The following is a 141,939-nucleotide window of genomic DNA, read 5'->3' on the forward strand; positions in this document are numbered from 1 at the left end:
ACAGGTCTTGGCTGCAGGTGGTGCGATCCAACAGTTCTTCCTGCTGTCTGGCCCCTTTTAGTTACTGGGATGTGAGCTCAGTTACTTTGGACATTCTTACCAAGAAGTAGTAAGATTTTAATAAAATATGACCAGATTTTTGAAATTCAGGTCACGAGTGTGAAATTCTCAAATTTACATAAGTAGAAGTATGTACAATTTAATGTTTGGTGTTACAACAAAGGAAATCGTAGCAGCTTTTGATGTTTCTTGATCCCCCTTAGAGGGCTTGAAGCTTTGTACCTGAACAACCCAGTTGAAACACTCAAGAGTGTTTTTGATGCCTTAGAAATAGGAAAAAATTTTTTGTTTGACAAAAGCTAGGAAGGAAGAAAGTCCGTCCTATAGCTGTTAGAGCTGCCTCTCAGGAAGAAGTACCTAACTTGTTCTTTTTGTTCCTGGCTTTCCTCAGTTTGTGAGATTACTCTATTTTTTTAAATATAATTTTATTTCTTTCAGTGAATTTGAAATAAAAATAACTTTGGAATAATGACTGTATTTCATTGTGGGTTTCTTTATGTTAGATACCAAGAATGTAGTGCAAATGTTGACCAGCTCTGAGGAGCAGGCAGATGCCCTGCTGCCTTTCTGTTCCCAGCCCAGGGCCGGGGGTGAGGTGGGCATGGGGGCAGGCAGAGGCACTGTTGTCCCAAGTCTAGACTTCCCTTAATGATAGGAACCTAGTTTGCTCTGAATTTAGAATGCCTTTCAGTAATATTCTTTGTCCCCTAGTCTAGTGTAGAAATGTATCCCAGAATAGAGGAAGCAATAACTCGCATCCTGCTTAGACAGCTGACGTCTCAGAGTGTGGTCTCCACCTACAGAGTGGTAGGAAATAAGTTCTGAGGCTTTGAGGTTGACGGAATGTCAAAGTAAAGCCTTTCCCCTAACGGTACAGTTTATAGTATGTGCGTCGTGCGTCGTCTTCGTTTACACAATGCCATAGGGTGTCTGTCGAAATGAATTCATACATAAGAGTCCGAGAAGCTGATTTGAGTGTTTCAAGGGAAAATGCCATAGATACTTGTCTTCTGTGATCCTTCAGTGACTTTCGTGTCTTGGGAAATAGATTTCTATCTATTGCATCTTGGTGAAAATTGTAGTACGGTAATTATTTCTGTGGGTAATACGTCCCATTTCATTTTTATGAATTAGTTGTAATTTAGAACCCAGGGAACTTTATATCGACGTGATTGTGAGGGTGCTGGCTCTTTTTCGGTAAAAGCACTTTAGACCTACTGCTCTTTGGCTGCCTGTGAGTATCTGAAGAGTTCATATGCGTTTTACACGTACTCAAAGGAGAGCAGCAACCCTGAATATCCTTTGACTGCAACATCCCACTCCTCCCAGAGCTGTAGACCTGAAGGTTGTGCAGGGGTGTCCAGAGAACCGGGCGCGAGGCTGGCACACGTCACACTTTTCTGCAGCCCAGTTACCCGAGTCTTGTTTCCTCTGAAGCAGCTGTTGGAGCCAGGTGCCTTTGTACATCACCACCGTTCAGTTCTGCCTCCTAAATGAATCCTGTGACATTTGCTTCACCTCCCCTTCCCCACCTTGTGCAGAGCCATCACCCTCTTTTGCCTGGCTTCTGTCTTCCTGGACCGTTGCACGCTCTCCAGAACCTTCATGGTTCTCCGGTGCACTCCGTGTGAGACCCAGTCTCCGCGGGATGTGGCTCTGCTCGTGCTGCCTTCATTCCCCTCCACCCTCCTGCATCACTTTGCTTTGGCTGCAGGGCTCTTCTCAGCACTTTTTAGCCCAGGGCCGGCTGCCTTAGGACAGCTCCTTACGTCTGGAATGCTTTATCTCCTCTTGCTTTTTCACTTCCCTCCCTTCCCGTCAGCCCCCCTGGCTTTCTAGATAAGGTCAATCCTGTTACTTTCCTTCTTGCCTTCTTGGCACGTTCTAATGTTTGAGATGATCTATTTGTGCGTGTTTAAGGGGAAGCCTCTCAGGAGACTGGGCTCTGAGAGCAGGGGTCATGTCTTTATGCCACGTTGGTACATAGCAGATGCTCATTTCTTGAACGAATACCTAGATCTTTCCTGGTTTTGGAAGAGCTTTCGGCACTGTATGGCTTTCTGGAAGGGTCTCTAATATATTTCTGAAGCTGTACAAAGTTCTGCAGAATTTGGAGACATAGGAATTGGACCATTCTCTAGAACATGGGGCACAGTAGGTGGCTACTGCGGTTCCCTGAGACCTGTACCTGCAAAGAATGCCTTTGACTCGCCTACCTGGGCCCAAGCAGCCAGTTCTGTCCCCAGTGTCCTTCTCGGACAAACAGCATTTAGTTCCTGAGATTTCTCCCTGTTCTTTCCTGTCGACCTGATAATCAGAGCAAACATTTATGTGAAATGGGCAGTCTTGGTATAAAACGTCTGAAGGAGAGGAAGGAGAAAGATGTGTGTGTTTTTTAGTTAACACAGCTAAACTAAACTGTCTACTTAGAGTTCCAACCTAACTTTATAACTTTAACTGTTTTTATCCTGGGGGTGGGGGAACCTGAAACCCTGCGCACTAGAGCATGGCTCGCAGATACAGCTGGGGGAGAGAAGGATTTGGCAAACTCAAACTCCTGACCCGCAGGCGATCATTACTCAAACTGCTTAATACCACAGATAACTTAGGGAATATATCTGCGCACCAGGAGGAAACCTTAAAAGATGGTATGTAAATCTAAGAGGTAAGAAAAAGACAAACGGTGATTTGAGACTAACGCTGCTTTAATGTGGCCACATCACGGGCACTTCTGTGTTACTGCCAGAGGAAGAAATCAGTTTACTCAACTCTTCAGTGACTTCAGCGGTCTCTGGCTTGGGCTACAGAGGTTCCCCACCCTATTAAGGTTTCATCTCTGACGTCCGTCCTTCTCACCTGCCCTTCACCTTGGCTCGGATGAGAGAACCCTAGAATGGTGTGCAGGATTCTCGAAGCCCGCTGCAGGGGTGGGGGCGGTTCTGTGGGACCGTGGGAGAGGTGGGCAGGCAGAGGAAGGCCAGGTGTTTTGCCACGGGCAGGGACTGGGCCGAGGTGGCCCTGGATGGCTCCACAGCCTCAGAGTGGAGTCCAGCCAGTGGGCTTCCACTTAGGGGAGACAAATGGACTTGGCCGACGTGGAAGGAACCAGAAAGCTCACCTTTGCCATGGTGCTGCCTTAGGCGGCAGCGTCTCTCCAACAGATGCTGGCTTTGCTAGCCTGTCCCGCATGAGAAGGAAATCACAGACAAGGAACCTGCGAGTCTCATGTTGTCGCTAACTGTACCTTAAGGGCTGCGTAATTCTGCCCCCCTTCGGAAATCCAGCTTTGAGGCAGTAACCGTACCAAAAAGGCTTCCTGCTCTAGAGCCCTCTTCACGTGGGCAGAGGCCCAGCCCCACCTATGCCCAGACTCCCGGGTCTCTGCAGGGCCAGTTTCCAGGTCTAACCCTGCAGTGCTCACCTGCAAAGGGACAAATGGAGAGGGAGCCGGGCACAAAGGTCCAGTTTAGGAAATCTTTTATTGCAAATTCCATTCCGTGTACTGATTTTGAGAGAAAACACGAGAAAGGCATCTTTCCTGAGCAGCATACAAATGACGGCAAGATACACATTTAGTTGCTAGTGAAGAACAGGATTTTTCAAAATAACGGGATAATTGAAAATTAGCATTTTAAAAGCCGCTGTCTAAGAACAGATTAAGGGTGTGATCCCACAGAAGGTTAATAAAAAAGTTTCTCCCTGGGAAACAGCATATTTGGTGTGATCAAAGCCGACGCCGCATGTCTGAGCACCGCTGGGGGCCAACCGCCAGGCCGCCGTCTGTGAGGTGAGCTTGCCCGGGGCTCTACTTTGGGCCAGAGAAGGGAGCAAAGGCCTTGTCACGGCCTGCCATGCATTCTTCAACCTCTTCCACTGTGCGGGGCACACAGGTCAGCAGCTCCATGCCACTGTCCGTCACCACGACGTCCTCCTCGATCCGGACCTGGTCAGAACGACACGCTCGTTATTTCTGAGCTGGCCTCACACGCTAAGTTTGAGGGTTGGGCCCGACGGCTCCAGGCTGACCCCCGCCGAGAGGGAAGAGCCCTTTCTGAGGAGTGGTCAGTACTGCCGGGGGCGGGGGGCTGGCCTCAAGGCCTCTGTGGGCAGCTGCTGGGAAGAAGGCGCCTCCCACAGGGGCCTGCTCGTGCCACCTGCCCACCCTGGCCTTGCCCCTTGCCCGGTGGCTGGGAGCCCCTGGAGTGGGCAGGGGTTTTGTAGGAATCTGAGTTGCTTGTGTTGAGGGCTGAGGCTCCTGTTAGGTGACAGACCATGAGAAAGGATAAGCCAGGTCCCTCTCCAGTGAGGAAGTCAAGACTGTGCCTCCTGTCCTGGAGGACAAAGAGGTGACACGCAGCAAGGAGCAAGGGAGCAAGGACGCGGGGCCCACCAGCACTCACCCCGCCGAAACCACGGAAGCGTCGCAGGACCTCGCGGTTAAAGAAGCAGGCGCGGGCCGGGTCAGCCAGGGCCTCGTCCAGGAGGTGGTCAATGAAGTAGATGCCGGGCTCCACAGTGAGCACCATGCCCGGCTCCAGGTGCCGAGCGGTGCGCAGGTGCCGCAGGCCGGGCTCGTCCACCCGGTCCACGCCCTGGGGGAGAGGACAGTGAGGGGGATCCAGGAGGGCGCAGCCCCAGCCCAGGGCCACCGCATCGGTGGGAGGAAGATGGAAACAGGTGAGTGTGCGGGGCACCCGCCCTGCCCGTGCAGGCGTCCACACGTGGGGCCCGCCTCGGCCCCATGGGTCCCCCTGGAGCTGCAGGAGGCTCTGTGACCATGGGGGTCTCCAGCCCAGACTCAGCCTTGCTGTGTTGTCCACGGCACTCCAGATAAAACCCTCCGCTCTCTGCACGCTCCCCTAGATTTCTCACATCCCTGCCCCTGTTTCTCCTCAGAACCGTGCCCCGTGGACACCCGTGCGCACACACCCAGGTCATGCTGCCCCTGCTGGCCCATGGGGCTGGCTGGGGGTCCGGCTGCCTCAACCAGGCCCTCTCCCCGCGAGAGGAACAGTAGAAGCCAAACTTGTGCAGCTTTTAAGAAGGCCTGCGGGGCCTCCCAGGCTGCGCGCTTTCTTCTAGGCAGCTCAGGTGGAAACCAGCCCCAGAAGTGCTGGACCTGGGTCCCCCCACAAGCCAAGTCCTAGGTTTTCCACGTGGCCTTCCAGGAGGAGGGACAGGTGCTGTCGGCAGGGCGGGCCGTCAGTACGAGCTCTGGCTCGTGTGTGCACAAACACACGCTCATCCCGTGTGCATGGCCTGGGGGTGTGGGCCCCAAGAAGCGCACGTGGGCGGCTCCACACCATGCCCGTGTGCTGGGCCCCCACTGACCCACGGGGACCGGCTCTCAGCCCTGCAGGGGCACCACCACCCCCCCCCCCGCCCCGCCAACACTCACATGGGCGTGGCCACCGGGGCCAGGAGGGCAGGTGGTACCTAGGACACTTGCAGAAATCTCCCTGCCTTCCCCAGGTCCCAGAGGCACCCATCCATCCTTGGCCAAGGCCTGTGAGTGAGTGGGGCAGCAGGCAAGCTTTCTGGTCGGGCTCTGAGCTTGCCCTGCCCCACTCGCAGCTCTCCCCTGGAAGCCCAGCTGCTGGAGATGGAGCTGTCATTTCTGACTGTTTGGGGGCCAAGAACATCAGACTTCAATTAGTGGTTCATGTAAGGTAACCAGAAACGGGCTGGCTCAGCCTCCATCCACGGCTGGGCACAGCAGGGAAGGCTGTGAGCGTGATTCCATGAGGGCGGGGACAGCGGGGCGTGTAGAAACTGGTACGCGCAGCCGCCCTGACCTGGTGTGAGTCAGGCTGGGACGGAGGTGATGAGGGGACACTAAGGCCCTGTGACCCCTGATGGGTCATGCTCTGGGCCCAGAAGCCTGTCTGGTGTGGTACCTGACCCCAAAACACTACTATGTGCCTGGAAGAGCTAGGCAGGAAGGCAGGGGACATAGAAGGGCACAGTCTGGGATGATAGTCCCTGTGCTCAGGTGGGAAGTGCTGGTGGGACGGGGCGGGGCCCTGTCTCCTGCCATCTGAAGCCCCGTGCCTGCCCCTGGGCAGCCCCTCCTCTCCCTTCCCTTCATGCCGCCCCCCAGGTGCCGTCACCTTCTCTCTACTACAAGGTTGTCAAAGCCAGGGGCCTGGCGGAGGCAGAGACTGACAAAGTCCCCCTGACCTCCTTGGTCACCGTGGGCTCCCTGCTGCTCCAGAGCTGTGTACCGAGGGTGGAGGGTCTGCTCCAACTTGTACAGACAGCCTTCCCTCCGGAAGATTTCAGGACCACGACTCAGACTGGGGGTGAGGGGAGCATGGAAGGGATCCCGTGGGGCACAGGAGAATGTGCGTGCCCCAGCCCACTGACCATGACCCCCCACCCCCCTTCAGAGCACTAGCTCTCGGGAGTCTGCCCTATGGGGTCCACCAGGAACGGCCAGATCAGGGCTGGGAGAAGGATGGAGGCTGAGCTGAGTGGGGAGAAGACCCCTAAAAGGGAAGCAGCTGAGCGCCCAGCCCCTCGGGCCCGGGGACTTCAGCCTTGTTGGGGCTCGGGCCCCTGCCCATGCTGGGTCCACGCTGGCTTCTGCCTGGGCTCAGGGCTCAACGGGGCCTCAACTTTACTGGGCTCCTGGCAGAAGAGACCCAGATGTGTCTATAGGCCTGAAATAAAACAAATGACTTTTATAGGAAAAGCCATATTTTTTCCACAATGTTTATCTGTCAGAAGAATAGACTCCGAGCACAAAGGACTGCTTACTGGAAAAGATGAAAACAGTTTGCTGCCAATTTTCTCTGATGGAAAAAAAGTGCTTTGGAGACTAATGAATAACGAACCTCAGTTAACAATGTCTGGAAGGCCCAGCTCTTGGCTCCCTACGCACAATGTGATGGATAAAAATTAGGAAATTAAAACCGATTTTGTTTCTCCAAATTTAACTGTTTACACTTGAGGAAAAAATAATTGAATAATAATGCTTCTCTTGAGCAATTCCGCCCCCCCCCCAACCCCCAAATATCGTTCTTAGAGCTTTCAAAATACCCTGCAGCTAAGAGGCCAAGCCCAGTCTTGGCTAACTGGCTGGTGGGCCCCAGGGCGTGCACCGATTGCATAACCCGCCCCCTGCACTGCGGGCACCAGGCCAGACGGCAGGGCCGGGCTCACCCACACCCACCGGCCAGGGAGGCTGCAGCCACCTGCCCCGCAAGGCTGCGGCAGGGCCTCCCAAAGCCACAAGCACCGTCTGGGTGGTCCTTTCAAGGGTCGGTCGGTAAGAGGGGGAGGGGAAAGCCTGGCCTGGAGACGCCCACACAAGCCTTCCTCCCCTGCCAAGGGTACGTCCTAGAGACAAGGAGGCCAGCAGAGCGTGCTGGCCCAGGGGCCTGGGGCCCCGGCAGGGGTTGCACCAAGGAGGAAGCAGGAGTAGGACCTGTGAGGGGCGCGGGGCTCAGCTAGTCCCAGGAGGGACCAGGGCCAGCCACCAGCTGGCGGAGCCTCATCACCCCGTCTGAATGAAGTCAGAGGCACGAGGACATGACGGGTGCAGTGCCAGCCCCATCACTAAGACCCAGCTTTGCGGCTCCTGCTGCCCTGTGGGGACCCCGTGCACTGCACACTGACACTCTACCACCTTTCAGGACAGGCGCTGCCCCCAGCGCACAGCCCGGGGCTCTGTGCAGAGCACGCCCATCCCACACCAGGTCCTGTGGAGGCAGCCACGGTGGGGAGGCGTTGGGCACGGAGGGCATCAGGGCAGCGACCTGGGCCAGGACCAACCAATGGGTGAAGGGGGAGGAGGGGCAGCAGGCCTCACCGGGACCCCATTCCTCCTCACCCCCGCCGTCTCCCAGAGCCCCAGCCCAGCCCAGGGAGGGCCAAGCCCAGCTACGGCTCACAGGCAGGCCACTCGGGCTGATGCGCCCACACTGACCTCGGGGTAGCCTCCCACGTCATGCACGTCGATGCCCATGAAGTGGCCGAGTCCATGAGGCATGAACACGGCTCCCAGGTGGGCCTGGACCATGGCGTCCACGCTGCCGGTCAGGATGCCGATGCGGGTCAGCTCCTCCAGATGGATGCGGTCGGCCAGGCGGTGCATGTCGGGCCACCAGACGCCTGTGGCTCAGAAGGAGGTTGCAATGAGCTGCGGAGTCCGGCAGCCTGGCCAGGGCTTCCCCGGGCAAGGTTTCGGGGGACACACGATGCCCTCGCACTGGCTGAGGCAGTAAGGGCCTGAGGTGAGGGGCAAGAGTGATGTGTCCCGGGCAGCCCTTCATGCAGGGCTTTCCCAGCACAGCTCTGGACTTGAGACCCTTCCTTTCTCTCCACTGTGCCCTCAGGGGCAGGCTCCTGTCACCCACGGTCACCACAGGGGCCCAGCCCCTGTCGTGTCTGCTCCTGGGGCCCGGGGAGCCCAGTAAGGTCCTTGGCGTCAGGAGGAGAAAAGCGTTATGTCCCCAGCAGCGGACGTGGGGCGGCCTCAGCGAGCCCCAGACTGAGGCTCAGGTTCAAACGTTGCCTCAGCACCTCAGGCTGGGGGTGGGGGGCACCCCCGCACACCCCCGCATGGGGCTGAATCATCCCTGGAGCCTCTGTGGGGAGCAAAGGTTTCTGGGGTGAAAATGCAGCTGGCACTACCTCACGGGCAAACTGGCAGGGGTCTGTGGCCCTGTCTGCTACAAGCGCTGGGGGACCACCTCCGTGGCAGCCCAGATGTCCAAGCCCCAGGCTGCTAATCAAACTCGTCTTGGCCCCATCCTTCCGGGGCAAAGGTCACCATGCAGAGTACCCCCAGTAACCAACTTTCGAGGAGAGCAGGCTGTGCAGAGCTCAGGGGCTCAGCCCTGCCTGGTGCCCAGGGAGGCCCTTACGGGCTGGAGCCTAGGGCCCTCAGGGAGCTGCCTCCAAGAGCCTCGGCCGTCACTGGGGCACGGCCGCCTTGGCCACTGGGCTCCATGGAGTCCCCACCTTCAGTCTCACTTGAGGGCGCTGGGCGCTCAGCCTGAGCACCAGACAAGGCCTTAGGCTGGCAACCCCCCCGCCCCATCCTACGAGGGTGGAGTTGGGGGCAGGCCATGTGTCGGCGAGGCTAGCAGCCCCAGGACACTCAGGGCCAGGTGGACAGGGTGGGACCGGCACCCAGAGAGGGTGGCTAGTGCCGGTCCCTGCGGCCCCCTCCATGTGGAGAGTAACTCTGGCTCCCAAGGGGCCTCCCAGCCATGCCCTGATGATCACGGGAGCACTGGGACCCCACACCCTGAGGCCTTGTTGGACCCTGTGCTGGTGAGGGTTAGGCCACCAGGGTCTGAAGCTCTGGCTGGCAGAGGGCAGAGGATGGGCCCAAGGGGTAAATGGAGATGAGAGCCCATCCTGGGACACACACCCTCCCCTCTCACATGCTCTTGCTGGGCACCAGTCCCCCATGTGGGGGCCCCCTTTCCTGCCAGAGACAGTGGGCCCACGGCTGGGGTCTTGGGCTGGCTGTGCTGGCTGGAGCCCAGGGCTGATCCAACATCCCAGATCCCCAGGCTCCGGGCTCTGAGCAGGTGGTGCTGTGGCCTGGCCAGTTCACAGGAGAGTGGCCTGCCCCCGGCCCAAGCTACAGGGAGGCCAAGGGTGTCCCCAAGGCTGAGCCTCCTTGGAATCCAGCTCCTGAGTCCAGCTCCGTTCTACCTGCCCGGGCCCACCACATGGGGGTGGCATCCTGGGGTCTGGCTATAACCACGTCAGCGTGGGGGGCCAGGTCTGCACCCCTGAGGGTGGAGCCGGCATGGGGGGCTTTTCTCTGATGGTCTGGCATACTGAAGTGGAGACCTGGGTAACCGGGTCCCACCTTGGCCGCTCACCTGCCGTGTGACCTGGCCAAGCCTTCACCTCTGTGAGCCTCAGATGCCTCCTCTGTCAAACAGGGCCACACGCTGGCCCCAGAAAGCCGGCTGTAGAGGCTCTGGCACCTACTGGGGGACCAGCTCACTAATCCCCCCGAACTGTCATTAGCCACCTGTGGCCAGCCAGACCCCGGCTTGGACACGTGACAGTTCGCTGCGTTCCTGGGGCACAAGCCCCAGCCGCGGCCGCCGCTCTTCTAACACCGACCCACCCACCTCGACCTCCTCGGGTCCGGCCACCTGTGTTCCAGAAGCACACTGAGGTCTCTGCAGGTCAGACCCTTTGCAGACCTGGCTGGCCTGTGACTCCTCATCCTCGAGGTCTCAGCGGAAACGTCAGCCCCTCCTGGGGTGACACCTTCCACCCCACCCCCGCCGTCGTCCTCTCTCTGCTGTCCTGGCTACTCCTCTCATCTCCGTGCACCTTGTTCCTGTCCAGCAGGTGTGCTTCCTTGCTTCTAGGGTCTCTCCACCAGAAAGGTGGCTGCCTCCCCCGGGCACACCAGAGCCTGGCGGAGCGGGTGCCGGTTCAGGGCTGAGCGCGTAGCACGCTCTTTTCTAAGGTCTGCTCCCGCCTGGGGCTCTGGGCCTAAAGAGCCCCCAAACAGCCCAGCGAACTCGGCTCCTGTCACTCAGCCTGGCCCCTGGGACTGAGGAAGGGCCGATGCCCCAACCCCCGGGCAGCTCCATCTCTCTTGGGCAGGGCCTTTTCCGGTGGCCAAGAGAGAGGCCCGGGAAGCAGTCTGACTTCAAACCTGGCTAACTTCCACGGCGGGGCTGCGGTCTCGGCCCAGCCGCAGCAGAGGGTGGGAACCAGGTATAAATCAAGCTCCGTGCTGGCAGCTCGGCTCTCCTCCTGTCCTCGTGGCCCCTTGTGGGGGCCGGACGTGCAGGCCCCAGCGGTCCCCACGGCGCCTCTAGTCTTCCTTGCCTGCGTGCCCTTGGGGAAGGCCTTGCACACAGCTCTCTTGGCCGGGAGTGGGAGTTTCTGCCTGCGTGTGGTTAGGGTTGTGACAGTGATTAAACCTCCAGCAACTTGGCCCCAGCGTCTGGCCCGGATGGTGGTTACGACACCCACGGCCAGGGCAGGGGCCCCTGAAGTGTGTGGAGGTTACTGTCCTAGGGCTAGGCTGGAGGGGTGGGCACAGGCCAGAGGGCCTCCCTGCCCACCTAACGCCCCGACGCCCGGGTTCCTCAACCTCTGCAGCCCGCAGGCACCTCTGAGCCCACACGCCCGGCCAGGGGCATCGGCAGTCCCCCAGGCCTGCTCCTACTGGGGATGCCACGCCGGGGATCACACTGCAGAGACTGGGCACCATCTGCCCCGCCCACCGTCCCACCTCCAGCAAGCACCAAGGCCCGTCCCGTCTTCCCAAAACGTCTCCTGAACCCGGTGACTCTGTGGGCCCCCACCTCTCCTGGACCCCTGCCTGGTTCCTCCCCAGTCCTCGCAATGCCTCACCCCCGCTGCATGCTGCACAAGGCCGGGACACCAGGACAGTTGGAACATGGAACAGACCATGCCAGTCCCCCCCCGCGCCAAGGACAGAGCCCCGAGCTCCTCGGCCTGGCTTCCCGCTCCAGCCCCATCCCTCACCCACTCCTGAGTGCTGGTGCCCCCGTGCCTTCCACCTGCCGTTCCCTCAGCTAGGACCACCCCCCTCCAGGGCCCTCGCCTTCCCAGTCTCACTCCCATTCCTCCTATGGGCCTTTGTGTTGAGGCTTTCTCCAGGAAGCCCTCTCTGACTGCCCCTTCCCGTGCTGCCAGAGCTAAGCACACGGGCACAGCCATGGCAGGCCGTGGCCTCTGAACCCTGAGAAGGCGGGGCCCATGCCCTGCTCCGAGGCTGGTAACCGTTTGGCCTGACCGGGAGCCCCTTCCTCCCTCGTGGCTCTCTTGCAGCCAGTGCTGTGAGCTCATGGGCCCAGGATTCAGGTGTGCCCCCACCCCGCTCCTCTGCGCACTCAGACCCCAGGGTGGCAGGGCAGCATCCGGGTTTGTGCCGCGTCACCTGCCTTTCAGCTCAGAGGAAGCAGAGTCCCAGTGCCCAGGCCCCACTACGTATCCAGAGCAGCCCCTGGTCCCTGGCTGGTCTCCTGTGCCCACCTGGCCCCCCTCAGACCACACCTTCCCCTGCTGGGCCGGGAGCCTGCTGGGCCTGCTGCCTGGGCAAGGAGCCTCGCAGCATCCGTCACAGGCTGGAGGCCTCCTGCCCAGAGCGTGACAGCCCTGGGGGCCCTGAGGCCCTGAGCCGAGCTGGGAAGGCAGCAGAGGGCCCCGGGAGCTACATCCTCACAGCCTCATCCAGACAAAGAGCTCACTTCATTTGAAGACAATGGCCCTCGGGGGATGCTAGCGCGCCAGGCCCTGGGGGTGCAGGAGGGCAGGCTCAGGGCCAGGGTCCCAGGGCAGGCCCCCCGGGCTGCAGGGAACCGTCTGGCAGGCCGCACTGGCGCAGGGCTGAGGGCTTCCAGTCCACCCCACCACACAGCCCGCCTGCTGCCAGGACCTCTGGGGACCCGCTCGCCCTGCAGGAGGACGGGGGCAGCACGTGCCCAGGCTGCAGGCGCCTCGATGCCGAGTTAAGCGTGGCTGCCTCACGTGGTCTCCGCGTGGTCCCTCCCCGCCCGCCCTGGCGGGGAAGCCAGCGAGGGCGGGGACTCACCCACTGCCCTTCGGCCAGCAAGGGAGCCTCTCAGGCCAGAGTGGGGACACAGGGCCCTCACCAAACACAGCCCTCCCTGTCCTGGCTTCTGCCAGAGGGCGCTCACGATCTGGATGGCGCGGTCTCCCAGCACCTCTGTCTGCCAGAGCCCTGCGTTCCGCACCATGTCTAAGGCGAGGCCTGCGGGGAGTCCTGCTGCTGCAGCCCCTGCCCCGCCCCCCCCACAGGGAGTGAGGCAGAGCAGACCCCGGGAGTCTGCAGAACTGCCCCGCCCTGCACCTGCGGCCAGCTCAGACACTGGCTCTGGCCCCAGGCTTCCCCACAGTGCCTCCTCCCCTCATGCGGGCCGGGGCAGAGGCGGGGGTGGTCCCATCGGCAAGCTCCTGGGTGTCTGCGGAGACGGGGTTGGGGGGGCAGACACGGAAGCCTTGGAGAGCTTCGACTGCACCCGGCCAGAAGCCGGCACGTGGCCGCCGCATCCCCTCCCGCGGGGCAGATGAGGGTGGCGTTCTCCCAGGTGTAGCAGCTGCCTGGCCTGCCCCTGCCACCTCGTGCGGCCCCCTGAGTGAGCTCAGCCCTCCTTCCCTGGCTGTCTCTGAGTGGCGGTGAGGGACGCTCCCCCTCTGACCCCAGGCCTGCTTTCCTCAATCCCGGGGCAGTAGGCCAGGATCTGGTATGCTCCGAGCACTGGTCCCTGCCTCTCCTCTGGGCATCTTGCTGTGACCCCGGCCGCCTTTATTTACTCTTCCCTGGAAGGCTCAGGAAGCAGTCACGCAGTCTCAGCGGGTGTTTGTCTTGGCCCAGGAGCCAAACCCACAAACCAGGGGCATTTCCGCTAGGATAGGGCACAGGGCTGACCTGGCCACGGCCTCTGAGCTGCCCGTGGGGAGGCGACCTGCCCCGACGTAAGAGCAGCTCTGTGGGCAGGACCCCCATCCCGCCCGGCCTGTACCGCATGTGGCCCCTGGGGAACTGTGTGTCACAACCCTGAAGCACGGGGTGTGGGCTGGGGGAGCTCTGCAGGGGCTCTGCTTCAACCCCCCGACAAGGGAACTTCGAAGCCCCACTGTGCGCCGGGGGAGGCCTGCCTCCGTCTGCAGGGACCAGCTCAGCTGAGCCCAGCCTGGCCGGGCCTGAAGCCTTATAACTAACTGCCCCTGAAGTGACATGGCCAGGAAGCCCCACGGGACCTCGGTGCCAGCACCACGCACCAGGCCCTTTTAGTGCAATGTGTGGCCCCGGGGACCTGCCTGTGGCCCCGGCCACCTTCTGGGCAGAGTTGGCATTGCTTGGTTGGCCGACTGAGCTGGCCGGGTCCTGCCCAGGCCGCAGCAGGTTTTCCTGTGGGTCGGTGGGGTCAGCCAGGCCTTGGCCGCCACCCGTCTCAGCACAGGGACGGGGCTAAGCAGTGCTAGGGACATGAAGCCCGGAGCTCCAAGGTGAGCGAAGAGCCCCAGCGGAGACACTGTCCCTCCAAATCCCTACCTGCCCGACATCCCGCCAACCTTCCCCCCCCACCATCGCCATATGCCTTGGCCTCACTCTGCCCGCCCCTCTGTCTCCAGAGTGGAGTGCGGCAGGAGCCCTCCATCCTGCCGTACCGCGGCCCGGCGCCAGGCGCGGGTCCACGCAGGCCCACGCCACGCTCCCAGAGGGACCCGCCATGGGGCGTGGGTGCACAGGGGTCACGGGGCTCACCCAGAGGAGTGTCCACCTCGGGGGCCAGGCACCTCCACCCACTCTCACTGGCCCAAACCTCTTGCTACATCTGGAACGCTTATCACTTAAACGACCGATGTTCAAAGCTGGGCAGAACCGTCTATTCCTTCTCTCTCTAGGGTAAAGCGAGGGTGTCAAGGGAGGAGGAGGAGATGTCCCTTGCTCGGGATGACTGCCCCACACAGGCCAGGTTTTACAGGTCACAGGTCACACATTCTGAGGTTTAAAGGTCAAAAAGTATAAAAAGGCTTCTGGTGAACACTCTCCCTTCTCCCCACGCCCCGCCCTGTCTGTCTGGTTCCCTTCCTGCACCTCTTCTGTGGATTTCCAAGCACATGTGGATCCACGTTCTCGCCGTCCTGTTTTTCACAAAAGGGGGTCCCCTGGCCACCCCCTCCTGCACTTCTGTGTCTTCGTGCAACGGTTCGTCCTGGAGGCGTCCGTACTAATTCCTACCTAGAGGGAGCTGCTTTTTTTTTTTTTTGGCGGTACGCGGGCCTCTCACTGTTGTGGCCTCTCCCGTTGCAGAGCACAGGCTCCGGACGCGCAGGCTCAGCGGCCATGGCTCACGGGCCCAGCCGCTCCGCGGCATGTGGGATCTTCCCGGACCAGGGCACGAACCCGCGTCCCCTGCATCGGCAGGCGGACTCTCAACCACTTGCGCCACCAGGGAAGCCCGCTGCTGCTTTTTAAACACAGTTATAGCACAAGATGCTGTTTTCTTTCCCAGCTGCTAAACCAGGCAAGTCTCGTTGACACTGTCGCCCGGCAGGAGCTTAGCTTTGAGGTTTCCTTCCTTGTCTCCTTTCTGGGGTGTATGTGAGTTCCTCATCCTTGGACTCATCTGGTCACCAAGCTCTGTTCCCTCTGGACACAGGGTGCAGGCCCATCACCCCTCCGGGGCTCCCTGGCTTCTGGTGGGCCCCAGTGCTGGATGGGGGCATCCACAAAGCCCTGCTGACAATTTGCCTCCCCCGAAGGGGGCAGCTGCAGAGGACCCCTCACAATCAGCACCTGGCCCGCAATAACTGGCCACGGGGCCGTAGAGGCCAAGAACCGAGCCATCAGATTCTGGGCCCGAAAGGGGCCACACACTGGGGCCTTACAGTCTGGGGGCTCAGGATCTTTTCTTCTTTTTCTCTTTGTAAAAAAAAAAGCTCCACGGAGGGATACAAATCTGACTGCCACAGTGCCCGATTTCAGCATGAACTCAGAGCCCAGCCCTCAAGGCCTGTCACGCCAGGTGCTCAGATGGCCCCGCAACCTCCTCTCACCATTCCCCCAACACCGGAGAGACACTCAGCTCCCGCCAACCCAGCCGCAGCCGGCAGCCGCGAACGAGGGTGCTCCACGCGCAACCAGAGGCCGGTGTCCAAGCTGCCAAACCCTCTCTGGAACAGACTCTGCTTGGGGACAGGGCAGAGGACATGCTGACATCCCAGTGGCCAGTGTGGAAGGGAAGAGGTGCAGGTGGAGGTCGGATGGGATGTGGGGTGACCTTGGGATGAGCTCCCCGATCCCCAGCTGTCCCTGCTTGGTGGTCAGACCCCTTTCCCAGGAAGGATGCTGGGGACCCGCCAGCATCTGGAGCCTTGCTGGCTGAGCACGAGAGGGGGCAACAGATTCAGGTCGCAGAGTGCGGGACCTGCTTCTCCGAGGTGCCCTGCCACCTGGCCATCTGCATCCCCACACCAGGTGGTCCTCCCTGCAGGCCCCGCCCCTGCCCTCACCTGGCTTCATGGTGTTCATGACGGCCCGGCAGCTCCGCAGCACCGCCTCATAGATGGCCTTCTGGTCCAGGGTGAACTTGCCGTTGGCGGGAAAGGAGCACGTGATGTCTGAAGCAAAGCAGTAATACTCACCGCCCATGTCGAAAACGCTGCAGGAGGAGTGGGGCGTGAGGCCAGGGGGACACTCAGGGGCACCCGTCCCCTCCAACCACGCTCCCCTCCCGCCCGGCGCCCAAGGCCGCTGAGCCTGAGCCTTCTTGCAATGTGGCCGGTGCAGGCAGCAGCTTGGGGCCCTCCGACCCCGCTGTCTCCTCATGGTACACGAGTGGCCAAGGAACCACGGGGCATCCCAGGAGACCTCCGTCTCCAGAGCAGGAAGGCTGGGGGCAGTGGGGCTGCCCACACACCTCCCCTCACAGCCTCTGCTGGCCAGGCCTCTGGATGCCCAGCTGTGGGGAGGGGGAGGGGCGGAGATGTCCCCAGGCCCCCGCCTGCCACCTGGCCTCCACAAGGGCATTCTGACAGACCCTCCCGGGGCCACCCGGCACCCAGCATGGGGCACAGCTGCAGGCCACAAGGCAATGCTCATGGGAGCTGGACGGGTCCTTGGAACAGGTGCACCCGCCTGACAGAAGACGTGGGCTGAGCTGCACTGCCTGCTTCTTGCAGGCCCCAGTGTCCTAGTGAAAACCCAGCTGATAGCTCTGCTCCAGCTCTGGGGTCCCCTTGGCCAGAGAAGCGTGGCCCTCTCCCCACTGGGGTGGGACAGTGTGCTCTCCCAGGGCCCGGCTGGCCAAGACCCCGACTCTGGGGCCATCTGGCCCCCAGCATCTCCAGGTGACAGAGTGGAGACCAGGAGGCACAGAAGGTGGGAGTAGAGAGGGGGAGGAAAGAAGAAGCTGGAGCTGGGAGCACGAGCCAGCAGAGGCAGGACGGTGCTGGGACAGGCAGGCAGGCTGCTGAGTCAGGAGGACGGGCCAGCTGAGCCTGCCCTCTGGACACCCCGTGACAGGGCCCCGGTGCAGCAGGGATGGGAGGGAGAGGAGGGAGCCTCGCTCCCACACCCTTGCTGCCTGACCACGCGCTCACACCCTTTACTGGTCAAGGACGGGTAAGAATCCTGCCCTAAGCATCCTCCACGGTGAGATAAGACAAAATAAGTGAGGGGCTGCTGGGTCCAAGCCTGGCTCCCACTGGGTCACCCACGCTGAGGGGAGTGGGGTGCCCAGACTGAGCGGCCTCCACATCCTGTCCCACCCCAGCAGGCTGCTCGACTGCAGGCACAGAGCAGGGACCCACCAGCCCCCTGACCCCATCACGGGGTCAGGGCCAAGTCAGGATGCTGACAGTGACAGAACCGACAGAGGGACATCAGTCCAGCCTCAGGCCTGGCCCCCTGCGGTGTCTTCAGGACCAGGTGGGGTGGAGGCGGTGAGGGCTGTCCTCTCTGTGCCTGGCTTTGCCCCTTGGGGGGCAGTCTGAAGCCGCACAAATCCTGGCAAGTCTGAGCCGGCTGGGGGGGGGGGGCAGAGCCACGCCTTCCGTGACAAGGGCTTCTCACCCAAACCCAAATTCTAATGGTAAACACGATGGCTCAACCAACATTCCAGAAGCTGCCTGTGTGCCTGTCTCTGGGCACCCCTACCCCCAGCAACTGGCCCTACAAGTGGAGCAAGGAGTTGGGTCACGCGGCCTGACGGCAGCACCGGGGACACCACAGAAACAGACCTAAAGGAAAAACGCGAGCGCTCGGGATCCGCAGACGCCCTGCTGGAATCCAAAGTCCCCAGTCGGGCACTTTTTAATCTCCTGTCTTTTTCTGATTGCAAAACACCATAAACAGTGTCAATAGTGCACAAAGCATCAGATAACAGCTCAGGTGATTCTCAGGGGGCGGGGAAGAGCCCCACTGGCACGGCAGGGGAGACTGCGTTGGGTCAAAGTCACAGACTCTGGGGGACCCTGCCTGGGGCAGGCCAACGGAAGGGGCACTTGGGCCTCACTTGAGGGGACCCGCCCAGGCCCGGTGTGGGAACCGAGGACCGAATGTCGAGAAGCCCCCAGCAGACATGCCCAGGCATCTGCTCTCCAGGATGCGCCAGATGCACCAGGGTGCTAGGGCTGACGGCTGTCTGCAGCCTTACTCCCGCCCGGGGCACATCCCCACTCCCCTCCCGCCCCCCTCCCAGCTGGCCAGGAGGGTGGGGCGTATCTTAGCCCTAAACTGCAGGGAAACTGAGGCTCTGAACACTGGTCCAGCAAAGTCCCAAGTCGATGGTCAGCAGTTCGGAGCCCAGGAATGGGCTCTCCTGTCCTGGCTCTGGCCCTCAGCCTTCAGGGCCTCAGTTTTCCCACTTTTAAAATGCGGACTCCACCACTGCTGCATGTTCACGTCCGCCAGGGCCAGCATGCAGACGGGCCTGGGGAGTGGAACCGCATGGGGCCGCGGCCTAGCTTCACCCGGGGAGCAGAGCATTCTCATTTGGGCTCCTCAGAGGCAACAAAGGAAAACCGTCTGTGGTTTGTTGATTCAGAAGGCCCAGGAACGGCCTGAGCAGACAGGACAGAGCCAGGGGCGTGGGGACGTGGATTCCTGGGGGCCACCACATCAGAGGGCAACCTGTAGCAGCGCCCCCGGCAGAAATTTCTATCGGACTGTGCAGATCTCAAACAAAAACAGAAATTAAACTATTTAAAAAGCCAGGAAGCCCACAGGAGCAGGCCAAACACTGGAGTCACCCAGAGCAGTGAAAACAGGACTCTTCCCCAGGACAGACGAGACTCCTGACCAAGTTCTCAGAAACAAAAATGTGGGAAGGTGGGTGCTTGGAGTTCCTCAGCCAGTCTGGCTTTATTGTTCAGGTTCTAGAAAACTTCAGCTGTATTTTTTGTTTTAAAATCATCCGCTTTCTGGAGAAGGAAGTGCACACCCAGCTGGCCAGCTCCATCCTGCCCAGCGACGCTCAGGCACGGGGCTGACGTCTATTTTTGTGCTCTCAGTTCCCTATCTTTTTTCGCTCTTTTTTTTTTTTTTTTTAAATCCCCCTCAGAGTTCCTACATGTATAAGTTATTCAGATTTTAAGCCATTCTGGAATCCAGGGATGAAAGCCATTGCCTTTTATAAATCATCTCCTCTGTGTCCACTCCATCCGTCCTCTGAATGCACGCTGATGATGGAGAATTCGCTCATACTTTGGCTCAACCGAGAACGCCGGATCCGTCCTCCCCGGCTGCCTGGGGACACCCACCGGGGACCTTACCATCTCTGGCCGAGTGAACGCGTGTGATAATCTAAGCCATCTGGGGAGATATTACACATCTCCGAGCAATATGCTGGCGTCTCAATCCTCACATGTGTTCATCTGGTTCTATTTCTGGCTCAGATGAGAGGTTCTGTCTTCCGCTGGCTCCTCCTGGGCAGCTTCAGGCCCGGGCTACCTGCCACCATTGGCCCACCCAGGCCCTCCTCAGTCCCCCTGGCTCCACCGCAGGCAGAAGGCCTACGAGACGGTTCGGCCAGTGATGTGAGGCCTGGGGCGGGTTTGGGGGAAATGCTGCAGTGCTTATACGAGGGCCGCTGTGTACGCAGGCTGCAGCTTCATTCTAAGCTCCAGGGCCGTTGCCTCGCTCTCAGCTACCTCTCACCCCAGGTAAGGCACTGCGCATGCACCCGTGTGTGCATGCACCACCTCAACGACCTATGCGTCACAGTCGCAGCATTTCAGACCCCAACTTGCAACCGCCCCAGTCTGCGTTCCAGACCAGGCTGGGGGATTTCTGAGCTGCGGGAAACTCCTGCTTCCCTCCAGACCTCAGCATGAGACAGAGAGGGAGGCGTGCTGGTCACTTTCCCGTTCATGTGCCGCAGGCCAGACAAGACCCAAGGGCCACCCACTGGCTCCCAGCCAGACCTCTGGTGCAATGCCGAGCCCCAGGTGTGGCCGGCGGGGCAAAGGCCGCCACTCGGAGCCTGGAGGCTCCCTCCGTACCACAGGCTGACTCACCAAGCTGCTCTCTCCCCGGAGAGACTGCCTTCTGGGCATCCCTGTTCCCCAACCCAGTCACGGGACAGCTGTTCCTGTGGGGCCCGGGCAGACAGGGAGGTCACCTAGGCAACCAGCTCCAGGACCCCCAGAGCCAGCACTCGCCAGCACACACGGTGACAAGAGCAGGCACGTGCTGTGGGCCTCCTGTGTCCAGTGGAACTGTTGTTACCTTTCTACAGATGACATGGGGAGAAGCAGAGCACCAGTGTGGGCTGCGTCCCCAGGAAGGACATTACTCGGTACCCGTCTGACCTATGTGTGGGACACGGCGGGCGCCCACCCGGGGTTGGCTGCTGCCACAGCACAGCGGGGCGAGGGCTGGGCGTCAGGGCCGTGGCCTCCGCGGGGGAGGCAGTGAGTCGGTGTCACGCGCACAGCACATGCTTCGTTCCACTTTCCGGTAAGTGGTGTCCCATGGTATCTGCGAGCACCCGGGCTGTCTGGACTGGTGCTTTCACACTGTGAGTCGTGACGTCAACTGCGTGGGATACAGGGAAGGAGCATAAACAGACAACACAGAACGGACAGAAACCCCGTGGTGAGGGTGCCTGGTTACCATCTAGGCATGTCTGTTCCCCTGGTCCTGGGTTATAACGTAAAGGCTGCTTCAACCTGGACGGCAGGTGGAAGGCCACGGCCACTGGTCTGGACAGATGGCTGACCAGGGCCTGTGCCCTCCTGAGAGTGTTCTCTTGCCCCAGGACTGGGGCATGTCCTTAAGACCATCCAATCCTCAGGAGGGGGCTGCCTGGTGACAGCTGCGTTGTCCTCTGAGGAGACAGCCAGGCGGGTGCGGGCGGGGTGGGGGTGCGTCTGGGCTGGACCTGGCATCAGGAAGCTGGGCCTGGAGGTGACACTCATTCCCTAAAGCTGACCGAGGCCTCAGGCACCAGGACAACGGGGGCTTGGGGACACCTCAATGTGGCCTCTCTGCCAGCCGGGGAGGAGCCCTAGGCATGACTCGCCCCTCCGTGGGCAGCAGCACACAGATGCCGGAAAGACATCAGACCAAGTGGCCCCCAGGAGTGGGCAGGATCATCCCATCCTTGCCTGAGATGCCAAGGGGGCTGCCGGGACCCTGGGTGAGCAGCGGGCACCCCGCAGCCCGCAGGGGTCGGGGTGGGATGTCGATGACGGAGACACAGGCTGTCGTCCCGGGCGCCATGTGACGGAGGGGGTGAGGCGGGGCCACGCTTCCCAAGCAGTTTACACTAACATCTAGTCCACACCAAACCTGTGGGACGAACAGGGAACTAACTCGAGAGAAGGGCAGGGAGAAGCCAGCCGGTAGTGGTGCCAGTGGCAGGAGGAGGGTGGCCAGGAGGGGAGAGAGCTGCCCCAGCCGTGCCCCCTCGTGGGCCTGGCTCCTCCTCTGTGGCAGGAAAGGACGGGGCAGCCCGGGCAGCCCTGCAGACAGTGTCTGACACCACCTCAACTCGGGGAGCAGCAGCACGCACCACCCTCAGGCCAGCGACACTTCGGGTGTCTTCCGGGGCCTCCCTGGGAGGAAATGAGTAGCCCTTATTTCTCTGGGCTTCGGTCCAGGAGTGCTGTGTCAGCCCTCCGCCAGGCAGCAGGGCAAAGCCGGGGCTTCAGGCTGACCGTCATCGGGGCAAGGAGATGGAAGGGGCCCTCGTCCCACTACAGGGAAGGAGAGGAAATGACACAGGCTGGCTGCTGAGGGACGCGCTGGGACAGGCGTCTGTCTCCCCCACTAACCGAGCTGGCCGCCCCCTCCCATGCCCCAGGACACAGAGACCACAGCCAGCAGAGATGAGCCCGGCAAGCACGTCCTGAGGCAACGCTGCCCTCTTCTGGCCAGTGTTGGGAGGTCCGGCTCGCCACCCACCAGCCACCTGCTGTCTGCCGCTGGGCAACCCAGGCTGGGGCATCCTTCGACTGGGGCAGCTAGAAGGTTCTGATAGGGGCCACAGGGCACGCTATCCCAGGGACCACTCCTCCGCCACCTGATCAGATGGTGGGAGAGGGAGGAGGTGGCAGGTGAGGAGCGGTGTCCCAGCTGTTTTCCAAATCAGACCCCACTGGATGCAGACCCTGGACCCTCCCTACCTCTGCCCCCTGGGGTGTGCCTGCTGGGCCCAGAGGAGGCGGGGAGTCTAGTGCAAGAGTGCATCCAACTCAGGATGCACTACTTCCCTGGGGACTTAAACGTGGACAGTGGCGCTCCCTGGTGGCCCACAGGCAGGGCACCAGCCCTTGGCGCTTCTACCCACCTTTGGAGACTCTGGTTTCCAAGCCCAGGCTGGTTCTGGGAGGAGAGGGCAGTGCGTGAGGGCTCAGAGGACCGTCACCCCAGCCACTCCTGTACTCACAGGGTCAGGATTGATTTGGTGGTGAGGGGTTCTCCTGGGGCTCCCACCCAGGAAGGGCCTTCGATGACGTTCGACACTGTCCCGTGTGAACTCGGCAAGAGCATTAATTAGAAGCGCGCCGCACTCCTGTTACCCTGCTTGCTTTTGCCTTAAAATGAAAACAGCAGCTACTGGCTTCTCTAGGACAGCAACTTGGTGACGGGGTTCATGGTGAACCCCGAGGGCCACAGCAGGAAAGGGCTCTCAGAGGCAACAGCAAAGCCCCGAGAGGCCCCACAAGAGGCCTTGTGCCTCTGAACCAGCCAAGAGGGAGGAATGTGGGGACCTGAGGCCACGTCCAAGTCCCGTTCCCCACCCCGGGATCCATGCAGAGCAAGCGGGGCAGCATCCCGCCGAGGTGAATGGCGGGGGCTGGCGTGGCGCGAGGAGGGGTCCCCCAAATCCTCTTCTCAGCTCTCGGGGGACGCTGCTGATGTGGAGTAAGAACCAGCGCGTCTAACGTACGGGGCCCCGATTTCCCGGCCCAGCTCCCGGGAGGCGCCTGGTTTCAGAAGGACAGAGGAGCAGACGGTGGCCCTGGCCGGCTACATGCTCCACCTGGCATGCGCCTCGAGGACAGTTTGGGGGCTGAAAACACAGAGCAGGCAACCACGTGACCAGAGAGCTGCCTGAATACACTGGGCCCGGCACACGCTCTGCTGGTGGCTCTCGCCTCCAGTCTCCGTCCTGGAACCAGCTGCTGGAAGGCGGGCCTCAGGGGCACAGGTGCGCTGCTGGCTCTGGGGATGTCGCCGTATTGCAGCTCTCTCCTGCCAGGAGCCACCTGTGCCGGGCTCCACACTCAACGTTTTGCCCTCATTATCCCAGTCCTCAGAGCTGGGTGCTGTCTCTCCCCCAACGATGGATGGAGAAACTGAGGCTCAGAGGGGTGGCCATTCAGCTAGGGAGGGGGAGGGCAGGGACTTGAACTGGGGACCTTCTGTGTTCATCATCACACGTCTGGGACCAGAGGGAGAGGGATGGGAAGGGCTGGCTGCCCCCTCGGCATCTACTCCTCACTTTCTCCAGCAGAGTCTGACTGTCCTGGACCAGCTCCGGCCCCCGAACGGCCCCACTCCTAAATGTTAAACTCTCTCTGGGGCATTTTCACCCGACATCAAGGAACGGAGACCCAGCGCGTACGACCCGATGGGCACCTGGAAAACGGTCATGGCTCTGGGCGACGCTCAGCTTCAGGGAAAATTCTGCACCATGCTTGTATTTTGGTTTTGTACCTTATGATGAAGTGCTGTGGATTTTATGTTGGGATAACAGAGCGCTCTGTTATTTACCAAACACAGTGGGCGCTTGGCAGATCAATTTCAATAAAACAATGGATTATAAATGCCGCCAGCAACCTGGCAGTAGCAGTAATCAACAAAACATGTTGTTCTAAATGCTGCATAATAAATTGACTATAATAAACTCATAATTATTCTACTGGCTACATTTCAGAGTTGGCACCAGAAAACTAAAATCACCAGCTTGGGCTTGGCATTAACATCTGTGGGATTCCCTGGATCACTCCTGTCTCTAAAGCTGCGACCAGGAGACACAGGTGCCGCACACTGCCCGGGAGGGCCGAGGCCACAGCGTCTGGACGTGTGGAGGAGGCCTGCTGTGTGGCACCCCTGGTCAGCCAGGCCCCACCGCGCCAAGGGCCCCCAGAGCCAGCCTCTCGTGGGGGGAGGACGGCCATAGGACGCATAAAGAGAAGAGGGGAGAAGCAGTCCTTTCCTCTGGGCCGTGCCAAACACAGAGAAGAAAGACTCAGAGCCACGTGGCCCTGCTGCAGAACCCTCCGACAGGGACAGCTGGGGCCTGCTGGTGTGGCTGGGGTCTGCCTCTGCCTGGGGACTGGGTTTCCACATCCTGGCCCAGCCAAAAGGGGCCGCAGAGTCAAAAGCGTTAGGAAAGGTTCTAGGAAGCGTGAGTCCCTGAAGACACCAGGCGATCTTCCTTTGGGGCCACCAAAGGGAAGGACCCCCCCCACTTTCCTTAGTCTCCAGCGGAGTCAAGCCGGAGGCAGCCGACCCCATCCCCAAATCCTCTGGCTCTGCACCTGGACGCTCCTGTGTCTCAGTGACCTTGCCTACATGGTGGGGGGGTGGCGGGAGAGTGAGGGGAGGGGGAGACACCCACTTCATGGGATCAACATGAGCAAATCTACATAAAGAGCTGTCCCTGGCACCAGGCACAGGGGAGAACCCTGTCAAAGTTGCTGCACGCCCTTGGCCCCTATGCCAGGAAGGGCATTAGACACTCTGGGGGTGGGGGTGGGGGTTGCAGTGAGTGGCAGTGGTCTCTGTGTCCACATTGGGTGTCCCCCTCTGCGTGCTCCCGTCCCTGTCCTGCTGACCCAGGCCCCTGAGAGAGCGTGTGTCCACCCAGCACTTGTGGTCCCAACGTGTCCCTGCTGCCGCCCAGTGCAGGGCCAAGTGCTGTGTGCTGTCTCCACCGACAGCAAGTAAACTGAGGCCCAGAGTGGGAATTAAGAGGCTTTGTTTCCTCCCAGAAGGCTGAGCTGGGCTCCTGCCAACAGGGGCCAGGGCCAGAACATCCATCCAGCTCCTGACCCTGGGTGAGTGGACACTGCAGCCAGTGGGTGCCTGGTGCGCCCTGCAGCAGGGGCACCCTGGGCTTGGGCGGGTTTCTGAAAACACTGGGCAGTGACAGCTCAGAAGCAGGCATCCCTTGGCTCACATCCCCCGGTGGCTGTGGGCCAGGGAACCCCGTGTGCAGCCTTCCCCACTCCCTGCGTGAGGCTGGTTCCTGGCCAGTGTTGCAGGCAGGACCGGAATGCCAGCTCGGGGATGGAGCCTAGCAGGGCACATGTGCGACCCGAGCGGGGGCACGGCACTGGCGGGAAGCAGTGCGATGGAGCCTGGCTCAGGTGCCTCAGCAACAGGAGGGAAAGGCACCAAAGGACCAGGTGGGACAGTGCGCACCCCTCCTGCCCTCCTCTGCGGGTCGGTGACCACAGCAAGATGTCTGCAGGCCAAGACAGGTGGTCCCGTGGGGCTGGTGGCCTCTGGACGGCTCTCGGGAGCCCTTGGCAGCCTGGACTGGCTCTGCCCGACATTTGGGTGGTGGAGAGAACAGGCGGGCAGTGCGAGCGCCCGTGAGCGGAGGACAGGGCCGGTCCAGGTCAGTGAGGCGCCCACAGGCCCCTGCCAAGGCCAGAGCGCCTACCCAAGAGAGGGGCGCGTACGCCCAGCACGAGCCCTACACACTGGGGTCTGGGAGCAGGGTCTGCGACTCCGCCTGCTGGGCACAGTCCATCGGAGGGCTGGAGGCTGTGGGTCCTGCCCACGTCTGCTCAGTCACGGCTCCGTGGGGAGCAGGGAGCACATCACACTATGCTCAGCAAAGCCCTGCCAACAGCCTTGAGGGCCAAGCACCACCTCTGACCTCCGCTCGTGCCAAGGAGCCTTGAGGCAGGAGCTGGCAGGTTCAGAGGGCGGGGGACTCCCTAGGGGTCTTCTCCGCTCCGAACTGAGATGCCCGCCCTCCCGGCACCAAGCCAGAAAAGTGAGCGTGGTGGGTGCTGGGAGACGGCACAGGCCCTCCTGAGGTGGTGCCTTACCCGCACGACACAGGGCCCCGCTCCCCTCTCTCAGGGCCGCCTTGGTCCCGGAGAGGAGGCTACGTGTAGGCCAAAGTCTTGGCACAGAAGTCTGGACCCAGAGCAACGGGGGGACCTCACCGTGGTCCGCCTTCTCAGGGTGGGACCGAGAGGCCGTGGTCAGCCACCTTTGGGGCTGAGGCCCACTGCAGCCGCGCTGTTCACACGCAGAACCAGGGCAGCTTGGGGGCTGGCGTCACTCACCACATGTCTCCGTCCTGGATGGTCTTGTCGTTGGGGGCCCCGGCGTGTCCGTAGTGCAGCACGGCCGAGTTCTCACCACTGCAGAGTACCAGGGGGAGGTCAGCAGCCCATCCTCACCCAGCAGGCCCCGGGCGCCAGCACCCCAACTCCCTGCCCCAAGGGCAGTGCTGTCCACCTTGCAGCAGGGGCCCAGGGCCGCTGGACCAGGTCCACAGCCTGAGGTGGGGGTGAGGGGCAAGGTGGCCCTGGCCTAGTGCAGTCACACGGCTCTTGGCCAACCTCTGGGCTCACGGCGGTGGCGCTGGCAGCGCTCCCCTGGCTGAGGTGTTCGGGTAGGTGGCCTCGGCTGGGGATGTGGGCCTGATGTGGGAGCGAGGGCCTGCGGGCCCGGATAAGGGACTCCAAAGAAGCCCTTATTTCCTGGTGACTGGCGGAGAGGGGAGGCCCAGTGGGAAGGGCCGGGCTGTGTCAGGGGGCTGCCATGGAGGTCCACCAGGCCAGGGCCACAGACGGTGAGCAGTGGCACCTCGCCCCTCTGCTTGAGAACACTTCCCTAATGAGCGATGCCTTTAAGAAAAAAAAAACTTTTAAGTCTGTCGAAAGGGAAAAAAAAAACCCACTGGGTGTAATATTTATGGTCCTGTTTGGGAGTCTTAGGAATCATAAAAGTAGAAATAATGATTTTTCTCTCTATCCGCCAGAGAAGAACATTTCCAAGGACTGAGATGTTCACATGTATTATTCATGTGCCGAGGACGTGCACAGCAGCAGAGCTGCCGGCTCCATCCCGGCTGGACAGGGGCCAGATCCTCTGACCCAAGGGGAGAGCACAAGGAGACTAGACGGGGTGAGCCTCGGGGACGAGGGGGCCGCCCACACCCAGGACGTGCCCCTCAAAGCCACGCAGCAGTGCAAACTCACGGCCATGAGCTGCCCCTATACTCGTGGTCATTTCCACCCTGTGTCTCCAAAGCACACCCGGCCAAGTGCGGGTGACACACAGGACGCACAGAGCCCCCGCCCCCAGCCACAACGCGCCACACACAAACACGCCTGCAGTGACACCCTGCGCGACAGAGCCCCAGACCCACCCACGGCTGCGCTGTTCCCCACACGGCCACACACACGCAAAACCGCAGCCTCCGGCACTGACCCAGCTCCTTCTGCACCGCCGGCACACAGAAGCTGGCATAGCCTGAGGTCACGGCCCGGTCCCCCATGCTGGGAGCGTGCCTGTGTGGAGGGGGCGAGGAAGGCCAGCCCCAGGAGAAGCAGCCAGCTGGAGACGGGAAGGGAGGGCACGGCAGCGGGCAGGCCGGCTCCCCTCCTCACCCGGCACTGCCCAGGACGGGCAGAAGCAACCTCTGCTCCCAGAGCCTTAGGAGGGGAGAGCGACTTCTAAGGCTTAGGTGGGCACTGCCTCGGGCATAGGAGCAACAGGTGCGTTTAAGCTGGGAGGACGGTGGGGTCCCCTCGCTCTCCCTAACCTCCTCCCGTGATCATTCCCACGCCGCCCAGGAGGTGCGCTTACCTGCCGCAGATGCAGGTGTAGGAGCTGTGGCGCATGCCACCCCGGGAGAAGCAGTAGTGCTCGAAGAGGCTGCGGGGGAAGGAAGACACGTCAGAGTAGAGTCACCGGAGCACGCACGCCCCCCGCCCCCATGCAAATCCTCAGCCCAGGCCCTGCTCAGCTGCACCTGCAGGAAGGCCTGAACTCCCCAGCGTGGATCTGTGGCTGGTAACCTGTAGCCCACAGGCCACCGAAGCACAGAGGTCAGCGCGGAGTGGGGACAAGGCTGGAAGAGCTTGCCACTTCCAGTGCCACGGCGCTGCCCAGCCTTTCAGGCCCATCAGGAAGACAGCCCTGGTCCTGCAGGGAGATGGGCTAGGGCAGGGGCCACCTGCCTCTGCAGGGCGGGAGGGGGCGTCTCCCTGTGACTCCCTTCTCCAGTGGCCATATCCTCCCACACAAGGAGGGGCTGGGTGCACAGCCAGGGAGGGACGAGAGCTCTCCCAGCCCCAGTGCTGGACTCACCCAGGCCCTGAGGCTGAGCCCAGGGAGGGGCGCAGGGAAAGGAGAGCGGGAGCCACTGGGCTCTGGCCTAGAGGACGGCGTTGAGGGGCAGGTCCATGTGCAGGTGGAGAAAGGCAGGGTCTGGGGGCAGGCCCAGCTTTTCCCTACTTGTGCCAAGTAGCAAACCGGCTGGCCCCCTGGACGAGCTCCCACCTGGAGCAGGGGAGGCCAGGAGAAGGTCTAGAGGGAAAGACGAGACCTCAGAGCAGGTCGCCGGTAGCCCACCCTTGGGCTGAGCCCAGACAGAGACAGAGCCAGGGGAGGCCTCCAGGAGCTCGGAGGTCAGCAGAGCCTGGGAAGCCCCAGGGTGTGACAGAGGTCAGAGGATGAGCCACTGCCACATCAACACCATACGAGCAGTGCTGAACCCTCGGGAGACCACACTGCCAACAGCTCTGGAGAGGCCAGGACCCTGCCCCTCCCCCCACCACACACTGCAGGACCTGGGGGGTGGGAGGTCATCTGGGCGTGGGACTCGGCGCTCCAAGGCCCCGGCCTCTGCAGAACCCAGCCGGGGAGGGGGGCAACGGTGGGGGGCTGCCCTCACCCCCTCCCTGAGGCCTGGGCAAGAGCTCGGGCCCAGCCTTCCGGATGGCCTTGGTTGGGAAGCAGGTCCAGGTGGACCCCACCCTACCCACTGACTGCCAGGGCAGGGAAGGCCGACCACAGGGCTGTGCTCAGAACACCAAGGCTGCCCGTGGGCACACTAAGTGGCAATCCTGCCCTGCGCGTTCTAGGCCTGTTTTAGAGCACGTCTGTACGGAGGCGTCTAATCTTCCAGGCACTATAAACACAAATTATGCATAATTGTTATGATTCGGTATTAAGGAGTTGTTATGCATGAACAGTTCTGCTATATTCAATCAGCTTTCAGACTTGCTTTACAAATCCCACAGAATAATTGTGTATCTGCAAGTGAAATATTTCCTCAACACAAAGGATTTCAGGAACCGCCCAGGGAGGTGAGGAAAGCCACGTACGGCATCAGCTGCCCCCGTATTCATGGCGGGAGCGTTCAGGCGGCTGCCCCCAACTTCAGCCTCAGGACGGCCAGGCCAAGTCAGGGCCCTGAGGCGGCTCCACACCGCCCACCCAGACAACGGGGCCTCAGACACTGGGACTCCACACAGCAGCCCACGGTGAGTGGGGGACGCCGACGGGCCACGGAGCCACAGGGCTCCCTGTCCAGACAGAAGCAGGGTTCTGGGGAGCAGCAGCCACTCTCCAGGTGACGGGGACAGCAGGGGACAGGCAGAGGGGTGGTGAATGAACCAATCAGAAGGTTCAGGCTGGGGAAACGGGGTGGCATCAGTTCCCCCACCTGCAGCCAGTCTCAGAAGCAGGTGTTTCCCTAACCCGTCATCTACTCAGTAGAAACAGCCTTCATCGCATGCCTTGGCTTCTAAGGAAAAAGCCTTTGAAAGGCATGACTCACAGAAGCACCAGACTAAGGAGTGGCCCACCCAGTTTTCACCTGCAAACTGCAGCGCGGGTTACCTGTCAGCCACACGATGCCACACCCACAAGGAAGAGCTGCAAAGAGGAGGGGAAACGCCACACGCTGGAAAGTCACTCTCCCTTAAAAGGGTTTAAGTCCTTCACGCTGGACTTTAGCATCTCCTTTTGTTTCAAAGGAACCCGTCTGACATGATACAAGAACACACCGATGCTCTAGCGGCATAACACGTGGACTCGACGGGCTGCGTTTTTTGCTCACACACCTCAAGGGCCCCTCTCCCTGGGACCTCAGCCTTGGGCCGTGGACACCTAAAGGCGCCCAAGTTCTGGGGCAAGTGTAGTGGCCCAGGACCCTGGGTCTGACATATTTCTGATTCTCAAGGCACGGGGAGTTACGGATGCTCCAAACTGGGGCCACAGGCTCGACGTGAGGCTCCCGCACAGCCCGGTCAGAGCTCGGCAAGGACAGGCCTGGAGGACAGACGGCAGCGGCAGCGGCGCCCCATTCCCACTGGATGGCTCACAGACCAGGCAGCAACGGGAGGACACTTCATAAAGACCCACTAGACCTTTACGGAGAACATGGCAAACTGTGAACCAGGTGAGGGTCCAGCTGACGCATAACCTGAGCGGCTGACACACGTCTATGGCTGCATTCGGCTGCGAGCTACCCATCAGCCCCTTGGGAGTCACAGTGAGATGAAGGCAGGGGATGCAGCTACCAGCCTTCCCACCCCCAACACTCAGAGGTGCTGGTTAAAAATCATCAGCAGAGCCACGTGCACAGGACAAAAGCAAAGTGTGGCCAGAGGAGACGAGGAAGCTGCTGGCCTTGCTAACCTGGAAGCCTTGGCATTCGTTGCCATGTGGGGACAGTGAGAAGGCCCCGGACAAACCAGAGGTACGGGGCCAGAACTGAGAGCCCTCCCCAACATAAAGCTGGGGGCTGGGCAGGGAGGCACAGCCTTGGAGAAAATTCACCAGCACCGCAGGAGGCAATCAGGAAGCTTCCCGGGCTCCGGGAAAAAAATTAATGAACGTTCCCTCAGAATTCGCAGCATGGGTCTGTCCTCCACGGGGTTCAGGTTCAAGTGTGAACGACCTGTATGGTTTGGAAACCCCGAAGCCAGGAAACTAACAAAACACTGAGTCCCTGACTGGTGATACCTGGAGCCAAACTGAGCGGCCACACTCTCAACCCAGGCAGGAGAGCCGCGATCTGCCACAATCTCTGCGTGTGCACACACACGTACGGACACACGTGCACATACGTCTACACACGCATGCAGGTACGTATACACACATATATACACACACCCCACACACTGAAGATGGACTCACAGTCTGAAAATAGTCCACAAGAGCTGTCAGACACAGCAAGCAGCAGGCTAGACCCTCCCAGGACTTCTGATAAAAGAACCATCAGATAGACACTATACACAAATATTGGATAATTAACACCTGAAAGTACAGTATGAAAACACAGCAGGCAGATGTTACAGAGTCACAACAGAACTGCTAGAAACGACTGATCTATCCATAAGAGGGCAGCAGTCAGAAAGACAGGCAGCAGTGTCCGCAGCCCCCGACAGCAGCCCCGCCTGCCCTTTCAGACAATCGGACTCTCACGTGCAGCACGAGGGTCAGGTGGGCCTAACCACCCCAGCTTCTTCCTGCTCACCTGGACGGAGGGTGGGTGGGGGGCACTCCGACCAGGCACATGGCCCACAGCCTCCCCGAGCAGCAGGAGGGGCTTCCTGACGAGCAGAGGGAAGGGCAGGGTCTGCCCAAAGCCCTGCTACCCGCCTTGCGGTGGTCCCTGAAGCTCCCCGACATGGCCATCCCTCTAACACTCTTGCCTATAAATTTTTCCCAAGCAAGACACAGGTAGAAAATGCTTTGTATCCAGGCATAAATGAGAACCTTTAAGTAACCTGGGAGAGTCTGTGCTGTGAATAACGACGTCAGTGGGGTTCCTGTAGCGACAGTGTGGCAGGCCCATCCGCTGGTGCCTGGAGAGGGGTTAACAGGGCAGGGACAGCAGATTCCAAGGCCCAGATCTCCAGGGACAGTACTGCTGGGACTCCCCAGGTGCCCGCAAATCCAGCCCATGGAGCCTTCCTGGCCGCATGGCTTAGCTTCTGCCCTCTGAGGTGTATCATCTGATGAGGAGATAGCCACAGCCCTATACAAAACGCATTAGCTGCCCAAGATTATGGCAGAAGGGCTGCCCCAGGCAGCAAGGGTCGCCCAACTCTCAGTGTGAGCGTGAGTGCCAGCAGACGGGGCCAGCCAGGGAGGTCAGGGGCTGTGGGTGGCATCAGGCACCTCATGCCCTCCCAGGTTGGGCCTCGATGCATGTCCGGTTCCCAGGAGGCCGAGCCAGGAACAGGAGCATGCAAGAGAAGATGGGCATGGTGGTGGAGGCCACCTGGATGAGCAGAGGGTCTAGGAGGGCAGGCGGTTAGGACACAGGGTTACGAAGGCGGGCAGGGCCAGAGCGTGAGGGCCTTCTTGCGGGAGGGAGGTACCGGGACTCGGTGGTAGACCGGGGGGGCTGCCCTGTCCCCCTCCTTCCGCAGGCCCCCTGGTGAAGAAAGACACAGAGCGCTCCAGGGAGCCACCACGGAGAGGCTCCGAGCACGTTTTAAAAGAGCAAGCAGCATTCACACGGAATGACATCAAGAAGGGACGGATTTAAAGCCTTGGATAAACCCAGAGATGCATTATTAATAAAACCAGTGCTCAGAACAGCTTCGTGGCCCAGCCTGCACCGACGCAGCACCACCAGGGACAAAGGGCCACCTGCAGCCCTGGCCGGATGGGGGGCGCTGCCGCCTTCTCATCCAGGACCTCCCACAGGCCTGGCCAGCGGGAAGGCCCAACAGCTGCCTGCGGCGTTCGGCGTTTAGGACAATCCTTCAGGGGAGGAGAGGGTTTCCTACTTTGCTGATGAGGAAACTGCAGGTCAGTGTGGTGATGTGCTGTGGTCAGGAAAGCCCTCAAAAGAGTCCCTTGGAGCCTGGGGTCCATGTAGGGTTTCTGACCCCGATCTGTTGGCGGTGGGGGCACTTGACGGGGCAAGGCTCTCTGTTCCCCGAACACCAGTGGTGGAGGATGCTGTGCTACGCCTTCCTTCCAGGGCCCTGGACTCTAGTCTGTGCATGGGACCCAGACTGAGCAGGAACGGGTCTGCCGGGACAAATGGCCCACCGATCCCAGGGACAGGGCACCAGGCCAGCCTGTGGTGCTCCAGGAGGGGCCGCTGGGGTGCAGAGATCCTGGAAGGGGAAAGCTCGCCTGCCAGAGGCAAGGGCAGCGTAAAGACGGCGGTGGTCAGGGCACGAGGAGAGGCAGTGCCGGGGAGAAGCCACTCTCTCTCTCCGCGAGAGCGGCCTTATCAAGGTATGAGATAATTAGCATTTTAATTGGATACTTGGGAATTCTGAATTGCCTGTCTTGTATGAGGCATAACTGAGGACATAACATGACATTCAATTAACAAACATTCCCCTTTATTCTTGACGTGCTCGATTAGGTGGGGTTCCTGAGCTCCTCGGTATCAGTTCTGGGATAAAGCACTACATCCTTTCAGCTGGCAAAGCCCTGGCCGCATCAGACTGCTAATAAACTCCAGCCATATGTGTGTGTGTGTGTGTGTGTGTGTGTGTGCATGCGTGTGTGTGTGTGTGTGAGTGTGTGTGTGTGTGAGTGTGTGTGTGTGTGTGTGTATGGAAGAGATTTTAGAAATTTTCTACACAGAGGAAAAAAAATTAAAATCATCCATGATCTTATCTCCTAGAAACAATCTCTATCAAATATTTTGTTGAACAGCCTTCCAGACAATATTTTTAGTGCATAAACACAGATTTTTTAAATAATAATGAACTAAACTTTTAAAAAGTCACCTCTTGACTGAAGTCTGACATACATACAGAAAAGGACCAGAATCATAAGGGCTCGGCACAATGGCCTGTCACAAAGTGCGCATCTCTGTGCCCAGAGGGCCCTCCCTGTCGGTCTTCCTGCCCACGGGGAGCCTGACTTCCAAGACCACAGGTTAGATTTGCCTGTTTTTGAACCTGACGTAAATGGAATAAAAAACCAAGACCTCTTTGAGTCTGGCTTCTCCCCCTGCTCCACGTCACCCCCCTATGGTGGGTCACTGTCATTTGTTCCTTCTCAGCGCTGGCAGGGTTCCGCCGGGTGAGTGTGTCCCAGTCTTCTGGTGGTGAGCGTGCCTGCTGTTTCCGGATCGCAGCCATCATGAATAGTGCTGCCGAGGGCCTTGTGCAGTCTTCAAGGGCAGGTGCACACACATCCCCCACCGAGCACGCAGCCAGGAGTGGAAATGCTGTGTCGCTGGATTCTGTGCAGGTTCACCTGTAGCAGATAAAGCCAATCTTTCCAGGTAACTGGATCTATGTATTCACTGGCCTCTTCCACTTCATACCTGTGCGTGGGGCCCAATTGAGCTGAAGAGGTTCTGCAAGGACCAACGGCCCCACCCAGCCTGGGATGAGGGCCGGAACGTGCCAGGGAAGCTTCCTTCTAAAGCAAGAACGTTGTTCCCTGTCAACAGATACGTGTTTCCACTATGCCCAGAATCTGACACTTCTCCCCACTGCCTGCCCCTGATGCAGGCCACCATCTTCTCTTAAAGATGGTGACAGTGGGGCTTCCCTGGTGGCGCAGTGGTTGAGAGTCTGCCTGCCGATGCAGGGGACACGGGTTCGTGCCCCGGTCCGGGAAGATCCCACATGCCGCAGAGCAGCCGGGCCTGTGAGCCATGGCCGCTGAGCCTGCGCGTCCGGAGCCTGTGCTCCGCAATGGGAGAGGCCACAACAGTGAGAGGCCTGCGTATCGCCAAAAAAAAAAAAAAAAAAAAAGATGGTGACGGTGCCTGGTCGATGGTGACAGTGGTGGAGCTGGCTCCCCTGCTTCAGTCCTCATCTCCCCACAGAGTGTGCTCCTTTAAAAATGTACGTAGGCCCCCAGGACTCCTCTGTTCAAACCCTGCCTTCCCGTGAGCAGACTGCCTCCCTCTCGTTCCCCCATCTTCTCTCACTTCCCAATCTGCCTCCTTGCTACTCATGGGACCACCAGCCAAGCTCCCACCTCAGGGCCACCAGATGAGCCCTGTTCTCTCTGCCTGGAACGTCTGTCCACAGGTCCACAGCTCTCTCTCCTTCAGGCTTCTCCTCCATGTTTCCTACTCAAGGACACCTGTCCTGAGCCCCCTGGGTAAAGAATACTCCTTCACCAATATACGACCTATTATCCATCCCCCCATCCATCCATCCATTCTTCCATCCTTCCATCCATCCATCCATCCATCCTCTCTCACTTCCCATTAGGCTGGGTTTTGTCTATTCTGTTCACCGCAGAATCCCCAGGGCCTGGAATAGTGCCTGGCACACGGGAAGTTTTCAGTACATCTGTGAAGTGACGGAATAAGTAAATGGTTGCATGAGCAGGACCACAGCCTATAATTTACCTAACCGATTTCACGCTGTTAGATACCTAGGTTGCTTCCACCTCCGTGTTACGATGGACACCCGTGGCCATATGCCTTTTCACTATCTTCGGGCTAAATTCCTAGAAGGAGAATTCCTGAGCATCTGCAGTTTTGAGCCTCAGGGCGTGTTCTGCCAAAAGGACCCCAGAAAGCTCATGAGGATTTTCAGGGTCCTGAGACGTGTACCAGGGAGCCTGTTTGCCACTGGACTTGGGAATCTGGTAGGCAAAACAGAAAGGATTTCGTTGTCTCATTAACTGGCAAGTTTGGACATGTTTATATGTTTAGTTCCTCATATTTCTTCCTTTCTGAATGGCCTGCTTCTATTTTAGAAAACTGTTCATCTTTTCCTCACTGATCTTTAAGGGATTTATCTATGAAAGATACTAGCTAGTGGTTTTGACCGTCACCTACGTGGCAAGCGGCCGGCCTGTTCTGACCCTCTCCAGCTCCTTCTTTGTCTGGAAAAAGAACGGGGTGCCTGGGGCAGGAGCTGCAGACACAGGCAGGGCATTACTGGTGCCCAGGATGGTGACGACACACAGGAGGATGAAACCTGGACCCCACAGCACATGGCTCCAGTGGGAAGTTCTAGATCTGTAGATCCAGACGTCTTTAGGGCTGGCACTCTCCAGCATGTGAGAGGCCCCAGCTTTGGAAGGCCCTGGAAGAACCATGTAAACACAGGGACAATTTGCCAACTGGTCTCTGCCTTCCTCAGAGACCAACGTCTGCTCTCATCTGACCCCATCTAACTAGTTCCTGCCGATGTCAACAAGAACACCTTTCTCGGCCCCAAACCCAAACTCCCCCTTTAAAAATGCACCAGGTCGCCCTAGGCATCAGCCAGGGAGGACCAAACTGCAGGACCAGGAAGGGGTGGAGGGAGATAATCCTCGTTCACCACGATCTAGAGCCTACTTTCCCTCCAAGGGATGCCAGCAACCCCTCCTCCCCTCCCCGGGAAGGTGCAGGGCAGGGAAGCCCACACACAGGGAGTCTTCTTGGGGAGTGGAGGGAAGGGATTTGCTTTGAGCTAGTGTTTCCCAAAGCATGACATGGGTCCATGAGGTGACATTATGGGATGGGGTACACTGATAAACGTGTGTGATGCATTAGGTATTTATTTTAAAGTCACCTTCCTGCAAATTATACTGGGTTTCACTCGTGACAGGAACACAAAGCTTTCTTTTAAAATATATCTCAAGAAAAAAGTAAAGAAACTATTAAGCAAATAATACAAGGATTCGGCAGAAGTTCTCTGAAGAAAAGCCTGTTTTCAGTTCTGGGTGGGAGGACAGTCCAGAAGCTCCCCGTCCCCAGATGTCCCCCAAACCTGCCGGTCTTTGGAAAACAGCTGGTGTGAGGACTCCAAGAGAACCTAGGCTCTTTCCAGTGCCCCCACCTGCTCCTGTCCCCAGCTCAGCAGCCTTGGACACCAGGCTAGTGTGGACCCCGGGGACAAAGGCCCAATGGGCCCTCTGTCCTTAGCACCGGGGATGCCGAGGGGTCTCAGGGAACAAAGCCACCCCCAGCAAACCCGGCTGTCGAGGGCCTCGGACACGCAGATGCTCAGCCCGTAACCACGATGCTCTGCTCCCTACCAAGCGCAGGCGAGTGACAGCTTCCCTTTAGGACACGCAGATGCCCAGCTCGTAACCCTGATGCTCTGCTCCCCTACCAAGTGCAGGCGAGTGACAGCTTCCCTTTAGCGCAGAATCCTGGCTTGAGTCTCGCTTGGCAATGTTCCTACCTTCCTTTATTTAATAGCTCCTCATAAGGCCGGGGCACTGACAGGGCCTTACTCAGGGCAGTGACTGTCCGTCTGGGGCTCTGGGATCTCGGGACCACCGAGTACAGCACCTTGGGTGCCTGGTAGCTGCCCTACTCCACCCTGGGGTATCCTTGGGGGTACCACCTGCTACAACTCTCCCCACTCCATGAGTTCCCCTCCCATCCCCAGTGGAAGAAACAAAACCTGGAATCTTCCACCAAACAAGTGCTTCCTAAATGCTAATCCTGCAGGAGACAAGGGCCCCAGATTCCACCCAGTGCAGGCAGGACAGGATGACTAACCCTTATTGCTGAATTTCTCTGGGCTTTGCTTTCCGAATCCCTCTAGGGTGTTGTGTTTTGTTTCTACAGAGCCCAGTGCTACTTTACTTCCAAACATCGAATCCCTTTCTCAGCCTTATAATCTTAAAATATTTCACAAAAGTGTCATATCAGATAGAACTTTCTTTGGAAAGCGCCATTTTATATCACTGCCTTTCTAACGCGGCAGTCCCAAGCACTGGTTCCCTCTCCCCGGGCCGGCTCCGGCTCTGGGCGGTCCCCCGTGGCCCTCATCTTCCGAGGGGCTGAGCCGCAGCTGGGCCCCGGCTTACTCTGGTTCTTCCTCTGGTCTCGTGTCCACATCCTCCCTCCCAGCTGCCCTCGGCTCAAGGCTCTGAGGGGAGGGGAGCAGCAGGGGGGGCCCCAGCCAGGCCCACCTGTACACAAACCCCTCTAGGTGTGTTAATTAAGCACAGGGCATCGAAGACGGGGAACCGCTCATCCGGGCGGTAAGTGTGCAGCAGCAGGCCGGGGTCACCCCGAGGCTGGAGGGACCCAGGGAGCTGCGTCCCTGCGGCCCAGGACTGCAGGCCACCTGCAGGAAGCGAGAACCGTGGGTGCCTCACCAGGCAGCCACTACCCCAGGTTCCTGTGACACGATGTCTCTTCTTTGAGAAGGCTCTCCCAAGGCCCCAGGAGCCACAAAGCCCAGGTCGAAGTCAAAACAGCGGTGGATGGAGGCCCAGACACTGTCCGACAAGGCCTGGGGACCCTTGGTGGAAACGGCCCTTCCCACCCTGCGCGTGGCTGTGCTTTTTGGCAGCATATCGGCTGTTTGGTGTGAGCTGCCGAAGACCCCTCTCCTAATGAGCTTTCCCATCCTCACTCACGACTCCCAACGTTATTTTAGTCACAGTCGGCTGAAGAAACAACAGAGGACTCTACTTATCACTTATACTTTGAAAGTCGTCATCCACTAAAGACGATAAATGGGGGTTGCACTCATGCTGCCCCTGGAGAAAGATCAGCCCTGAAAAGAGGAGGTGCTGCCGGTGCGGACACTCTGCAAGCACGGGGCGGGGGCGTAGAGGGAGGCTTGGCCTGGCCAGTGGCGTCTCCAGCACGGCGGGGGCCGCGTCGGTGCTCCCGCGGGAACTTGGCAGTGGGGCCTCAGCCGAGGTTCGGCACGGCGAGGACATGGTCGGAGAATGATGCCACCTTCCATCGCCACAGCGCTCCCCACTGTCCCCAAGCTGCTGCAGGATGTCCACTCTGGGTCCAAGGGGACGGGAGAGGTGATTTAAGAATTCACTTCCATGCTCTGAACCTTTCTCCAACTGACACCCCAGAGTTGCAGGGCAGGCTCCTAAAAGTACGCCTCTAACCCCCATGAATTAAATATTTTGGTAACTTAAACCTACTTATCAACAGCTAATTAATAAGGTCTAAGTCCTCTGATGACAGGGTGATTAAATTGTTTTTGAAATAATCCATTTTTAATTAAAATGCTACCCTCTTTTGGTTTCTGGATAGATTCAAAAGAAAGCCTTAACAGATGACTTGTTTTAAAATGCACATTCTATAAAACCAATAATTAGAAGAATTCATGCTTTTAATTATATTTTAATAATTCTTTGCCTGTTGATGTGAAGTTAAACCATCTTTCTTCATGGTACTAACGCTGCTAACCAAAGCCAGCAGGCAAGTGGCAGGAATTCTTCTGGGTGTGAAATCCCATTTCAGGGAGCACAGGTACTTGCAGGAACTCCTCGTCCTCGTCCTGGCAGATGGCAATCTAATTACAGTGAACTGCCTGGTCCAGAAGTGCTCGCCCGGCTCCTGGCCTGTGACAGCCACACTCCAAGGCGGACACACCAGTTACGTGATGAGGGCCTGGGTTTCCCCTTCTGCTGTGTAGCCACCAGGCAGAAAAGTCCCTTGACTTCTCCACTCCCCTCCCTGTACACCCTGCAAAGCATCTCACCAGTGACCTGCAGGAACAACCGAATCACCTGCCAAAATTCAGAAAGCTACACACACAGTGAGGACTGAGAGGATGAGGAAGAGGGGACCGCCCCGAGAGGTGTGCTTTCCCACCTGCCACGCTGACCACTGCAGGGCGCACGGCATCCTCATACTGGTCAGTGTGCCCTGAGCTCTCCCTCCCAGGCTCCACCTCCAGCACCACCCACTGCCAGCACCCTGTCAGGTCCCCTCTCCCCAGGACCACTGCGGTCCCTCCTCACGGCTCCCGCCAGGCCACCCGGCTACCCTGCTAGCCTTACGCAGGTCCCCTTAGGGCCCACTCGGTAGCCTCCCCCTCCTCTCCCCATCGAAAAGTTCTTCATAGGTGAGGCCCCTTCCTCCCCACCCTCTCTCTCTCTCTCTCTCTCTCTCTCTCACACACACACACACACACACACACACACAGCCTTACGCCCTGCCTGTCTAGGCGGAGCCCCAGGTGGAGACCTGGCCGTGCGCTCACCACTCCACTTCCTCCTTCCGGGCACATTTTTCAGGCTCCCTGCAGTCAGGCTGGGACCAGGGACTGACTCTCGCCGATGGGAGTACAAGGGGAAGGGACGTGTGCTGCTTCTCAGCAAGACTTTTAAGTGGATGTACGTTCTCTGTGCTTTCTCTCTCCCCTCTCAAAGGGGGCAGCGTTGGGCAATGAAGCAGCCCCTCCCCATGTCTGGAGGAGAGACATGGGGCCACTCAGACTGTAACATGAGCCAGAAATAAACTGTCCCTGGGCTGAGCCACTGAGATCTGGGGTTTTGTTGTTACGGCAGCAAAGGCTATCCTATGCTGACTAACACACATAGGAGATTAGAATATGGTAAAGGTGAAATTATCAGTCAGTGGGGCAAAGACATTATTCCAAAGACAGGGGATCGACTACTCATTTCAAGAGGGCAAAAGTGCCAGGGTCCTTGCTCGCTCACCACTTTAAGTGCACTTTAGATAAAGAGTTAACAACTTAAAAATGAAGTCACATGGATACATGGCTATGCTACACTATACATACCAGCATCGAAATATTTTGTAACCGTACAGAAGATATTTTTTAAAAGAAAATCATAAAAGTAGAAGAAAACATATGCAAATAATTGAATTGTATTGAGGTGCTAGAAACGGTCTATGTGACTATGCAAAAGGCATAAACTATACAAGAAAGGCTCAATTTGACTATTATATTTTACAATTCCTGTATATCAAATTGGGAAAAGTATTTTGACCAACAGAACTGTAACATGAACAGCCCTATTATAAAGTGTTCCTGTAGATCAGTAAGTCAGCCTACACATGTCAAGAGCAAATTGTGCCAAGGACAGACAAGCCACGAAGGCAAATGCCCAGGAAACACCTGTAAGAGAAGTTTAACCTTGCCAGTAGACAAAGAAGTACAAATAAAGGTGGGATATTACTTTTCCCTTATCAGACTGGTAAAGATGATTAATAATAAAAACCACACTAATTAACTTTACTGTCCGAGTGGGCCCGCAGGCACTATGGATGTATATGTATGTGTGTGTGTGTGTTTGTCTGGCTCAGTAGCTGAGAACTCGGTTTCTGGAGAGAGGCCACCTGGCTCCTCTAAGACCCATCTGTCCACCATGGGATCTTGGGCAGTTCCTTAAAGCCTTCCTGGCTCTGTGTGTTATAAAGCAAAGATGCCATCCCCACCTCACGAGATTAAATGAGAAAATCCACAGGAAGCCCATAGTATGTGCTCACCAGACATTGACACGGACACCATGCACGCTGTGTGGGAGAACAACTTTTAGAAGGCAGTTAGGCTTTGTGTATCAAAACTCCCCCCAGAAATTCCATTAGCAGGAATCTACCCCAAAGAGATTATCAGTTAAACACCCAAGAGGCGGATAGATAAGGCTGATCAGCACAGTGTCGTTCACGCTGTAAAGTCAGAAACCACCTGGCCGCCCCGGCAGAGGGCTCGATAAGCGGATTATGGTGCAGCCCCGCAGCCCCGCAGGTGCAGCGGGTCCTGGTTCACTGACGGAAGAGATTTCCACTTCACAGAGGAGGAGGGACAACTCCGCCTAGTGTGATCCCAGCAGACCCGAGTCTGTCTGTCTGTGCCCCCGGAGAGATCCAGAACGCGACTGCTAAAGCAACAGGGATTAGCGAACCTCTGCATCACAGGATGTTTCTCATATCTTGTCTATAATGCTCTGTGCTGATTGAACTTCCTGCTGGCTCACATAATATCTTTTTATCCGAGAAAGCTGTTTTCATTTTGAAAATATTTTTTGGAAGAAATGAAAGCTACTTGTTAAAGACCAGCTCCCCTGCAGCCAGCCTTGCCCCATTGGCTCCACCAGGCCTCTTTCCCACGTGGACAGAACCCACACGGCCACGATCCGGGACAATGCTGCGATGCTGCCACGAGGGGTCGCTAGTGCGCACCGCCCGCCACCCACACTGAGAACCTTGAGAAGCCTTCAGCCTGGCTTGAGGGATCACAGTTCAGAAACAAATGCTGTAGGAAGGCCCTCTGGTATGGAGTGTGAAGAGCCCAAGCCACAAGAATGTCTGCTCAGCCCTGCTTCAAAAGCCCACTTATCTGTCTTCTCTGGAATGGGATTCTGTCTGCGCGAGGAGGCATCCCTCCTTCAGCCTAAGTTGGGGACGACAGAGACTGGCTGGAAAACAGCCTCACCTGCTTCCTCTGGCTGCCCACACCGTACACACTGCCCTCCGTGGACCACCACCCCCCCCCCCACCTCGGGAAACTCACAGGGCTTGGCCTCCCGCTGAGTGGAGGGGGCCAGAGACAGGCTGGGGCCGTACATGCAGCTCTGAAGGGCCAAATTAAGAAGCGAGTTTGCCCCGGTCCTGCTACTGGGAAGCCCCAGCTCTCCATCTCCCCTGGGAGCAGGAGGACGCTCCTCTGCCCAGGGCACTGAGCTGCTCCGTGGAAGCGAGCCTGCCGCTATAAAGAGATTCAGCATGCACAGGCAAAACCTCACCCAGGACACAGAAAGCGTGACATGCGCCAGATGCCCCTGGAAAGAGCACGCAGATTCAGTAAACAGCTCAGATACGGACGGATTTACATTCACAGCTTCTAAATCCCCAGTGCAATGCACTGCTGCGGGCAAAGGCGGGAAGTTGGGGCTCCCTGCACGTGTAACCTGGAGACAGTGGCCCTGATGTTGCCTGAATCAAATGCACACACGTCTCCCGGGAGCCTCTGGTCCCCCTCTGCCGTACCGCCTGCAGCTATGGCTGGGAACATGGCATCAGACCCTCCCGCCCACCTGCCCCCCCGCAGCAGGGTGTTCTGGAGGAAGACACTTCCTGCCCGCATCCTCCCCCACCCCGGTTCTGGGACAAATGGTGGTCCCCGGGGCCCCGGGAGCTACACGACACTCGTATGCAGCTCCCAACCCATCCCACCCCATGGGAGTCCGGCTCTCTCTCCTGGCCTTCCTTGCCTCAGGTACAGGACAAGGATCATGAGGCCGCAAAGTACCAGCTTCCTCAGAAACGCTGACAACCAGCGAAGAGACTTCTTGATGAAATTTCTGTGGTCTGGTCGCCGGTTCCTGCCTCTTCCAGCATGAGCAGGTGTTTCATCCCTAAATACGGAGCCGAGCGCTCCCCTCCCTGCTGGGCATTCCCACCCCACACACAGGGCACAGAGAGACCCTTCAGACCGTCTTAGAATAATGATGCCCACTTGGTACCTCCAGGGGACTTAACTAATTTATAAGGCAATTTTAATAATAACTATATATTAATTTTACATTCCCTTTTTACCTATTTCAGTGACTATGAACTGTTAGGAATTAGGTAATATATTACAACAGGCTTCTGGGGACTTTTTATTAACTAAGGCCCCATATTTTAAAACCTTCCTGTCAAGTGAGAAACATTAAAAAATGCTGTCCCTTTTATAATTGCTTCTAATAGACTCAATATTCAGGTCCTGGCCTTACCAGACAGCCTGGGCGGTACTTCCCCAAATTACACTTAACTTTTCATTTTCTTTCTGTCACTGGCCAATGGACTAATTCTGAAAACACACAAACGGTCATCTTACCGTGTCAGCCTGTAGCTCCTGAGATGCCTATAAATTTGGAAGGTACGAGGCCCAGGCAGTACAGAGACATGCGGCAGCCTTTCTGCCCAGACTGTCACTGCCACAGCGCTGCTTTTGTAGAGTTGTTTGTTTTGTTTCGGGGGTTGGGGGGTAAACCTATTTATTGAAATATAACACACATAAAGTAAAATGCCCACATCATAGGTGTCCAGATGGATGAGACTTCACAAATGTACCCTTTAGATCAAGACGCAGAACATTTCTAGTCCCCTGGCAGGTGCCACCGCTGCCCCCTCTCTCTGCCCCCATCTGCTCCTCCATCACCAGAGTTCTGCCTGTTGGGGAACTTCATGGAATGGAACAATTCTCCTTTCTCTCAACACTGACCCCACGGGAGCCGCCTGACCTTGGTCTCGTGTGCAGAGACCTGTGATTCCCACTGCTCAACGGTACTCATCATGTGAACACACCGTAGTCCACCTCCACGGGCGGGCTTTGGGTCCCCGCGGCTTTCGAGAACCCCCAGCCCGCATACACAGTGTTCTCACGTGTGGCTCTTGGCGTGTCTGCTGTATGCCAAGTGGAACTGTTGGTCACCAGGGGGATGCTCAGCTTTGGTGGACGCTGCCAGTCGTCCTCCAGTGTCTCTGGTTTTCATGTTTTTCCCTGGCGGAGAAGAAACTTTCAAGCCCATCGCTTTATGACCTAGAGGCTTGAACCCGAGAGGGAGGCCTCAGAGCGCCCCACCAGACCTGGGTCCTGCCTCTCTTGGTCATCTCGGGCAAAGCTGGCAGAAACCGCCTTCTCCTAAAGCCAGACCTACCCCGTGGGATGACGGCACATCTAGCCTTCCCCCCAGCCCCAAAGGTGGGGTCACATGCTCCTGAGAAATGGAGCTGCAGATGGACTCTGACGCCCCCTCATCTACGAGTAGAGACCTCTGCAGAAATGGAAACTGGATTGGGGATGAGGCAGAGGGAGTGAAAAACACAAACCCTTTCAAGTAGGGGAGAAAGGTACCAGCTGGGGGCATCCAGAAGTGGCTGGGAAAGGTCATGCCCTTTTTTTTTTTTTTTTTTGCGGTACACGGGCCTCTCACTGTTGTGGCCTCTCCCGTTGCGGAGCACAGGCTCCGGACGCGCAGGTTCAGCGGCCATGGCTCACGGGCCCAGCCGCTCCGCAGCATGTGGGATCTTCCCGGACCGGGGCACGAACCCGTGTCCCCTGCATCGGCAGGCGGACTCTCAACCACTGCGCCACCATGGAAGCCCGGTCATGCCCTTTGAGTGGCCGCTCGGCCTCAGGAGCGGGGTCGGAAAGCAGCAGGAGGAAGCTCAGCAAGTGGCTTGCGAGGTCCAGCCCTTCCTGCTTTGAGTGCAGACTGAGACAGGGCAGTCAGAGGCTGCGCAGACACCGGACAGGCAAACATTTGAGGATAACCGGAGAGAGGGAGCAGAGAGAGACATCAACTTCCCCAGGGAAGGAGCCCCAGGGTGCAGGCCCACTGCAGCATGAGGGACAGGGACTATCAGAACACAGGCCAGAACTGATGATGAGGGACGAGGAGGGACAGAGGAGGTGGCAGACAGCCCCCAGCACTGGGGGCGGCCAAGTGCGGGCAGTTGAGGTGACAGCTTCATATCCACCCTGCACTTCCAGGGAGAGAAGAGAAGAAGCCCAGCCTCCCAGGGCTGCTGGAAAGCCACCAAGCTGGGGGTCCTTTGTTTTCATTTCCAAATTCAAAGGCCCTGGGCTGGCGTCAGCCAGCATCTGATCCCGACTCAAAGCCACAGCGGATCCCTGGTGAGCCCAACACAGAGCCTCAGCTGTGCCAGCCTCGGGGAGCTTGGAAAATTAAGGCCCCAGAAGCCAGTTTTAGAAGTTTATGAATAATAAATGTAATTAATGTGATAGAAAACAGAATCTGGAAGCTGAGGGGAGGCCTCGGGATGGGTGACTCAGCAAGTGGCCTCCCTGGTCACTTCCGGCTGCCCAGCCCCTCAGAATGGACAGGTGGTCAGGAGGTGGGGGTGCCAGGCCCCTCCCTCACCTGGCCACAGCCCAGAACAATGAACAATTGGGGCCTGGGTCTGGCTGGGAGACAAAGGCCCCCAGAACCCTCCCCCTGGTTCAGCCCCAGGCCGGGTCCGCCCTGGTGCTGGGGTCCTGGCCCCAGAGCGTGCCTCTCTGGCCTTCACCACACTTTTGACTAGATGTTGTCACATAAGTGCTGATCCTATGACCCTCCGCTCTCACTCACATCAGCATCCTGGGGGTCCGAATCGCCAAGGGCTGCAGGCCAAGGGCTGCACCACATTCCCACGGGTCCCCTGCCTGGTCTTGTGCTAGTCCAAGGCCCATCTGCAGGTCGGTGTGCCCCCCAGAGCTCTCAGCAGGTCCTCTGCCTTCCCAGTGCCCGGCACTGAATATCCCTCAACGAACATCACTGGAAGGTAGGGCAGGTGTGGAGGAAGAAAGAGGCTGGCCTCCAGGAAGCAGTGAGGAGGAAGAAAGGTGGGCTCCAGCTGGGGAGGCAAGGAAAACCTGAAGTCAAACTGGCCCAGAGCCCCCCAGCACCACTTCTCGGCTCCCAGCTTGGTTTCAGGGTTGCTTCTGGAGAGAGGAGCGGGAGAGGGGAGGAGGGAAGAGGCGGGAGGGCCCAGACGGGCAGCCTTCCCAGTGGGCCCCCAGAGCCCCACCTGGAGGCTAGAGTGAGCCTTCTCCAGCACCTCCCGCTGGCGAGGACAGGCTGCTCCTGCCTGAACAAGACCAGCGCAATCCAGAGCTCCAGTGCCCCCCAGGCTGAGGAGGCACCTGCCCCTGGCATGGGCCATGAGACTAGTGCCCACCAGCGAGGCCTCGGGGGCTGCCCCAGATGAGGTCACCAGAGAGACTCTGTCCACCAGCCCTGTAGGGACTCAGGGGCCCATCAGTGAAGATGGGTGAGGAATTGCCAGGAAGCTTCTTTCACTTACTATAAATTGCACCTTTATGGGAAAATCAATGATATTGCCTCCTCGATCTTCCACACTTGTTGCTGGTCTAAAGTAATTACTCCACAGGGTGACAGGCCAAAACCGGTGATTCCCGAGAGCCCGCCTGCCTCACGCCTGCATCCCAGGAGGGCCCGGGATGGGAAGCTGCCGGGAGAGACTCATCACACCCAGCTCCCCGGCTTTTCCATCAGGCCCCTGGGCAATACCATTCGCACACCTACTATGCGCCAGCCGTGACATACTGTGACCATAACAGGATGAGTGAGGCAGACCCAGGCCCTCGTCCACGGAGAGACAGACATCACCTGATTAAATGTGACAGTGGGAAGTTGGACAAAGCAGAAGCCATGTGAGGCAGAGCACAGCCAAAGTGACGGGACTCACAGGAAGACTTCCTGCAGGAGGGGGTCTGCAGCAGAGGGCAGAGCAAGTGGGAAATTCAGAGGCGGAGAGAAGCAGGGCATGCGAGAGGAGCAGCAACAAGGCCCGAGGAAGCAGCCAGGGCTCCGGGGGCTCTGACCCTCAGAACGCCTGTGTCGCCCGTTCCTGGCACTCTGAACATTAACTTCTTCAAACAGTCTACTTTTTCCTCTTTCAAGGTTCTTTTAAATGATAGCTTGTTTAACTACCAACATCAATTGGCCAGCCATTCCATGAACAAATGGTTCTCTGCTTATCTCTGCGTTCAATCACTTTTATTTGTCCCCAAGTATTCGGCAGGAACCGGTTACATCAATAAAGAAACGTCAATTTTTAACTGCCACGTGAGATGCAAAAGCTTCAGATGGATTTTCCATCAGCAAACAGGGTGCCTGGAGGACTATTATTAACAGCCATTAGAGACACACAGGCAGGCCCGGGAGACAGGGCTCTAGATTTAGACGGGATTAAGGAGATGCTGTAGACGCCGGACCTCTCGGCATCATAAATAATGCTGAAATTTTAGACCGTGGTTGAACTCTCCGTTGTCACAATCGTTTAGGCCACGGTGTGTCTGATGTTGTATAGCAAGATGACAAATATCTTGCTCAGCTGCTAAGTGCATAGAGCCACAGGAATAAATCCAACCAAATTGCCCAGTACAGGTAAGGAGACATGACATGACGGGGGTGGGGGGTGGGGGGCGGGGGGCGGGGGCGGGGGGGCGGCTGGTATCAGAAGCAACTCAGACAGTGATTTCCAGAGGTGTGTGGGCCGTGTGGAGAGGGGCCTGTTTTCTAGCTGACTCTCACCACTTCCTGTCGTGTCACCTCACTGTTGGAAGAGGTGGGGTTCCCAACCCTCGATAACATGTGGGGTCTGATTCCCAGCTCTCCCCAACAACCACCACGTCGCAGCAGAGCCAATGACATGGGCAGAAAAAAAAGAACGCAGGAAGGATGATGGAGTGAAGCGTCTAACTGTGTAATATAAGGAGAGAAGTGCATTAAAGCCACGGGCGATCCTCCCGGACAGCTGGAAATCGCCCTCCACGTCCCGCTGGCTGGCCCACTGCCCAAAGGCAAGCCCCCAAGGATGTCACCAACCAGCAAGACTTTCTGCAACGTCCAGAAACCGGGGAGGGCGCTCAGAGGGCAGCCTCTGGGCTTCTGGCTGGGTACAGGGTGAACAGACCCATCTGCCCCTGGGCCTGGAAAATAACTGTCCCAGGGGCAGGGACGCCACATCGCAACACCCATGCCGTGCCCGTTCTACAGGAGAAACGATGCCCATCTTATGATCCTGCCCCAGCTTGGAGCCCCAACCAACACGCTGGGCCGCTCCCTCTCTTGGGCCAGACCCGCCTGATTTTGTGGTTGCCAGAAAATGAAGACTGCAGGGCATCGAGAGAAGAGGCAGGTCAAAGCTCCACTGGCCCTTTAGCCCTATTCCTCGCAAAACCAAGATCTTTGCTGGAGCCCGTGACACCCCCAGCCTTGCCAGATGGTGAGCTCTTCCACTGTCCAGCCGGCCAGGCCAAACTAGAGTGGCCCCCGGGTGATGGAGGTGGGTACGGCAGGGTCCTGCTCGCATCGATAGCTGGCCCCGGCGGGGCAGCTGTCCTGAAGGAAAACATTCTTCCTGCACTGGTCGCTCTCCCTGGAGCAGAACTGTGGAGCCAAACCAATGACGTGTCTGGGACTGAGGTGTGCTTCTATAAGAACACAGGAAACAAGGAGAATGCTCTCTAACAAAGAGGGACCTGTGCTCCAGGACAGCCCAGTGACACACTTCTCCTCCCTGCTGCTCTCGGAGGGGACCTGACGTGGAGGTTTGAGGGGCTGCTCCACGCCCCAGACTAGTCATGGCCTGGGTAGGGAAAATCGTGACCTGGCCAGGGCTCTCATAACCTGCCATGTCCCACAGGCATCCACAGGCCCCAGAGGGGCCTACACCTCCCGGCCCCGCCTCCCCTCGGCTGGGCACCTAGGACAAGGGGCCCCAGCTGTTGGTGGCCATGACTTTTTTTTTTTTAAACAGCTTCTGCAAACGCTAGAAGCTACTGCTTATCTTTTGTTTTGGTTTTTTATTATTATTATTTATTTATTTTTGGCTGCCTTGGGTCTTTGTTGCTGTGCGTGGGCTTTCTCTTAGTTGTGGCAAGCGGGGGCTACTCTTTGTTGTGGTGCGTGGGCTTCTCATTGCAGTGGCTTCTCTTATTGCGGAGCACGGGCTTCAGTAGTTGTGGCGCGCGGGCTCAGTGGTTGTGCCTCGCGGGCTCTAGAGTGCAGGCTCAGTAGTTGTGGTGCACGGGCTTAGTTGCTCTGCGGCATGTGGGATCTTCCTGGACCAGGGATCGAACCCGTGTCCCCTGCATTGGCAGGCGGATTCTTAACCACTGCGCCACCAGGGAAGTCCTGGCCATGACTTCTGCCAGGACTGGGGGGCACCACTAGACCGTCCAAATCCTCTCCTGGAGGAGCCAAACCTTAGACAAAGGCGGGTCGGCACAAAGACTTTCTCCCCTGTGCACAGGGGCAGTGGGGAGGGGGACCGGGCTCAGGGCAGGCTGGCATGCCCGTCGAGCCTCCCCAAGAAGCAGGGTCTCTGAAGGTGACCCGGCAGGGCCCCCGGGGCCCAGGCAGTTGGCTTTAGCTCCCTGGGGGCTCACCAAAAAGAAGATTCCCCAGTGAGAGGGCTCGGCCCAGAGACGACCACTACAGCTGGCTCGTCGGGGTCTGCGGGTCACGCAGCCCAGCAGCATCCTCGTGAAGGGCGGCTGGCGCCCCCCCGCCGTCAGCATCCGGGACTAAATCAGACCACAGCCTCTCAGGTGCTGCCACCCTCAGGCCTTGATTAATGCCTTTCATACGTTCCTTGGAGCAAACCAAACCTTACAAGAAGACGGTTCCAAGAAATGCTCTGAATGACTGTATGCTGGCTTTTCCTCAAGCATAGCAATGGTTCATGTATAAAAATTCTACACGACGTCCAGTGGGACCTGTCACAAGACGGGTGACCCTGGCTGGAGATGAACCTTTCCCCTCTGCTGCCTCGATCTCCCCAGGCACAGGTGGTCCGGACTCTTCTAGCCATTTAATAGCAAGTCCATCCTTCCAGGTACTCACGTCGAAAACCCTGCAGTCACCCTTGATCTGACAACGAATCCTGCTGGCTCTACGTTCCAAATCAGACAGGACCAGATTCCACGATAACCTCCGAGCCTTCGGGTTCACCTGATCCAGCATAAAATACACCCAGAACCTGTCTGCTTCTCCCCTCAAACGTTCTGACCCCAGACTGGGGCCCTGTCACCTCTCACCACTGCAGGGGCCTCCTCGTGGGGCCTGCTGCTGCCGCCCTTGCCCCGCTGCTGTCTCTGCTCAGCACAGCTGCCAAAGGCTACTCTCCATTATCAGACAGTCCCTCCGCTGCCCGACCTGTCGCCCCTCGGCCCTCACCCCCCAGCCCTCTCGTCTCTGCCCCTCGGGCCTCTGCACTGCTCCTCTCCTCTGCCACCCCTGGGCTCGGCCCCCAGCCCCACTGGGTCGTACCCAACCTCTCTGCGAGGCTGCGATGCCCCCCAACTCAAAACCGCAGATCACTCCTAGGACTCCCTCTATCACTTTTCACGGTTTTCCGTTTTCTGTAGTATTTGTCACCGTCGAATATTCTGTACATTTTGCTTATTTATTTTGTTTCTCTTCCCTCTAGAGCTTCGCAGATAGGTTTCCCTCTGTTCTGTCTCTCTGCTCCTAGAACACTGCTTGGCACCTGTAGTGCCCCCAATAAATGTTTGTAATCCAACCAACTGGCACAGGCAAGCTGGGAATGCGCCAGTGCTTGCTGGCCGGCGGGCAGGACGGGCCCAGGGGTGGCCTGTTGGCCGAGGACAGGCGGTGTGTGGGGGGCATCTGTCAGCCGGCTCAGCCAAGACCAGCGGGAGGGTTCAGAGGGCTTCCGCTGCCCACCCACCCACCCCCCACCCCCCCCCGGCGAGCCCTCTGAATGGTCAAATCAGAACACTCTGCGACGGAAAACGCTAAACGTAGTTCTGAGCCAGTTTTCACCGCACGGACTATATCTGGAAATGACTTTGGAAAATCCTGGTCTTGAAGGGACAGTGAAGCTGGTTTCTGTAGGTTCCGCCAAGCCCAGCGAGGTCAGCTCTGGCTGTCCCAGGCCTGCGGAGGTGACCTGGACAGCCTGCCGTACGAACATCCTCCTGGCGAGGCCGGCCTTTGTCTGGCCTCGAGACCACCTGTGAACGACCGCGCCTCATTGCGACACCAACACGCCTCTTATCTGCCAGCGCAGGGGCGCAGACCCAATTCCTCGATAAGCACTGGGCTGTCAGGTCGCCAGCCAGCGACCACATCCACAGGAAGCCAGGCTGCCGGGAAGAGGGCATGGCTGTGGGTGAGGTGGGGTGGGGTGGGGTGGGGGTGGGATGTGATCTTGCTCTGACATGCACGACTTTGGCCCCAGCTGGCCTGGAGACTCCCTGGCCCCTGAATCCTCCAAGGGTTGAGTGAGGAGCCTGCGGAGTCCTCCTCTTCCTCAGGAACATTTACTGAGCACCTGCTACGTACCAGGCCGCCATAGGCCCTGAGGCAGGGCCTGTTCTCTCTGCCCTGTCTGCAGTCCAGAACCGTCCATCCCTGCTGGTGACCTCTGCCCCCTCCCGCATGTCTACCCTGCTCCGTGGTCTCTAAAGGGCCACAGAGAATGTTTCTAGAAGCTGGAGCAACCTCTGAAGGCCACACCCTAGCCTCTAGACAATGGCCCCTGGGCTTCCCGGTTGAGATTGACCTTGACCCAGGATGTGGGGTGGGGGGGAGGGGGGGTTTGCATGCCCTGCCATTTCTTAGGCACTTCAGGAGGCCATTTCTTCCACTTTAGGAGGCAGAACCCCTTCCTTCCTGGTTGGCCAGATTCCCCCCCACCCCGATTCTGGCATTAGGTTATGTGTCATCATAATTCATAAAGTGATAGGTCTTTATCATTTAAAATCTGCAGAGGTAATTTAAAAAATCAGAACTCCCATAAAAGACACCTGGGCCTTTCTGGCACCCTGCACTGTACAATGATCACTGCCAGGATGAAAGCAGCAGGCCCCTGTCCATCGGGCAGAGGTCGCCATGGCCAAACGGCAAAGGTCAAGCACTCAACGGATTGGCCTCTTGTCAATGGTATGGCCTCGGACAAGTTGCTCAGCCTCTTTGCTCCTCACTTTCCTTGCCTATAAAAGAGTCAGTTGTGCCTATGTGCAGACGGTTGCTGTGAGGGTGAAATGCATCGTACCCTTATTTGATGGCAGAAGGGGGAAAAGCCCAGGCCTCTGGAAACGCCTGAGGGGCTGCCGCCGGGCCAATGCCCATGGCCTCCCTCTCCCAGAACTAGCTCCAGGGTAAAGGGCCTCCTTCACTGCTGGATCCCCAGGGCTCAGAACAGTGTCTGGCACACAGTTTGTGCTTAATAAACGCTTGCAGAACAAAAGAATGGGCTGAAAGAGGAACGAACAGCTGAGGGAACTCGCCCCGGCCTCAGGGGTTTTGTGTCTTACATGCTGGACCAAGAACTTCTGATCCCCAAAGCCCCTTTGCCCCTCCCTGAGAACCACCACCTTCCTGTCCGCACAGGTCACTGGCAGATCATTTCTAAGACCCCAGACCCACTGCCCCAGTTCCTCCTCACTCCTCCACCTGGTCGTCAGCCCCACGAATGGCTCTGTCCCCCTAAAGATCTGTCTGGCCCACCCCACCTCCTGCCCGTGGTCTAAAGGGACCTGCAAGGGCCAGGCCTGTGTGCTCTCAGGCAGGCAGAGTGAGGGGGCGTGCTTAATGGGTGTGCACACCCCTCCACACAAACACAGCACACACGAATACATTACACACAACACACACACACACACACACACACACACACACACACACACACACACACACATGCACTTAAGGCAGGGACATGAAATACAGCCAGGCCCTGAATGAAAGTGCAGAGCCAGGTCCCTAGGGAGCTCTCTCCCATCCAAACGCACGGATGTCATAAAAGCACAGCCCTGAGGCAGAGCCTCTGTTTCAGGCCGGGAGGCAGGAGGCGAGAGAAGAAGCAGCAAGCAGTCTGGAAGCGGCACCCGGAGCTGCCTGGACCAGACTCGCCTGTAAGGGGACAGGCGAGGGGCGTCGGGGAAGCGCGACGGCCTGCACTGCCTGGCTCGGCACCACGAGGCCGCAAGTCTGAAGCCTGGGACTCCCACCATTCCTTCTCTTCCCTCACCCCCACGTGCCATCCCTCAGCAAGCCCTCAGCTCCAGCTCCAGCCTCAAACATCCTCCAACCCATCCTTTCCTCTCACGGCCCTGCCACCTCCTCACTGCCCGCCTGTGGCCGCCTCTGTCCACTTGCCACCTAAAGCCACAGCCTCAGCAGGTTAAGTCACGCCAATCACTGACATCTCCGAGGGGCGCCTCACTGAGACCTGGCCTGCCACCCGCTCCTCTCTTACCCACCGGGCCCCGGTCCCTGTGCCCCTCGCCAGGTGGGTCAGTGCCGGGCTGGCTCCTCAGCCCCTCTCGGCCTCGGTGCGAGGGTCACGCTGGGCCGTCACTCCCTGTTCTCTCCTGGACTCCAACTTATCACCACATTATTGATAACTCTCCTGCTTGTCTATCTTCCCCTCTGGAATGTCAGCGGTGAACTCCCATGGGCCGAGTTGTGTGCCCCCCAAATTCCTATGTTGAAGCCCTAACCCCAGTGCCTTAGAATGTGACGGTATGGAGACAGGGCCTTTAAAGGGGTGATTAAATTAAACTGAAGCCATTATGGGCACCTTCATCCAATCTGACTGACATCCTTATAGGAGGAGGAGATTAGGACACACACACACCAGGAATGTGCACCCACTGAGGAAAGACCATGTGAGGATACAGCAAGAGGGTGGCCATCTGCAAGCCAAGGAGAGAGGCCTCAGGAGAAACCAAACCTGCCCCCACCTTGATTTTGGCCTCTTCCAGCTTCAACACTGCATGACTATAAACTTCTATCGCTGAAGCCCCCAGTCTGTGGTATTTTATTACGGCAGCCCTGGCAAACTAATACAGACACCTTCAGGCCAGAAGGATGAGAGGCCTCCAGACGCTCTCAGGGAGGCTGTGATCACAAAGCACCAGAGCCTGAATCGCCCATAACCTAAAAGCTGAACCAGAGTCCCACCAGGGTCAAAGCCAAGACCTCAGAGGCCAGAGAGAGGACGTGAGCAGCCACTCCCCCAGGCTGGCTCCAGCCACAGCTTTGTTGCCTGCCAGGAGAGGCCTGTGTCTTCATGGCCGAAGAGAGATGCAGAGCCCTACACCCAGCCCGCCCCCGGCTGAAGTTCTGGCGCCCACCCCCACTCCCACCCCAAGGAAGGGCTGCCCGTCGGAACCATCCAGGCTGCAGCCTCTCGGAGATTCATCTCCTTCCTCTTCAAAGCATTATAGATTGATTGCTGAGTCTTGCCGTAAATCAAAAGAAAGTCACTACTCATTACCTACTTAGAATTCTCTGAGTTCTTCCTGGGAAACCATTTCTCAGCTGTTTGATCTCTGAGCCACCAGCACCATCTGCAAGCACGCCACCCATCACGGCAGCCACCAGGCACTTTTTCCTTCCAGGCTCCTTTCTCAGCACCTAGACGAATTTTTACCTTTCTCCAGTTTCAAGAAGAGCTGGCAAGATAAATGATTCAAAGACTCCAGCTCATGCCGAAAATATATGGGCTGCGTCGAGCCTATTCTGAGTAACCCCACGCTGGGGAGAAAGGCACCGACCACACTCATGGGACAGGCTGTGCTGGCAGCCAGACCCCAGACTCACGCAGGCACCTGCACACTCCTTCCTGTGTCTTTTCACCTGCGGGACAGTGACTTGTCCGGCTGCAGCCTGCACCAGCTGCCCATGTCTCAGTCAAGCCCTTCCTACCCCTCAGCAGAATGTCACCCAGGGCCCCAGGGACACGCGCCACCTGGCTGTGGCTAGTGGGACCAACACGGTACCCCATTTGCAAACGAGGTGCCCCAGGAGCACCCTCTTTCTCCAGTTCTGCAGCTGGTACCTCTCTCCCAAGGAATCCCTACCCCACAAAAGGGCTACTCACCACCCAAGGGGGCAGGGCCCAGCCAATGCCAGCCTCCCCAACCCAGGGTGCCCATCTCCAGAGCCACCAGCCCAGTTGCAGGTCGAGCAGTCAAATCCCACTTCTCTTGCTGGGATGAGCAGCAAGATAAAGTGAAACAGCAAAAACAGGGGCTTCCCTGGTGGTCCAGTAGTAAAGAATCCGCCTTCCAATGCAGGGGACACGGGTTCGATCCCTGGTCGGGGAACTAAGATCCCACATGCTGCAGGGCAACTAAGCCCACACGCCACAACTACGGAGCCCACATGCACGCACCACAACTAGAGAGAAGCCCGCGGGCCACAATGAAAATCCCGTGTGTTGCAACTAAGACCTGACTCAGCCAAAAATTTTAAAAATAAATAAATGTTTAAAAAAAAAAACCCAAAAACACAGCAAAAACAAGCCCAGCCAGGCACTGACCCTAACAGCCACCAGGCATCTACTGTGCAAGGGGCTAGACGGGCATAGCTCTCCACCAACAAGCCCCAGTCACCCCAGGCTGGAGGGATGGCTATAGAGCACCTGGCCCTTGCCAGGACACCCAGGAGAGTCGCCGGCAGGCCACAGTGCCACTCCTCAAGGTCAGGATATGAGATCAGCCCCACCTCAGGCCCAGACACAGAAGGTAGGGGACCGCACTCACAAGCGAGGGGACCCAAAGTGCTGTCACAAGTGCAGGCCACCTGGCTGGCGGGGGTGTGGCACGTTCATGGAGGATGGCCCTGGGGGAAGGCACAGCTGCATGATGCTGGAGCAGAAGGGGATAAGGAGACGTGGCTGCCACAGAACTGGGTTTTCTAACGGAACAGTGGAATTAACATAAACGTAGCCGGCTGGGTCTGTGAGCAGCGGTAACCACACCAGGTTCCCGCAGGTGCTGGCCGGGAGATGCCAGCCTTTGTGGCCAGGGCTGCACCCATGGGCAGGGGCCGTCGTCTTATTCTGCTCAGAGAAGAACGGAACAGGAAGGGACTTGGGTCATGGCAGTACTGGGGCCTGAAGGAACCCAGGACACTCCACAGTGACGACATGCTAGCCCAGACCCCTGGCCCGAGGCCTGTCACCAACACCGGACACGGCCCCCAGCCAGGCAGAAGCAGCCTGGTTCCTGGACATCCTTGTCTCTTCTGAGCCTCAAGCACCGTGTGCGGAGAGTCCCGGGTCCACGGGAGCTGCAGGAGCCCATCTCCTGACCGTCCACCTGACCCTGCACCCTTCCTCACCCTGTTCTGGGGCCGCTGTGGGAGGAGGAGGCCGCAGCCAGGACCGTGGCAGCCCCTTTGACAACTGTAGAAGCTCAAAGGCCCACACGGCCCACCCTCCACGCCAGAGTCCCAGTCCAGGGCATAGAGGCCGGCCTGGCCTGCGGGGGGGGCTCGTGTGGGACACAACTGTGGCTTCAGAGCAGCCCCTGTTGTTGAAACCTCTAAGTGGGAAACCCTGTCTGTGGTTCCACCATCAATAACCTCCGGGTTTTAAAAGCATACGTGCCTGCTAGCAGATACGGGAATGGGCTTTCAGAGTTCCTGGACTAAACCCTTCGTGACATCTACAGAATTCAGAGCTAGGAGGGAAAAACTCCCAGCCCAGAATAATTGCTCCCACAGGGAGCATCTTTCTGCACCAGAATGTAATAGGTCTGGATGAGAATTTTCTAAAAACCAGCAGCAAACCTTGCAGCAAAATCACAACTGTCTGCTTGTTCTGGGGCCAAACCGAAATAACAGCTCCTACAGGATAATTCCTCACCAGACGCTCCTGAGACCCAGAGAAATGCTTTCTGACCATCGGACCCACACAGGGCAGATTGCCCTCCGAGATGGGCCCCTGGTCCACGCACCACATCCTCACCCGTTCCTATCTGCCATGGGGCTCCTCCTGTACGGAAAAGCAGAAAAGCCACTCCAGCGTCGGGGTGAGGGCCAGTACCAGCTCAGAGGCCTAGGGGCACCTGGCAGGTAACTTGTAAAGGAGTGAAGCTGACCAGAGATTTACACACAAAATATGAGAAAGAGTCCTTTCATTTTCCCCACAGCACTCCCATGTTTCTTGAAATACATGACCCTTTTGACTAGTTTTCCTCTTTCCTCCTTTTGATAGAGACACTGGTATGAGAAATCTTTCTCAACTACGAAAGAACCAATGTCATGAGAGCCATGAGAAAAGGTGGTGGAAAGGGTCCGCCTCAGTGCTGGGAGAGGCATCAGGGAGGGGTGGGGCCTGCAGCATGTGCCCCAAAGGCTACTCTGCCCGACTGGGCTGCTGCTCTATGGGAGTTTCAGCCCAAGGATACTATCAATTTCAATATCTAGGGAAACCCAGAGAAGTCTCCTGATTTTTAACTGTTGACTTAGAACAACCAAAACAAGCCCCCAAATTCCACCGTGTGGGTCAAACTAACACTGCTTACGCCCTGGGTCTAGCCCAAAGGCTACCCACCAGTTTACAACCTCTGGACTTTGTCTTGCTAGAAAATTCCTCCTGGGGAGTCAGAAGTAGGGACACCAGAGATTCCACTCCCCGCAAGACCCTAACCTGACAGAGGCTTCTGGAAAGCCACAGGCTCTGCAGCCCATTCTCGCCAGGGCCCCCGGGGGAAGGTAGGCCCGCTAATGGGGTATGGCCAAAGCCAGCTCCAGCCGCAGCCAGTGCAGGGGAGATGCCTCCCACTGCCAGAGCGCGAAGGCCTGCTGCACCCCCGGCGTGGCTCACGCCCTCCTCCTTTTGAGCTCCTTTGGGGGGCTCAACTTGACAGTGAATCCACAGGCAACCCAAACCTTCCTCTCCTTTTCTTCTGGGCCTGAGCCATTTCAGTGGCACCCTGCATCTCAGGGTCAATCAGACAGCTCTCGTTCAGCTGTGCAGAAGGAGCCAGTGCACGTCTCCCTTCGGGAAACCGGAGGCAACTTAGAGTCTCTGGCCCACGTTTTTATGGGCTCCACAGGGTCAGCACATCTGAAGGGCAAGAGCCCACAGTCATGGATGGAGAAGGGGCCACGATGGAAGGGGCTCTCTAAGACCACAGACGCGGTGGCCAAGTTATAAATGAGCGTAATAAGGGAGGAGCAGAGCTTCCGGAAGGGGGTCACAGGAAGTGAATGAGAAGACAAGCTTGCGAACTTTCCACCGACGCAGAAGTGGGGATTATGAGAGAAAAGAGGAGAGCCCCGAGGCAGGGACAACCCCAAGCCTGTCTACAGAGCTGCTGGCACCCAGTGGGTCACCATGTTAGCTCCTGTAACCGAGAAGGAAGTCACAGAGAGACCAGGCAGTGAAATCTGTCCAGGGTGACGTGATATATAATTACAGGTCTCAGAAAACATGACCCAAGGGGATAAATGCCTGTCCCTGGGGAGTGACCAGCAGGACAAGAGACAGGAAATACAGAGCGTGTGACATTCTCACTTGACTGTGCACGCGGCCACTGCCTCTGGCCTGTCCTGGCTGGTGGCCCAGCTGTTCCTGACTCTACAGGGCTGCTGCTGGCATCACCAGAACTGTCACCTGGATCAGTCAACAGGCTGTGTCCTCCTCCACCTCGTCTGCTCTGTGTCGAGGTGTGACTGCTTCTCTGCTCTACCTTTCACTGGCTTAGGTCAGAATACACCTTATCTGAGTCTTGCCACTTGAGTTGCGCTGCCCTCCGCACCCACCCGCGCTGCCTGGCTGACGAGCTGTCGGCTAACACGAGGCCCTTCTTAAGGAGCCACTTTTCAAGGAGCCACCTCCAGGGCCTTCCACCCAGCTGGTGAGGCTAGTGGGACCCATGACTCCCAAAGCATGGCTGAAGCACAGAACCGAGAGAGATCCTCGGGAAATACTACTGTGCTCAAGTCCTAAAAACATCAGGCAAGAAAATTAGAAGTTCCCTACAAAAGAGAAAGAATATGATTGGCCTAAGATCTCCAGCAACAATGGAGGGAACGTTTTCATAGAACAGAGATTCAATACCCAGTAAAGCCCTCCTTCACATAGGAGGCAACGCAAGGACTCTCCAATGTGCGGGGTCAAATTAAATGCTTTAGAGGAAAGGGAAAACGCAGTACGAAATAGGGGTCCACACTGGATTCAGTAAGACAGTGACATCTAAATAACTGTTATTAAAATGATTAACTTCTTAACACCAACTTTCCAACGACAAAAAAAATTTTCTTTCAAAGCCAGAACAAAAACCAGAAAGCACCAAAGGACCTCTGGATGAAAAACCAAACGTACTGGTCATCACCACAGACGCGAATGGCCCTCCTGACACTGGGAGGGGCTCAATTTGGAACAAGTAAACTGCAACCAATGAACAAAATTCAAAATAAAGGAGTAAGCAAAGATACACCAGGAAAATGCAACAAAAGTAAACATTTAATAGCAAAACCAGCATCAGTTAAAGTCAGATTCAAGATAAAAAGGATTAATTAGGTCAAAAGGGTTCTTAAAAGCTGTAAAAAGGTAAAATGTCACAATAAAGCCTTAATCATCAACCTTTATACGTCAAACAACTTGGGATGGAAATGAATAAAACAAAAGCTACTAAGAATCACAAAGGGGAATTCATCAAACCACCTCTCTTAATCTTAAATATACAAAAATAAGGAAGGAGGCAGAGGACTGGAATACGGTAAGAAATCTGATTTCATGTACACCAAAGTACACTCTACTTTTGTTTATTAAAAAATAAACATTTTCCAGTATTCCATAAAAGACTGACAAAGAATATGTCTAAACAGGCCACAAAGAAATATCTCAAAATTTACATAGACTATAACTTCTCACTATAAAAGTGATAAAACCAGAAACTAACAATAAAAAGTTAACAAACCACACATCTACCTAGAAATGAAAAGAAATGCTCTTAGTTCGTTTCTTGGGTTAAAAAACAAATCAATCAAAACCTCTTAGGATATGGTCAAAGCAGCATTAAAAAATATATTAGCTAAAATTCACTTACTACTGAAGAGGAAAAAATAAAAAACTAAGATTCAACTAAACAAGTCAAAAGATGGATGTTCAAAACAAGGTCAGGAAGGGGGGAGAAAGAAATCAATAATAAAACTGGGAATCCATGAGTTAGACAAGCAGAACCAATAAATACATTTAATAACTGATTTTATGAAAATACCAATAAAACTGATATAATTCTGGAAATGCTAATCAATAGAAAAAGAACACAAACACATAATGTTAGGAATGAGAAAGGAAATACAACTACAGTTATAGAGAATTTCTTAGCGGGGTGGGGAGCTGCGCTATGTGGCTTGCAGGACCTTCGTTCCCTGACCACAGGTCAAACCTGGGCCTGGGGAGATGAAAGCACTGGGTCCTAACCACTGGACTGGCAGGGAATTCCCTAGAGCACATATTTTTTAAAATTAAGAGAGTAAAATTGATAACTCGGTTCTAAGAAGTTTAAAATTCTTGATGAAAACAAAAATTTTCCAGGAAAAACTTGAAAAGGTATCAAAGAAATTCTCCCCAAAGTAACAGTAGGTTCTGACAGCTTCAAAAGACTTCTTTATACCTTCAAGGAACAGACAGCCCCTATGCTTTCTAAATTGTTCCAAAAAATGGAAAAACGTGGAGAGCTTCCCAGACCATGATCTCAAAAACTCTCATCTTAAAATATGACTAAGAAGTTAAAAAAAAAAAAGTCTACCTCAATCCCCTATTTTGAACCTATATACAATGCCAGTAAAATAACATCAAAACAATCATTACGTCCTATACACTAATGATGAAAAATCTGAAAGAGAAATTAAGGAAACACTCCCGTTTACCACTGCAACAAAAAGAATAAAATACCTAGGAATAAACCTACCTAAGGAGACAAAACACCTGTATGCAGAAATCTATAAGACACTGATGAAAGAAATTAAAGATGATACAAACAGATGGAGAGATATACCATGTTCTTGGGTCAGAGGAATCAACATTGTGAAAATGACTATACTACCCAAAGCAATCTACAGATTCGATGCAATCCCTATCAAACTACCAATGGCATTTTTCACAGAACTAGAACAAAAACCTTCACAATTTGTATGGAAACACAAAAGACCCCGAAAAGCCAAAGCAATCTTGAGAATGAAAAACGGAGCTGGAGGGCTTTCCTGGTGGCTCAGTGGTTGAGAGTCCGCCTGCCAATGCAGGGGACATGGGTTCGTGCCCCGGTCCGGGAGGATCCCACAAGCAGCGGAGCGGCTGGGCCCGTGAGCCGTGGCCACTGAGCCTGCGCGTTCGGAGCCTGTGCTCCACAGCAGGAGAGGCCACGACAGTGAGAGGCCCGCGTATCGCAAAAAAAAAAAAAACTGGAGCTGGAGGAATCAGGCTCCTGGACTTCAGACTATACTACAAAGCTACAGTAATCAAGACAGTATGGTACTGGCACAAAAACAGAAATATAGATCAATGGTACAGGATAGAAAGCCCAGAGATAAACCCATGCACATATGGTCACCTTATTTTTGATAAAGGAGGCAAGAATATACAATGGAGAAAAGACAGCCTCTTCAATAAGTGATGCTGGGAAAACTGGACAGCTACATGTAAAAGAATGAAATTAGAACACTTCCTAACACCATACACAAAAATAAACTCAAAATGGATTAAAGACGTAAATGTAAGGCCAGACACTATAAAACTCTTAGAGGAAAACATAGGCAGAATACTCTATGACATAAATCTAAGCAAGATCCTTTTTGACCCACTTCCTAGAAAAATGGAAATAAAAACAAAAATAAACAAATGGGACCTAATGAAACTTAAAAGCTTTTGCACAGCAAAGGAAACCATAAACAAGATGAAAAGACAACCTTCAGAATGGGAGAAAATATTTGCAAGTGAAGCAACTGACAAAGAATTAATCTCCAAAATTTACAAGCAGCTCATGCAGCTCAATATCAAAAAAACAAACAACCCAATCCAAAACCAGGCAGAAGACCTAAATAGACATTTCTCCAAAGAAGATATACAGATTGCCAACAAACACATGAAAGGATGCTCAACATCACTAATCATCGGAGAAATGCAAATCAAAACTACAATGAGGTATCACCTCACACCAGTCAGAATGGCCATCATCAAAAAATCTACAAACAATAAATGCTGGAGAGGGTGTAGAGAAAAGGGAACCCTCCTGCACTGTTGGTGGGAATGTAAATTGATAGAGCCACTATAGAGAACAGTATGGAGGTTCCTTAAAAGACTAAAAATAGAACTACCATATGACCCAGCAATCCCACTACTGGGCACATACCCTGAGAAAACCATAATTAAAAAAGAGTCATGTACCAAAATGTTCATTGCAGCTCTATTTACAATAGCCAGGACATGGAAGCACCCTAAGTGTCCATCGACAGATGAATGGATAAAGATGATGTGGCACGTATATACAATGGAATATTACTCAGCCATAAAAAGAAACAAAATTGAGTTATTTGTAGTGAGGTGGATGGACCTAGAGACTGTCATACAGAGTGAAGTAAGTCAGAAAGAGAAAAACAAATACCGTATGCTAACACACACACACACATACACACACACACATATATATATATATATATATATATATGGAATCTAAAAAAAAAAATGTTTCTGAAGAACCTAGGGGCAGGACAGGAATAAAGACACAGATGTAGAGAATGGACTTGAGGACACGGGGAGGGGGAAGGGTAAGCTGGGACGAAGTGAGAGAGTGACATGGACATATACGCACTATCAAATGTAAAATAGATAGCTCATGGAAAGCAGCTACATAGCACAGGGAGATCAGCTCAGTGCTTTGTGACCACCTAGAGGGGTGCGATAGGGAGGGTGGGAGGGAGATGCAAGAGGGAGGAGATATGGGGATATATGTATATGTATAACTGATTCACTTTGTTATAAAGTAGAAACTAACACACCATTGTAAAGCAAGTATACTCCAATAAAGATGCTAAATAAATACATAAAACAATCATTATGATGCTTACTAGATATACTGTTCTATATACTATACATATATTAATTCACCAAATCCTCCCAACTATCCTATGAAGTGCTATTATTATCCTTTCTTCCAGATGAGGAAACTGAGGCACAGTAAGTGGCACAACTGGAACCCAAACCCAGGACACCAGTCTCTAGAGACCGTTCCCTAACCTCTAAAGTGGACTGCCTCCCCATTTCAATCCTGCAGCTTATTGAAGTAGTAATCCACCACAACAAAGTAGGGTGTGCCGGGGATGCCCGGCTGGCTCTGCACCAGGAAGTCTAGTCATAAAATTAATCTAAGGAACACCCAGTGCCCAATCTCGGTATCTGATACCATGATCCAATAAAAGGAACGAGAGCTCCTCGGAGAAATGGCTGATTCAAGGGCTGGAGCAAGGGATATACAAGATGAGCCTGGAGCACCCTGCAGTGCCAGAAACTAAGAAAGTGTTCAAAAAGCAAAATTATGCAGTGTGTCAGAGGGACACAGGAACCTGTGTGAAAGAGTCCCCAGTGGCCAAGCTGGAACAATTTAAGCAACAAAATAATGTATTGATAATATTGGTGTATAACCCAAAGTATAAAATATATATCTATGAGTCCATACAGATATAAGTAAAGAAACGATTGAATAAATAAACAGGAGACAAGAGACAAACCTTCCGTACAGAAGAATTACAAATAGTGTATGTAGATAATTCCCCGCTCAAGGAGACAGAGTATAACTCCCCACTCCTTAAGTGTGGGCTGTGTATTCTGCCTTCTGAAAAATACAGTATGGAAAGGGGGAAAACAAGTACGTTTACAATGGAGAAACTTGACAAATACCAGCTCAGTTAGGTGATCAAGGTCAACATCAATGATAAGTCAGTTCACTAACCTGTACCCTTGAAACAATGAGATATCCAAGTGGCACTTTACCTCTGGGGTCCTCCTCCCAATGACACATATCTCCAATCTAACCATGACAAAAACATCAGGAAAGCTAAAACCGAGGGACGGTCTACAAAATACCTGACCTGTACCCCTCAAAACTGTTAAGGTCACTGAAAACAAGGAAAGTCAGAGAACTGGCCACAGCCCAGGGCAGCCGAAATGTAATGTGGGATCCTGGGTGGGATCCTGGAACAGAAAAAGGTTATTAGGTAAAAGCTAAGGAAAGTGGAATAAAGTATGGACTTTTGATAATAATAACATATCAACACGGTTCATGGACTTCCCTGGTGGTGCAGTGGTTGGGAGTCCCCCTGCCAATGCAGGGATCATGGGTTCGATCCCTGGTCCGGGAAGATCCCACATGCCGCAGAGCAACTAAGCCCATGTGCCGCAACTACTGAAGCCCACGCACCCTAGAGCCAGCACACCGCAACTACTAAGCCTGTGTGCTGCAACTACTGAAGCCCACACACCTAGAGCCTGTGCTCTGCAACAAGAGAAGCCACCACAATGAGAAGCCCACGCACCGCAACGAAGAGTAGCCCCCACTCATCGCAACTAGAGGAAGCCCGCACACAGCAACAAAGACCCAACACAGACACAAAAAAACAAAACAAAAACCAAAAAAACCACTGTTCATGAGTGGTGACAATGGATCACAATCACATTAACAACAGGGGAAAAAGAGAACTGTCTGTAATATTCCTGTAACTTTTCTGTGATCTAAACCTGTTCTAAAGTCAAAAGTTTATTAATTGCTTAAAACACAGACACACAAGGCTGATAAAATTCAACATCCTTTCCTGATAAAATCTCCTAGTAAGCCAGGAAGAAGACACTACTTCCTTAAACTTACGATAAATATTTATCGAAAATCAACAGCACCACTTTCAATGGTGAAACACTAGAGGCAAATCCATGAAGATGCCTGCTGGCACCACTGTTACCTAATGGGTTCTCCAGGGGCAATTCCCCCGGCATCTGAAAAGAAAAGGTCTATTTCTCTTGGCTTCGCCCCCAAAAGCTCTAATTAGGGCTGCATCAACCAGGGTGCACATTTGCAGGAAGTCCTTCCCTCTGGTTCTTTGCCCAGGTTTCTGGCTGGATATCACGCTAGTTTATGTCCTAAATGTGCCCATTTCTCAGTTACTTTTTTTTTTTCTTTTTTTTTCGGTACACGGGCCTCTCACTGTTGTGGCGTCTCCCATTGCAGAGGACAGGCTCCGGACGCACAGGCTCAGCGGCCATGGCTCACAGGCCCAGCCGCTCCGCAGCATGCGGGATCCTCCCAGACCAGGGCACGAACCTGAGTCCCTTGCATCGGCAGGCGGACTCCCAACCACTGCGCCACCAGGGAAGCCCCTCAGTTACTTTTTAAGCAAAATGAGCTATCCGGGCTTTAAGCCACAGATCCCCACGACCCCTAAGACCCAGCTATACTCCCAGACACCGGGCTCTGCAGAATCTCTTGGTTCTCCTCTCTGATGTCAGGTCTGCAGACAGAGCAGGCTGGGTGGGCACACAGGACCCGCCCTGCCTGGTATCGGGGGGCCCAGTATGAGGTAAAGTCTGCTCAAAAGCCCAGGAACTCTCCACCCAAGACGGTCCTGACTCTTCTGTCAGAAAGGGCTCAGCTTAAATACACCGAAGTGCGGCGGGGTGCAGGACTCATGGGCTGCCTTCCTGAGGGGTGCACCAAACAGATGGGGGTTTCCTGACCCTTTCGTGGTGGGCTGGCAGGAAAGCCGCAGCAGCCGCACAAGGCGAGGCAAAGAGCCGGCTGGGCCGCACCCAGACCTGGGGGTCTCAGCAGGCCAGGCGCAGCCTAATCCCTCAACGTGGCCAGCGAGAGTGAGTGACGTGTCTGCTGTGGAGGGTGCAGGGCACTCACTGCCCAGACAGTGACCAGGCCCACGGAGGAGGGCCCATCACAGCTGTTCTTACCCAGGGGCTCTGGTCTCAGTGGTTGCCTGGACCCAGACCTGCCGCAAAGGCCCCAGGCAAAATCTAGCACCTTCCTGAGGTAGATAACTGAGGGCAGCCTCCCTGAGGCCCAAGCTTGCCTAGGTTGAGACCAGATTACGGTGGACGTCTCCAGGGAACATCTCCAGGACCTCCAGGAAAGCGGGAAGTAATAAGGGCCTCTTGGTCACCTCTTGGTCATCACCAATGACACCTGGATCCCAGCATGACCCATGGGGGTGCTCAGAGATACACAGGGCCATGTCGGACCACCACACCCAGCAGGCCAGGCAGAGAGAGACCCAGAGTGAGAGGAGGGCCACGCAGGCCCAGGCGTCTAAGAGACGGCCCTGCAGGGGTTACAGCGCACCAGGAGGGATGGGCAGAGAAAGAAGAGGATGCTAACCTGAGAGCAGGAGATGCGGCTCCTGCAGATCTGACAGAGAAGCTGGTCCAGACGAGAAGCGGGTGGGGTGGCAATGCCAAGGGTGAGGGGTGGGCTCAGGGGTAGCTGTGCTGCGGAGGCCTGGGCGGGAGAGACAGAAAAGGTCGGACACACCCGCCTACGCTCGCTGCAGACACAATCACCACGGCTTAGTAGGGGTGCAGGGTTTCCTGTAAACTCTCCCACCTTCCAATTACCCTCACTACAGTTAAATCTTCTAATCCTCAGGAAAAACAAAAAGACAGGCCTTTTTTAACAAGAACACAGCAAGGATTTTTGCAGCCTGCTCCCTGGGCGGATAATCTGAAAAATCAACCACCGATCAAGCCACTGATCCAGCACCACGTGGCTCGGATGGAATCTGTGTGCGAGTGTGTGGCATGTGCATGTGATGTGGGAGGTGTGTGTGTGTGGTATGTGCTGGGAGTGGTGGGAGTGTGTGTGTGTGTGTGTGTGGTTTGGAGTGTATGTGTGTGGTGTGTGTGTGTGTGTGGTGTGTGGTATGAGTGGGTGGTGGGGAGTGTTTGTGTTTGTGTGTTTGTTTTGGGGAATGTGTGTGTGTGTGTGAGTGTATGGTATGGGTGGTGGGGAGTGTGTGTGTGTGTGTGTGTGGTATGTGTGTGTGTGTGTGTGTGTGTTTTGGAGTGTATGTGTGTGGTGTGTGTGTGTGTGTGGTGTGTGGTATGGGTGGTGGGGAGTGTGTGTGTGGTATGTGGTGTGAGTAGTGGGGGCTTGTCTGTAGGGGGGAGACCCCCACCCTGCAGCCCTGGGGAGAAGACCCTCAGGCCTGGCCCTGTCTCCCCGCCCCCAATCCGGGCCCAGTGGCCACACTGAACACACAGATTCCTGACTCGCTCCTTCCGGCCAAAGGGGAGAAAAAAGCAAGGCGACTCTGAGCACGGAGTAGCCCAGCCGTGCAGTTCAGCATTAACAAATGACTGAAAGAAGTGAGAGAGTGGCATGGACATATACACACTACCAAATGTAAAATCCATAGCTAGTGGGAAGCAGCCACATAGCACAGGGAGATCAGCTCGGTGCTTTGTGACCACCTAGAGGGTGGGATAGGGAGGGTGGGAGGGAGGGAGACGCAAGAGGGAAGAGATATGGGAACATATGTATATGTATAACTGATTCACTTTGTTATAAAGCAGAAACTAACACACCATGTAAAGCAATTATATTCCAATAAAGATGTTAAAAAAAAAAAAAAGACAAAGAAAACAGGAGACTCTTATTGTGGGCTGATGCCTGTGATGGAGCACAGGGAAACCCAGGCCTTGACAGGGGCCTCCAGATGCGGTCCGGTTGTGTGCCAAGAAGGACGCCAGCCGGGGGAGGAGGACAACGCCGTGCTGTCCCCTAGTATACCTCACAGACCCCTCTGCCTGTTAAATGGCTCCCACACTCCCCACGGGAGCTGCCGGGAAAGGGCCCGAAATGCCCCGTTCACAGCTTGGAGAGAAGGACAGCGTCATTTCAGGTAAGGTCCCAGACTGTCAAAAACATCAAGTTATTAATCTCCTTGTGGCAAATGTGAACTGGGACCTGCTTACACAGCCAATTGAGCATGCTCTAAATTAGTGTTTGCCGGTAATTGATTCAGCTGCCAGCCCCATGCCAGCCGGCTGTAAGCCGGTGACGCCACGAACATTAAGTAACATGAGGAGGTAAGATGCATCGCCTGGTTGGGCCTGCAGTCAGATGCCATTAGCACCCGATTTACCCAAACATTAACGTCTTATTGGTTTAACACAATTTACCACACCTCAATTGCAGAAGCTGATTTTCATGTTCCCTGGAACCCTGCTCGCAGGCACAGCACAGAGGAGGAGTCTTAATAAATACCACCAGCTGGCTTCCTTGTTTCTAACATGCCTTCCAGATTTTATGACAAACCTTTGATGATAAAACAAAAAGATGAGGCTTACAACTGGGTCTCCTGGCCAGCGGCCCTTGTCTGAGTCTGAGCGCCGTTGTGCCGGTGGTATGCCCGCCTCCCAGAAAATCAGCCCCAATCTCCCCCCCACCCCCACCCCCAGGAGTCCCTGCCCTTCCTGCCCTGTGTCCCTCCGTGGGGCTGGAGCTGGCCATGCTCTCAGCAGAACGTCCGGAAGGTTCTAGGGATGCTCTTCTAAGCCAGGGGTCGGTGGCCTGCCCGGGAGTCGCTGCCCTGGACCTTCCTGGGCATCGGTCCAGCCTGTGTTAAGGAGGCCGCACCTCCTGGGGAGCCCCCACCTGCTTTAGACATGATCTCATACTCCTACTTGGTTAAGAGAAGAATGCTGAAGTTCACAGCGGGAGAGAAGACAGGAAATAGTAGCTCAGGACATTTTCTTCTCTCTCCTGCCCATCCATCTAATCCGCCCACACGTATTTACTGATACCAACTGTGGGGCAGACACTGCAGATTAACGAGATGGGGCCTCCGAGAGAAAGTTCCCAGGCTCCAAGGACACAGGCCACAAAACAGCATCCCAGGCTACCTGGGCAGTGACATGCCTGCGGGGACAGAGAAAGTGACGTCGGCCCTCTCACCACTACAGACGCCCCGGGCTCAGGCTGGCACTGGCAGTGGGTGATGCCCTCCTCAAATCTGGCCAGGGACACCTCAATGTCCCGGGAGGACCATCTTCCTACTGTCTCCGGGGGGTGACACCATCTGCCTCCCAGGGTCACCCCTCCTACCTGCCCTTCGGGAACAGACTCTGGCTCTTGTCCTCATCATCTCTGCCTCAGCTTTTAAAACCCCTCCCCACACTCCACCCCAGGAACCTCCCTGCTCTCAGGTCTCAGGGACCCAGAGATCAGATGGCCCCCCTGCCGGGCTGAGGGTGCGAGGGTAGCCACTGCTTCCCCCCGTACCCCCTATGGCGAGCCGCAGGGTGGGCATGACGCACAGTAGGTGCACAACAGGGCACACACCTGGCACGTTGAGCTGGATTAATGCCACTCAGCGCCCTCAGGGCGGCTGCTTCTGGCCCAGAGCCTCAGGATCATTTCTCCGAGGGCCGCCCCTGGTCCACAGAGGAGGCAGCGGTGGGGCCAACCTGGGAAGCAGGGTGGAGCGGAAGGCTGAGCAATTTGCAGACAAAAGTAAGATCTCCCCGGAGCTCAGCTCAACAAGAGGGTCTCCTCCAAACAACAGCCAACCGCAACGTGTAGACCCTGAATCCCAACTCATACAAACCAGTTCTAAAAAGATAGTTTTAGACAACATGAACTAGACATTTACAACATTAAGGATTACTGTTAACTTACTCAGACGTGATAAGGACACAGCGGTTACATGAAAAGGAAAACAATACCATCATCCGCTCAGACACCCACTGACGTATTTACAGGTAAAATGACACCATGTCTGGGGTTTGGTTTTAAATACTCCAGGAAAACAAAACCAAACAGAAAACCCTGATGGGGACTTCGACGTTCATTATACTCTTTGACGTGCGGGTGGTGGGTATTTGAAATTCGTCATTAAAAGAAAAAAAAAGACCTCTGTTACCTTGGGTTGGGAAGTAGGGAGCTGGGGGAGGTATGCTGAGTGACCAGCCCCTGGCCCAGAACTCACACCCAGGCTGATCTGGCTCTGGGACACCGAGGAGCTCCTGCCAGGAGCCACCTTCAGAGCTGGACTCCCCGCGGTTTCGGGCACATTGCAGCAGTCAGCGTGGCTCCACACTGGAGCAAGCGAGTCCTGCTCCAGTTTCTCGATCGTTTTACTTGAAGCATCAGCTGTGGGTCACTACGGGCCAATTCAGCTGGGAACAGGTTTCTGGGCCAGTGCCAATCTGAGGGACCCACTGCCCAGCCCACCTCCCTGGCAGCCCCGCAGAACTACTCCTGTCCCAGGTTGGGGGTGGGGGCAAGGACCCGGGAATCCCAGAGCACGGAGGCAAGAGCTAGAGGGCTCTGCCCCTTCCCCCGTCCTCCTTGAGCTGAGCTGGGTCCTTGATGACTCATTCGTTCCATGCCCCCCTCCTGGGCAGGCACAGCAGCGGGGCCTCCGAGGCCATGTTAACCTCTTACCTCCCAGGGTAAGGGGAAAGAAATATAGAGGCTCCCTGTTCAGGGCTCCTTTAAGGGTTATTAGACTTTGAGAAAAGCCGCCTACCCCCAAGCCACGTGATGGAGATTGTAAACGCCCAAGGTGCCCACTGCCGACTCTGTCTGTACCTCGCCCTCACTCTGCACTGCTAAGGTGTGGAGGCAGAGCGGGCCCTGAGGGTACCTGGGGCAGACACGGGCCCTGCAAGGTGGGGAAGGGGCAGCGGCACCAAGCTCTGACAAGGCCAGGCAGGAAAGGGCAGCTCAGGGTGGAGGGTACAAGGTAAAACGCTTTTTCGTACTCACAACACTTCCGGTAGCAAATATGTAGGTTTTCCACACTAAGCAATTGTCCACTTCTCTGCGGACACCTTCTGACACTAAGTAACTGCCACAGTTAGTGCGGACCCCACAGGCTAAGGGCTCAGTCCCACGAAACTGCCCCCTCTTCAGGCACCAACCACAAGCCCAGGCCTCTTTACCTCTGACCCATCGGCCTTAAATCAGGGGTTCCCACAAAACCTAGTCTCGGGTTTCATAATTTGCTAGAACGGCTCGCAGAACTCAGGAGAGTGCTTTACTTACTGATATCACTTTATTAGGAAGAATACAACTCAGGAGGAGCCAAATGGAAGAGAGGCAGAGGGCAAGGTGCGGGGGAGGGGTGTGGAGCTGCCAAACCCTCTCCAGGGATGCCAGCCTCCCAGCACCTCCACGCGGTCACCAACCTCGACGCTTTCCAAACCCTCTGGTTTAGGGCTTATGCAAGGGCCAGTACCTCCTTAGATACAGGATTGATTCAATCACTGGTCAGAACTCAATCTCCATCTCTACTCCTTCTCTTCTCCCAGGAGGTCGGGGCCTCCGAGAGGCCCTCATTAGCATAAACTCAAGTGCGGCGGAAAGGAGCTTATTATAAAGAACAACAGATGCTCCTCTATCAGGGAATTTCAAAGGTTTTACAAGCTCCGTGCCAGGAACTGGGGGCAGAGACCAAATACGCATTTCCTATTATGTCACAGGGGGAGAACCGACAGCTTCGGTGTCTTCTCCCCACAGGGACTCCCACGCGGCGCAGTCACTGGTGACAGTCGGGAATGGGGGCTTCCTGCCCCGGGAGGTGGCCGGGAGGGGAGCCACTGGGGCAGTTTGGGTCTGACCCCAGGGCTTCTTCACGCTGTGGGCAGCAGCACGCTAACGGACCCCTGGGTCCTGGAGCGGGGCTGAGGAGCTGGCCAGCCCACACCCAGCACAGCAGGGCAGCCGTGGGAAGGCCCCGGGTGGCAACAGGCTCCCTGCAGCCTAACTGGAGCTGCAGGATGATGGAGCTCTCCAGAGTGCTTTATGAGCCACTTAACCAACCCGCAACCCGGTCGTCCGAGCACAGCAGACATAATGGCAGTGTTTACACATAAAAACGGCAAAAGCTGTTTTACTAGCGGCTTTCAGAGTCTCCATAGCAGCTGTTTGGTAGCTTCCTGCAAATTGCAGCAACAAAGTCCACGAGTGGAATGATGGGGCACTAAACGACCCTGAAAAGTAATCAAAGACCATTACCATCCAACACTCTGCCAGCAGCCGGGGAGGTGGCCACAGTCGGAAGAAAAATCCTCTCTGCCCACGCCGCCGAAGCCCTACTCCTAATCCCCGCTCAACCCGTGTGCCAGGCTGCCGCGCCTCATCTGTTACTTGCTCGGCGAACGTAAATTACTGTTTTTTACATTTTAATCTTTACCCAGAGAAACACAGCAGCTTACCTTTCCATTTCATATTCTTTCATTCCCACTTTTACAGCCTTCATTACCTGGAGGATGGATATTAAGCAAAGACATTTGTATTAAGGAGATAAGTAACACCACCTTATACATAATGTATAGCATTTTTTCAAAAGAATCTCTTCTTTAAAAAAAAAAAAAGAATGATACACGCACACAGTGGTGCAGAAATGTGACAAATTAGAACTTTTTTAAAGCTCCAAAGTCATACAGTTTATTTAAACCACTCCGGAGCACTTCTGTTCAGAAGTCGATAAACACCTTGGGAGGCAAGTGAAGATTTAGCCAAGACGTGTTTGGTGAATACTTAATGCTCAGAAGCCTATGACAACTATCCTAAGAGGTTTCCTTCCTTATAAAACACAGAGAAAATGAACTCGGAGAAGAGATTGTGTTGCCCCCAATGACCCCCATCTGTCTCCTGACGCAACACTGCAATGTCAGTAAGCAGGTACTGGGCTATCCCAGTGGCCTGGACCCATTTCAAAAAATAAACGTCCTTATTTGCTTCTGCTCCTCAGGTAAAGTGGGAAGGTTTGGGAAAGAACCAGGTGAGGGTGTTTTCAAAACCTGGGTGATAGTAATAAACGTGCTTGAATCTTGGTTAAGGACCACAGATTCTTTCAAAGGAACTGGGACTGCCAGAACGCGAGGAGGGAAAGCTCTACTGTCCTGTAAGTCGGGACTTCTTGCTGGGAAGTTCCCTGAGGGTGGGTACCTTAAGGTGAGGACAGGCCTTCCCTGCCCTGTCCCCGCTGGGGAACAGTAAACAACCAGCACTGTATCTTGGGTCTGCAGTGACACTTCCTGCCGGCTGGGGACCAGCGCCCCCCCGAGACTGTCCACCTCGACACCGCCGTCTTGCCCTACACAGAGCAATGCTGCTTCCCCAGCCCACCCAGAACGGCAGGTCCAGTGAGCCAGCGCCCAGCTTACCTCCTGGTGGGCCTCGCTGGAAATTTTATTGGTGTAGCGCAAAACCTCCAGCTCCATGTCTGTCTTGAAGACCCGGCTGCAGAAAGGAGAAAAACGAAGCAGCAAGTCAGCGACTTCCAGCAGGAGCTGGCAGACACCTCCAGGGAAACCTCCACACCCTGCACAGCCTGGGAAGGAGCCCAGGGCTGCAGATGGGCCGCCTGAGCAGAGGATGGGGGCAGGATGGGCCCCCAAGCCCCGGGAGTGATGAGCTACACTAAGCATGGCCCATCCCAACCCAACGCCAGCCTCAGGAGTGCAGGCTGTTTCCAGTTACAAGATCGGGAAGCCGCTGTGGGTGGCAGAAACCCAGATTCTGTAGCCGGACACACGGTGCCTCACTGAGACTCAGTTTCCTCATCCACTAAATGGGGATACAATCCACATGGCAAGGCTGCTGGACCTCAATCTTAAGTGTGCTGACTCCCAGGGCTCTGCCCAGATGGCTGAAGAGTTCTCCCATTTCCCCCCACCACACCCACCTGTCCAGGCAGCCTTGGAAAGTGACTCAGGCCCCCTGCGTGAGATAGGGTCAAGCTGGGAATGGGGACGGAGCGGCGCAGCCAACAGACCCTGCCATCCTTTCAAGGCTCCGCTGTACCTCCTGCCAGCTGGACTCCAGGCGGGTACTGGGGTCCTCACAATAAGCTCATGTTAATTTGCCCAGAATTGGTTAGGTTTCTGGTCCTTGCAATCAATCTCAACCCCAAGGAAGCCTCCCGTAGAGAAGCTAAATAAATATTCTTTTTCTACTTCTACCCATTTCAAATAAGCACCTCCAGCTCACGGCATGTAAGTGGCAGTGGGCCCAGTCCTCAAGCGCATGGAGTCCTCAGTGAATCCCTCATGGCTGATGCTGCTCCCTTTGTGAAGGTGACCTGCCTTCACCAAAGCCCCCTCAAGATCGGCAAAGCGGAGTGTCACGATGGCAGATCAGCGCCTGCCCCTCCGTCCACAGCGCACCCCTCGTCCAGCCACTGTCTACCTCTGAGGCCTGACGGTCCTGAGCCAGCCTCAGACGAGGCGTCTGAGGATGGCAGGGAAGGCGCTCCCACCTGCACCAGAGGCAGCTATGATGCCCACGTGGGACAGCCAGCCATTCGTCGCTGGGAGGGGAGGAAGGCATCGTACAGCACAGGGACACCTTCCAGGGGATGTAGGAAAGACAAAGCCCCAATCCACTGAGCCTGTCTCCAGATGAACATGCCTTCTCTTTTCTGGGGCAGACCCTGAAGCCTAAGTTTGCTCTTTACCATCATAAAGGTGCTCTGGCTCCACCTCGAGGCGCTGGGAGCAGTTCTACCCCCCAGAGGGTGTGGTCCAAATCCACTCACAGATAACCTGGCGGCCCCTGACGCTTCCTTCCTGCCCTGCTCGGCACCAGCCCAAGGATCTGTGAGCTGGGAGCGGGTCTCTATTCTCCGACGCGGTGACGGTGACGACCAGAGTGACAACACAGGTGGGAACCAGGCCCAGGCTACAACCGCCTCTGACCCCCTGCCTCTCTCTTCAGCCTAGAGCCCTGCTCCAGCCCTCTAGCCACCACTCCAGCCAACACTTTAGACCCCCTAGGACTTGTGCCCTTCGATCCACACAGGCTCGGCCGAACGCCCGCAAGGGATGAACCAAAGCCCAGGCCTGTGTGTGCAGGACACGGGGGCTGAGGGGGAAAGCACTCAGCTGGGCGGACGGCACAGCAAGCTGCCACCTGCCTCCACACACCCCAGCTCTGCCGGGAGTCACAGGGGGAGCGTGCAGGCTCCTCTCAACTTCCTCCACCCCGGGGCCCTCCCAGGGCTCCCTGTCACATGAACGAACTCATCCCCTACTTCCTGGAGAACACAGAAGCCAGCAGGTGGGTGTACTCTCACCTCTTCTCCAAACTCCCAAGCCTTCCCCACCCCCATCCTCCTCTCCCTCCCCGCCTACGAGGGAAGGGGTGCCCTCTTGTCAGTGAGGCTCAGCCCCCCAACACACACACATGGGCTCAGATCCCAGCCCCCAAGCGCCTCTGTGCACCTGCCACTCTCACTGGAAGCTCCATGACCACTCACCTCCCCGTGCAGCCAAGCCTTCCCCCCACCACCCAGCCGCGTCTCCAGAAAGGACACCCTGACAGTCCTTGCCTCCGGAGAGGAGGGAGAGCAGCTTTTACGAACCTCCTCCCCATCTTCTCACTAACCCTCTCCCCTCCCCTCTTCTCCCTTCAGCCCCTGCCACTCTGCCAGCACTGCCTCACCAACAACCCCCGGGGTGCCAAACCCAGAGGCATTCCATGGCCTCCCGCGACGCCTGCCTCTGCTGGCACGTGCTTGGCTGCTTCCCCTCCTCCAGCTCTGACAGGCCCTCCCCTCCCTGCCCCCCAGCCTTGCCGCTGCACCTGCCCCCAAAGCCCCAGCTCCGGCACAGGCCTCTCAGCTGCGTCGCACCTGCAGGACCCCCCCAGGCACCTCCAGCTCAGCAGGACAGAGACTCCCACCCATCCGCAGGCTCCCATCTCCAGCCACACCTCCCCACCTCCCACTGCTTAATGCAGACACCTGGGCACCTCCCTCTCGTCCGTCCGTCACTCCCACATCCAACCGACGACCAAGGGCGGCAATTCCACCTCCGCAACCTCTCACGCCTCCCCTTTCTCTCCCTCCGTCCAGACCCCACTCTCTCCAGCCTGGACATCCTCTCCTGGCTCTTCTGGCCTCCAGCCCTGTCTGCTCCCCAACCACAGCTGTGGCTCTTCGGGCAATGCAAACGAGACCAGGCTTCCCTGGCTTCAAACCTTTAGTAGCCTCTAGATGTCGTCCAGATGAAGTTAAAACTCTATCCAGCAGCCAGGAGGCTCTCTAGGCCACACCCTACCTGTCTCCACCACGTACCCCCTCACCCCCGACAGAGACTCCTCTGCCTGGAACCGGCTCCTGCACATTCATCCTCTAGCCCCTTTCTCAGAAAGCAGGGAAGGGATCCCTCCAGCCCCCTACCAGGCTAAATCCCTCCCTCTATTCCCTGGGCAGTCTATGTGAATCCTCAGTAAGCTATCACGCTTGTAATTTCCTTTTCATTTAAGTCTCCCCCTAAAAGCCCACAGCCCTGGGGGGCAGCGTCCCAGGGCTAGAACACTGACTGGCCCAGAGCAGACACACCGTAACTACGGGTTAGGAACAGTACCTGGGCATGGCAGCAAAGCTGGGAAACACCTTACTTCCAACCAGGAGACAGAATGGTTCATCTCAAAAAGAAAAGGAGGCCTCCTCCACCCCGCCCTCCCTGGGTTGTTCACCAGGTCATCGTGGGATGTCGCACAGCCTGGCAGGCCCCGGTCAGGACAGGGCGTGGGGAACAGCCTCCCCAGGCCTCAGCAGTCCAAACTCCCACCACCACTGCCTCACCCCCAGCCACAAAGGCAGGAAGAGGCAGCCCCAGCCGCAGAAGCCCACTCCACAGGCTCTCCACTCACCTCCTCCCTGCCCCATAGGCACCCTCAGTCTTGAAAAGAGCCGGGAGAAAGACTCCATCAGGGCTTCCCTGGTGGCGCAGTGGTTGAGAGTCCGCCTGCCGATGCAGGGGACACAGGTTCATGCCCCGGTCCGGGAAGATCCCACATGCCGCGGAGCGGCTGGGCCCGTGCGCCGTGGCCGGACCATGCTCCCTGCCTATCAGAGATGATCAGCATGTTGGGCCACCAAGGCCCAGAGTCCTGCTTTCTTTCCTAATTTCACTTTGGGGAAGATGACAAACTAGGCCTCTAGCTGGTTGCCTCAGGACTTACTTTTTTTAGTCATGTTAAAAAAAAAAGAAGAAAAAATCTAACTGAACCAGGGCAAAGGCAGTTCTCCAGTGAAGCCGGCCTGGCTGAGCACTGGCGTGGCCCAGTTGAACCCAAGCCTTAAGGGCCCTGAAAGTAAAGGCTGCTGTGTGCCGGCTCACCCAACCGTCCACAGGGCACCCTGGGGCTGAAGTCTCGCCCCAGTGCCAGGCGTCCCTGCCTGGCCCCGTTATCTCCACAACACAAGCACCAGAAACCGTTTTTAAGATCACAGCAGAAAACAGTAAGACTTTCCGGCATTCTGCACAGTTTCTCCTCATCTGCAGGAAGAATTCACCGCCCTGAATCTGAGGAGGCTATTTCCTTTACTCCCAAGCACAAAAAGGCACGGTAGGGGGATTCTGCTGCGGTGCAGCCTCTGTAGGCCCAGTCGCCTTGGAGTGAGGGATTCTGGGTGTCACACTCAGCCCCCGCTTTGTCCAGCCCAAGGACATGTGGGGTGGTGGTTAGAAATATCATCTGCAAGGCTTCTATCCCCAGGGGAGGACGAAGGTCACCTCCTCCAGGAAGCATCAGAGGACCAAGGCTCAGGACAGGACAGCACTGATGCCACTTAAGACGTCTGCACAGGATTCCCCTGGTGGTGCAGTGGTTAAGAATCCACCTGCCAATGCAGGGGACACGGGTTTGAGCCCTCGTCTGGGAAGCAGCTAAGCCCACGAGCCACAACTACTGGGCCCACGTGCCACAATTACTGAAGCCTGCCCGCCTAGAGCCCGTGCTCCGCAACAAGAGAAGCAACCACAATGAGAAGCCCCTGCACTGCAATGAAGAGTAGCCTCTGCTCGCCACAACCAGAGAAAGCCCGTGCGCAGCAACAGAGACCCAAAACAGCCAAAAATAAAAAGTAATTAATTAAAAAAAAAAAGACATCTGGGCAGAAGGCAACTCAGGCTCTTCCGGCAGCAAGAGGAGGTGCCCGACGTGTGCAGGAGATGAAAGCACTGAGGCAGGGTCCCCAGCTCGTGGCCAGGCCTGTGAGCATCACCACATCAAGGGGGCTGCTCAGGGAGAAAGGCAGCACCACGGGCAGGGGGGCGGGGGTGAAGGCACAGAGTCCCCTGCTACTGGCCTGAAATGACAAAGACTGGACCAAGCTGAGATTCATGTGTGCAATCTTTTTCTTCCTGAAATATTCACAGGTCACAAAACTGCCTCTGGGCACTAAATGAAGGATTAAGGCATCAATTAAGTGAGGTCTGAATGCTCCACTGATTAAAGTAGTAGCAAGACAGGATGAAGTATTTCCAGAATCAGTCTCTAGGCACCAAAGTGCCACAGTGTTGCACAAAACCCGTTTGAAGGGACAGGAATCCATCTCTCCCGGAGATGAACGTGCAGGGGCTTCTGCGGGAGAGGAGTGCGGGAATTCCATACCGCATGACCCCCACGGCCGTTCCTTCCCTACCCCGTGAGCCAGGGATTCAAAGGGTAAAATCCCAGCACAACAGAAGGGACAGAAAGGAAAGAGCTGGTTGGAACTACATATCCTCGGGAAGCTCAATCCATAGGTCCTCTCAGAGAAACCAGGGCCAGGAAGAAAACCGTGGTTCAGCCCGTGGTAAGCTGAGTGTGCCTGAGACCTGACCGGGGCCAGGCAGTCGTGAGCCACGTGCAGGGAGAGCTGGGACCAGGGCCTGACTGTTCCCACATCCTGGGTCCAGCCTCCCGGTGCACAGTAAGCCAGGTTCTCCCCACTACTCTCAGGTCCCCACTTTCCACTTGGCTTTCTCGTTGACTTAGGGTTAAATGCCTGTTCACCGGGAGACAAAGACAGCAAGCCTACTGGAACACTTTTCATATACACACCAAGAATCTTAGTCATCATCTAGGTACCTTTTCTAATTTGGGACACATTACCTAGGATGCAGGATCCTGGTGCGTGTCTGCCCCAAATCATCTACCCCTCACCGTCTCCCATGCACAGAAAGGCAGGGGAACGGAAATAGACAGCTTACCTCGCTGCCTGATGAATACACGCAGGCCACCTCCGCCCCGTGTACCTAACAGCTCTAACCCTGGCATGACACCGACTCAAGTTAACACGGCCTCACTTAAAACCCGAGAAGGCGCGTGGCAACGGCTGACGTGCTTGCTTTTCTGTGAGGCTTCCAGAGGTGCTTAACTGAAATCCACAGTGCCGAGCTATTAGACAGCACAGAGGTATCTCCTTTTATTTCCTACCCCACCTTCAGATCAATTTAATCATCTGCTGAACAGGAATGCAGAACCACAGACTAAATTATGGAAGTGAGATACGCCTGCTCTTATTAAGTTTCAACTTTTGACCTCCACGTTCAAACTGCAAGACCTAGCACAAGGAAAGAAATGATCAGCTATGATCTCATGTTTGTGGGGAAGAAGAGTAGGATTAGAGAGGAATTTACAGAAAATCAGAAAGGTACTGCTTGAGAGAATGGAAAACAATAAAGCCGTCACCGAAAGGAAATGAATGACACCCAAACACAAATGAGAAGTGAAGCTTCCCCTGTGCTGGGAGAGGCTGCCTGTGGCCTCCTAATCAGACAGGCTCTGGGAAGGATCCCAAACCCCCAGCTCAGCCGCTACCTGGGAGCTGGGGTACGTGTGCGTGGCAGGGCGCCGTGCCGGGGAGGCTTAGCTGCACGTCCCCAGGCCCTCCACCCCACCACACCCTGGCCTCCACGAGATCTCTTCTGTGGGTTCTGAGCAGGTTGGATGGCCAAGAATGAACCGAGAGAGAGGCTGACACGCAGGCAGCACCCCCCACTCCTCAGGGTACTCCTCAGAGCCACATGGGGCAGCATCAGAGCCTGGAACCATTGGCCTGGGCTCAGCTCCTGGCTTTTTCTTGGTCAAATCACTTTCCTGTGCCTCAGTTTGCTCACCTGTAACATGGGGATAATCAGAGTCCTACCTTATAACATAAATAAAATACCTCTTTAAATAAGGTGACGTGTGTCAAGTGCTTAGCATAGCACCTTGCATAAAGGAAGTCTCAAAAGGTGACAGCATGATTACTAGGATGTGCTGTCACTTGACTTCTGCTCTCACTCAATCCTTGAGCCATCCACCAAGGGGGACCACGACCACTCTGCAGGTGTGGAAACTGAGGCTTGCTGTTATACACTGAACACTGCGTTGCCCCCAAATTCACAGGTTGATACCTATCCCCAGTGTGATAGTATCTGGAGGCAGGATCTTTGGGGGGTGCTTAGGTCATGAGGGTGGAACCCTCATGAATGGGATTGGTACCCTTATAAAAGAGACCCTAGAGAATTCCCTCACCCCTTCTGCCATCTGAGGACACAGAAAGAAGACGGCCGTCTATGAACCAGAAGGTGGGTCCTCACCTTGGCCTTGGACCTCCCAGCCTCCAGAACTGTGAGAAATGAATTTCTGCCACTCACAAGCCACCCGCTCTATGGTAATTGTTGGGCAGCATGAATCTTCACGTCCATGCTGTGAGTTAGGCATTACTACGTCCCCATTTTATAGATGAAGAAGCTGAGGCTCAGAGAAGTTAAGTGACTTCCCGAGGTGGGTGGGCTGGGGTGAGAATTCGGATATGCCCAACTGGATAGTTTTTCCATTACCCCAGGTAACTTCTCTCCACGGGCCGAGAGGGGGGCGTTGGAAAAAGCATCCAGGACAGGGGCCCAAAGATACATCGATGAGCCATAATTTAATACCATGGAAACCGAGTCTCTCCTGTAAATGAGGGGCCTGGCCGCCATTCCACCCAGAATCCTTCCTTCAGTCCCCAGAGGAGGGCGATGACGGTGACTCACGTGGCTCCCACCGAGAATGACGGCAGTCACTACAGAGGCCAGAACACACGCTGCTAAAACACACCCCTGAGGCAGTAAGGACAATGTGACATTTCTAAAATAGTTCTACTGCCATCAAATGCCAAATAAGTCCTTTCTGCTGCCGGCTTTAATAAAACTGGGAAGTATCTTATTAACGCAGAATCTACCTCAGCGCCTTGGAAATGTCACCAGAATTAAAGCATGCTCGTCCCAAAGTGACGAACTAATGGCTTGTCCCTCAGGAGATGCTGGGGTGCACAACCCAGCCCTGGTCTCCAAAGCACTCAGAATGTAAGCGGCCACAAGGGATGCCACATCTGGGACACAGGTGGACGCGGTCCCTGAGTATCCAGGGTTTATTCTTCTGCCAGCTGGGGGCTATGGAAGGGCCAGGCATTTGTTACTTCATCAAAACAAGAAGAGGTGGCTGTGAACTGGAAGGACACAAGCCCCCACGCTCACAGTGTGCGGCCAGGATGGGCACCGGGCCAGGGCTGCCGACAGAGCTGCTGGCCCGCCCACCCTCCAGCTCTCGCAAGGGTCAGTATCGATGCCTGTCGACAGCCCTCAGATCTTCGCCTCTGGCCCAGCCTCTCTCCCGCCGGCACCTGCCTCAAACTCAACACATCACAGCAGTCCCTCACCTGCCAGAGCACCTGCCCCATCTTGGTGACATACCACCCAGCTGTTCAGGACAAAACCCCAGAGTCACATTCAACTCCACCCTTCACTCAGGCATCAAGGCCGGTTCCTCCCAGCAGCGTTCCCCTTGACTGCCCCTCACTCTCAACTCCGTCACCTACCCCTCCACGGCCACCTGGACCCTGCAGCAGCCTCCTAACTGGCAGCCTGCTCCCACTCCTGCCCCACAGCTTTAAAAAACGCTAACCTGGGCTTCCCTGGTGGCTCAGTGGTTAAGAATCTGCCTGCCAATGCAGGCGACATGGGTTCAAGCCCTGGCCCTGGAAGATCCCACATGCCGCGGAGCAACTAAGCCCACGCGCCACAACTACCGAACCCACATGCCACAACTAGTGAAGCCCATGCGCCTAGAGCCCATGCTCCACAAGAGAAGCCACAACAATGAGAAGCCCGCGCACCACAACGAAGAGTAGCCCCCGCTTTCCGCAACTAGAGAAAGCCCGTGCGCAGCAACGAAGACCCAACAAAGCCAAACATTTTTAAAAAACAAAAAACAACAACAAAAAAGCAAGCCTGATCCTACCATTCTCCTGCCTAAATCCTTGAAGGTTTCCCCTGGTTCCCATTTCTCTCAAGACAAAGTCCAGGCAGACACCACGGCCCACCCGGCCCCTGCCTGTCTCTCTAACCAAACTCAGGGGCCACTTCCGCAGCGTGTGGCTCTAGTCTGGCCACACAAAGCCACCACCCTTTCTTGTCTCCAGCCTTTGAACAAGTGGCCCCTTGGCCTGGATCACACTCTCCTTCTCCCCTCTCTGCGCTTCCCCCAAACTCAACGGCTGACTCATCCTCGTCCTCAGGCCACAGTGTTCCCAAGTGCTTCAAGACAGGTGAGCAAGGTCTCCCAACTAGACAGGGAACCTGACGCATGGCCTTAGGATCAGATGTGAGGAGTCCACACGCCTCCCAGTCAGGGGATGACACAACCAAAGCCCTGCCTCTCCGCTCTCCTACATTCAGAATAAGTGCAGCCATACAACAAATAAAACACGTTTTAGTGCTATAAAAGAGCAACTCGAGGGCTTCCCTGGTGGCGCAGTGGTTAAGAATCCGCCTGCCAACGCAGGGGACACGGGTTCGAGCCCTGGTCCGGGAAGATCCCACATGCTGCAGAGCAACTAAGCCCGTGCGCCACAACTACTGAGCCCGCGCTCTAGAGCCCGCGAGCCACAACTACTGAGCCCGTGCGCCACAACTACTGAAGCCCGCGCACCTAGAGCCTGTGCTCTGCAATAAGAGAAGCCACCACAATGAGGAGCCCGCGCACCTCAACGAAGAGTAGCCCCCGCTCGCCACAACTAGACAAGCCCGTGTGCAGCAACGAAGACCCAACGCAGACAAAAATAAATCAATAAAATAAATACATTTTATAAATAAATAAGTTAAAAAAACCCAAACAACTCGATGGCTTAGGAAGAAAACTGGCAGCACATCGGTGGAGGGTCTCTTCAAGGGCCCACAGAGGCACCTCGCCCTGCTGCGAACCAGCAGAAAACACACTGCAGGCAGGGCTATCAGTACCAGCAGAAAAAGAGAGCAGGCAACATAAGACACGTAAAAAGGATGCCAACTAGTCGTGACATATGCGTGACATGAGGAAAACATGTTTACCTTTCTGGCAATAGGATCATGTATGATGTTTATTTTTATTCTTTTTCACTATCTACTTTAACTGAGCTATATACGTTTGGCTCATTTATGGTAAGATTTCTTTTAAAAATTCCTAAAGAAAAAGAGAAATTTAACTGACATTCGAGTGACGTGTGCCCTTTTGGAAAAACAGACCAACTGACAAACAAAAAATACAAAACAGAAGAGGCTGAGAGAAGAGTTCTAGGGACCAGCTTGTCTGAGGGGCTCTCGGAGAGGGAGTGGGCGGGAACAGCAGGGTCTCTCACCTTCCTGGGCTGAGCTCAACAAACAGCCACAAGCCATACTCACCATTCCACAATCTCCGGATGAAGAATGGTGTTGTTGACATTGAACCTACAGAAAGAAAACAAGGCAAGTCCATTAGTTCCATGGTCTATCATCTCCCAGCAAGAAATACTTCATTCGAGACATACCAAGAGAAAGCCTGACCAAGAGAACTTTAACTTCATGACTCCCTGGACAATAGAAGGCCTGCTGCTGCTCACGTCCTGCAGCAGACTTGGCAGTCCAGGCCATGTCCTCCAGGTGTAGTCAGCTGGAGAACAAGCTGCTTGGCTGCAAAACGTCACCCTCCACCCTCGCTAGGCAGACAGCATAGCCTCTTCCATCAAGTGTACCAACATATACATAATAGGAGTCCCAGAAGAAAAGGAGAGAGCTAATGGAGCAGAAGAATATTTGAAAATAGAATGGCCAGAAACTTTGCCGATTTAATGAAAAACATCAATGTAAACATCCATAAAGCTCAACGAACTCCAAGGGGGATAAACTCAAAAGAGATCCACACCCAGACACATAATCAAACTGTCAAAAGAAAACCTTAAAAGCAGTAAGAGAAAATCAATTCATCACATGCAAAGGATCTTCAGTAAGATTAATGGCTGATTTCTCATCAGAAACTACAGAGGCCAGAAGGCAGAATACGGGATGACATATTCCAATTGCTAAAAGAAAACCATCTGTCAACGAAGATTCCATATGCAGCAAAGCTATGCTTCATAAATGAAAGAGAAATTAAAACAGTACCAGATAAACAAAAACTGAGAGAATTCATCACTAGAAGACCTAGCTTATAAGAAATACTAAAAGGAATCTTTCAGACTATAGTGAAAGGAGTTTCTAGAGAGTAACTAGGATCCATATAAGGAGAAAAAGGGGCACTGGTAAAGGTAATTACGTAGGCAAGTACGGAAACAGTGTAAATGTATTCTTTGTTTGTAAGTCCTATCTGATTTAAAAGATAACTGCATAAAGCAATAATTATAATGATAAACCTGTGTAGGTCACTGCAAAATGTATAAAGATGCAATCTGTATGCAATAACAGCACAAAGGAAGGGAGCATAATTTCTGTGTACCATTGAAATCAACTGATATTAATGCGAACTAGATTATTACAAGTTTAAGAAGTCATTTGTAATTCTCTGGGTAACCACTAAGAAAACTAAAATATACAGAAAATGAAATAAAAAAGGAATCAAAACTGTATACTGCAAAAAAGTCAATTAAACACAAAAGAAGGGAGTAATGGAGAAACTGAGGAACAAAAACAATACATGACACAGAAAACTAATAACAAAATGGCAGAAAAAAGGTCTTCCTTATCAGTAATTATGTTAGATGTAAATGGATTAAATTTTCCAATTAAAAGACAAGGATTGGGCTTCCCTGGTGGCACAGTGGTTGAGAGTCCGCCTGCCTATGCAGGGGACATGGGTTCATGCCCCGGTCCAGGAAGATCCCACGTGCCACAGAGTGGCTGGGCCCATGAGCCATGGCCACTGAGCCTTCGTGTCCAGAGACTGTGCTCCGCAACGGGAGAGACCACAACAGTGAAAGGCCCGCGTACCGCAAAAAAAAAAAAAAGACAAGGATTGGCAGAATAGATGGATAAAAAAAGATTCAACCATATGCTCTAAAGAGACACTTTAGGGCTTCCCTGGTGGCGCAGTGGTTGAGCATCCACCTGCCGATGCAGGGGACACGGGTTCGTGCCCCGGTCTGGGAAGATCCCACGTGCCGCGGAGTGGCTGGGCCTGTGAGCCGTGGCCGCTGGGCCTGCGCATCCGGAGCCTGTGCTCCGCAACGGGAGAGGCCACAGCAGTGAGAGGCCTGCGTACCGCAAAAAAAAAAAAGAGAGACACTTTAGACTCAAAGACACAAGATGAAAGTGAAAGGATGGGAAAAGATATATTATGCAAACAGAAACCAATATATCCATAGACTGGAATATTTCTCAGCCATAAAAATGACCAAAGTACTGATTCATGCTACAACATGGATGAATTTTGAAAACACAGTTAGTGAATGAAGCCACATATAAAAGGCCACATACTGCATGACTCCATTTACATCAAATGCTAAAGTAGGCAAATCCCTAGACAGAAAATAGATTAGTGGTGGCCAAGGGAATGACTGCTAATGGGTACAGGGTTTCTTCTTGGGTGATGAAAATATTCTAAAATTGATTGTGATGATGACTGCACAAACCTATAGACATACAAAAAGGCATTTTAGTTGTACAGTTTAAGTGGGTCAGTTGTATAAGGCATGTGAATTATATTCTGACAAAGCTGTTTTTAAAAACTTACTGAATTATACACATAATGAATTTCATTGTATATAAATTTTATTCTAATAAAATTGATTTATAAAAATTGACAGAAACGAGAAACAGATAAATCGACAAGCATAGTTTCAGATTTTCACATACCTCTTCTGATGACAGAACAAGCAAACAGAGAAATCAGTAAAGTTGCAGAAGATACAAACAATACAATTAACCAACTTAATTTTATTGACATATACAGAACACTACAGCCAACAACTGCAGACTACGTGCTCTCTAAGTATACATGAAACACTTATCATGAAACAATATCATATGTTGGAAGTTTCAACAAATTTCAAAGGGTTGAAATACAGAGAATATTCATTGATTACCGTAGAATTAAACTAGAAATCAGTAACAGAAAAATATAAAATCCAAAATTGTTTGGGAATTAAGCAATAAACTTCTAAATACCTACAGTTCAAAGAAGAGAAAATAATAAAATCAGAAAATAAAACCATGAAATATCGTAACTGGTGAAATGCCGCTAAAGCAGTGCTTAGAGGAAAATTTATAGCTCTAAAGGTAGGCAGTAGAAAAGAACATTGAAAATCAATGATCTAAACTTCCATCCCGGGACATCCCTGCTGGCGCAGTGGTTAAGAATCCACCTGCCAATGCAGGGAACACAGGTTCGACCCCTGGTCCAGGAAGAGCCCACATGCCACAGAGCTACTGGGCCCACGTGCCGCAACTACCGAAGCCTGCATGACGCAACTACTGAGCCTGCATGCTGCAACTACTGAAGCCCACGCACCTAGAGCCCGTGCTCCGCAACAAGAGAAGTCACTGCAATGAGAAGCCCATGCACCACAAGGAAGAGCGGGCCCCCGCTTGGCGCAAGTAGAGAAAGCCCATGTGCAGCAACGAAGACCCAACGCAGCCAAATAAATAAATAAATAAAAATAAACTTCCATCCCAGAAATATCTTTCTTCTTTCTCAATGAACTAGAGAAAGAACAAATAAAACCTAAAGAGATTAGAACATTTTTAAAGCAAAAGATCAATGAAATAAAAAGCAAACATACAACAGAGACAAATCTACAAAGCCAAAAGTTCTTTGATAAGATGAACATAACTGAAAAGGGAACCCAGGAGACAAAAGGATCAGGTTGGGGCACATCCCTGACACTTCTGTCATGCGTGACTCAGAGCTCAAGCTATCAGTGAGACAGCTAGGTAAGCGCCATGTGGCCCAGCACAATGTATGGGCCTCAGCAGAGAAGCCTTGGGAAGCCTTCAATCCTCAGGATTCTGAGCCCTGCTCTATCTCAAGCCAGGATATCACACAGGGCATACAGGATTGTGACCCACCAGGAATCCTCCATGGCCTCACTGATGGGTGTTTGAAAACACCTATCTAATGCTGTCGTTGTGCAGCTGGTACCCCCACTTCTGGCTGAAGGAGGGACAAGGACGAGGAGAGGGAAGGAGGTATTAGCAGGCTGAAAGGATTCCAGATCTTCAAAGCTTTCGGGATCCCTAACTATAAAAATAAGACTACTAAATTCAAAGTCTACCAAAGTGTTGTAGAATCAAGCCCTACTTGTGAAATATCAAAGAGATCACAGAGAGCCAACCTGGCTCAGAGTGAAGAACAGAGCAGGAGATGACATAAATAAAGACGGCAATATAGACCGTCTCCCATTCTGCCAAATATCACTTTGACGCTAGGAAAAGCAATGGCCTATCTCCTCAAAAGCCAAACACGCCAGTAAAATCTCACGTTACAAAACATACGTACATACACACACATGCACACACACACACAAACAGCAAGGTGACCAGGCACAAAGACAAAGATGCAAACACACAGACACACACAGAGACAGGCATACGCTTAGAAAAGAGGCGCAGGCAGACACACACAGATGTATATTCATGGACACAGGCAAATACATGCACACACACACACAAAGGCATAAACATGGACTAACACCCAAATATACACACAAACAGAAACACACAGACTCACACAAATGCACATTCAGACAGAGAAACACCCTCAGACACACACATAAGAGTCCAAAAGACATTCACGGCCATGTCAGTGGTTTAACTCAGGTAACGAAATTTGAACATTCCTTGCTTTCGCCTCTGTGCTAGTTAGAGCTTTCTATACCGAGCATGTAATAATTGTGTAAAAACAACAACAAAGCCCACCAGAGCCCATGAAGGTGGGCAATGTCCTGGGAGCTGAGGGTACCTCCCTGGTGGGCTCTAGCTGTGGGCTGGGTGATAGACAGTGAGTAGTGAGAGCCCAGCCAGCCCTGCTCCAGCCCCCGGGCTCCTCCCTGCAGTTTCTAACTGGAAGATGGAGAACAGGTCCCAGAAGGCCCCCACTCCACCCACACTGGGGGCTGGGGCGGGTTCTCGTCTCTTCAGGAGACTCGGAGATTCCATGAGCCATAATCAGAACCTCAAACCAACCTGTTAACTTGATACATAAGTTAACAGTAACCGGAAAGCCACTGGTCCCCATACCACAGACTGGCATTTTATTGTAACTGTCGAGTTTTAATAATGTCCCTCTACTTCTTGGGTTTGAAAATTCACATCCCTGAACATTAATATTCCTGCATTAATAACCCCCAAATTCAGCAATTTCATACTTAACTGCTTATTTAAATGGAATTAATTTGTAACCAATCATCGTCAAATATGCAAGGCAATTTAAGTAAATGCCACAAGATAAGAAATGTGCTTATCCTGAAAAACCAGCTAATGTAAAACAGCGACCATATTTCTCCGTCAGACAACGGCGTGAAACAGAGCGCTCTCTACTCGCTGCCCCCACCCAGGGCTCCTGGGCAGTCTGCCTGCCTTGGACGGAACTGCCTCAGGCCAAGAAGGCGGCCCATAGGCCACCTGGCCCCCCACAGATAATCTCTTTCCCTTCATAGCCAGGGTCTGTCCGTCTGTCTGTCTGAGGAAAACCTGCTCTCAAGTCTACCTCTCCTCTGATGCTAACGAAGACGAATCATGTCTGCCTCTGTGCCCAGGCTGCAGGACCCAGCTGCTCCAGGCAGCTGTGGTATGTGCCGCCCCCAGGAAGAAGGCGTCTTTCCTGTGCAGCTACCCTCTCCACAGACCAGCCCCGGCCCCGCCCTCACCAGCACCTGGCGACGAGCACCTGACCCTGTCCTCTGGCCAGAGCCCACCACAGGGCCTGCTCCTTCCACCCCTTCCCTGGGAGCTGTCCGGGCGCCAATCCCGCCATACAGGGAGCTGTGGCCGGGGCTGGAGTCAAACTCAGCACGAGGCCTACAGACTGTCCCCACCTGCTCCCTTCACCCCAGCATAATCACACCCTGGCTCCCCAGGGAGGACGAGGCCACACCCCTTGGTGAGCCCAGGGGCCCCTGGCCATGGGGAGATCCCAGTGCCTGTCTACCACCCCACCCCGCCTCTGCCTCCCTGCTCCCAGTCCCCTGCGACCCCACCACTGTGACACCTGGCCCACCCCCTGCCGTGGGCAGCAGGCGGCCTGGCCCTGATCTGGGAAGGCCAAGGGAGGTCTGAGGGCTCCCAGGACCAAAGCCACAGTCCCACCGAGGTGACAGGCCCAAAGCAGCCGACCCTGAGGAGCCACGTCTGGAGAGGTCACAGCTGGGTGGACAGGTGAGGCCACTGTTCCATCACAAGCTCCCTCCTGCCCCCAGGCCAAGGGATAAAGGTGGCCTGGGGCGGCCCATCAGGACAAACCGAGAGGCCAAAACCTGAACTTCTGCCAGACCAGGTCAGTGAAGGATCCAAGATGGGAGGTGTTGCAGAGAAGTTCAAAAGGGTCAAAAGCAAAAATTCCAGGAATAAGGCGCTTCATTAGGGCAGTGAGAAGCGGCCGAGGATAGAAGCAGCTGAGTGAGTATTAGAAAGTAGGACGACGGCAAGATTCATCTTGCATAGGAAACAGGCTATTATTATCCCTGCAAACAGCGGGAGGTGCTCACAGCTGGCAGGTGAATGCGGTCACTGAGCCGCAGCGGCTCTGGAGGACAAGGGCCTCTCCAGCCTGGCGCAGGGTCCGAAAAGTGGCAGAGCTGGGGTGGCTGGGCGACAGGGGGCTGAGCTGCACCCAGACCCCAGGAATACAGACACGACTTTCTGCAGGGAAGGCGCTGGCAGGGGGCCCGAGGTCAGTGGCCACAGTGCGCCGCAGGGTGCTGATGGGGGGGCGGTACCCAAATGGAGCAACCCCTAAGGGCAGAGCTACACAAAGGGTGCCACAGCGGGATATAAGGCCCAGAGCAGGTGTGAGGGGACAGGAGGAGAGGCAGTACCACAGAGGGGCCGGGGGACCCCAAGGCAGGGAGGGCTCTCACCTGCGATACTTCAGCCAAGTCAGAAAACTCAGCCTGCCACATGGGTGTGGAAACGAATCCCCCCAGCATGGGGGCAGGTGCTCAGCCCAGCAGCGAGGGGCCTGGGGAGCAGCTCACAGCCAGCCCCCGTCTGCACTGGACCATGGGTTGGAGAGGGCCAGCCGGGAGAGTGTGCAAAGTTAAGGCTCTCCAAAAACACTCCCAAGGTGGGGTGGGGTGTTGGCCAAGCACAGGCTCCTCTGGGCTCTTGGCACGGGCCACGGGGACTCAGGGAGCAGAAGGGCACAGAGGCTGGGGTCTGCTCAGTGGAGGGAGAGGTCAGTTCACAGTGGCACTCCTCCCGGGGGAGTGGGGACAAGGCCTCAACTTCCACTGCTCACAGAGAGTGATGATGCCCCTGGAGTCCCCCACCGCTCCCCCAGAAAACCTGGGCCCCGGGTGCTTGAGAAGGCGTTCTCTGCAGCAGAGACCTCGGCTGGGAGGTGGGGCAAGAAAGACCCCACAGCTCACTGACATCCAGGAGTCTTGTCATCGGACATCCTGAAGTCTGCTGGCCCACTACACAGCTGGGGAAACTGACGCTCAGAGGGGCACTGGGGCGTGATGGGGGCTTGCTCGGGGGCAACTGTTTATTAAGTACCAGCTCCACGCCAGGTTCTGGACAAGCGGGATCTCATTTCATCCCACGGCAAGCCCGAGCAGCACCATGCTTCCCGCGGGAGAGCTGAGGCTCAGAGGCAAGTTCTGCTAAGGTCACAGAACCGGTCGGCGTGGCAGCCTCCAGGGCTCCCTCCTTCTAGCTCAGGGCTTCCCCACAAGGCAGTGAGACCCAAGTCGAGACTGCACAGGCCAGCCCACGGGACCAGAGTGTAGGCAGGTGAGCAGGGCACAGGAGCCGCCCCGCACCGGGCAGTGCTGGGGGACAAGGGGAGGCTCGGATCAGGACAGGCAGCAGGAAGCTGTGCCCCGTACCACTCCACTCAAGGGCCTGGAGGAAGACAGCGGCTCCACGGCCAGCATCTCAACAAGCTGGGCTAATCGCTGCTGGGGTGGGAGGCGAGGCTGCTCTGGGGAGCTCCCAAGAGGATGCGGAGATGCGTGTGACGAGAAGAAGCACACCTGATGCCCCACCGCTCTTATCACTGGGGGAAGTGACACATATTTATGAGCTCATAATCCCTCCTCATCACATCACACATCACACATACGCACAGATTCCCGTGGCTCAGGCTCATACATGATTACAAGGCACTTCCTCGGTCCACCAAGGACAGAGGATGCCGGGGCGCAGAGTACAGGCTGGGGTGGGGGAGGGGCCGGGGCCGGAGAAACAGGAGACCGGGCGAGCTGTCCACACTCAGCAGCCCCAAGGAGCAGGTGCCTCCCCTCAAGGGCTCATCTGCTGCAGCCTCGGGTCCTGCAGACCGCTCCCCGCAGGGCCAGGCAGCAGCCAGCCCGGGGACACAGGCACGGCTGGCAGGCGGCGCTCTCCAGGGGCCAGGGCAGGAGGGTGGCAAGGCGGGAGAGGTGCTGGCTCCCTGTGCCCAACACCTGCCCTCCTGCCTGGGAGGCCTAGAAGGGGGAACAGAGCTGGGGGGCTCGGCCTGGGGCTACGCTGGGGAGCGAGGGCAGGTAAGGGGGCAGCCACCTGGGACTGGGGCAGCAGGGGACAAGGGGAAGCTATGAGCCAGGCTGGGGGAGGTCAGGGGCTAGGAGTGAGGGGAGGGGGATGATAAAAACGAAGACCACGGAGCTCAGAGCAGGTCCCTGGAAGGAAAACAGCCGCCCCACGTGTGTGCACGGTTGCCCAGGCTTCCCTAAGCACGTGGCGGGCCTGTGCTTTCACAGTAGAGCTTGACAGGGAAGTGGCATCGATCCTTAAAGTCAAGGTTGGAGTGAATTTAGGCAAATTGCTTTTCTAAGCATGTCCTCGAATCACCCAATCTAACCCCTTTTTAGCATCCTCCTGTTTGTGTGTCTAGTCTGTAGACTGGGCCAGCCTGCTGGTGAAGACGTGAGCTGATGGAGGATGAAAGGAGACGGTTCCCGGGGCCCCAGGACTCACCTGCTGATGCCCTCGAAGGAGGCCTCCCTGCAGATGCTGCCGCTGTCAGTGTTGACGCCGCACTGGAGAGAGAGAGGGAACGTGAGGGCGCAGACCCGCCACACGGGGCGACGACGGGGAGCCCCCGCCTCAGCCCAGCCAACCCATCCCTTCCCGCCTTTCAGGTAACTCCAGGCCGGGCCCCAGCACAAGGGCAGCCCTCCTTTCTCTGCTGCAGCTTGAAAAGGAGAGAAAGCAAGGCCTCCTCCATCCAAGCACCTTGCTGACCCCAGCTCGGGCTGCCTGGGCACAGGTGGAGGCTGGGCGAGAAGACCTCGGACCGGGACCACCTCCAACCACAAATCCCCCCGCTGCCCCAAGGCTGGCTGGTCTCCCTGTGCACGTGTGTGCACACACGCTCCCCACAGACAGTGTCCTGAAAAGCACTGTCAAATCCGGCCCTTCCAGAGACGCGGGTGTGACCCGACTCAGGCAGGAGGGGCCTTTCTCCGTGACACCGAGACTGTGTTACATTCCTCTCCTTTCCCTAATTGTAAGGAGACTCCAACTGGAACTTAGACAGGAGCGGAGACAAAACAAAAGATTCAGAGGAAAACGTGCCATGCCCAGAGAGGCCAGGCCTTTTAAATCGCCTTTTAATTCTTCCTCAAGACCTACAGGTCGATGTCTAACTGTATCCCCCCCAAAAAAACACACTGAACCCTCCGTGACCACAATCATAACGTTTCTTCTCAGCCATCAAAACTGCAGGGTGGAAAAAAGAGATCACGTGTAGCGCTAACAAAAATAACTGAGAAAAACTATTTCGGTAAAAATCAATTAACAAAGGAGAGAAGGGTCACTTTGGGAGGGTAGAAGGGCTGCATACTCTTCATATTTGAAGCTCCCCAAGATTGAAGTATAAGAAAGCAGACTTCTCCTCGGAGCCATTTCACAGCCTCAGCACCCCCGCCCCACCCTGCGAGGGTGCACCGTGCACCCCTGCCTGCCCCAGGCTGCAGCAGGCCCTCCGTCATTTAGTGCCCCGAGTCCACACAGCCCAGCACCCTCATGGGCAGATGCAAAGGCTGTGTTCACCGACACACCCTACGCTGCACATTATTTGAAGTGCACGTTTTGATACGTTCTCTATCAACAACGGAGGAGAGACAGTGTGGAAGCAAATTGATATTCTACGTCCACAAACCCCAAGAGCTCAACCTGACACAAATACATCCTCCAGTCAGGTTTTAACCCTCGGAGTATGCGTGGCATCTCGTCCACAGTGGCCTCGGGACAGGACACAGCCCAGGTCGACTGGAGAATGGAGGACGTGGTCCTGGACACGTTCAGCAATTCAGACTGAGCTGTCACTATTTATCAGCAATGACCCTTGTTTTCAATCCTCCCCATGGCCCTGACCTCTGCAGGGGCAAGCGGCTCCCTAAAGCCCCTCCCCGTACTCAAACGCTGCCTGGTCCCTGAACACCAGCCACTTACCAAAGTGAGGAGGACGGAGGGGCTCCGTGATGTCAGGACGCTGGCGATCTGAAAGGTCAGAAAGAAAAATCCACTTTAGTGCCACCACGTGAAGCCTGACGGCGAGGACGTACCAGCGTTATTAAATACTGACAGCTCATCCTTAAAGCAGAAGTTTACAGAGAATAAGGGATTTCTGAAAGCCACACAGCTATCAGGTAACAGAGAGGGACTCAAACCTAAACCCGGCTTCCTCACGTGCTGCCCTGGCTCCGAGCCCCACACAGATCCCAGCTCCTAAGAGCCAGACCCACTCGCCCTCCAAGGCTAGCACCTCTGTTCATCTGCCTGGTCCCTCATGAAAGACCCACTGAGGCAATCTCTTCGGCACTGGTGCCCAGGGTAGACACCCTCCTCCCTGCCCCCTTCATCCCCCTGACCACATGGACTTGCCACCCCCAACCCCACATCCTCGCTTTCCATCCCTCCACGGCCCACTCAGGGCCCTGCACGCTGGTTGCTTCCCACCCGACCCCCTGAACGAGCTTGCCACGCAAGCTCACCTCCCCATGCCTCTGCCTGGGCTCACCTCTGCCTGGGACGCCTTCTCCCCATCGTAGCCGCTTCCTCAATTTGAGCTCAGGACTGAGGTCTCTGGTCCCCCGGCGGGTTGGTCCACTCCCTCCTGTACTGCCCCCCGGCCGGTCACACTGCCTCGGCCATGACATCCTCACCCCAAGGGGGCGGGCCACCCCGGTGGGACCACCTTCTTCCTCTCCTGGCCCTACCCCTGCTCTGCATCTTGGCCACTGCAGCTCCTACTGCACTGAGCCCCCTCCCCACGCTCCCACCTGACACAGGGCGGGAGTGAGGATTTGTTGTTTGTTGTTTCAACAGCTTTACTGAGTCATCACCGACATACTCTACACCGCACCTTATTTGAAGTGCACGTTTTGATAAGTTCTGACATATATGTATACATGCTTTTTAATACTGAGAGGCTCCCAGAGAAAACCTGGAAGATACCGAAAACTATAAAAAGATAAAATACACCTACAAAACCATCCCCTGAGACTTTTTATCTCTGCACATAAAAACAGAGATCTGTAATGACATTTGGATCATATGAAGTTACATGCTTCGCTTACTTCCTGTCATTAAATATGCTTCAAACACGCCATTTTTACCAGTCACTACTGCGGGGGATGGTAAACGTCCAGGGAACGCCTGATTCCACAGCCTGTGCCACTCACTGCAGGCTCATCTCATGGAACCACCCAGGAAGCTGGTACTGCAAATGTCCAGATTTCACCAGTGAAAAGGCTTATGGGTTAATCTGCCCATAGTTAAAAGAGAGCACAGTGGTGGCTGCGTCATATTCTCTTAACAGATCTGGCATAGTTTATTTATTCATTCCTCTACTGGGCACTTACATTATTTCTAATGATTAACTTTACAAAGTATGCCCCGATGGGCATCCTGATATAAAGTCTTTACTTCCTTAAAAAAATAAATGACTTCCTTAAAAAAAAAAAAAATTGACCCAGTGAAACTGCTGGGTGACAAGCCCCATACTTTGTCAAGGTTTTGATGCTCACGGCCACATGACTCACCCTCCCACCCACAAGCCCAATGCTCCATCTCCCTGGACCCTCCTCGTTTGCTCAGTAACTGCTCTGAGAATGACTGAAGCCCAGCCTCTGAGCTGCACACACAAGGGCGTGGTGAGTCGCTAGCAGGCCCCAGGCCCTCTGCGAGGAGGGGGCGGCTCATTAGAAGGAACCAGAGCCGCACTTGGCCCTGGGTGTGCTGTTACGGCGACTGAAGGGTCTATATTCATCGGCACAGAGCGGTCCGTCGATTGCGGCAGCACAACCAGAGCACGAGTAGGCACTTGGGGACTGTATGTGCTATTGTCCTTGGAAGAGGGGAGCAGGATAACAAACGTGTGGGCTGCTGGTTTTTCTCTCGGCTGTGACTCAGGACGTGCTGCTTGGGGATAACGGAGGAGAAAGCAGCCCTCTCAATGCCACCCGATGTGCACACGGACGGAGGCGGCCTGACGCAGCAGGCCGGGCGTCTGCTGGTCCTGGCAGGGCAGCATCTTTTATTGATCGTGAACACTTGAGTGGGCCCTGGTTACCTCTGCGGCTGCAAAACCTCCCCCAGCCAGGCCGCTGCACCTGCCCTTCCCCGTGGAGACCAATCAGTGCTACCCTCTCGTCAGCACACCCTGATTCCCTGCCTCCGAAATTAAGGCGACGGACGTGAGGCAGCTATGCGTCACAGGTGGGAACTACAGCTCCGCACACAGGACGACGTGGCTCTGTCCACACGGGGCCTCGTTTCCGTGGACCAGTGGTCACTGGGGACCCACCAGCTCTCATGAACCAGCGCTGTTAAACGCCTTGCCTTGCTTCATGCCGCAGCATCAGTTTCCCAGGTAGCCTGGCCTCTCCGGCAGGTCGCAGTGGACGGCACACACAGAACTCTCCAGCGCCCTGTGGACCAGGATCCTCCCCTGGGGACAGTCAGAGGCTTCCCGTGGAGGCCTCACGCACCCTCGTGCCCAAAGCTCCCACCAGGCCTGCTGGCCACTCTTCAAGGGTGACGATCCAGAGAAAGGGGCTGGACAATCCTTGACCAGTGCTGTCAAGAGAGCCTGCACTGCTCCGGGAGCTGAGCTTCGCTGTGCAGAAAGCAAAGCTTTTAAAACTGAACCTTCTTCACGGCAGTCTGAAACAGGGCTGAACGCTGGTGGCCGGCAATGCATTTAAAATGTTCAATTTTGGGGTAATTCCTTGGCAGTCCAGTGGTTGGGACTCCGCACTCTCACTGCCAAGGGTCCGGGTTCGATCCCTAGTCAGGGAACTAGGATCCCACAAGCCACGTGGTGCAGCCAAAATAAATAGCTAAATAAAAATCTAAAAATAAAAATTTCAATTTGTTTCTAAAATTTAAATATTGGGAAAGACCACGAACAACATGGATTTGCAGCTACTCGTGAACAACTGGTGCATCTAGTAACCTGGGGCGAGCAGTCCCACACAGCATTCAGAGGGCCCGCCGCAGACCCCACCACTCCCTGACGCCTCTACCCACCGAGGCAGAGGCAGGCAGCATCCATCACTGTGCTGCCACCAAGGTCTCTTACATGCGAGCCAGTGACCCTGGCAACATCTGCCTGGTGCTATGAAGGAGAGCACAAAACGTGCCCTCCGCCTGGCCAACTCCCGCCCCCTGCATACCAGCCACCGCACCGCACCTTGACGGCAATGCCTAGTAGCCCCTCTCAAGGTTCTCCTGAGCTCCCCCCTCTCGGGGAGCCACCATTCACTCTACCTTCTCAATAAACTCAGGATCACCTACAGGAGGCGGGAAACTAGATAGCCAGGTTTGCTACATCAGACACCTGTGCTGTACATGTGGTATCGAGTGACGGGCCGCGGCCTGGGGTGGGGGCTTCCTGCCCTCTTTCACAGGAGACAAGTGTCAGCTGCTTCTCGTCTGTGATTTGTGGCCAAGGCTGCCCAAGGTTGTTAGATCAAGCTGAGCACCACAGAACTGGTCCAGGGAACCCTTCCCCAACATAAAGGGCTTCCTGTCGCTTTCCATGACGGAGTAGCCCCAGGCACCCTCGAGTGCCTCCCAGCCCAGGTGTCTGTACTTGAGTCGGGCTCCATTTCAAGCCACAGAAAATCAAAGGCACTTGGGAGCCTTGTCCCCTCTGGAGGCGTGTCCTGCAGCATCCGCTCACTTCTGACAGGGCAAAGGCGGAGGTGGAGGGCGAGCTGCTGGGGTCCAAAGTTGGTGGGGTCAAATCCCAACCCTGGTACTCCATGGCCACGCAGCCGTGCACGAGGCCCTTCACTGCTCGGAGCCTTGGATTCCTCTCGACGGGGTGAGACTGTGGTCCACCATGGGACAGGGCGGAGGGAGGAGGGGATCTGTGTGAGCTGCCGAGGTTGCTGGAACCTGCAGGTGCCATCCTGGAGTGGAGCGCCTGTCCCACGGTCCACAGGAGCCCTCGCTTCCAATAAGATGCACAGCAGTAATCATCACAACAGGGCCGATTAACGATGACGGTGATGACGGCGCGGCCCCGCAGAAAGCACCGTGCTCTCACCGCCACTGAAGCCTTCACTTCAGATTCTGCTTCATAAATACAGACTCAGGTGAGCTGGTCTGCGGGGCTCTAATTCTACACTATCATGACAGGCTTTCCTGGCCTGACACTCAAGACCTCCTCTGTTTTACCTCATTTGGAGGCCGGCTCTCCTTCTCCCCAGAAATCACTGTGTAAATGGAGCTGAGTTCACGGCCACCGCCCCCCTACCCGCCCACCCCGGTCATAAAAGCAAAAACACCAGACTGTGGCTGGGAGGCTGCGGTAGAGAGACGCTCTGACTCGAGGCGCTGGGCCTCAGGGCCCATCCCAGGCTGCCCCCTCCAGGTTTCACACCGAGGAGACCCAGAAGGTCAAGGTCCCAAAGAGCAATAATGTTAAGATGCAGTTTACAAAGGTAGGAGGGATACACCCAGCAAAGGAGAGGGTCAGAACAAAATCACAACTAAGGATGGGCATCCCTCTCTCTCTAGCACTTCAAAAATACAAGGTACAGTAAGTCCCCTACATATGAACCTTCAAGTTGCAAACTTTCAAAGATGCATAAGTACATTCCATCAACATCAGGCGTGAGTGAAATTGCAGCTTGCCCTGCATCTCCTATTGCTGATCTTTCAGCTCTACCATCTCCCACCTCCTCTCCCTCCTCCAGTCAGTAACTCCTCCTGCCTCTTCACTCAATGCCAGCCCGGCTCTTAGTGTATGACGACCTCTGTCTGGGGAAATGTGGCACGGAGGGGCTCCGTGCAGCCGGTCCTGCCAGGCCAGGGCTGCACCTCGGGCGGCGGGCACTCACCTCGGGGTGTTGCTGTTCCACCCAGCACCGATCTGCACAGAGGACGGGGTTTATGACAGCACCCAGGGACAAGCAGAGACCTCCTGTGCGCCTGGCAGTGGTGCAGTATCAGGGGGACTTGGTCCCCCAAGGAGACGAGGGGGGCACATGGCTGTGCTCTCACCTTTGCCACGGCCTGGCCCTAACAGCAGTGGAAGTCAGGGGCAGCCCCTTTTTTTTTTTTTTGCGGTACGTGGGCCTCTCACTGCTGTGGCCTCTCCCGTTGCGGAGCATAGGCTCCGGACACGCAGGCTCAGCGGCCATGGCTCACAGGCCCAGCCGCTCCACGGCATGTGGGATCTCCCCAGACCGGGGCACGAACCCGTGTCCCATGCATCGGAAGGCAGACCCTCAACCACTGCGCCACCAGGGAAGCCCAGGGGCAGCCCCTTTTGACTGCCTGGATTGCGGGACAGATTGATAGCCCCAGGAAGATAGTCACATACACACCCAGGCCACATGCCACTGGGCAATCATGCTGGGAAGAGGATTAAAGCCAGGGGTCCTCCAAGCCCACCCCATCCCGCAGGCCTCTCGCTGTCTGGGGTTCTTCTGACAGCGGCACCTACAGCTGGTGAGGGCCTGTGGGAAGGGCCTCCCAACGCGCGAAGGCCCATCCAAGCCTAATCAGACCTTCACAGAGACACCCTTCCTCCGAGCAGCTCAGCGGCCACATCCAAGGTGTAAGACACCGGCGACCAGGTCGGGCACTGCCCCAGCGAAGCAGGGGCCTCCCAGGGAGGTCTGAAAGGCATGTTTCTCGCCTGCTGTCTCCAAACAAGGGCACTGCTGAGGGGGCTGGTGGCTGGACCGTGCTGTCCCGCGATGTCCAGCCAGGCTGTTGCAAGGGGAGGAGTCGGCCACTACTGACCTCGTCTGTGTACTGGACGTCGTCCACGGCGTACTTCTGCTTGAAGTGCTCCTTGGAGTGGATCCTCAAAAAGAAGCACAGGAAACGCCAGCGTCAGGGTTTGGCCGCAGCTGGGTCCAGGCTGCCTTCTGAGCTCAGGCCAAGAAGCCCCGGGCCCACCCCTGCCCCAGCCGGCACCTGGCACCGAGCCGGTCAGCCCAACACAGGCTTGGAGGGCAAAGGACACTGGGCCAGAGTGACTGCTGAACCCCACCTGCATCCCTCCACCTTCCCCCAGCCAACCTCTGCTCCTCCTGCGAGCTCGTGACCCCGGCCGCCTGGGGCCAGCAGCTGAGGACAAACCTCCCTCTACTACCAATGAAAGCCCACCCACGCCGGGCAGCCAGCCAGCCCACCCACGCTTCAGGGCATGAAATTAGCTGCCTCCCAGGCCCCCACAGAGCCTCTTTTAAAGAAAAGTTTAAAAGTTAACATTTTAAAGAAGCCAGTAACAGTATTACTCACTGTGATGAGAAACATTCAAGCTTACTCATCGTCCCTGAAAAATCAGCCAGTGAGAAGACAAAGACGCAGGGCGGAGGAGGCTGGGTAGCCCTTGCCCGCCTCACAAAGGGCTCCTGGTCACGGCTGCACTGAGCAGGGCTGGTGGGTCCAGCAAGCACCATCCCCACCCCCACAGCCTCTTGGTAGGCAGATGAGTCAATGTCACTGCTGGTGACAGAGCTCACATCAGGAGCTCTAGCCGCCTGGAGGAAGGATGTCCAAGATGCACACACACACACAGACACACACACACAGACACACACACACACACACACACACCCCGTCCCACGCCTGGGCACCGCATCAGCATGGGGGATTCACTCCCATCCTGCCTGTGATTGCATGATATTCTAGTCACCAAGTGTCAGATCTGAAAGAAGCCTCAGAGGAAGCAGCAGATGGTTTTCAGATTGTGCTTCCTGGGCTCTCAAGGGTGAGCAGACGACAGGCAGGTGGAGGTGCCAAGGACGGTGTACCTGGGGAGGCCCGTAGGGGACAGGGAGGGAGAGCACTTTGGGACTCGGAAATGACCCCTCTAAAAGCAAGCTCCACGTGCCTCTGCAACACCACTGATCAACCAGCACCGCTACCCAGGGAACAGATTCCCACTCCCCTCTCTGAGCCCTGCGCCGTTTTCCTCTCTGCCCCAACAGGCGTCCCAGGCCGGACTGTGGCCCGGAAACACAGAGCACAAACCAGGGACGGATGGGTGGCCTTGGGGGTCAGCAGCAGGGAGCTCACAGCCGTAGGCAGCGAGCCAGGCCGGGGAGACAGTGGTCCGCTAAGACCGGCGGCCTGGTGCCCCGAACCCTTTTTGCTTTACTGCCCTCTTGGCTTCTCTGAAGCGGGCACTGGGTATCAAGCTCCTGCTGGTAATTAACTCTGCACGATCCAACTGCATTAGCTTCTGCGATTGAGATGGGACTCAAAGTTAAAGGGCCAAAGGCTGTGCCTCCATTAGCACTGCCTGTAGCAGCCACGTGGGGCAGGAACTGATGACAAGCACCTTGCCTGGATGCTGGAGGCCCCGGCTCCAGGGCTTACTGCAAAGAGCTCGCTGACCCTTTGCTACCAAGCACTGACACCCTCAGCACAGCTGACCCTGCAGCCATTCACAAAAGCACGTGCCAGAAAGGCAAGAGGCAGGGCCACCGGTGTCATCACCACATTCACGCTGACTGCCCCGGCTCCAGTCCCCGCTCAGGACAGATGCCCGAATTCTCGGCAGCTCCCCAATTCACCCCTGGTCCCCAGTCACTTCATCCCCTCCAGCTGTGACAGGCATCAAAGGCAAACCCCCAAAATATTCAGGAAGAGCCAAGGACGTGCTTTCGAGACCAGCCTCAATGGTCCCTACAGAGGGGCGTCTCGGCCATTAGCCTGGACACTGGCCTTTCACCTCACCTCCCGTCGGGGACACGAACTCTCCCAAGCTGTCTTGCCAAAGGACACCTCAGGAAACGTGCTCCTGCCTGCCCTACCTGGGAGTCTTGGCAGTCAGGACTCAGCAGAGACCCAGGAGGCTTCAGACCTGGGAGCATCTCCGTGTATTCAGCCTGAGGTCAACGTCTTGACAAGGTGGAACCAGAGGAGGTGGGGGGACGAGGGGGAAAAGGAGAGGAGAACACGAGGCAGCTGTGATCTGTGGGCGGCCCCAGGGCTGTGCGCTTGCCTGTCCACCCCTCACCTACCAGCCACGAGCCACTTCACCTGCCACGGGAGCCAAGGAGTGGCAAGGGCCAGCCAGCCCATGGGGGAGCCGGCTGAAGCCATCCCAAAGTCCAGGAGCAAGTGAGCCCAGGGGCCAGCTTCACCAAATGCCCTTTGCCCACCTCGACGCACACTGGGCCTCAAGGGCCCCAGATCGCCCAACTAGCCACAGGCCTGGTTCTCAGCAAGAATAACAATTTGACAGATACAACCCGAAAAGCGGGGAGCATCTTTTCCGGCACTTTGCGTGTCATTTTTTCTTCTAAAGGGCAGAGATAATTAAGTTTGAATAGTACTTATTTTTCTTGTTTGGGGGCCAATTATAGTAAAAATCATTTAAATGTCACCCTAAGAGGTAAGGGTGCCATGCCACCACGGCAAGCCAGCCAGCAGAGGGGCAGGAGGAGGAATGGCATGTGCCTGTGAGCCCTACAGAGCTGGCTGGAGTGCCGGGCCCACAGCAGCCTCACAGAGGGCTGCATGGAGCCCTGACTGCAGTTTAGGGTCCAGCAGGGCAGCTCATGCCAGACCCCGTCGTGTGGGAGATCCAAGTAGAAGCAACTGGATGGGAGAGGATGGGTCAGTAGGGAAGCCGACCCCACCCCAGAAACTCTTCCCTTCAAAAGGAAGGGGCAGCTCTGGCAGGAGAGAGGAGGGAGGGTGCCACTCAAAAGGGTTTGTGTCTTCAAGAAGGAGCCAGTGTCTGGGAACCCGGCCCACGCAGGCCTCTTTCACAGGCAGCTGGGCCCAGCATGCGACAGGGGAGGCCTTTCCCAGAACTCAGGGTCAGGGCAGGCGCAGCGAGTGCCCACACCCCGCGCGGGCCCTCCTGTGAGAAGGAGACTCTCAATTAATGCCCACGGTGCAGACACGGTGGAGCCCTCTAGGAAATGAAATTTCCAAGCGCAGGTCTAGCTGGCAAGCTGGGGCTAATGAATAAGTAACAGGGCCAAATCACAGCCGTCACCATCCATCTCCAGCGGCCGGAGCTGCCCGCAGCCACGTACAACGCAGCGGCCTCTCCTCCGGCTCACCGCCCGGCACCCCGCACTTGCCCCAGAAGGAAGTCGGCAACCATGTCAAGGCTCTATTAGCTTGTTAGAGAAAAGCAGGGCTCTCCAAAGCTATGCAGGCGCCTGAACCTGGGCGGCGAGGCAGCACTTCCCAGAGAGGCCGGTGAGGAGAGCAGAGGTGATGGAGAGGAGGCCCGTGGGCAGCAGAGCCCGGGGAGAGGGGCCAAACGCCTCGCCAGGCCTCAGGCTGACCGGGGTCAGGCTCCCCGCAAACCGCCTGGGGTCAGAGCCAAAGGAATTCCCTTGGCCCTCCTCAGGAAGGCCTGCACCCCTCATCAGTGCCCGGGGCGCCTTCCCTAAAGACGGGGGAGCCGGGGCCAGGCCGTCAGGCTGGCTGAGGCAGCCTTCGTCCTGTGACCCAGCTGTGTGTATGGGGTGGGGGCAGTGACTGTGAAAAAGTACACCCCAAACACCCCACAGACACACCACCCCACAATCCTACACCACACACACACACACACACACACACCCCAAACACCCCACAGACACACCACCCCACAACCCTACACCACACACACACACACACACCCCAAACACCCCACAGACACACCACCCCACAACCCTACACCACACACACACACACACACACACACACACACACACACCCCAAACACCCCACAGACACACCACCCCACAACCCTACACCACACACACACACACACACACACACACACACACACTCCACCCCGCCCACACACCACCCAGCACACACACTACACCACACCATACCCCAACAAACATACCCACACACATCACACATGCACACACACTGCAGACACATACACACGCACCACAGCGCACATCAGCCCCCATCCCAGAAAGTGCAGTGCTCGGGGCCTCAGCTCTGGGGACAGCCCCTCCTCCCTACAAAGCCCAGGCCAGCCACACTGTCTCACGTTCCAAGCCCGAGGCCTCAGCCAGGGATGGGAGCAGAAAACCGCCAAGGCTCCAAAGGTTCTAGGAGGGTCGCCCAACCTGGCCCAAAGTTGCTCACCCTCTGTCAGTGCTGCAACTGCCCAAGGAGGCAATTTCCCACCTGCTTAGAGGACCCCAGACACCCCAGCAGCCAAAACTGCCATCAGCTGAGGCCGATTCTGACGCAAATGATGGGAAACACTCTCACATCAAAAAGACACCAGGGCTTCCCTGGTGGCGCAGTGGTTGAGAGTCCGCCTGCCGATGCAGGGGACACGGGTTCGTGCCCCGGTCTGGGAAGATCCCACATGCCGCAGAGCGGCTGGGCCCGTGAGCCACGGCCACTGAGCCTGCGCGTCTGGAGCCTGTGCTCCGCAACGGAAGAGGCCACAACAGTGAGAGGCCCGCGTACCGCAAAAAAAAAAAAAAAAAAAGACACCAAACTTTTGTAAGCAAAGACCCCAAATAAAAACAAAATAGAAGCTCCCACACTCCTGTCCCCACAAAGGCCCGGGGTGAGGAACAGGCGGAGCACCAGGCTGCCCACGAGCCCCCGGCGTCTGCAGCCCTGACAACAGGACAGGCTGTTTACACGGAAAGCGGCAGATCTACAGACAGGGGTGTTGTTTCCCTGGATGACTTTGGACTGCAGTGTCTGCCAGATGGATTTTCAAAAGCCATCAGACAGAGACTCAGAAGGAAGCTGGGGAGCTGAAGGTCAAACGTTCAGTCCAGTGGGTCTGGACTGCAAAGGCCAGGTAATCCCATCAGCCTCACTCCCGCCCTATTGATCATGAGCGTCTGGAAACAGCTACACACATCACATCTGGCTGCTCCCCACCTCCAGCCCCAGACAACCAACCCCTTCCACTGCCCTGTTCCCATCGTGCCTTCTCTCCCAAAGGCTTGGGACGTGGGGACTAGGGGAGGGTCACACCAGAGCAGAGGAAGGGAAAGGCCTGCCGGGGATGGGCACGGAGGGGAGCCAGGTCGGCAAGAGACAAGGGGCGAGCTATCTGCTGCAGAGCTGGAACGCCCGTTGGGACCAGCTTGCGTGGTCTGGCCTGCCCAGCGCATACATGGAGCCTTTCCAAGAGGGAGACCCACCTTACAGACCCATTTGTACCCTCCAAGGTCCGTACCAGACAATCAGCTGCCCTGGCAAAGCAGGGACAGACTAAATGAGAACTTTTTAACAGTGGCTCTAAAACCCAGCCGCGGTCAAAGTGCAGAACATCATTCCTGTATTATTGGAGATTATGCTCTAGAACAGCCAACCGATAACAGCTGCTCCCCGACCAATCAGGTCCTGGGTTTTAGACCCTCAAATCGGGACCTCCCTGGTGGTCCAGTGGTTAAGACTCTGCACTTCCACTGCAGGGGGCACGGGTTCCATCCCTGGTCAGGGAACTAAGATCCCACATGCCGTGCAGCTTGGCCAAAACAAAACAAAAACCCTCAAGTCAAGTGCTGTTTGGCTCCCCAGATGATGGCTGTGAGGAGGCAGGGTGAGATTTGCTCAGCTTCCCCCAATGGAGTGTGCAGTCCCCCAGGCAGGGGCCACGCCCTGGAGGATGTCCACCCTGCCCTACGGACAGGCACTCCCTGACTTAGAGTTAGCTCTGCATAAGCAGCGGCAGCAGCAGTCAGAAGAGGGGACGCACTCAGAGCCCCTCCACACCTCCTGACAGAAACTCACCACCGTCCACGCCCACGTCTCACCATGCTGCATCTCTGCCTGCAGCGCTGCTGAGCAGTGGGCATCTCAGCACGCCCTGAGCCAAGAGGCGGGGCCACAGGGAGGCTGAGAGGGCAGCCAGGCCAAAGCCATGGGTGCCGCCCAGGCACAGGAGCCACTGGCAGGACGGGCTGAGGCTATAGCTCTGTGATCACCTCAAGGTGCGGGGAGGGCTCCGGGACAATCTCCTCACGGAGACCAGATCTAAACTCTCACCAGGAAACTCCTCCAGCTACCAGGCTTTGTGACAAATCACCCTGACACGCAGCGGAGTAAAAAAGCATGCGTCACGTCCACGGACTCGGAAGGTCGGTGCTCGGAACAAAGCCCTGAGGGACTGGGGCTTGGAGTCACCCGCTCCAGCGGGCGGTGCTGGCTGTCAGCGGGGCCTCTGGTCCCTCCACGTGGGTGAGTTTGGGTTCCTCACTGAGTGGCGGCTGGGCTTGAGGAGCGAGAACCAGGTGGAAACCGTAGCACACTTCACAGTCTAGCCTCAGAGGTCACACGGTGACACGGCCACGTTCACGCATCGAGGCAGTCACCCGGGTCCTGGCTGAGCGCGGGAGGAGGGAAAAGGTTCCAGCTCTCCATAGGGAGTGGCCACAATACTGTGGACGTTACTAGCTGCCTGTCCCCAGCACCCTCGCCGCCCATTTCAGTGTCACAGATGTAACCACTCCACAGTGACCATGATGTGACCATGATGTCACAGATGTAACCGCTCCCCAGTGACCACCACTGTGACCATGATGTCACAGATGTAACCACACCACTGTGACCACAGCCCTGCGATGCCTCACGAGGGCATCACCGCCGTTCCACAGATAAGGCATCGGAGGCCCGACAGTGGCCAGACCCGCTCCCCGGAGAAGCCCGCTGAGCTGTGGGAGCCCTTCCCTGGCCCTCTGCACAGAGCAATGTCCCTGCAGCAGCCGGCTGCCTTATCATTCAAACCAGCCGCAGACCCACCAGCCTACCTGGTACTGAGTATTTTGGGCCCACGAGGCAGCAAAGGCTGCAATGTATACATTAGCCCAGAATAAGCACTCTCCTGGCAGAAACGACACGCTGGAAGGCGGCGAGCATTTGGCAGGATCCTCTGATCACCTCAAGCATCCCCAGTTAAGTACAGCTTCTGCCTCAGTGCCTCTGAGCAGGCAGGAACGGCTTCCGCGAGGGGTGGACAGGGCCAAGGGCCCTGAAGCTGGCAGGCACCACAGATGATGAGGGAGGCAGCCGCTCAGGCTCACCCAGGCCTCTGGCCTCACACTTCTCCCACAGCACGGCCCTAGAGCACGACCCTGTCTCCCAGGTGAGCCAGCTGAGGCAGGGCCTACATCCTGGGGGCCACAGAGCCTAGCCCAGAGGCCGGCAGGCGGGAGGCACACAGTAACGCCCTGCACTGCACGTCAGTGATGGGCTTCAGAGAAGGGCCCCAGGCTGCCCTCCCCACCACACCCAGGGAGGGGCTGCCTCCCAATGACCCAGGCCAAAGCCTCGGGCATCTTAACAAAGCTGGGAATCCGGAATTTCAAGATTAATAATTAATAGTACCTCCGAACAAACGTGACCGTGGTCTGTGTCTCCAGCTCTGACACTCCTTCCCAGCAAAGGGTAACAGGCTCTGGCCCAGAGTAGGCTGTTAGCGGGCCTGCTCACTAACCCTCCCCCTTGCTAATTCTGCCTCCCGCCCCCCGCCGCTTGACACCCACAGCCCAGGCCCTGCACCCACCCCCACCCCAGCCAGCCAGCAGTCAGCAGGCACGGTCACACGCCCCGGGGTGCTCCGTACTTTCCCATCCAGGTGGCATGGCTGGCAGGTAACCTGGGCACAAAGAGCGTCGACATCCCAGTGTCCACGTCCATCGTGCCGTAGCAGCCTGGCTCGGTGACACCGAAGGCCCAGTGAAAGAAGGACTCCTGTGGCGGGAACAAGGACCCAGGTCACCCCGTCAGCAGGACAGCAACGTGAGGTGCAAGGAGAGAGGTGGGGTATCTGACCGAGCGCTTTCCTCCCCGCACCCTGGAGAGTCAGCTCGGGCTCCCTGGCTCTCGGAGCCTGACCCCCAGCCTCACACCACCCTCCACCACAGCACTCTGCCCCCCTGCACCAGCTGCAGGCTGCCGTCCCCTCCTTCCTCCTGGCTGGCTGCTCAGACCCTGCTTCAGGCCCGTGCCCCAGCCCCACCTGCACCCCACCTCACCGGCCACCCGCGTCAGGTCCCAGACAGGGCAGGTTAAGACACGGGTGCCCAGGAGCACCACAGGTTCGTCTCCGCCTTGCCCGCACTCCCCTCCCTCCCCCCACCTCTCTGCTACCCCCACTGCCTGCAGGCAGGCAAGATGCCACCTTGACTTAGACGCCCAGGCCAGGCATCTGCTCAGAAACGGACTCCTCCGTTTAGGACTTCTTCCTTCCTTCTCCCACCCCCGGGGCAGCTGATGACTTCAGTGTTTAGCATTAAACACGGAGCTAAAATAGCGTTACAAAGGTATGAAGCGGAGGAGGCGCTCTTCTAAAATTAATCTTGCATAGCACCAGTAAGAGAGCCAACAGCTGAGTTTAGGAGATCGGTTTTTAAGCCACAGACTATGGAAACCTCAAGAAGCATCAAGACTAGTCCGAGAAAACCTATTTAGACCCGCACGTCTCCAGCAACAGGGACGGCAGGCTTGCAGCTGCAAGAACGGCGTGGCAGAGGGAAGCCCTGCAGGAGGAGGTGCTTTCCACGGAAAACACTGGGCCGTGGCTCCCGGCAGTGGATCTCCGCCCGTGCCCTGCGGGGTGGACGCTGTCCAGCTGCAGAGGCCACGCCTTACCACCCGCTCTCCACACTTAGCTACCCTCTGGTTCCCCTGCCTCCTCCCTGACCCGGATGCTGGACGCCCATGTCCTCTCGGCTCTGCCTGCCCCTGGGGAGTTCCCAGCGCATCAGACCTCCAGTCAGGGCAGCGCAGGGAGGAGAGGAGAGCGCTAGACTTGGGGTCGGGAGATGGGTTCTAAATAATCCCAGCTCCACCTCTAGCAAGTCATTTTCCTCTGAGCCTGTTTCTTCATCTGTAAAGTGGGGCCGGCTCAGGGCCCTCCTGGCTTTCTGGGCGAGCTCCTCTGTCCAGTGTCCTCGTTCTCGTTCCTGGGAACCGAGTGATGCCAGTGATTCTCAGCTGAGGCCACCACATCCAAGCTGGCTTCCTGCAGCTGGGCCACCCCTGCCCCACAGGGTTCCAGAACCTCGAGGAGCCCCTGGACCACTTCCCAGAGGAGGAAACCAAACCCCAGTGAGGGTCACAGGGTCGGCACCGGCCAAGCCGGGACCAATGCCCGGGCTGCCGACTCCTGCTTAGACCCTGCTCACATGCCTCCTCCCAGGACCTCTGCAGCCCCCGTCCTCCTTGCTGTGGCAGAATCTGGCCCCAGGAACTCAGCCCGCCCCATCTGCACCTCTCCCGGGCCAGGGAAGGCTGCCCAGCCCGCCCTCTGAGGTCCAATCCTGTGGATACTACCCCCGAGCCCAGAAAGCCCATCCCAAGCTCCACCAGTCAGAATTCATGCCGGCCTTCAGGGCTCACACCAAATACTGCCTCCTCCACGAAGCCTTGCCTGCTTGCTCTCCCAGGAGCATCGTCTCTCCAGACTCTGACCTGAGAGAGCTGAGGCTGGCTGGCGACAGCCCTGACCCCTACAGAGGGGGCTCCCTGGGGACCTAAGCCTCGGCCTGCTTTCAGAGAGCCTCTTCAGGGTCCCCCAGGGGGCAGAGCTGCCCAGGCCCACCAGGCCTGATGCTGGAGGAGGGCAGACAGCCCACAGCGGGCCTAGTGCACACTCAGAGATGTGGGAGGCTGCCGGCTGGGCTCACCTGGCGGAAGACGACCCCGGTGTCGGTGCAGTAGCGCTGAGTCTCCTCCCCTCCCTGCAGCACCACGACAGAGCCAGCCTGCACCGCCGGGTTCTTTCGCAGACGCTCACACAGGCGCCGCCTGTTCAGGGCAAAGAGCGCCAGCGGCACCTTCAGGGTTTCGTTCCCCAGCCAAAATGAGGGTCTGCAAAGACACAAGCACAGGCCGCCACGCAGGCTTCTGTTAGCATCACCAGGCGCGTCCCCCACCCAGAGGCAGGGCCCCCATTAGCACGTGGCAAGCCGGTCCAAGCTCAGCCTGCCCGTGACCTAGAAACAGCCCCTCACTGGGCCGCCGGAGGACCACGGGGGCTTGTCAACCACACCCTCCCCTCCTGTCCCTGGGCACTGGACCACAAGCGGGGAGGAGAGGCAGCTGGGTCTGTGTGACTGGTAGACGGGTGCAGCTCACGGAAGGAAAGTCTGCAGTGGTGTGCAGACACACCCCCAACCCCCAATTCCAGCCCTCAAGGAGCTTCCCATCCACGCGAGATCTGGCCCAGACGACACTGGATCCCTGCCCATGTGTCTGCAGGCCGCCATCCTCTCTGCAAGTCACAGACCCAGCAGCCTGGCCTGTTCCTCACCTGAGCCGGGACACCCACCTGTCCCCAACACATACACAACACACACACACACGCCCAGGGCACGCAGCACCAGGCCCTAAGCTGAGCCAGGCTCGCAGGTGCCACACGAGCAAGGAGGAAGCACAACACGGTGCACCCGGAGCGGCAGCCCTCGGGGTGCTGGCCCTGAGACGGCGGGCAGCAGGCACTGAAGGCCAGGCGGAGCCAGGCCTGGCACAGCAGGCGGGTGTCCCTCCTCACGCCCACACTGGCTTCCCTTTTCACTGAGAAAACACCCCCTATCCTCCTAGCACCCACTCTCCAGACCCCTCCTCCTTGGGCCCCTCTAGACAGCTGCTCCCACCCGAGGCTGCCCCTCCACCTGGGCATGGCCTGCCCCACCCCTCGCCCTTCTCCCCACCCCCGCCCCCCAAGTTGCTCCAGCATCAATTTTCCCCTCTCAGGACCATTCTCAGCATCCAGACATACAGGACCCTCACCCGGCTTGAAAATAAATAAAAGCACTCCCCTTGACCCCCGTGCTCGCCAGCCGTCTGTTTCTCTCTCCCTTTGCAATAAATATGCTCTGAAGAGTCACCCAGCCCATCCCCGTGTCCTGGCCACCCGTGCTCTCCTCAATCCACGCCAGCAGACCTTGGCCCACCCCCTCCTGCACTACAGCCCCTGCCAGGCCACAATGGCCCCGTGCTCCTGAATCTGCAGGTGGCTTCCCAGTCCTCAGGGGGCCTCGGTGCCCAGGACACTGGAGGCCACGCTCTCTGCTGAAACCCGGCCCCGCACCGGCCCCTCCGGGACCCCCTCCGTCCTCAGCTCACCTCCAAGCTGGAGCCCAGACCATGTGGCTCATCCCCATCTCCCACCCGGACAACTGCAGGATCTCTTAGCTGCTCCCGGCCCCAGCCTCTGCCACAGCCTGGTCTGCACCCACCCAGAGGGACCCTTGAAAAGTGGCAATCCCAGCAGGCATTACCCTGCTCAACCCCTCCCCGCCTTCTACTGCCCTTACAACATGGTGCAGACTTACTCCCAGCCACAGGCGCTGAGGGGAGCCGCACAGGCATCCCACCCTTCCCTGACCTGCGAGGACGCTCCCACTGGGGGCCTCCACTGCTGCTGTTCCCTGTGAGGAATGCTCTCTCCCAGGGCCTACCAGGCTCACATTCTTGCTTTACCCAGGCCTCTGGAGAAATGCTCCCCCTTCCCGGGAGCTTTTCCGATAACCCCATCCAAACCTATCCGCTACTCTCTTCCCGCCTCTCTAGAACCAGCATCGCTGCCGAACAGTATATATTCACTTGCTTGTTGTCTCCCCGGGTAAAGTGTAAGCTCTGTGAGGGCAGGGACCTTGCCTCCTTCCCGGCACCTAAAATAGTGCCATGTGAATGACTAAACAAAGGAAGGAAGTGCAGTCGTAGCAAGCGGGCCGGGGGCCAGCAGTCAGGCAGTGGGTGTGACGTGTGTTCGAGGGAGGCCCTGCAGGCTCTCTGGCCCGCAGGCAGCAGGCATGGAGGTCCAAGAGGGGAGGGACAGCCCAGAGCTGGTGCAAGGGAGGGGGCTCTGCCTGGGGCTGCAGTGAGAGTTGGGCAGATGGCACCTGCCCTCACGGCCCCGGGGCACCTCCCACACTCACCTGGCCATGGGACCCTCAGAGGAAGGTGACACCTCCTGCACGTCTTGGCTCCAATGGTACTTTCTCAGGATGGCTTTCCCTGGCTTCCCTCTCTAACCTTGCATCTCTCTCCCCGGCCTGTCCCCCCACTTAGCCCTGGGCCAGGCTTCCCCCACTCGTGTCTCCAAATCCACTCTCCCACTCTGTCCAGGCCTGGCCCACGAGGACCTCGTTAGCTCCAGGAGGATTTGGTGACTGGGAGGCAGAGCAAGAGGCTGGAGAGTGGGAAGAGATGGCGGAGGACAGAGAATCCATTCCCGGCTCCCTCCCTGGGGAAACCTGGAGCTACAAAGGCCGCTCATTCTCCCCCCGCCCAGCCTGCCCACGGCTGTGTAAGCCCACCCTGCATTACACTCTCTTCAGTCACCCCTCGGACTGAGGCTCGTCCAAGTCCCTGCTGAAAGGACGCGTTCACTGTCCGACATAAATGTGTCCTGGTGCTTGCTGGTGAGGTCCGCCTCTGTCCACTAGAATGGAAAGCCCATGAACAGAGAGATCTGGGTCTGCTCTGGTCCCTGCCGCCCCGTGCTAGCACTATGTTTAGCACACAGCAAGTACTCAAGAAATATCTGCTGAGTGAACAACTGTCACAAGGTGCGGCCACCCACAGAGCTGTGCGAAGTTGCCACATCAGCCCCAGAGGGGCAGGAAGCAGAACCCTTGGGCCGGCCTGGCCAGGAAGGGTGGAGGGGTCTTGCCCACCCCGCACATGCTGACAGGACTATAGCCTCCCTGCTGTCCCCCTTCCCGGGCATGGGCCCCACTCACCCTCCTGGGCGGGTGGACACAAGAAGCCAGGGCTTCCTCTAAGCCGTGCCACTTGCTTGCCACGCTCAGCCACAAGGATGAAAGGACAGAGGTGACAGCTCACAAACACGCCAGCGCCCCAGCTGGCAGTGCTATCAGGAACTGAAAGTGCAGCCACCAGCACCCGTGCACAGAGTCCCCCAAGCTCCCTCCCATTCTTTCCCCTCACTCAGCAAAGCCCATGGAGGGGCTGGGCTCAGGGAAGAGCCTCGTCTCTACAGACTCCCAGCGGCCCAGAGTGAACAGCACCAAGGCACTGCTGCAGATGGCCTCGGCCAAAGGTGCCTAGACCCATGCAGACTCAACAGCACAACTGCCTGAAAGTGCCCAGCCTCGGCCGGCGGCCTGCACAGCCCCACCCACCTCATCCCCCCCACCACCCCCATGCCTCACGCCCCACACACCTTCTTCCTTAAACACACCAGCTACCGGGTCCACCTGGACTGCCACCACGTCCCCACCTGGAAGGCTCTCAGAAGGGCTGGGCTTTGTCTTATCCAGAACCTTCTGAGAGACCTGAATTCCTCAGGGCACCCAGACAGGACCTTTGTGGCCCAAGGGCCAAGCAGCCCAGGTCAAGACAGGAAATTCAATACGCTCCCCCCTCCTGTGAGCATCAGCTGCTCCTGCAAAATCTACAACACTATCTAGTCGTCCATGGGCTCAGCCGGAACAGAGGAAGGCAGCCTGGCCAGAGCCCCCAGGCACGCCGACGGCTGCAGTCATTCATCACGGCAGGGTACCCCAGAATCAAGGTTTATAGAGACATGCCCTTTGATTTCTCATGACATAAACCAACCCCTCAGAGAGAATGCTGGGCCCAGAGCCATCGCAGGTGGCTTCGCCCTGCAAGTTCAGCAAAAGCAGCACCCATAAAACATCCCCAACTGGTTTCTGCTGGAGCTTTTGCTAACTGGCACCCGGAATCTAAAAGGCAAAAGCCAGGTCGTCCCCGAGTCCAAGTATAAATAAGGCACTTTACTGCAGGCAGCCAAGGGCACAGGCAACGCCCGGGGAAGACCGCAGGGGCTGGCAGACGAGGGCTCCAGGGTATCAAAGAGACACACAGAACAAGCTCCAGCCCCCAGGGGCCAGCCCACCCCCTGCCAACTGCTAGAGCCCAGGACACGGCCAGTGACCAGCCCCCACGGGAGGTGTGATACCACTGCTCCAAAACTCTCCCGTCCCCCAGATCAGCACTGAGTCAGCCCCTCCTTTGACCTCAATGGCCACCTGCAGGGTTCTCACCCAAGGGATTCATGCATAGTGTTCAGGGAGTCCACCTACTTGGATGGGAAAAAAAATTATATCTTTAGTTTTTCTAACCTCACCTTTAAATTAACATTTTCTTCAATTATTAATGTAAGCAACAAACCACAACAGTCTCGGCAGTGTGTGAATCTGTCACCAACAGAAATCCGAGGTATTTTCATGTCACCTTACTGATGTCACAGTACCTCAAAATACCACTTTTACTCATCACTACTTCAACACTGAGGTGGTTCTTAGACCTGCTGCTTTTATTATTTAATGTATAAAGAAGCTTATACTACTATACCACAAATTTATTTCTTAACATCTTTATAACTGTATTTCCATATAATTGGTTTGCCCTGTAATCCTCTGTATTTTATTTCGTCACGCTGAGAGTCATGTAAAGGTCTCACGGATGCCCATGGGGTCCACAGCACAGACAAGGACAAGATCCCTGCACTAGGATGGGACACCACTTCTGGATGGGGCCATGCTGCTAAGCTTCCGGCAAGAGAGGCCAGTCAAGGACCGCCTGCTTCCTTGGCCATAGCCTCCAGCTCAGGCCAGGCACCGAGCCCACCGAGCCCTCCGGCTGCCTGTCAGCAGGGCCAGACCACTCACCCTGGCTGCAGGGGCCTCACGGCAGCTGGTCAGCATCTCCCACCCTGCCTACCTTTCTCCTGAGGAGGGTCGGGGGGCTAAGCACACACAGGGACCTGTGTGGAGTCAGACCAGGCCTGGGGAAGGGCATGGGAAGGCAAAGGGGCACTCGGTGGCCAGCCTGCCTCCACAGACCCACCCCTCCCCCCAGCCCCCAAGGTCAACCCAATGCGTCTTCTCCAAGAGCACCAGGTTCATATCAGGGTGGGGACGGGCTCTGATCCAGAACCTGGCTCCTCCAGATACTTGCCCTCCAGAAATGCTGACTCCAGCGTGAACTATGACCCCACAGGCACACACCCAGGGCAGCTCACCTGCTGCTTATCACCGGGCAAAAGCCCTCTGGGCAGCAGCTCCCTGAGGTCACTCAGTTAAAGAATTAAAGATACTCCTTCAGAGATATGGGGATATATGTTTATGTAGAGCTGATTCACTTTGTTATACAGCAGAAACTAACACACCATTGTAAAGCAGTTATACTCCAATAAAGGTGTTTTTTAAAAAAAAAAAAAAGATACTCCTTCACCCTATTCAGAGTTCTGTTCCCACTCCCACCCACAGCTCCCTTCGTCAATCACTGAGGGCTCCGTGCAAAGCAGGATGGCATGTCGGACTAGTAAAGTAAATCCTCCTCTTATTCATTAGGCACCGTGTCACCTAGCACCAATCACTGGGCGGCCACAGGGCCCTGGAGACACAAACTGAACTGGTCCCTGGGCTCCAAGGATGCCGGAGAGACATGAAGGGAAGCAACCTCTCACCCAACCGTGATGGGCAGGAGTGCAGATGAAGAAGAGCATCCTCCTGCCAGTGGGAAAAACTGGGATTCTCTGGAATATTGAGCAGGAAGCCTTGACTGGAGGTCAGGAGGGAGGGGGGTCAGGAAAGGCTTCTAGGAGGAGGAACCATCTGAGCTGAATCTGCAAGTATGTGAACGATATGTCAGAGGATGAGGACTCTCCAGGGCCAGCCGGTGAGTGGGCAAAGGGAGGTGGAGAAAGGAAAAAGCCATGTGGGGGAGCCGATGCAGCAGGTCTGGCAACAGCAGAGAAGTCTCATCTCTGTCCATGGGAAGCTCGAGGCATGACTCAAGGAGAAGGCAGGGCTCCCTCCCACCAAGTGATATTGGATTAGGGGAGGGGCTGCAGACGACCTCACGGCAGACTCTCTGGGGGCTGTGGGACCCTCTGTCTCAAACTTGAAGTCCCTGCCCAGGCTGGCAGGATAGAGCAGGATCAGCCCTTAAACACCCCCCAGAAGAGCTTCTGAAGTTTCTAGTTGAATCTGAGATACCAGCTTAGGGCTTCCACTACTCCCCCCATCACGTGGCGCACACTCCAAGCACCCAGGCCTCCCTGGGCCCAGGGTCTAGAAGGACTCTCCAGGCAACCAAATCCAACTCCTGGGGAGCCTGTGGCTGTGACTTGACGGTATGGTGCCTCATTATGCCTGACACTCTCATCTGTCCTGTGTATGCAGCTGGGCACCGAGCTTTGCTGGAAACACACTGGCAGCCTCTTCCACTTAAAGAATCTGCTGGGCTCTAAGTGTCCAGCAGGGTAACCCATACCAGCCTGGGACGGCTCTTGCCAAGCAGATCCTGCCAATCTCTGGAAGCTGCCTGCACCTGTCAGGTCTCCCTTCCGATTACACACCTCTCCAAGGCCTCTGTCACTCAGTTTTCCTGCTCCATGGCCCAGAGAATCAGTTTTGCTATAAGCGCCCTCCTTCCAGGATTCAGCCAGCTCTAGACTCACGCCCATCCAATCACCAGCCTGGTTCCCTGTCTCTTCAGGAGAGCAGCAGACCTCAAGCCAGCATGGAGCCCTGAATCCAAATGCAGCCCCTGGAACTCCCTGTGACCACCTGGTGGCCCAGATATAGGGGTAACTGACCCACATCTGGGCACTGGCCTACACCTACTGCTCACTCTGCTCTTTAAGACAGGGTCACAGCGTTTCCCTGGTGGCGCAGTGGTTGAGAGTCCACCTGCCGATGCAGGGGACACGGGTTCGTGCCCCGGTCCGTGAAGATCCCACATGCCGCGGAGCGGCTAGGCCCGTGAGCCGTGGCCGCTGAGCCTGCGCGTCCGGAGCCTGTGCTCCGCAATTGGAGAGGCCACAACAGTGAGAGGCCCGCATATCGCAAAAAAAAAAAAACAAAACAAGACAGGGTCACAGGCTGGGTTCAAGGATCTGGCCCTAGATTCCTTGACACTCATCTGGGACTTTGCAAGCATAGCTCTCTGCCTCAGGGGTGCTCAAGGACTAGCACAAATATCATCCAGGGAGTGAAGCCTACCCACACTCTCCTCTGAGCTCAGAATCCATGCCCGTCAATGGCACACACCAAGACTAGAGGCGTGACACCTACCCCAGTGGCCCATGAACACGTAAGGGTAGGCCCAGTACTGTTCCTGGAATACAGCAGGTGCCTATTAAGTGCTTGATTTGCATGTCCTAAGCTCTCCCAACCTTGGAGTTGGGGGCCAACTGAGGGGGCCATTTTCTGTTGCCACTCTCCCTACCTTCCAAAAAGAGAGATGCATTTAGTCCCAGTTCCCCCATTCTGATCTCATTTCCAGCCTGGCATCTGGGGCACTGCCCTCTCTCTACCACTCCCCTTCCCAGCCCCCAGCATCTCCAGGCCCAAATGCCGCCCCCATAATTGGCCCTTGCCCTGAACTCATATATAGCCCAGGGGATAGTCTTCTCAAAAGCAGATCTGAGCAGATTAAAAACCCTTGGAAGTTTCCAGTCCCTTAGGACAAAGTCCGGAAAAACCAGCTGGGACACTGCCCTCCAGCACAGGGACACGCTCCACTGTCCCCCGTCCCCAGAACACTCTGAACTCTCAACCTTTGTTCAGATGTTCCTTCATCAGGGACAACGCTTCAGTGAGCCCACCTGTCCACATCTCCTGCCACTAGGACCATTCAGCATTCTTTCATTCATCAGAATTTATGAAGCATCTACTACGTGCAAGACAGGTACTAACAATGTCCAGGAGCACACGAGACAAAGGCCCTGACCTCACACTTTAAATGGAGAGAAGACAAGAAACGAGTTGTTTCTTTTTTTGTTGTTATGTACTATATAATTTACCAGGTGGTGATAAGAGTAGGATAGGTGCTCAGGGAAGTCTTCTCTGAGAAGTTCCATCTGGCCCTGAAGGAAGAGGAGAAGTGCCCCGCTAGGGAGGGGATTCCACGCCCATCTCAAACGCTGCCTCCTCCCGAGGGCCCCCAGGTCCCCAGCGCCCTGGCAACGCAGTTTTCCCATCTGAGGGTCGTGACCGTGAATGTGCGCGTGGACCCCACCTCGGCCGCACAGTGGGGACTCCACACGCGCGGGTGGGGCCTGAACGCCACTGCGGCCCCGAGGGAAGTGGGCAGTGGCCAGGGAGCTGACTCGGACGCGCAGCCAGACGCCCCGCGCTGGACGCCCAACCCGCGCGAAGAAGCGCGCTGCCCGCGGCCACACTGCACGCCCGGCGGGGACGCGGCCCTGCAACGGGGCTCTCAGCCACTGTCCAGCCGGGAGGCCCAAGCCCCCGCTCCGCGCCGCCATGCAAGGGCCGGGGACAGCAACAGCACTCACCCGGTGGCCGCCGCCATGCTTGCCCAGCTCCAGCGTCACGTGAAGTGAGGCGTCAGCTGAGCCCCACCGGGTCCCACTTCGCGGGGCGGGGCCTGGGCGGGGCCAGGAGCCATTGCCCCGCCTCCTCTAGTGAAAAGGCTCCTCAGGACCCGGAGGGGCGGAGCCCTGAAGGAGGAGATGAATCTATCTACTCGCCGGCCCCCGGCTGCAGGCGAGGGGCGGGGCTCGGGTGGAGGCAGAGGCCTTTCCAGAATAGGAGGGAACTTCCCGGCGCAGTGGATACCTTGATTCTGACCCTGACCTGGCGTCCCAGCCTGCCCAGGGGAAGGACACCTTGGGAGAGGGAGCCTCTGACCCAGTCAAGGGACGGGGCAGAGGTGACAGCTGTTGTTTAAGAAGGGAAATGGCTGGAGCAAAGCCCAGGGCAATTGGAATAAACTAAAAGTTCAGTGTCCAGGAGGGGGGTGTGGGAGTGAGAGGTGCAGCCTCAGAGGTAAGCAAGGGTCAGATCTTGCACCGCCTTGAATATGGGGATGGGGAGTTAGGTCTGTTGGGCCCTTTCCAAGCTCCTTCAACTGCAGAATGGAGAAGGACTTGGGGACAGGGAGGCCAGTGAGGAGGGCTGGGGAGAAGTGGGCACAGGGAGGGCACAGTTCAGAAGAACTGTGGGCATCCCCCTCTGCCCTGCTGGGTACTCTTGTTGGGTGCAGTGTCCTCCAGAAGGCTGGGGAGTGGGACAGGAAGGGTGGTGGTAAGTAGATGTTCCAGGGGAGCTCCCTGTGTTGCCGGTGCCTTAGAATAATAGTAATACTAACAGGTACGGGGCACTCAGTGTGCCCCAGTGCTTTACAAATGTCAGTTCACTGAATCCTCACAATAGCCCTGTGAGGTAGGCTCTGTCCTTAATGCCATTTTACAGATGAGGAAACCGAGGCCCAGAGAGGTGGATAACTCACCTGAGTTCACACAGGGGCTGACCTCATGCAGTAGTGAGTTGGTAGTGATTCACACTGGCTCAGTAAAGGAAGGGGCCCCAGGGCTGATGGGAGAGGTTACCCCTTGAGTCCCAGCCCCCACGAGGGTTATGCAGATGTGTGTGGACAGGATGTGAGGCCCAGCACGTGCCCATGGGCTTCTTTACCCCACCCCCAGCTATCTCACAGCTAGAAGTAGCTTCTCTTTGAAGACCTTGGGTTTGGGAGTGCCTCTTGTTTCTTTGTCAGAACAAGAATGCGGGTCACCATGGCTGAGCTAGGGAGGCCCCAGGGACTCGGAGATGGAGAAGCAGCTGTTGTTTGTTCCCACAAAGCTGGGAAGAGAGCAGGCCCCTTAAAGAGGGGGAGGAATCAAACGAGAGCATAAGCAGGGTGGGTGACACAGCGTGCCTGCTTCAAGTCCTAGCACCATCCCGGGTTTACTCATCTGACAGGTGGGGGCTAATGGTATCGCCTCACGGGGCTGCTGTAGGGTTTCATGAGCAGACATCCAGGCACCTTCAGCCTGTGGCACAGCTAAAACGGCCAAAGCCATGAGGAGGAAGGTGGCACCTCCAGACAGCCCTTCCCACCTCCCTGACAGAGATAAGACCAAGGAGAGTTGATGGAAGAGGGAAACTCCATCCTTCCTCCCCCTTCCCGCTTCCTCCAGGCAGGACCCCAGAGACGATCTGTCCGCCCTCTTGCCAGTTTCCAGGGAGGAGAGCAGAGGTATAAGCCCCACACCCCACTGCCCAGCCCATTGCCCTGAGAACTTGGACCCGCCCCCCACTTCCCATTAAGCAGTTTCCTACCTTCAGCTAAAGAGACTGGACACTTTTTAAAAATAACGAAGGGTGAGCAGAATGAGCTTCTCATGCTCTTTTTTTTTTTTTTTTTTTTTGCCGTACGTGGGCCTCTCGCTGTTGTGGCCTGTCCTGTTGCGGAGCACAGGCTCCGGACGCGCAGGCTCAGCGGCCACGGCTCACGGTCCAGCCGCTCCGCGGCATGTGGGATCTTCCCGGACCGGGGCACGAACCCGTGTGCCCTGCATCGGCAGGCGGACTCTCAACCACTGCGCCACCAGGGAAGCCCCTCATGCTCTTTTGTGGAAGGAAAACCTGCCCGGGAGCTAATCACAGCCCCTCCACCATTTATTTTGACAAAAAATATGTGAAAATTAAGCCAACTGCCAGCTCTGCGTGCTTATTAATATGAAAAAGAAGTAATTATCCTAAACAGCCACAAGATAATAGGGGGAGGGCACCTACCAGCTGAGTGGAGCTCCCTTGTTTGTGGGCAGTGCTGGGGGGTGGGAGCGGCCTGCCCCTGATTCCTGCCCACCCTGGTCTGTCTGGATGGAGGGTTTGCCCTGCCAGTGAGCCTGGCACAGAGGGCTGCCCTGCTACTGCTCACGCCTCCCCATCAGAGGCTCTGGCAGGGCTGTCCCCACCCGCCCCCCACCCCTGATCAGGGCTCTGGCAGGGGCTCCAGGAGAAGCAGCCTTGGGAGTGGGTGAAGATTACTCAAGCAGGGCCGACCCTGAACGCTGCAGGAAGCCAGGAGGCAATTGGGAAAAGATTGATTTTAGAGAGCTGGAGCCAGAGAGTATAAATCAGCAAGGGAGAGCTCCAGCCAGCACACTCAGGCCTCACACAGCGTCCCCTCTGAGGTCATAGACTGTTGGTTGAAACAGTCTCCCCTCATCGTGACCTACAAGTGGCTGGGAAGCGTTTGCGCTCAGCCAGTCCAGTGGCCAGGGCATCACGACTCTCAGGAAGTGCCCTGCCCCAGCCAGAGACCACAGAGAAAGTTGGTCCCAGGAAGGCTTCTCCTGGGAGCTCCCATGGCTCCCTTTGTCCCTGTGACACTGCCAGGTTTCCCTGCTCTGCCCGCACCGCTCGACCCGGGCACAAAGCTCCCGCAGCTCCATGGACCCTGCTGATGGCTGGCTGCCTGGAGGTGGTTGGCCCAGAGGTGGCAACCAGCCAGACTCTGACTTGGGGCCTCGCAGGGACGTCCCTGCAAGAGCAGGACACGGGCCCCCTCCATCTTCTGCTACATCAGAGGATGCTGGTCTGCCGGAAGGCTCTGTGTGACCACACTGGATGCCAGCTCTGCCCTTACTACCAAGCTGTCTCACGTGCCAGTCTGGGAGGGGACGGGGCCCAGACCCTGCGCTGGAGGTCTGGGCCGAGGAGGAAGAGGGGCCCTCAGCACTGGCCCCAAGGAACCCACCATCTGGGAGGGCCGAGAGCAGGGCTGTGTGACGAGTTGGGGGTTCCTGAGAGATTCTGAGCGGGAGAGCAGTGGGGTCCGAGCCCATATCTGGCGCAGGAGGTGCTGGCAAGAGGCTCTGTGCTAACTGCATGGGGGCACCAGCCTCGGTGGTGAAACCCACACAGGGCGGCATGTGGGGTTTTTGTGACTATTTGCTTTTGCTGACGATAGAAGACTGGGCTCAGGAAACTAGCACCGAAGAGACTGAACAGAAGGAAGAGAAGGGTGCAGGCATGTGCAGGTGGGAGAGGGGAGATGGGGGTGGCATAGTCTAACCCAAGCTCTTCCCTAGTAGGGAAGGAAGGAGCGTGATAGAAATGAAACGCCCAGGAGACCACCTCTCCATCACGGATCTGGTGGATCCCAGCCCTCAGCCTCTGCAACATCAGCAGTAGCGGCAGCCATAGCTCTCCAACTCCCGGGGCCAGCCTGGCCTGCTCCTTCCTCCAGACCATGCCACAGCCGTCACCACCATCCCTCAGCACCCCCAGGGGAGCCCCACACCACGTCACACTCCTCCTGCCCTTCCTGGCCCCGCCCAGCCCTCCTGGGTATCCATCTTCCTGCAGGAAAGAGGCAGGCAGCAGCCCGGGGGGGCGGGGGGGGGGGCCTTCCCTAGGAAGCCCCATCACTGCCTCAAATGAAGTGGTCCCTGCTGAGCACTTTGCCAAGGTCTATGAGGCAGTTCAAGATGAGAAATGGAACGGTGCCTTCGGAAAGGCAAATCATTCCAACAGCACCTTAAAAACATCGAAGGAAACAAGCTCTTTGTGTGTGTGTGTGTCTGTGTGCGTGTGTGTGTGTGAAAATGGGAGTATATTGTTTTTCACTGTTTGAAAGACTGTTTTCTCATCTTGAAATCACAAGCTGTTTTCTTCCAGAGAGACTTATAAATCCATCCAATTATCGACGTTCCATATAGGAAATAAAGTTCTGAAATGGTTTTCTTGCGCGCACGCGGAGTGGGCTGGCCAGGTTGCACAGGTGATAATTACTTTTATTTCTTCCGAGTCGTGCCAGTGCCGAGTGGCTTGTCTCTCTACCTTTTATTGCTTTCACTTTTATTGCATTTCCCATGTTGTGTGGGGCTATTCATTGGTGTAACTTTATTACCACGTTCCAAGATCTTGATAAAATGAATGAAATTCAAAAGTATGAGTGTTGGGTTCTGTGGCTTGTGTTCTGTGGCTTGTGTCCTGGAGAGAAATCTCCCCGGGGGGTGGGCTCTCCCTCTGCCCCGCTCCAAGTTGTTGAATGTCTCTGACGTTCCTGCTGACATTCACAACTGCCCCTCTCGTGGGTTTCCGTCAGGGTGTCATTTTAAGGGGGATGCCTTCTGCCCTTCATGAAATCACCCACAGACTATGTCCCCAGCAGCCACCTAACCTGTCTGTGCCACCAGCAAAACTGGGGTCACCTGCGACTCCTCATTCTCCTGACCTCACATCTGTGCGCTTTTCCTCCTCAGTGCCTTGTCCCCCCCACCCCCGCCATGTCCCCCACCTCTTCCTCCTTGCAGCCCCTTCCCACTTCCCCATGTCAACGCCAAGCCTCCGGGGCTGCCTGCCTGCAGTCTCTTCCCATTTTAAGCCCCATGCTCATCAGCGTTCTTTGTAACAAAGAGCCCCTGAGTCTGATCATCCTCAAGTAGAGGATGTGTCAGGAGGGGGTTAGGAGGCACATCTGAAGGAGAGGCAGACTCAGAAAACAGAAGGGAACCAGGCAGGCTGGTAGCTAAGTGCACAGCCAGGCCACACCACACACTGCTGCCCTTAATTGTTGCCACTACCCCTACTTTTGGACATCACCTTGGACTGACACAGCATCCAGCATCCTGGCTTCACTCCCTGCATGGCCAAAGCCCTTGGCGGGCAGTGTAGCCACTGACAGAGCCCAAGCCTCACGCCCATGCTCTGGCCATCTTGTCCCTTTGGGCTTCTGCAGAGGGGAAGGAAGGGTTGGGAGCCCGGCATCTCACTAAATCCAATCCTCCCAACAGGTGGGGGTTAAGATGCTGGGAGGTATACACAAATCCCTGTGACACACAATATTGTGGGTACCAATTTGGGGTGCCAGCAGCTCCCCCAAATAAAACCTTGAAAAGGTCAACTTGGACAAACTAGTCCTGAGTATTGCAATCAAAAATTCTAGAAGGCAGCGATTTTCATTTCAGCACAAGTGTGAGTTTCTTGTTTCATGGTTTTTCTTTTCAGTTTACATGAGAGGATACATCATCTTCATTTCTTTAGCTCTAAAGGTCTTACCTAGCCCTGCCTCCATATCATTGCCTGATAAACATCCCCAAGCACGAACAGCCTGTTAGAAATCATGTGGTGGAGAAAGAAAAGAAGTGCATGGACTTCAGAATCAGAAGCCTGGGTCCCCTGACTTCTCTGGTCCTCACTTTTGTCATTTGGAGACAATAGGGTGCTTTTGCTTCCCGTAAGAGGGAGTTCTAAGGGGCAGAGGAGACCTTGAACACCAGGGCTCTTGGGGAACAGTTTGACACTATACAAATATAGCAGTGGTCACTTTCCTTATTATGATACTTATTATCCGAGAGCATGTGCACGGAGGTTAGGAATGTGGATGTAGGAACCTAGATCCCATTCCTGGCTTTTTTACTTTACTCACTGTGTGGTGCTGGGCAAGTTACCCAACCTCTGTGAGCCTCAGCTTCTGCCTTGGTAAAATGGGGCTGATGGGTCTCTGCTCAGAGGATTGTTGAAGAGATTAGATGGGTGATCCCGTAAGACCCTCAGCACAGCCCCTGGCTCAGGATGGCTGCCATCCTTATTTCAGTGGTCATGTGAGAAGTAGGGACAGCAGGAAAGCACCAGGACCCTCATCCTCAAGGAGTGAAGGTGGGCGAGATGCCCCATGACGTCACTCTTAACCCTGCCCACCTACAGAACAACTTTGACACAAATGGGTGAGTCCGTAGCCCCAAGCCGAGATGGTCAGTGCTTATTCCCTTCAAGAGGACTGGCTGGCTCTTGGGGCTGCCTAGCCACTGCGAGCCAGCCCTGCTCCCTATACATGAGCTGGCAGTCCAGCCAAACACAGAGATGCTGAAGAGATGCAGGAAAACGGATGAGTGGGGAAGGCTGCCGAGAGGGCATCCCTGCTGCACCCAGGGCTTTTGGCCCTGCCTGTGAAGCCAGCAGGGCTCTGCTCGTAGGCATGGATTTGCACGTAGGGAAGAGGGGCTGCAAGGAGTTGTGTGAGAGTGGTTAGGGACACACAGTAGATTGCAAAATGGGTCTCAAATTCTCCTTGCTGTGTCCATGTCCTTGCTTAGTGATGCTGCCGCCCCTCCCATCCAGAAGTACAGTCTATTTCACCAGCCCTTGAATCTGGATTGGCCACGTGACTCACCTTGGATAATAAGACATTCACAAAAGCAGAGGCCTCGGCAAGGGCTCACCCACCGGGGCCGACCCTCCTGCCACTCTTGGGAGCCCTGCCACCAGATGAAGATGCCCTAGTTAGCCTGCCAGAATGTAACATGCCCGTTCGACAGCCTGCCAACCAGCAGACACACAGGCAAGGCTGGCTTGAACTATCAGCCTCCCGCCAACCCAAGGACTGGCTGCAGACCCACGAATGAGTCCAGCTGAGACCGGCCGCGCCGGCCCCAGCATCCCGAGCTGTGTAAACGGTTGTTCTGAGCCATTACACTGGATGATTTGTTATGCCGGGTTATCACACGGGGCAGAGGGAGGAGAGCCTGAAACTAACACCCCGGAGGGGAGGCTGGGGACAGAGGCCGCAGGGGCTGCTTTCACGTGGAACTCTGGGAGGTGCAGGGTCCCAGCAGCACCCGCCGTGGGGCCCTGGGGAGAGAGCGTGACCATCAACTCACCTCTACCTGGAGCGCGGTCTGGCTGCCGGGACCTCGATTCTGCCCGGCACGGTGTGGTTGCACCGCCTTGGGGGCGTGGAAAGGCACCACCCTCACGTAGCTCTGTTTCTGCACGAGGGAGACTGGGCAGCGGTGGTACAGAGACGGGGTGCCCCCAGTGGAGCTTTCTGGGCAGCCCACTTGAAGCACAGGAAGTGGGAGGACTCTGAGTTTCCTTAAGAATCCCTCTGGGGACCCCACCAGGAACACCTGAAAGAGACTTTTAAGGGGGCTGGAGGGCCCCTGTAACAGAGATGGTGCTGGAGCGAATTAAATCCAAACGATTATGCCAGTGGCGCCTCGTGTGCACCTTGGGTGCAGCAAAAGCCAGTGAGCCCGGCCTGGGAACTTGGCCTGCACTGTCACACCCCAAAGCAAGGCCAACGTGGGGCGCACATAGCATGGGGTTGTACCTGGGTAGCCTGGAGGGGTAGCTGAGAGGTGACAGTCAGCAGGGAGTTCACCCCAAGGCTAGCCTTGCTCAGACAGACCCAAACCTTGTGGGAGACCGAGCACAGAGGGTGAGGAGAGCCCTGCTCTTTCCAAAGCAAAGCACCTTCTCACCTAGATGAAGACAAGCGTCCCGCTGCAGAGACGCCTGCCCAGGTCCAAGGCTTGCACTGTCCAAGCTGAGCGCCTGCCCCACTTCCAAGAGCTGGTCGTTCTATCCGGGGCATCTTTTACAAAGATTAATAGGTACCCAAGACGTTGCCGCCGCTGTGCTCAGTCCAGACAGCAGCACAGTCTCCGAATCAGATGTCAAGTTCACCGGCAACTTCGGGAGCCGGCAGGGGTCTCACTCGCTTCCCCATCCTGTCTGGACATTCCGTTCAAACAGTCTTTGGGAAAATTACAATTTTATTTCCAGAGCTCGGAGATCAATATTCAGGGCTTGAGGGAGAATTTACTGAAAATCATCTCACAGTGGAAACGCCAGAAGCAGGAGCTTCGGCACATGCGGCTCCTCCCAGATCACGAATCCGCCCGCAGGACCAGCTGCTGGCCCAGCACGGGGCCTCTGTCAGCTTCCTCCGGGGGAGGCTGGGCGGCCGACCAGGGCAGCAGTGCCGGTCGTGGGTGGGCAGCCAGGCCTTCTTTATGGGGGGTCTGGGAGGAGAATGGACCTAGCGTCTCCCCCGGCCACCACCTCTGCTGGAGGGAGAAGGAGGCCTAAACTGGGATGAGAAGAGCTCCCAGAATCTTTGTGGAGGCTCACGGAGCTCCGTCTGCAGAACTGGCTGCACGGAGAACCAGTTTTAACTTGGGATCTAGCAGACTCTGTCCCTTCTGTCACCAAGGGCACTTGCCATGTGAAGAGTAAGGGCCTCCTTCTGAGGAGGTCCAAGTCCCCTGGGGACAGCCCACCCAGCACAGGACAAGCGGCAGGCCCTCTCTGTGTTGTTGTTGGGGCCATGAGGGGTGGGACAGACATGTCACCCACCCCTCAGAGATCTGGATTTGGTGGGCTGAGAGGCGACCCAGCCACGTGGATTTCTAGCCACCAGTAGTCTGTGGCGGGTTGGGGTTTATTGTGTGACAGCCACCCAAGGTAGCGAAACCTCTCTCGTGACCTCAGGTCACTCGCAGTCCTATGCTGGCCTGTCAGCTGCCTCTCCGGGGATGAGGCATGAGCGCTGGGCATCGATCCTGAGCTCATCACCCCCATCACCCACACATTTATTCCCATCCTTCCTCCCATCGAGGGCCCTTTCACGCCCCACTACCCAGTGAGGTCCCCTCCTCCTGCCCTTCCCACGGCCCAATCAGAAAAGCTCACTGGTCTGGCCAAGGGACCCCTGGTGTCCACGGGGCCCCAGCCCCTGCTGGCTAAAGAGCCCATAGCCCACCACTCTCACCCCAAGATGGGCGTCGAGTAAAAGTGGCTGTGGGGAAATAAACTGGAACTTCCACTTTGGCGAGTACGTTGGAAATAGCAATAAACCGCCCAAATTTAAAACAAAGCCTTCTGACCTGTAATTGCAATTCTCATTATCTACCCCCAAGAAATCCTGCCTCATGAAAACGGGAGGCCACAAACCAGAAAGTTCACTGAAGAATTATTTGTGATAGCGAAAAACTAGAAGCAGTCTGCGCGTTCACCCCCATGAGAAAACTCGTCTGCTCCTGCACTTGGGACCCGTTAAGAGGAATGTCCTAGATCTACAGGTATCAACTTGGAGAACTCTCAACAGCATTGCGCTGAGTGAAAAGTTGAAGAACGGTGCATACTGTATTATGTCATGATGTTTATAAACCGATAAAACAATGCACAGTTCTATGAATTCTCTGCAGACACGTGTATATGTTGTGAAAGTGCTTAAAAGGTCTGGAGGAAGATAAACCAGGGATGTCTTCAGGGATGAGGGAGGGAATTATGAGACAACTTGGAGGGGCTATACCTTTATCTAATGGCCGAATGTTTTGTTTTTTTTTTTAAGGAGAATATATTCAGGCATTTGTGTAATTAATAAATAAATAAAACCACTGTAAAAAAAGAAAAAACAATACCTCTGTCTCGGGAATGCCTTGCAGCCTATGGGGCTCCTTTGAAAACTGGGGAGCTTGCTTTCATCTGGGGCCCTGGAATCTGTTGGAGCCACCACTGATGCCCTCTGCACCTCCTACTCTGTCCAAGAGGGGAGGTTGTTTGGTTTGTGACTTTTTTTTTTAATTGACATACAGTTGATTTACAATGGTGTGCTAATTTCTGCTGTACAGCAAAGTGACTCAGTTATACACACATATATACATTCTTTTTTATCTTCTTTTCCATTATGGTTTATCCCAGGAGATTGGATATAGTTCCCTGTGCTATACAGTAGGACCTTGTTGTTTATCCATTCTAAATGTGATAGTTTGCATCTACTAACCCCCAAGCTCCCAGTTCATCCCTTTCCCTCCCCCACTCCCACCCTGGGCAACCACAAGTCTGCTCTCTATGCCCGTGAGTTTGTTTCTGTTTTGTAGATAGGTCCATTTGTGACATATTTTAGATTCCACATACAAGTGATATCACATGGTATCTGTCTTTCTCTTTCTGACTTAATTCACTTAGTATGATAATCTCTAGTTGCATCCATGTTGCTGCAAATGGCATTATTTTGTTCTTTCTTATGGCTGAGTAATATTCCATTGTATATATGTACCACATCTTCTTTATCCATTCATCTGTTGTTGGACCTTTAGGTTGTTTCCATGTGTTGGCTATACTGAATAGAGCTCCTATGAACAGAGGGGTCATGTATCTTTTTGAATAATAGTTTTGTCTGGGTATATGCCCAGGAGTGGGACTGCTGGATCATATGCTAGTCCTATTTTTAGTTTTCTGAGGAACCTCCATACTGTTTTCCATAGTGGCTGCACCAACTTACATTCCCAGGTTGGTTTGTGTTTTGCAGGAAAAGGTCTGGTTATTATTGACAAGGATCACAGACAGAGGACTGCAGGGCAGTGCCAAGAGGACAGTTGGGAAGTTGGGGCCATTCGGTAGGGGGACGACCCTGGCTCACGGGAGCCCAGACCGTGTGGCCAACCCCATCTCCCCACCCCCTGACTCCCAACTCCCCATCCCTACCTCCCAACTCTGCCTCTCCACACTATTGACCCCCATTTCCCAACCTCCAGTCCCAGAGCCCTGACCCCCGAGCCCCAATCCACACACCCACCACAGCCTGCGCCCCAGGCCTTTCTCCCCTCCCCTGACCCTTGCCTCCCGCCTCGCCGGGGCCTGCTGGCTCCCCCCCAGAGCGGCAATCCCTCTCCTGCTCTCCGTTCTATGTTCTGGTGAGAAATGAGGGCCAGTCCCTCCCCAGTGGGGGGGCTACCAGTGAGAGAAAAATGGTGCTTTTGGATTTTACTCATCAAGGAAAGTAACACCCCCCTCACCCTCCCCAGGATTTGCAAAACAGTGCTCAGCCCTTCCTCCCTTCTGATTTCTGCCTCCTCTGTGGTTTCCATGGATTCAGAGATTGCTCCCACCACCTGAGCCCGGAGTGAGGGGGAGGGAAGTGAGGGAAGTGGCCCCGTCAGCTGGCCCGGGGTGGGGGGGCGGTGGAGCTGCTCCACAGCAGCTCCCACAGGCCCCCCTTCCCAGAGACCTCAGAGGTCGGAGGGGCACCTGGCCTCCCAGGGCGTTTGCTGGGGACTCCCTGGGAACCTGGCATGTCTCATCCTCCCAGGTGGCCCGTGGGGAAACATGCTCTACCCTGACTGACCTCAAAGCCAGCTCACTGAGGGACTGTCACCTCCAGGCAGCAAATGGCAACAGTGACCACGGCAAGAGAGGACACTGTCCAGACTGGCTGGTAAAGGTCACGCTGTCGGTGAGAAGAGCAGGATAGTTTAGGGAAGGGGCCGAGGACACTGCGGGTTGGTTTCTGCTCTGCTGGACCCGGGGTCCCAGCCAAGAGCTCACGTGGGTCCCCTGTGTCTTGGGGCTTTAGTGCTCTTGCAGAATCTGGGCCACTGGAGAGAAGGTGAGAAAGGGTCATGGTGGGGAGTCCCAGACCATCATCCCCTGGGCAGTGTCCATCCTGCCCAGTTTAGCCCCTTCCAGAACAGGTAGAGCATTCCCCACCCCGCCTCCACCCTGCCAGAGCCCACTGTCACTGTGGCTGCCCTGTGCCTCACACCCTTTGTCTTTCGAGGGCTGCTGGGTGTACAGGCCCAAGCCCAGCCAGGCCGGTGCCCTGCCTAGCGTGCAGCTCAGGCAGAAAAGGTTCACGGTGGCTGCAGCAGGGCCGCCGTCAGAGCCGGCACAGGCAGCTGGGCAGGCTGTGAAGGGAGCAGTACCGGAGGCTGCCCGCCATGGGCTCCTCCCCAGCCCAGGTCTCAGGAGGTTCTGAGAGATGCCTCACACCCTTCCAAGGGCGTCCTTTCAGTATACCTTGGCTTAAGTCCATTTTTGTTGTTTACATCCGGGAGCCCTGAGTGACACAATGTCTGCCAGTGGGTGGGTGGTCTTCAGTGGGCAGTTAGATTCTTGGGGGCCAGCTGTGATCTCACATGACCACTACCACATGAGGCCCAGTGGTCCTCTTCCCTGGCTTTCACTGGAATCTCCTGGACAATCTTTAGAAGATGCTAGTACCTGCGCTTTACGCAGAACAACTGAATCAGAATTTCCAGGAATGGAGATAGAACACTGGGATTTTTGCAAACTCCCTGGTTGATCCTCCTGGAAGCCAGGATCGAGAAAGCTTCAAGACAGAGTCGACGGGGACGGTGGGGTCCCACAGAGGGAAGGCAAGCGTGGTCCCCAGGCAGGACCTTCCGACTCCCAACCAATTCATACCAGTTCCCCACGGAGTCCCCACCCCCACTCTGCTCCTGTCTCCTGACGGCTGCCCATGTGCCCTGCCCCTTCATCCTCTTTGTCCCTCCACAATTCACCACAAATTCTGTCTCCGTCTTTACATTCGGCTTGGATGACTCACGAAACCTAGAATGGAAGCTGTTCGTTTGAAACCTTAAGACAGAGTGCCCACCTCTGACCTAGTGCCTCCATTCCCTGGTGCACACCCAGCAGAAGCATGAGCATCTGTCCATCGGCAGACACGGGCAAGGCTGCTCATAGCTGCCCTGTTCAGAAAAGCCCTGAGCTAGAACTACCCAAATGCCCAGCAGCAGCAGATTGGATGGATAGAGTGGTGCTGTCATGCAATGGATCTATGCCACAAGGAGGATGAATCTCAGAAACCCGGTGTTGAGCGAGATCCGCCTGGCACAGGGCAGGTGCTGTGTGAGTCTGTGGCTGCTTTTGCATGACAGCGGCAGAACTGAGTAATTGCAACAGAGGCTGCGGGGCCTGCAAGCCTGAAATATTGATTATCTGGCCTTTTTCAGAAAAAAAGTTTTCCGTCTCATGATCTATAAGGTAGGGGGGATGGAAAAGGACAAGGGTAGAAGCCAGACTTCTCAATGGGCACACTCTTTTATAGCGTTTTGGTCTTTGAACTGTTAAAAGAAAAAAAAAAAAAGAGGAAACAACAGGCTAAAATGGAGTCACTTGTGCTAAGCCCTGACATCAGCAAACTAAGACTTAATACCTAACTTAATTGCAGTTTCAGCCTCTCCCAGGAAAGTGACCCTTAACCGGTCAATCTGGAATTACTTGGTCAGCATTAGTGAGATAGACGTCCCCTCCCCCACAGGAAGGTGACCTTGCCTGAAACAATCCGCTCTTTGCTAGAATAACTTCCTTGCCTGCCTCCTTCTGCCATAAAAGTCTTCCATTTTGTACATCTCCTTGGAGCTCCTTTCTATCTGCTAGACGGGATGATGCCCAATGCATGTTTCACTGAGTAGAGCCAGTTAGATCTCCAAATTTACTAGGTAGAATGTTTCTTTTTTAAGAGAACTTAGGAAGCAATGTATTGCCTGTTTATAAAAAAGAAATATTAATAAAATAAAAACAAAATAAATGAAAAACAAAAAAGTTAAAAAGAACACTGGAAAACTCATCTAAACAGTTGCAAGTCAAAATCATGGTTACCTGTGGCCAGTAGTGCCTGGAAGGGGGGACAGGAGAGACTTCTGGGGCCAGTGAGGTTGGGTTGGACTCATCTGGGTGGTTCCACGGGTGTATTCAGTTTGTGAAACTGCACAGAGCTGCACGCTTAGGGTATGTGCACTTTTCAGTCTGTAAAATGTTGCTATAATTAACTAGGCTGCCCTTGAGGAGGATACTAGGCTGCCCTTGAGGGAAAAAAATTGCATTCCCTCTTCCTAAGGCAGGAAAGGAGAAGACACCTAAACTCCGAAGTTTCCTTATTAAAGGCAGCTGAACGTTTACATCCTGCTGGAGATCTCTCCCTCTGTGTGCCCAAAGCTGCCTTTTACCCTGACACCTGGGCTGCCTGGGGCTCCAGTAAGCAAGCCTCAGCCTGGGGGCCAGGAGTGGGGACAGGAGAGCCAGCCCAGGCTCTTTGTCCCTCCAGATCCACCAGACGCCTTTCAGCCTCATCCTACGCGGCCTCTTGGCACTTTAGGGCGCTGGGGATAACTCACTCCTTGTTGAAACTCGCTCTTGCTTTGTCTCCCAGCTGCCCACCCTCTCCTGGCTTCCTCCTGCCTCTCTGGATGGTCTTTTCCCAACTGCTGAGATTCAGCCCATGCCTCAAAAATCGAAGCCCCCCCCCAACCCCGGCCAGGGGCCCTCTGTCGCAGGCCCTCTATCCTCTAACTGCTGCCCACGTGCTGGCAACTGCAGCACCTTCATCCCAGGTCAGACTCTCCCCTTGGCTCTATTTCTGTATCTCCCAACAGCACCACTCAGGTATCACTGGGCAAGAAAAACAGCCTCACGTGTCACTACTTGATGGCCCGAATTCCGATTGTGATTCCCCATCTCAGTGACCATCCAGCCAGCTGTCCACACAGAAATCTGGTGTCACCTCACCTTCACAGGTACATCCCACCTGTCATCAAATGCTTCCAGTTCTCCCCCAAGTACCGCTGGAATCCCTCCTCCCTCCCAAGCCCACTGCCCTGGACCAGGCTCCCTCTTCTCTCCCTGGGTTATTGCTAGAACATTCAACGAGGCCCTCCCAGCTTCTGCCCAGCGAACTTTTAAATGAAAGAGACCTCATCTTGTCCCTCCCGGCTGCTCACAGCCCTTCAGGGATGCCACATTACCCTTAAGCTAAAGCCGTCAGGTCTCAAGCAGGGCTGCATCTTAGAATCGCCCGGAGAGCGTATAGCGATGCTGTATCTGGTCCCACCTCCAAGCAGGGGCCCGAATGTTGGTACAACTCCACCTGCCCCCTGTTGTCAGCCCAGGCCCCATCTTCCACTGCCCCTGCCCACCTCCCCTAATTCCACATCCCTGATTCACCGGCTTTTCTGCTTCCCAGCCTCACACATCACATATGCTGTTCCCCAGCCACCCTCCCTGCCCCCTCTGCCTCCACCACCTTCAGGTCCAGCCTGGACTTTCCCTCCTTCCCTGACGGCCCTGCCTTCTGTCCGCTCAGATGTCTCTCCTCCACGTGCCCCCTACTCCCGCACCTTCCCCATCACCACCTACTCCCCATTGATTTGGCTGTCTTCCCCACTAGAACTCCATGCTGGGAGGGCTGGGCTCACATCTGCCTCCACCTCCTTGACAAAGACTCTCTCTTTGACCAAACTCAGGCTCCTCTGAGCCCTCTTGTCCACTGGCCCCAACCTTGGCCTGTAAGGACGGCAGCCTCTCAGGACAAACAATTTCATCCACTCCCCGCACTGAGAGACATCACCAAACCAGCTCAAGGCCGTATCCCTGGGACAGCCCACTCCCCCCACCCCCTTAATTTCCTGCCTTGGAAAGCTCAAGGCTGTAAAAAAATGTACTGTCCATTCCAGCCAACACCTGAAGACAGGGCCCCTGTCTCCCCATCTCTGGGGGAGGGTAGGAGCCGACGTCCATAAGCTCCAGGGAGCAAACCCAGGGGCCTAATCACATTGACCAACCCCCACCTGCTTTTTGCACTTTTCACTTCCCCAGTTCTGCCTCCGCCCCTGCCTGTTCCCCCTCCCTATCCCCCATCTTCCCTCTAAAACGCCCAGTGGCCTCTACATCGAGGACTTGAGCTCAGCTCTACACCGGAGTCTCTTTCTCCTACTACAGTGGTTCCTGAAGATCTGTCTTTACTGCCTTTATCATCCGCTAGAACGCACACCTGAGTGGAAGGCAGGCAGCATGTGAGCAGACTCATCCCCACCTCTACCAGGATGATGCCGCTGCACTTGACCAAGCCCACCCACGAGAAAGTGACCCATGACTGGCTGAGACCCTGCCCTTAGATGGGCTCCCCAGATGTATTGATTTCCTAGGGCTGCTGTAACAAATTACCTTACGCTGGGTGACTTAAAACAACAGAAATTTATTCTTTCATGGTTTTGGAAGCCAGAAGTCCAAAATCAAGCTGTCTTGATGGGTTGGTTCCTTCTGGAGGCTCTGAGAGGGGATCGTTCCATGCCTCTCTCCTAGGTTCTGGGGGCCGCTGGAAGATCTTGACGTTCTTTGGTTTGCAGTGGCGTAACTCTAGTTTCTTTCTTTTTTTTTTAAATTAAACTTTTTTAAATATAAATTTATTTAGTTGTATTTATTTTTGGCTGTGTTGGGTCTTCGTTGCTGCGCACGGGCTTTCTCTAGTTCTGGTGAGCAGGGGCTACTCTTCGATGCGGTGCACAGGCTTCTCATTGCAGTGGCTTCTCTTTGTTGTGGAGCACGGGCTCTGGCTGCGCGGGCTTAGTAGTTGCGGCTCGCGGTCTCTAGAGCGCAGGCTCTAGAGCACAGGCTCAATAGCTGTGGTGCAAGGACTTAGTTGCTCCACGACATGTGGGATCTTCCCGGACGAGGGATCGAACCCATGTCCCCTGAATTGGCAGGTGGATTCTTAACTACTCTGCCACCAGGGAAGCCCCGTAACTCCAGTTTCTGCCTCCATCTTCACGTGGGCTTTTCCCTCAGGCTGTGTCTCCTCTTTTTCTGTTCTCATAAGGACCTTTATCATTGGATTTATGATCACATCTTGAGATTCCTAATAACATCGGCAAAGACCTTTATTCCAAATCAGGTCATATTCAGAGATTCCAGGTGAACGTATCTTTGGGGGAAACACAACTCACCCCATGACATCCAGGTTCCTTAGACACCCACCCTTCTTCCTGGCGCTCATGCTGGCATTCCCCAGGATGATAAGACAGATCCATGGGAAGAGGGCTGGTCAGGGAAGTCTCAGGAGTGTGGAAAAAACTGAGACCCCCAAATTCAGGCCAACCCACCCTTCCAGTCTCTGTCAACTCCTCCCCAAAGATAAGCGCTTGGCTCAGAGTCAGGAGGCCTGGATTCAAGGCCTGGCTCTGCCCCTCGACTTGCTGTGTGATCTCTGGCACGCGGGTCCCCTCTCTGGGCAGAGATGATGCTCCAGTCCCTCCTGCAGCGCAGGCTCTGGGACTGTGCATGTGAGCTACAGCAACACCTGTTCACATCTCAGACAGCCTGGCATCCCATACATACCCCAGCCTAGGAAGCTATTGAATGAGTGGCTCGGTGTGCCTGGAGGTGGGATGTGCCTGAACTGGGCATGTGGCAGGCTTTGGGAAGCCCCTGAGCTTCCCAGATGGTCGTGTCCCCACTGTGGCTGTGTTTCTTCCAGCATCAGTTGCGTTCCCTGCAGATGGTGAAGGCTGACACATGGTGACCAAGCACAGAGCAGGATGTAGGAAGCCAGACGTCATGGGGAGGCCAGTTCTTCTGGTAACAAGGGTGGAACTGTGAGCCCTCACAGCCGGGCCTCCTGAAAAGCCACAAAGGGGTATGATGTCCACATCAGTACGTCAGGGGACTCGCCTTCAAAGGAGTCTGTGGGGCAGGGAGGACCTGGGAGGAAACAGGAGATTCATTCCCAAGACACTTGTATTGTATTGACTGCAGACCCATCCTAAGGTGTGCAGAGAGAGAGAGAGAGCGTGCACCTGTCCACTGCACCTCCACAAGAGACATGCAGCCTTTCTGTGCGGAGGTGACACTCCCCTCCCAATACACCATTGGTGGCTCTTGCTGGAGGACTCAGGACACGGCGCACAGCCAGGATCAGAGGTGTGTGGCCATGCACGTGCAGTGGCTAAGGTGGGGGGGCAAGGAGAGGACCAGTATTTCTCAGTTCCACCTCATTCCAGTCTCCTAATATATTGATGAAATAGGTACCATTGTTATCCCCATTTTACAGATGAAGAAACTGAAGCTCAGAGAGGCTAAGTAACTTGCCCAGATCACACAGTTCTTAAACTGTATAGAGCAGGATCCCAGACTGGTTGGTCTGGCTTCAGAGTCATTCTTTATACCCCACCGTCGCCTCTGAGGGACCCAGAGTGAGCCACGACTGGAATAATGAACACGTCACACCCGTTCATGAACCACACCAAAGACTCTGCCAACATATTCCCCAGATTATCCCTTTAACAACGGTTGTATTAGGATTGTGGGCTTATGAAGGCTATTCTTCTGCTTTCCAAATGTTTGTTAATATGGTTATATTATCTTTCAGGATGATCATCATTCAGAAGAACTTTTTCAGGGGACGAGTCAACCAGTCACAGATTCTCCAGGCCCTGGAAAGTCACACACCGCCACTGGATTTCTCTGCTTTCACACACAGCTATTTTTACCAAACTACATCTAAATGCCCAGCAACTGTTTGACCCTCATGTCCTTCATAGCCTCACCACAGCTCTGAGAACCCTGGAGCAGAGAAGGCATTGTGCCCATTTCATGGATGAATACACTGAGGCCAAGCTGAACTAACGATGTCTCTCCTAAGGACTCACAAGAAGCTGATGGCAGAACCAGGGCAGAGTCCAGGTCTGAGACCTGTTAAGAAATACACCCACGGTGGCACCACCCCATGGCTTGTGGCCCTGTGCACAGCAGACCACCAGCACCAACAAGCTAGGCACCCTCACCCAACTCCCCCCGTGCAGCCGGCCAGGGTCCAGGGTCCATGGCTTAGGGGTACCGGGCTCCCTCAGCAGGGGAGGGGAGGAGGCAAGCCTCCCATGTGGACAGGGACCTGTGGCCACTGCTGGGACAGCATTGAAGACATCTTTCTTACACCTGATAGTTTGTACCTCCCACTCCTGAGATTCTTAATCATTTTTATCTTTGAATTTGTGCTTTATAAGTGAAGTTCAAAGGGATAATGGAACATGTGTTGGAGCTTAGAGTCCCCTCCTTCCACCACCTCCCACGTGCCAGCTGCCTACTCCGCACCCTCCCCAGCGACTGCTGTCACCCTCCGCTCCTGGGAACCTGAGCACAGGCAATGGGAGGCCAGGTAAGGCACTAAGTTGTAGGGTGGGACCCCAGGTGCCCATGAGGATCTGCATTCTCCCCACAAGGTTCCCCATGCCCAAGGGAGGGCTGCATTAAATAGCAAATTTAAAAAGACCATGACACGTGGCCAGAGAGACTGTTGACGAACAGAGGAAGCTTTTTCCTGCTCTTTGAACAAGGGGCCCTGTGTTTTCATTTCGTGCTGGGCCCGCAATTACGGAGCCGCCCTGCCACCAGGGGCCACTGACGGTGCTGGTGCGAACCGTCCTGAACTCCATCCCGGGCTTCCTACTGGCTGCACTGCGACCCCTTCCCCGAGGACTTCCTCTGGGGGAGGATGGGGGTTGCTCTTCTGGGGCAACCTTACCCCCAGCTGCAGGAGACCACCCCCAATGCCCCGTCAACCTCTCTGAGCTCATGCCCCCCACTTTCCCCTCATCCGCACCCCCACCTTCTTTCCATCCTTCCCAACCCCTCGCTTCTCCCTTTGCTTGATCTGCTCCTTCCTGCCTTTTCCACTGCTGGGTCCTTGGGCTTCCCCTTCCAATGCCGCCTTTCCAAGGGGCCCTCCCCAGCCCTGTCGCATTTCCTCCATAGCACATCTGTCTCTGAAGTTCCTTTCCTGTTGATTTGATTACGTGCCTGTGGCACCCTGCCCCTCACGTTCCCTCCACACTCCCCGAGGGCAGGGCTCTTTCTGTTGGGTTCATTGATGCGTCCCCAGAACAGTGCCAGACACACGGTAGGAGCCCGGTAAATATTTGGGGAAGGTGAGAGCAGAAGTCTGGCTTAGCATCTGGGCTGTGAGTCTCTGTCTAAGGGGTGACTTACAAGGTGATGGGCCAAGACCAAGCTGGATGGACCCCCATTGGGCTGACCACAGCAGGGTGCTGTGTGAGCTGACAGGACTCCCTGCAAAGTGCCCACCTCGTTCTGTAACCCATTCTCGGCAAGGTGATCGCGAACATCGGTAGCGCAGAGGGAAAACCAGGGCTGCTTCAGCTCGAATGACGAGCGAGGAGGTGAGGTGTTGGACGTACTCAGTTATCACCTCAAACCCTACCATCGATCATCATCTGCCAGAGATGAATCACAGGCAGGTAATTATTATGTCAGGCCAGGTAGCAGAGAGGAGTTTTCAAACAGCAATCAAAGAACTTCCTGGTTAATTCAAATCCATCCTGCCTCCCTCCGGGGGACTAAAGTGCTTTTGTAGAATTGACCAGGCGTAGAGAAATGGGATTGCTCCATGCAGAATGGGGACTCATGGACTTAATGTTTCTCTCTGTCAAGTTTCAGAATAGCACACCTGCCAGGAGCCCTAAATCAATGATCACCCACTTGGAGTAAATTATATCAGGGTGATGTCCTATTTCCTGGGTGTCAAATCCAAACTCCCCAGGCTGTAGCAGCCTCTGCTCCGGCCAGGCGTCAGGACCCAGGCCTCCTCACTTTGTCTGGCCTCAGGCCTTTGGCCCCTGGGTGTCCCACACCAGCATGCTCTCCCCCATCCAAATGCTGCCAAGGCCCAGCTCAAGCCACTTGGCCCCCAGGCGTCCTGCTCCCCAGGCAGTCTTGAGGCCCATCCCTGGATCTGCCTTAAGAGTTCCCACCTGCCGTCTGGACCCTCAGAGGACAATGCTGGGTTTCTCTGTCCCTGCACTGGAGCTGGCTCCAGGGTCTTCCCAGAGCTGGGTCTCCCCATTCTTGTCCATTTGAACACAGCAGTGCTCTGGGGCCAGCTCCTCCACCCAGCAGCAGAAACCCTTTTGGGCTAAATTAAGCCAGAAAAGGGGGCAGTTACTGGAAGGATGCTGGGCATGGAGAGGTCTCTTGGGGTGGCAAGGGTCAGGATACCCAGCCCACTATGGGTTGAGCAGATCCCATCCAGAGCAGACTGGCCTCAGGCAGGGCTGGACTCAGCCACTAACTCTGGAATCTAGACTCTGGACTCTGGTTGACTCTGTTGGTGATATTCATGGGCTCCACGTGGCGGTCAGGTAGTTTCTCACATCTGTCCAGGTGCACGTCCATTAGGACATGGTGGGCCCTGCGTCCCAGTGGCTCAGACAACACCCTGGGGTTAGTTCTAATGGGGCTGACCGTGTGGCCAGAGTCACATGTGTACTGCAGGGCCCATCATCGCGGCACAGGGGAGCAGTGTTCTGATGGGCTTGGGCCCTGGGTCACAAGCTGGCCCCATGTAAGGCACAGCTCCAGCCACATAGGCTGAGAACACAGGAGGAGCGAGACCCATGGGGAATCAGGACCCTGAGAAGAGGGAATGGGTGTTGGGCAGCCCCAAACTAACAAACACCATGACTTTGTCTCAGATTTCTAACGGGTCAAATCAAAATGCCAGTAATTTAGGGACAGTGGACAATCCCCCAGAATGTCCTCAGTCCCTCTTCCCCCCAGCTGTGATCTTTCTTACATGAGCCCCTCATCCTCAGCCCGAGACCCTCCGGGTAAAGTTCAAGCTCGTTACCTTGGGCATCCCTGCACAAACCCCCATCTGCCTGCAGCCTCGTGTCCTCTTCTGTCCAACGTGGAATCCTGCCCTGCTGGGACCCGGGACTTGGGCGGTCACTGCTCCTTTCACACCTCTGGGCTGCCGTCCCCCACCTGTTCCCCCCATCTTTCCGCCAGGTGACCCCTACCTGTCTCCCACCGCAGAGCCAAGTTGTAGAGGCCTCTCTCACCTTCAAGTCCAGCAGCACCCCCATCCCCGGCCAATCTCGCTGCACTGTGGGCAAGTCTCCTCCCGGCTCCTCCCTGGTCTTCCCTGGACCCCCAGTCACTGCGCTGGGTGTGGCCGGCAGTGAGGGCCCACTAACACGTGCTGGATGGAGGATCAGACGGCACAGCTGGGAGATGGGACCATGGTTCTATGGCCAGAACTCCGAGGATCACGGAGCCCCCATACCACCCCCCCGGCCTGCCAGCCCTTGTTAGAAAACACCCAGATGGGTCTTAAGTCGGGAAACAAGTTCATCCTTGTGGTCAGCACTGTGGCACCCAGGGGCCAGGGGCCCTCAAGAAGAGACACATGGGGACAAGCCAGGAAAATCTCCCTTGGAGCCCCTGCACAAGGGGGTGGAGGGATTGGCCGCCTCCACCCCCAGCCTGGCCCTGGAGTTCCCTGAGAAGGAAGAGAGTCCAGGGAGAGGTAAGGCATTTGGAACTGTGGGCATGCTGAGGACAGGAGCCCCAGCACCACTGGGGACGCTGACAGGTGTGCACAGGACCGTGGGCTCTTAGGGGCCCATCTCTGGGGCCTCAGTGAGAAGCTGGAGGTGACCCTTCTATCTGTGAGGGGGTTTTTTTGTTTTTGTTTTTGCGGTACGCGGGCCTCTCACTGCTGTGGCCTCTCCCATTGCGGAGCACAGGCTCCGGACGCGCAGGCTCAGCGGCCATGGCTCACAGGCCCAGCCGCTCCGCGGCATGTGGGATCTTCACGGACCGGGGCACGAACCCGTGTCCCCTGCATCGGCAGGTGGACTCTCAACAACTGCGCCACTAGGGAAGCCCTATCTGTGAGTTTTAAACAAGGGTACTTGGCCAGCATAATAAGACTGAAAGTGAAGAAAAGGAAAACCAAAGATTAGAAAGGAAGAAACCATATTCTCATTCCCGGTAAACAATATGTTTATGTTTAGCGGGAAGATCCAAGAAAGTTAATTGTACAACATTAGAGCCACTGAGAAAGCCTGGAAAAGTGGGCTGATGGAAGAGACACTGAGAAAAATCCACAGCTGCCCCTGTACCAGTGAATAACTGCCTGGGAAATGAAAAGAAAAAAAAAGAGCCTCCTTCACAACATCAGTAAAGCTACAAACTGTATAAACTGAACATGAAACATGCAAGACCCAGACGAAGAAAACTCTAAAACATTGAAAGGACAAAAAGACAAGCCTGGTTAGAGAGAAATCATTCTTTCAGGGTTGGGAGGACTCGCTTTGTGAAAATCCTATTTCTCTCCAAGTTCATCTGTGTTCTTACCACAATTCCAATTTTCAAAATCCCCAAAACATTTCCATTGGAGTTTGAGAGACAAATGCTCAGGTTCATCAGAAAGAGCAGGAGTGGTTGGGTGGAGGGACATTGCTGTCCCCATGCATCAGACTCACACCTGCCCTGCCCCAGCCCTGCAGGAACCTCACGGTCACGCATAGCCATTGTCACGGTGGGACTGGGAGTGTACCGGCGCTGAGGCCTCAGGCCCTGATGCCGTTCCCTGGGTGGGTGGCCCAAGTCAGATGGGGTCACCCGCCATACGTACTGAATCTGCAATAGGAAGGGGAGTGTCTCCTGAGGGGAATGGCGGTGGGCCCAGGGCAGGGGCTCCATGGCTGAGTGCAGCTCAAAGTCCAGACCTGTGAGGATGGCTGCTTGGTGAGGTGACCTTGTCCTTGATGGGGCCGAGGGGACTGGGTTGGGCTCTCAGGGGTCTCAGCAGCTGCACAGATACTCAGAGGAGAAGGAGAGGGTGGGGCAAGGCAAGCAGGACCATGAGGCTTCCCTCCAAGGGCTGGCTGCCCCACCTCTGTCTTGTACTCTCCTGTGGCTCCCTGTGGCTGCCGGGACTGGGGACAGAGTCTTGGGGTCCCCTGTCTGCCACTTCTTTTGCTGTGTGACCCTGGACTATTCTTCCCCTTGATGTCTCAGTTTCTCGATCGGTAATGTCGGGGGTTGGCTGGATCTCAGGGCCTGGGTCTCTCCAAATGGGTTGCCTTTGGAAACAGCAGGTGGAAACTGGCCTCTTGTAAAAGGGAACCTGGGTGTCAGGCTGGCTGGGAGGGTTGAGCGGGCCAGACTGGAGCTGAAGGCCCAGGAGAGTCTGGGAGCACGGTCCAGAGCGGGGCTAGTCCAGACCCTGCAGGTCTTAGGCTGTAATAGAGGGACAGACGGAAAACCGGGCTGCAGGGTGGGGCGTGGACCCGTAAATGGGTCAGGTGTCCTCAACCCCATGAGCAGCCTTCCTGCAGGCCTGAAGACCTTCCCTCTCGCAGCAGGCCTGAGACAAGCTGTGGGAGTTGGGGCCTTGCACAGGCGACCCAGGTGCCCTCCGACCCCCTCCTCCCAGCCTGCTG

At 56.0% G+C, this 141,939-nt stretch overlaps 2 protein-coding genes across 3 annotated transcripts in view; one reads left to right on the plus strand and one right to left on the minus strand.

The window, feature by feature from the left end:
- Positions 1–502, plus strand: part of CEBPG (CCAAT enhancer binding protein gamma) — a 9,679-nt gene extending 9,177 nt beyond the window's left edge. For both annotated transcript variants that reach the window (XM_079908504.1, XM_079908505.1), the window contains one exon: positions 1–502. This exon is cut by the window's left edge and continues 3,004 nt beyond it. The gene's annotated coding sequence lies outside the window, so the exon portion shown is untranslated.
- Positions 503–3,560: 3,058 nt separating this feature from the next.
- Positions 3,561–117,961, minus strand: PEPD (peptidase D). Its single transcript, XM_079907767.1, has 15 exons — positions 117,871–117,961; positions 109,256–109,439; positions 107,191–107,318; positions 99,420–99,483; positions 93,609–93,656; positions 92,130–92,191; positions 83,421–83,465; positions 73,125–73,200; positions 72,171–72,217; positions 27,842–27,910; positions 26,311–26,388; positions 16,063–16,211; positions 7,991–8,175; positions 4,461–4,652; positions 3,561–4,003 (listed from the first exon to the last, which is right to left on the minus strand). The coding sequence occupies exons 1-15, from the start codon at positions 117,885–117,887 to the stop codon at positions 3,866–3,868; spliced, it is 1,482 nt and encodes a 493-aa protein (XP_079763893.1). The 5' UTR covers positions 117,888–117,961; the 3' UTR covers positions 3,561–3,865.
- Positions 117,962–141,939: the final 23,978 nt, after the last annotated feature.

The sequence above is a fragment of the Stenella coeruleoalba genome, assembly GCF_951394435.1.
Source record: "Stenella coeruleoalba genome assembly, chromosome: 20".
In the NCBI taxonomy this organism is placed as follows: Eukaryota; Metazoa; Chordata; class Mammalia; order Artiodactyla; family Delphinidae; genus Stenella; species Stenella coeruleoalba.

Excerpts from the sequence above, each read along its gene's own strand:
- PEPD (XM_079907767.1), bottom strand. Across the intron at positions 93,657-99,419 it reads ACGTCCAGTACACAGACGAG|ATCGCCAGCGTCCTGACATC; the intron begins GTCAGTAGTGGC and ends CTGACCTTTCAG. Across the intron at positions 83,466-92,129 it reads TCCTTCGAGGGCATCAGCAG|GTTCAATGTCAACAACACCA; the intron begins GTGAGTCCTGGG and ends TTCTTTCTGTAG.